General features: G+C 44.0%; 1 protein-coding gene across 1 annotated transcript; it reads right to left on the reverse strand.

Annotated features, from left to right (window-relative positions):
* Window positions 1-24,311: 24,311 nt before the first annotated feature.
* Window positions 24,312-87,518, reverse strand: CCDC39 (coiled-coil domain containing 39). The gene is made up of 20 exons (XM_040428274.1): window positions 87,376-87,518; window positions 82,935-83,054; window positions 80,470-80,616; window positions 77,165-77,323; window positions 76,932-77,024; window positions 74,863-74,991; window positions 72,393-72,584; window positions 68,160-68,263; window positions 63,870-64,002; window positions 59,453-59,647; window positions 51,456-51,620; window positions 43,078-43,215; window positions 41,370-41,578; window positions 40,530-40,653; window positions 39,651-39,810; window positions 38,873-38,979; window positions 36,113-36,253; window positions 34,519-34,698; window positions 28,270-28,352; window positions 24,312-24,599 (listed from the first exon to the last, which is right to left on the reverse strand). The coding sequence occupies exons 1-20, from the start codon at window positions 87,463-87,465 to the stop codon at window positions 24,446-24,448; spliced, it is 2,823 nt and encodes a 940-aa protein (XP_040284208.1). The 5' UTR covers window positions 87,466-87,518; the 3' UTR covers window positions 24,312-24,445.
* Window positions 87,519-144,179: the final 56,661 nt, after the last annotated feature.

A 144,179-nucleotide genomic window follows, 5' to 3' on the forward strand; every position in this document is an offset into this window, starting at 1 on the left:
GAAAAATCTTGGATAGACAAAAGCGACGAATGGTGAGAACAGTCAGTCAACCCACAGACCAGCACCAAAGACCTACAACATCATCTTGCTGCAGATGGAGTCACTGTGCATCGTTCAACCATTCGGTGCACTTTACACAAGGAGATGCTGTATGCGAGAGTGATGCAGAGGAAGCCTTTTCTCCGCCCACAGCACAAAAAGTGCCGCTTGAGGTGGGCTAAAGCACATTTGGACAAGCCAGCTTCATTTTGGAATAATGTGCTGTGGACTGATTAAACTAAAATTGAGTTATTTGGCCATAACAAGGGGTGTTATGCATGGAGGAAAAATAACACAGCATTCCAAGAAAAACACCTGCTACCTACAGTAAAATATGGTGGTGGTTCCATCATGCTGTGGGGCTGTGTGGCCAGTGCAGGGACTGGGAATCTTGTCAAAGTTGAGGGACGCATGGATTCCACTCAGTATCAGCAGATTCTGGAGACCAATGTCCAGGAATCAGTGACAAAGCTGAAGCTGTGCCGTGGCTGGATCTTTGAACAAGACAACGACCCTAAACACTGCTCAAAATCCACTAAGGCATTTATGCAGAGGAACAAGTACAACGTTCTGGAATGGCCATCTTGGTCCCCAGACCTGAATATAATTGAAAATCTGTGGTGTGACTTAAAGAGAGCTGTCCATGCTCGGAAGCCATCAAACCTGAATTAACTAAAGATGTTTTGTAAAGAGGAATGGTCCAAAATACCTTCAACCAGACTCTCATTGGAACCTACAGTAAGCGTTTAGAGGCTGTAATTTCTGTAAAAGGAGGATCTACTAAATATTGATTTCATTTCTTTTTTGTGGTGCCCAAATTTATGCACCTGCCTAATTTTGTTTAAACAATTATAGCACACTTTCTGTAAATCCAATAAACTTCATTTCACTTCTCAAATATCACTGTGTGTCTCCTATATGATATATTTAACATTTTTTTATCGTAACAAACAACGATTTATACAGGAAAATCATGACGATTACCAAGGTTGCCCAAACTTTCGCATCCCACTGTATATGCAAACATTTATATTTTATTGTGCAAGCCTTCTACAAGATCATTATTAATAAATATATTGAAGAGAATAGGGCCCAATACTGACTTTTGTGGTACCCCACTAGTAACAGTGACCCAATCTGAGTGTGTACCGTTAATAACCACGCTCTGTTTTCAATCACTGAGCCAGTTAGTTACCCACATACAGATATTTTCTCTGTCCAAGCATTCTCATTTTATATACTAACCTTTTTATGTGGCACAGTATCACTACATTTGGAGAAGTCAAGATGTATGACACCCATTGACTCACCCCGGTCAAGTGTAGAAGTCACCTTCTCATAGAAACTGATTGAAATAGTTTGACATGACTGATCTCTCATGAAGCCATGCTGGTACGGCGTTATACACTTATTTTTATTGAGGTACTCCAAGATAGCATCTCTTAGAAAACCTTCAAACAGTTTACACATAACATATGATACAGTGTAACTGTCATGTTTTAATAAAAAACAAAAACAATTTTAGCATATAATAGAGATGCGGATATCATTCTTAACCACTTCCCGCAACTGTAACGCCGAAAGGCGTCATTGCGGCGGCTCCCCCAGGCTACGCTAACGCCAATAGGCGTCATCTCGCGTGAGCCGAGATTTCCTGTGAACGCGCGCACACAGGCGCGCGCGCTCACAGGAACGGAAGGTAAGAGAGTTGATCTCCAGCCTGCCAGCGGCGATCGTTCGCTGGCAGGCTGGAGATGTGTTTTTTTTAACCCCTAACAGGTATATTAGACGCTGTTTTGATAACAGCGTCTAATATACCTGCTACCTGGTCCTCTGGTGGTCCCCTTTGTTTGGATCGACCACCAGAGGACACAGGTAGCTCAGTAAAGTAGCACCAAGCACCACTACACTACACTACACCCCCCCCCCCCCCCCCGTCACTTATTAACCCCTTATTAGCCCCTGATCATCCCTGATCACCCCATATAGACTCCCTGATCACCCCCCTGTCATTGATCACCCCCCTGTAAAGCTCCATTCAGACGTCCGCATGATTTTTACGGATCCACTGATAGATGGATCGGATCCGCAAAACGCATCCGGACGTCTGAATGAAGCCTTACAGGGGCATGATCAATGATTGTGGTGATCACCCCATATAGACTCCCTGATCACCCCCCTGTCATTGATTACACCCCTGTCATTGATCACCCCCCTGTAAAGCTCCATTCAGATGTCCGCATGATTTTTACGGATGCACTGATAGATGGATCGGATCCGCAAAACGCATACGGACGTCTGAATGAAGCCTTACAGGGGCATGATCAATGACTGTGGTGATCACCCCCCTGTCATTGATTACCCCCCTGTAAAGCTCCATTCAGATGTCCGCATGATTTTTACGGATGCACTGATAGATGGATCGGATCCGCAAAACGCATCCGGACGTCTGAATGAAGCCTTACAGGGGCATGATCAATGACTGTGGTGATTACCCCCCTGTAAAGCTCCATTCAGATGTCCGCATGATTTTTACGGATGCACTGATAGATGGATCGGATCCGCAAAACGCATCCGGACGTCTGAATGAAGCCTTACAGGGGCGTGATCAATGACTGTGGTGATCACCCCATATAGACTCCCTGATCACCCCCCTGTCATTGATTACCCTCCTGTCATTGATTACCCCCCTGTAAAGCTCCATTCAGACGTCCGCATGATTTTTACGGATCCACTGATAGATGGATCGGATCCGCAAAACGCATCCGGACGTCTGAATGAAGCCTTACAGGGGCATGATCAATGACTGTGGTGATCACCCCATATAGACTCCCTGATCACCCCCCTGTCATTGATTACCCCCCTGTAAAGCTCCATTCAGATGTCCGCATGATTTTTACGGATGCACTGATAGATGGATCGGATCCGCAAAAACGCATACGGACGTCTGAATGAAGCCTTACACGGGCGTGATCAATGACTGTGGTTATCACCCCATATAGACTCCCTGATCACCCCCCTGTCATTGATTACCCTCCTGTCATTGATTACCCCCCTGTAAAGCTCCATTCAGACGTCCGCATGATTTTTACGGATCCACTGATAGATGGATCGGATCCGCAAAACGCATCCGGACGTCTGAATGAAGCCTTACAGGGGCATGATCAATGACTGTGGTGATCACCCCATATAGACTCCCTGATCACCCCCCTGTCATTGATTACCCCCCTGTAAAGCTCCATTCAGATGTCCGCATGATTTTTACAGATGCACTGATAGATGGATCGGATCCGCAAAACGCATACGGACGTCTGAATGAAGCCTTACAGGGGCGTGATCAATGACTGTGGTTATCACCCCATATAGACTCCCTGATCACCCCCCTGTCATTGATCACCCCCCCTGTCATTGATCACCCCCCCTGTCATTGATCACCCCTCTGTAAGGCTCCATTCAGACATTTTTTTGGCCCAAGTTAGCGGAATTATTATTTTTTTTTCTTACAAAGTCTCATATTCCACTAACTTGTGTCAAAAAATAAAATCTCACATGAACTCACCATACCCCTCACGGAAACCAAATGCGTAAAAATTTTTAGACATTTATATTCCAGACTTCTTCTCACGCTTTAGGGCCCCTAGAATGCCAGGGCAGTATAAATTCCCCACATGTGACCCCATTTCGGAAAGAAGACACCCCCAGGTATTCCGTGAGGGGCATATTGAGTCCATGAAAGATTGAAATTTTTGTCCCAAGTTAGCGGAACGGGAGACTTTGTGAGAAAAAAATTAAAAATATCAATTTCCGCTAACTTGTGCCAAAAAAAAAAAATTTCTATGAACTCGCCATGCCCCTCATTGAATACCTTGGGGTGTCTTCTTTCCAAAATGGGGTCACATGTGGGGTATTTATACTGCCCTGGCATTCTAGGGGCCCTAAAGCGTGAGAAGAAGTCTGGTATCCAAATGTCTAAAAATGCCCTCCTAAAAGGAATTTGGGCACCTTTGCGCATCTAGGCTGCAATAAAGTGTCACACATCTGGTATCGCCGTACTCAGGAGAAGTTGGGGAATGTGTTTTGGGGTGTCATTTTACATATACCCATGCTGGGTGAGAGAAATATCTTGGTCAAATGCCAACTTTGTATAAAAAAATGGGAAAAGTTGTCTTTTGCCAAGATATTTCTCTCACCCAGCAAGGGTATATGTAAAATGACACCCCAAAACACATTCCCCAACTTCTCCTGAATACGGCGATACCAGATGTGTGACACTTTTTTGCAGCCTAGGTGGGCAAAGGGGCCCATATTCCAAAGAGCACCTTTAGGATTTCACAGGTCATTTACCTACTTACCACACATTAGGGCCCCTGGAAAATGCCAGGGCAGTATAACTACCCCACAAGTGACCCCATTTTGGAAAGAAGACACCCCAAGGTATTCCGTGAGGGGCATGGCAAGTTTCTAGAGTCTTTTATTTTTTGTCACAAGTTAGTGGAAAATGCAGATTTTTTTTTTTTTTTTTTTCATACAAAGTCTCATATTCCACTAACTTGTGACAAAAAATAAAAACTTCCATGAACTCACTATGCCCATCAGCGAATACCTTGGGGTCTCTTCTTTCCAAAATGGGGTCACTTGTGGGGTAGTTATACTGCCCTGGCATTCTAGGGGCCCAAATGTGTGGTAAGGAGTTTGAAATCAAATTCTGTAAAAAAAACGACGAGTGAAATCCGAAAGGTGCTCTTTGGAATATGGGCCCCTTTGCCCACCTAGGCTGCAAAAAAGTGTCACACATCTGGTATCCCCGTACTCAGGAGAAGGTGGGGAATGTGTTTTGGGGTGTCATTTTACATATACCCATGCTGGGTGAGAGAAATATCTTGGCAAAAGACAACTTTTCCCATTTTTTTTATACAAAGTTGGCATTTGACCAAGATATTTATCTCACCCAGCATGGGTATATGTAAAAAGACACCCCAAAACACATTCCTCAACTTCTCCTGAATACAGAGATACCAGATGTGTGACACTTTTTTGCAGCCTAGGTGGGCAAAGGGGCCCATATTCCAAAGAGCACCTTTCGGATTTCACAGGTCATTTTTTTACAGAATTTGATTTCAAACTCCTTACCACACATTTGGGCCCCTAGAATGCCAGGGCAGTATAACTACCCCACAAGTGACCCCATTTTGGAAAGAAGAGACCCCAAGGTATTTCGTGATGGGCATAGTGAGTTCATAGAAGTTTTTATTTTTTGTCACAAGTTAGTGGAATATGAGACTTTGTAGGAAAAAAAAATAAATAAAAAAAAATCATCATTTTCCGCTAACTTGTGACAAAAAATAAAAAGTTCTATGAACTCACTATGCCCATCAGCGAATACCTTAGGGTGTGTACTTTCCGAAATGGGGTCATTTGTGGGGTGTTTGTACTGTCTGGGCATTGTAGAACCTCAGGAAACATGACAGGTGCTCAGAAAGTCAGAGCTGCTTCAAAAAGCGGAAATTCACATTTTTGTACCATAGTTTGTAAACGCTATAACTTTTACCCAAACCATTTTTTTTTTACCCAAACATTTTTTTTTTTATCAAAGACATGTAGAACTATAAATTTAGAGCAAAATTTCTATATGGATCTCGTTTTTTTTTGCAAAATTTTACAACTGAAAGTGAAAAATGTCATTTTTTTGCAAAAAAATCGTTAAATTTCGATTAATAACAAAAAAAGTAAAAATGTCAGCAGCAATGAAATACCACCAAATGAAAGCTCTATTAGTGAGAAGAAAAGGAGGTAAAATTCATTTGGGTGGTAAGTTGCATGACCGAGCAATAAACGGTGAAAGTAGTGTAGTGCCGATTTGTAAAAAAGGGCCTGGTCTTTAGGGGGGTATAAACCTGTGGTCCTTAAGTGGTTAAGAAGTCAAGATGGGCCCCCATTTCCTCCAGATTTCGGACAATGCCTTATTTACTCAAGTTGGAAATGAAGCACAAAGGGTTTGCCTATCTGAAATGATCCTTCTCCCTGATGTGTCATATATGACGTATGCTGTACTGATTTTAATGTGAAGCCATTACAATATGGCGCTGGTACTTAGATGTTTAGCCCACATACCAAAAGGTTGTAAAATAGTGCACAATGCACAGAAGCTAAGTGTTATTTCTTTCTTTGCTTATGTATTCTAGCCAATAGAACAATGCCACGAGCCTCAGAGGGGATGCCCCCTCTGATGTACATATATACTGCTTAACTTCCTGTAATAAGAAAGAACTACTTTGACCCTGCCTGGTGTCAGTGGTATTTTATTCCATGCATATAAAATCCTAGTATTAAGCTACTAATTTTGGGCAACAGAGCAAACCTCTTTGGCTCTGAGAGCAGCTTTAACAGTTTGGCGCCCAATGAATGTATCATTGGTAGCCGAAGGTCTGGGTTCCCGGAGCATGGTGGATGACACTTGAGGACTGCTACTGCAGCTCCAGAGACAAGGTAAGAAAACCGGTTATCTTGCCTGCCTCTTGTTGTACCCCGCCGTGTTGTGGTAATCTTTCTGCTGGACGATGGTTACACTGTGAAATCTCAAGTCCCTAGACCCTTAGACTGAGAAGAAAAAGGTTTGCTCTGCTGTAGGTTCCTTTTTGTGTTGGGCGCCTTCCCAGGCAACAGACAGAGCAAGAAGACCCCTGGCAGGGGGAGGAAAAGGGACGGGACTACAATAAATTTTTGCCTGAACTGGGAAATTCCCAGAGGTGGTGGCAGATGGATTAGTCCATCCCGGGGACTACAATAAATTTCTGCCTGAACTGGGGAATCTCTAGAGACCTTCCAGAGGCGGTGGCAGATGGATTAGTCTGGGCTGGCAAAACTGAATGTGGGAGCCATGGAAAAAATCTTTCCAGTAGAGTTGAGCTCTGCTTGCTGGGAGGAGGGGGAGGTGCTGGTTGTCTTTGTCTTGTTAGTGGTTAAGCTCATGGGACAATCTCCGTCCATGCCTGAGGGCGAGTATACTGCCCCTCAGTTGGTAGCACGAGAAGAAGGAAGAAAGCATGTGAAGCATTATAGGAAGTTGATAAAAATAGCTGGATGTAATGAGAATGGAGAGCTTAGCTCTGAAGTGTGGAAGAAAGTAATGAGACCGTGTTGTGGAAAGTTGAGTGATGAAGGTTTGCTCGGTGCAGCGCAAGCCTGGCAACGGACAGCAAATTGTCTGGGGGGGGGATCAGAGAGATGGGATGAAAATTTGAAAGTTTATGTTTATACAACAGGAAATCCAGAGCCACCACCCTATAATGGCACTGGAGAAATAGCACTGGACGCAGCACACCCAGTGAGAGGGTCTGTGGGATGGACATGTGTACATTGTGGGCAGCAAAAATCAGACTCCCGTGATACTTGTCTTGCTTGTGGTGCTGGGAGGGCCCCCATGGTGTCAGTCTCAGTCTGTGGGTGCCCATCCCCCAGTACGAACAACCCTCTGCCCTGCTCAGCCTCTGCCACTAGATGGCAAACAGATCACCCCTTGTTGCTCAGATCCTCCTCTGATAACTTTTGAAGACTTCTGAGGATTCAACGACGGGAAGGGCAGGGAAAGTTCTAAAAAACCAATCACCCTCTTATATCCGGTGTTAGTCAGATGGTACCTATTACTTGCTAGGAAGACCAACCATGCAAGCTACATTACACCCCAGCATACCTATTATGATGGTTGGTGGTGGCCCTGAAACCAGAGGACAGAAGAAGTCCAAGGAAGCAGGTGGGGACCTGGAGGCCCCCCAAAACTCTGCGGGAAACTCCCCTCCCATTTAGTAGCTGCAAGGCGCAGAGAAAGCCACAGGGAGATGTTCAGAGCAGCAGAGAGAGGCTGGTTGCCAGACTGGCCGGAAAGGTAGATCTTTTGGCCAGACAGGCCCAGACTCCCCCCCCCCCCGAGATAAATCAGGAAGGGAGATATGTGACTTTTTAGTCCTATACAAGCCACTAATTTGGTAAACTCCCTCCCTGACCCCGAACAGCACCCCATGGGGCATTAGAACAGATCAGGAAAACACACTCTGCCACATGGAGGGACTTAGCAGGACTTACCCAGATTAAGGCAGGAGATTCTTTCTGGCCAACAATGGAAAAAGACCTACCACCTCCAAACCATGAGGAGGAGAGGTTTCTGAAAACCTACCAATCTGGGGGAACGGTTCTGTGACCTGTTAGAACAATGGGCTAGGACCAGGCTGGCAGATCAGGCAATTCAAATTCAAGACATGAAACAAGAGAAGGGAGAGTCGGTGGAGAAATTTGCTAATCGAATGGAACAAATGTTCAAAGATCTGGGTTTTACCAAACCAGACCCACTACAGACTAGGATGCTGTCTAGTGCTTTTGCTGATGGACTAAAGCCTCACATTCAAAGGCTGTTGAAGACTGCTCGACTACAGTCGTGGCCAAAAGTTTTGAGAATGACACAAATATTAGTTTTCACAAAGTTTGCTGCTAAACTGCTTTTAGATCTTTGTTTCAGTTGTTTCTGTGATGTAGTGAAATATAATTACACGCACTTCATACGTTTCAAAGGCTTTTATAGACAATTACATGACATTTATGCAAAGAGTCAGTATTTGCAGTGTTGGCCCTTCTTTTTCAGGACCTCTGCAATTCGACTGGGCATGCTCTCAAATCAACTTCTGGGCCAATTCCTGACTGATAGCAACCCATTCTTTCATAATCACTTCTTGGAGTTTGTCAGAATTAGTGGGTTTTTGTTTGTCCACCCGCCTCTTGAGGATTGACCACAAGTTCTCAATGGGATTAAGTTCTGGGGAGTTTCCAGGCCATGGACCCAAAATGTCAACGTTTTGGTTCCCGAGCCACTTAGTTATCACTTTTGCCTTATGGCACGGTGCTCCATCGTGCTGGAAAATGCATTGTTCTTCACCAAACAGTTGTTGGATTGTTGGAAGAAGTTGCTGTTGGAGGGTGTTTTGGTACCATTCTTTATTCATGGCTGTGTTTTTGGGCAAAATTGTGAGTGAGCCCACTCCCTTGGATGAGAAGCAACCCCACACATGAATGGTCTCAGGATGCTTTACTGTTGGCATGACACAGGACTGATGGTAGCGCAACCTTTTCTTCTCCGGACAAGCCTTTTTCCAGATGCCCCAAACAATCGGAAAGAGGCTTCATCGGAGAATATGACTTTGCCCCAGTCCTCAGCAGTCCATTCACCATACTTTCTGCAGAAGATCAATCTGTCCCTGATGTTTTTTTTGGAGAGAAGTGGCTTCTTTGCTGCCCTTCTTGACACCAGGCCATCTTCCAAAAGTCTTCGCCTCACTGTGCGTGCAGATGCCCTCACACCTGCCTGCTGCCATTCCTGAGCAAGCTCTGCACTGGTGGCACTCCGATCCCGCAGCTGAATCCTCTTTAGGAGACGATCCTGGCGCTTGCTGGACTTTCTTGGACGCCCTGAAGCCTTCTTAACAAGAATTGAACCTCTTTCCTTGAAGTTCTTGATGATCCTATAAATTGTTGATTGAGGTGCAATCTTGGTAGCCACAATATCCTTGCCTGTGAAGCCATTTTGTGCAACGCAATGATGGCTGCACGCGTTTCTTTGCAGGTCACCATGGTTAACAATGGAAGAACAATGATTTCAAGCATCACCCTCCTTTTAACATGTCAAGTCTGCCATTTTAACCCAATCAGCCTGACCTAATGATCTCCAGCCTTGTACTCGTCAACATTCTCACCTGAGTTAACAAGACGATTACTGAAATGATCTCAGTAGGTCCTTTAATGACAGCAATGAAATGCAGTGGAAAGGTTTTTTTGTGGATTAAGTTAATTTTCATGGCAAAGAAGGACTATGCAATTCATCTGATCACTCTTCATAGCATTCTGGAGTATATGCAAATTGCTATTCTAAAAACTTAAGCAGCAACTTTTCCAATTTCCAATATTTATGTAATTCTCAAAACTTTTGGCCACGACTGTAGAGTATTGTTCTGTTCCTATTGAGACATTGACTCTGGTAGCAAAAGGTATAGAAGCGGCCACCAGAACTAGCATAATGCTCCTAACAGGGGAGAATGCCCCCCTCCCCCGAGGAGATAACAGACCCACCTGTCTCTGCTATGGGTGCGGCAAGCTCGGACATTTCAAGAGAGAATATCCATTCCGCCCCCCGCCCTAGAGCAGACAGGAAGGAGAAGACTGTCCCGTCAGTTTCCATGGGCTCCTCCCCAGCAGCAGAGGGAGGAATATCACCACGCCCCATAGGACAGGGACAAGCCAGATCCACACGTCGGAGTAGCCAACCCCACTATGGCCCTCCTCCCTCCCCACTGTGCGCCTGCACCTTCTGTGCAGATGGGGAGGATACGCACATATTTCTCGTGGATACTAGTGCAGCCAGAAGTGGAATCTGATGTGATGAGATCCCTGACCCTGCTTTTTTGGACAAAATAACTGAGCAGTGTGTTGGCATAGACGGTCGTGCTAGGCCCTCTTGCTTAACAAAACCACTCTGTTTTATTTTGACCACAGCCTTCCAACGAAGTGCTTTCACAATTTGTAGTTTCCTCCACATGTCCACTTAACCTTCTGGGGGCAGATTTGCTACAAAAGATGCAAAAGCTACTATACAGTTTCAACCTGATGGTACTGTCACCGTTTCCACTCCTCTTCAGCCAGAGTAAACCGTAATGCTGACTGCCCTTCGGTCATTGGAAGACTGTCCACCCACTACTGAGCCACTTCCAGCTGCAGTGCTATCTGCCATACCTGATACATTGTGGTCAAAAGGGCCACAGGATGTGGGCAGGTTGCGGGTACAACCTATAATGGTGCACCTCAAGCCAGGAGCAGTGCTCCCTAGGAAGCCACAGTATCCCTTATCCATAGCCCAGATGGATGCTGTCACCCAACAGGTGCGGGCGTTCTTGAAAGTTAGTGCTATAATACCTACCACATCCCCATGTAAGGAAGAAGGGGGAAAAAGGGACAACCTGATACCTATAGGATGGTACATGATCTTCGGGCGGTCAACAAAGCCACCATCCTAGAAACCCCCATTGTACCAAATCCCCACACCGTGCTTTCCAACATACCCTCTGATGCAGCAGTCTTTACAGTCATTGATTTAGCCAATGCTTTTTTTCTCTGTGCCCTTGCATCCCGACTGCCAATGCCTTTTTGCCTTCACTTATGCAGGATCTTAGTATACTTGAACAGTTATGCTTCAAGGGGCTCAAAATAGACCATCTCAATTCAGTAAGGCCATGCCATCTATATTGGACGAATGGAGACAAATTCATGATGTTGTACTGCTCCAATATGTGGATGATCTCTTAGTGTGTGCACGAGACATACATATATGCCAAGATGTCTCGCTCTCTTTACTCCTTTTCTTGTCCGATCAGGGGTGCAAGTTTCCAAGGACAAAATCCAGTGGTGTCGATCAAAGGTGGTGTTCTTTGGACATTGCCTCAGTCCTGGTGCTAAACACCTCACAGAAGAGAAGAAAAAAGCTCTCTTGCAAATTAAAGAGCCTACTACCCCTAAACAACTACAAGCCTTCCTGAGACTCATATCTTACTTTCGCCCTTGGATCCTGGATGCCTCCATTCTTTTGTAGCCTCTGTATGACTGCATATCGCATGCCCCTTTTTACTTGACAGAAGAGGCTAAACACTGTTTTAAACAGTTGTAAGAAGCGACCTCGTCCTCTCTGGCTCTGGGATTGCCTAACTATGATCTACCCTTCAGGCTGTATGTCATGGAACATCAGGGACATGCCACTGGGGTCCTCACTCAGTCGTGGAGGCAGGAACAGGCCCCTGGGCTACCACTCAGCCCGCTTGGACCGCTTGTGGGACACCCTCCTGTATTCGAGCCATTCACGCCTGTCATCTGCTCCTGGACAAAACTTCTGACATTGTCCTGGGTCACCGTCTGCAGATTTTTGCCCCCCATGACATTTCTGCAAACTCAGCCAAAACATCTCTCAGCTGCTAGACACCTTCTTATGCGGTCTTCCCTTCTACTTCTGGATACTGTCACTATATCTAGATGTCGTGTGTTCAACCCCGCTTCCCTATTTCCTTTTCCTCAAGGGGGGATTGCTGAAGAGGGTGATGTTTATGCTGATGATGATTTTTTACTTTGGAGAGTGCCATGATTGCCTAGAATTGATTAAACAGGAGACTGAGCCTCTCCCAAATGTAACTGAAACAATTTTGAACAATCCTGACCTCACCTTGTTTGTGGATGGATCCCGATATGCAGATGAACAAGGCAGGTATCACACTGGATATGCTGTGCTACAAGCCCCACTTCTTTCTCCTGACAAATCTGCCCTAGAGGCTGAACTGATAACTCCCACTGAAACCAGCAAAATGGGAGGGAAAAACTGCCACTATATACACAGATTCCAGGTATGCTTTTGGAGTAGCCCATGATTTTGGTCCCATCTGGAATAGCTGCAATTTCATCATGGCAAATGGAACTCCTGTAAAAAATGCTGAAGCTGTGCAATCGTTAATGGAGGCCCTGACACTCCCTAAGCAGGTAGCTATACTCAAAGTTAAGGAGCATTCAAAAGTCGATACGCCAGAAACCCAAGGAAATGCGAGAGCTGATAGAGCAGCAAAGGAGGCTGCAATGAGGAAAAAGGAGGAGGTGAAGATGATGATATCCCAGACATGATCTAAGGTCGCAAGGGACAAGGCAGGTATACCTCGTGGACTCCTTTTTACAAAGGAAACATTGGGAGATATACAGGAAGCAGCATCAGAAGAGGAAAAAGTGTGGTTTGAAATAGGAGGAGACCTTGATGAAGACAGGATTTGGAGGAAAGGACATCTCTGTTTGCCTCAAAGTCTCTACCCTGCGGTAGTCTCCTGGGTTCATGGGCTACACACTTAGCAAAATCTGCAATGAATAACCTTATCTCTTCTATATTCTTTTCTATATGGCTTGCCCTGGCCATCTCTATGTTCACCACCCGACACGTTAATAGCTGCATGGTCTGTGCCAAATTTTATCCTGGGAAGATGGAAAAAGTCCCTGTCAAATGTCTACCAAAACCTCTTTACCCATTTCAAAGGATCCAGATTGACCACATACAAATGCCCCCTTCACAGGGATTTCAATACGCCTAGGTGGTTATAGACAGGTTCTCTGGATGGCCTGAAGCCAAGACAAGAAGTTGTTAAAAGGAATTGCAGGTAGATTTGGGGTACCTGAAGTGATAGTGATCAAGGTCCGGCCTTCATAGCAGACATGGCTCCGGAAATATGGGCTGCATTAGGGACCCATCTTGCTTTCCATACCCCATACAGACCACAAAGCAGCGGAAAAGTGGAAAGAATGAATGGCACATTGAAACTAAAAATGTTGACAATGGCACAAGAGACGAAGGCCATGGTCAGAGGCTTTTCCTATTGTCCTATTCAGTGTCAGACATACCCCTAGGGGGAAGAAAAAGCTGTACAGTTTTGAGATTTTGTTTGGTAGTGCCCCGAAGTTAGGACAGTATTTTCCCCAAGAACTTATTTTGCAATATGATTGTTTGTCTGCCTATGTATCTGCTCTATGTAAACATCTGACTGACCTACATTTTCGAGTATTTTCTTCACTTCCAGATTCCTGGAAGCCATTCCCTTCAACCAGGAGATTGGGTCCTAGTAAAGAAGCACGTCAGAAAGACTCTTGAACCCAGATTTGACAGTCCCTTCCAGGTTCTGTTGACCACTCCCACCTCAGTGAAACTCGAGGGCAAGAAAACGTGGATTCATGCATCTCACTGCAAAAAGGTTACAGGCTTGCAGCCAGATAGCTGTCAAAGATTCTATCCTTTCTCTTGCTGATATTGGGGTGGGGGGAATTGAATGAGGGGACGCAATCATTGTATACCTTGTGGATAAATACTAGTGCTCCAATACAGGTGTTTGAGTTTGACTATTGTGAAGTGTCAGATTGTACATTAATGCATCAAGGAAATGTGTATACGCGAAAGGGAGTTCAGTATTACATTTGGGTAACCAGAGAGGGAAATGAATGGTGTTCCTCATGGGGAGATGTGATAGCAAATACAGGAACAGACTGGGCATACCGACCAGCGGAGGGGGTGTCCCAAAAAGATGACAAGGGACACCTTTGGTGGATAGACTGCACTTTTCTGACAAAGAAAGATCATGGAAAGAAAGGTGTGATCTGACAAAGATAAAGCCAGGAGAGTGTCACCCTCTAATTCTGGCCCTAGAGAACCCACAGAAAGTAGACCTGGGAAAATATGTGTTGGGAAGGTATCAAACATCAAGCAGTCTCCCTAACGACCGCCCCCCCCCCCCCCCCCCCCCTCACTACCGCTAAAAATGATATTCCAACTTCCAGCTTGCCTCTCTGCGCACACGTGTTCATTAGTTCTGCTAAGCCACTGAGGAAGGAGCAGACTATTCGAAACGCATCTAGCGATACATATGTCACTATATGTTTGATGTTTACATCTATTCAAGGATATCTATACCAAGCAAACAGCCGGTGAAACCCTTAACGTCCAAGCAAGCGCTTACTGGTTAACAAAGAGTTTGTGTGGCAAGCAGCAGAACTAATGAACATGTGTGCGCAGAGAGGCACACTGGGAGTTGGAACAATATTTTCAGCGGTAGTGAGGAGCTGTTAGAGCGGTCATGATATGCTGACAAGGCGGGGGTGAGTGCACAGCCCCAAAACCTATTCCGGCTCCAACTAACAAGCCTTATAACCATCTGCGCTCCAGACATTCACGAGCAAAAAGGTAAGCTCTTCGTTATACAGACAGTCACTACAAGCGCTACGCAGTAATTACCTACCATTACAAGTGCCACATGTAAACCACTTATTGTTAGATCTTCACAAGTTGCGCTTATATCAGTAAAACGCTACTGGCAACTTATTGTTACAAGCGCTACTTGTGAAGATCTATTAGTAAAAATACTACTGGCAAACATTTACCAACATAAGCACCACTTGTAAAGACTAATCAACACTTTTGGGGAAATAACCTTCATAGAAGAGGGTCACAAATGATTGACATTATATAGATATCAGGAATATATGGATCGGACAATTTTTTTAAGCAATTTATCAATAATTTTTTGATTTGCCTCAATCATGGATTTTAATGGATATCAGATTATGTATTTTAATAATGAATTTTAATTGATATCAGTATATACATGAATTGTGGATAAGATAATCAGGATTATTGATAGTGCCACACTTTTTTTTTTGTGTGTGTGAAGCTTTCTAGGAATGTTAATACATTAGGATGCATTCATAATGTGTTGTGGATTAATTAGTCTATTCAGCTACAGTATACTTTATTTTTTATTTTGAGATATATATATATATATTTTTTTTTATGTATGCAAATACATTTGGGAAGTTGTTTTACATTTAAGGTGCGCAGACATATTTTTGCAGAAGGTGGTGTTGCCTATCTACATTTATTCTACTTCCTTTTTATATCTGGCGGTTTGGGTTCCCAACCTGATAGTGCACCCATCAAATAACTTTTTGTGTGCAGTGTGAGCCCTGCCCCTTTGTATACGATTTATATATGTGAATCAGACTGTCAATGAGACTGAATGTGAAGCTTGGGAAGGGAAATTCCCAATTTTAAGGAAAGCACCTGCACATGGAGGGATAACTATATATAAAGGGAATTATACCTGTTTTGAAATAGAAGAGACAGAGGGGAAGAATATGGGTAAGTTTCCAGAAGGATATTGTGGAACCGTGGTGAATACCACTAGGAAGACCTACCAAAGTAATTTGATGAATCAGACTCAAGCACTAGGAGATGTCATATGGTTATGTGCAGATATGAAGTTGAGGACAAAGTTAGACATTGTCTGGCATGGACAATGTGCTTTAGCCTTAGTGTTGATACCTTTTCATGTATTTAACCCCCTTGACTGGGAAAAAACTATAGAAAAACTAATAAATCCTGAATTAGAATATGATTACACCTCCCCGTCATCTAAAAAGGGGGCAGTAGTAAGGAGAAAGTGGGAAACCAGCCCAGGAGGCAGCCTCAATTCCCATGTATACATAGATGCCATAGGGGTGCCAAGGGGGGGTCCCTGATGAATTCAAAGCTAGAGACCAAGTAGCAGCAGTGTTAGAATCCCTCATCCCTATAATTTCCATAAACAAAAACATGGACTGGATCAATTATAATCAGCAGAGGTTTGTGAACTATACCAGAGATGCATTGAAAGGAGTTGTGGAACAATTGGAACCCACTAGTGTTATGGAATTTCAGAATAGAATGGCACTGGATATGCTACTTGCTGAAAAAGGAGGTGTATGTAAAATGATTGGGGTATTCCTGACAATTTAGGACCAAATGGTCAGGTCATGAATGCCCTTAAGGGGCTTACCTTCCTTTCAAAAGCGCTAAAAAGAAATTCAGGGATAGACAATCCGTGGGGGGGGGGGGGGGGGGGGGAGGAGAGAGAGTGGTTTGACAACTGGTTTAGAAACTGGAAACAGACCCTACTACAAATTGGTACAATAATAATTGTTTTGCGTTAATTGTCTGTTGTCACCCCTGCATTAGGAAGCTTCTGACTAAAGCTGTGGCTGATGCTGCCCCGGAGATGATTATGGGAGAGTTTTATGATGAAACTGAAGATGAAAAGCAAAGTCCGTTTCATTCTGTTGGTTCCCCCATCTACAATACCATCTGGAGAGATCATCAAAGATAGGGATAGACATCTGACTTCCCTATGTCATGGGAGACTATTCATTAGGAATAGGTTGTCATGGAAGCTGGAGAAGAGGAGGAGAATCGAGACATAGAGGACAGATGTGTTGGGTATTATTAGGGAAAGAATGAGATCCAAGGAGAGACTGATAGAGATGTGGATATCATTCTTCAGAAGACAAAATGGCCCCCATTTCCTCCAGTTTTCCGACAACACCTTATTTACTCAAGTTGGAAATAAAGCACAAAGAGTTTGCCTATTTAAAAGGACCCTCCTCCCTGATTTGTCATATATGACGTATGCTGTACTGATGTTAATGTGAAGCCATTACAATATGGTGCTGGTACCTAGATGTTTACATAGCCTTTTTGCTTATGTATTCTAGCCAATGGAACAATGCCACAAGCATTGCACCCTCTGATGTACATATATACTGCTTAACTTCCTGTAATAAACAAGAACTACTATGATCCTGCCTGGTGTCAGTGTTTTCTTCTTGTTTCTTCCATGCATGTAAAATCCTAGGATTAAGCTACTAATTTAGAGCAGCAGAGCAAACATCTCAATCTCTGATTGAGAGCAGCTTTAACACATATGTTACTGCTGCTACAGCATTATGCATAAAGCAATCTCTAGTTTCTTCACATACCACTGTTTTCCTTGAGTTTTTCCCTTAGTTACCGCAGTTTTGAAGCCTGCATTATGATGATCGTCCCAAGATGGCTCCTCTGCCAGTTCTCTGAGTCCAAAACTGCCTTCCCTCACTTCAGATACACACTTGCTTTATCCAGCAACTTCCTGCCAGCCAATCAGATTGAATTACTAAGACGCCTCCTCACTTTAAAGTCTAATGCAGGCATGCAGTGTGGAGGACCTCCCCTCTGTCTTCTGCTTACAATGAGCTGGAGACAGACAAGCCCTAGTAACTGCGCAGGACACCACTCTTGAAGTCAGACCAGTGCGAGCAGGTGGTCAGTTGGATTGCAGCAGATAATGCTTCCAGTCGGTTAAGCACCACCCTGTCTTCCACCAAGTCCAGTCCCGCGTTATGCAGTCCCCAGCCGCCACTATTTTTCATGGTGTGCTGTGCCCGCCTTACACCAACATGTGTCCCGTAACATCACACGTGCCCTGACCAACGCAGTTACTGGGAAGGTCCACTTAACCACGGACACATGGACAAGTGCATTCAGCCAGGGACGCTACATTTCCCTGACGGCACACTGGGTGAACGTTGTGGAGGCCGGGAGCGAGTCGTACCCTGGGATGGCACAGGTGCTACTGACTGCAAGGATTGCGGGCCCTACGTCGTGAGTGACTCCAACCCCCACTTCTCCACCTCCGAATTATCCGCGTGCAGCAGCAGTCAGTTGGTAGCTGGAAGCAGTGTAGCACTGCAGTGGGGAAGTGGCAACAGGCCGTGCTGAAGCTGATATGCTTAGGGGACAAACAGCACACCGCCACAGAGCTGTGGCAGGGGATAAGAGACCAGACTGAGCTGTGGCTCTCGCCACTCAACCTAGAACCAGGCATGGTTGTGTCTGATAATGGCCGTTACTTGGTGGCAGCTTTGGAGCTCAGCAAGCTCACACATATCCCATGCCAAGCCCATGTGTTCAAACTTTGTGGTTCAGCGGTTTCTCAAAACCTACCACAATTTCCCCGAGCTACTGGTAAAGGTGCACAGTGTGTGTGCACATTTCTGCAAGTCACCGACCGCATCAGCCGGTCTGTCAACGCTGCAGCAGCACTTGAAATTGTCAGCTCACTGTCTGTTGTGCGACGTGAGCACGTGCTGGAACACAACGTTCCACATGTTGGCCAGGCTTTGTGAACAGCAGAGGGCAGTAGTGGAATACCAGCTGCAACATGGTCATCGCCTTTCCAGTCAACTTCCGCCATTCACAAGTGAGGAGTGGGCATGGATGTCTGACCTCTGTGAGGTTTTAACAAACTTTGAGGAATCTACACAGATGGTGAGTGGCGATAACGCTATTATCAGCATAACCATCCCACTTCTGTGTCTACTCAAACGCTCGCTGCTCACAATTAAGGACGACGCTTTGCATGTGGAAATGGGGGAAGACATTACACAGGGTGATAGCCAGACCACCCTCGATTCGTCTTCTCTGCGTGAATTGGACGATGAAGAGGAGGAACAGGAGACGGTTGCCTCCGCTACAGAGGATAGTACCCATGGAAGTTTAATTCCATCTGTTCAGCGTGGGTGGTCAGAAGAGGATGAGGAGATTGAGAGTGATCCTCCTGATGACAACAGCGAAGTCTTACCTGTTGGTACTCTGGCACACATGGCTGACTTTGTTAGGCTGCCTTTCCCGCGACCCGCGCGTTATACGCATTTTAGACAACACTGATTACAAGTTGTTCATCCTTCTCAACCCCCGCTACAAAGAGAACTTCTCATCTCTCATTCATCTGGTGGAGAGGACAAGCAAAACCAAAGCAAAAAAAAGACAAAGTGCAATACCAGAAGATCCTTGTTGAAAATTTTCTCCCAAAAATTTCCATCTGACAATGCTGGCAGCAGCGTCTGTAGTTCCTTGGCCAACCGAGGAGGGGAGACAAGGGGAACACACAGCAGTTCCAACAGAGGCAGGGCAACCCTCTCCAAAGCCTGGGACAGTTTCATGACACCCCGCCAGCACCCTCACCCTGATGCGCAGCCTAGTGTCACAAGGAGAGAAATATTTTGGAAGATGGTGAAGGAGTACATAGCAGACCGTGTCAGCGTCCTCAATGATCCCTCAGTGTCCTACAACTACTGGGTGTACAAGCTGGACACAAGGCACGAACTGGCGCACTACGTCTTGGAGGTGCTGGCCTGCCCTGCTGCCAGCGTTTTGTCTGTGCGGGTATTTAGTGCTGCTGGTGGCATTATAACAGATAAGCATATCCGCCTGTCAACTGAAAATGCTGACAAGTTGACTCTTAGGGCTCATGCACACAAACGTTTTTTGCGTTCAGTATACTGGCCGTTTTTTTTAGTTCATTTCAATGGGTCAGCAAAAAAAACTGAAGTGTCTCCGTGTGCATTCCGTTTCCTTATTTTCGTTCCGTTCAAAGATAGAACATGTCCTAACATTGCCCGCAAATCACGTTCCGTGGCTCACCTGAAGGCCCTCACATTTAATTTTTTAGAGGGTCAGTTCACCTGCACGCCCGCACCTCAAATATTTTACAGGGCCAGCTCACCTGAAGGCCCCCATGTTTGTTTAATTTTGTTGAGGGTCAGCTCACCTGCATGCCCTCGCATATAACATTTTAGAGGGTCAGGTCACCAGCAGGCCCGCACCTAAAACCTTTTATAGGGTCAGCTCACCAGCAGGCCCACACCTAAAATCTTTTACAGGGTCAGCTCACCAACAGGCCCTCTCATATAATTTTTTACAGGGTCAGCGCACCAGCAGGCATTCACCTACAATCTTTTACAGGGTCAGCTCACCAGCAGGCCAGCACCTAATTATACCTAATGGGTAATTTGCGCACATGCTGCCTTGCTTGGATGTGGTAGCTGTTTCTCAGGCTCCCTCTCCGGAATCGAACCATGATTCCCTGTTACCCATGGTCTAAATGGTTTGGGCTGAAAATAACATTGAAAGTTGATAGGGCAGACATCCGAATGGATCGTCCCCAGGTTATCTAGAGTCACCAAAGCGGAAGAAGGCCCTCACCCAAAATGTTTTAGATGGTCAGCTCAGCAGGCCCTTGCTCCAAATGTTTTTGAGGGTCACCAGCAGGCCATCATCCATAATTTTTCAAGGCTGTGTATGATGCCCTACTTTATGTGTAACAAAGGGTGTATTGGAGTTCCTTGTCATTTTTGGCAGCCCTTTCACTTAGTGCATAGGATTTATGAGTGTAGGAGTCCCACTACATGAACAATTGTACCACAATATGAATGAGGCCCTCCTTTATATGATACACAGGTTGTATCGGAGTGTCTCTTCCTTGTAATTTTTTGGCAGCACTTGCACTTTATATACAAGTAAATATACAGGAAAGAATGTTTCCTATCAATTTTTTCTTCGGTTTTGTGCGTATTATTGTCAGTCTGTAAAAGTGGCGTACTATTCGTTCCCAGCACTAAATCGTTGCTAGCAGCGACCTGCGAGTACAGGATGCATCCAGACATCCTCCCCATGCTGTTCCAGAACCATTTTGGTGGTGTTTCCATCAATTTCTGACATTTTTCCTATGAACTAGGCACCCTCCCCTCTTCAGAGCAGGGGGTACCTGGTTTAATGCTCGGGTTCTCCCATTGACTTCCATTATACTCTGGTGTCAAGTACCCGAACATCCTGATGTGTTCGGCCCCAGCCCCGAGCAATACGGTGCTCGATTAACACTAATTGGTACAAATGTGTACCATGACAGCCAGATCTTCCCCAGCCCCACCCAGCAATCTGTCTATCCGATTCACTATATGCCAAACCCGAGCACTCGGAAGACAACATGCTGTTCGCCATTCATGGACTCGGCGACAGATGACCTTGTCCCCAGCTAGTGCTCGCACAGTGAGGTCTAGGCCTCTCTCTAGGTTTGCAATGCTCCTCCGTGTTGCAAGCTGCCTATTTAGATCCAAGATCTGGGCTTCCAAATATGCAACAAGCTTGCATCTAGTGCAAATGTATTTAACCTCATATTTAAATGTAGATGAACAGTAAAGAGAGAAAACAGTAGATATGAATTTAGATTTAAGGAAAATTTATCAAACCTTAGTTTCTTGCTGCTTGTCTTAAACTCCACTTATTCACAAGCCCACTTTGTGAATGTTCCTCACCCCTTTATTCACATAAGGTATGCACTTCTCACAATTAGAGTTTCGGGTGCCTTTAAAAAATATCTCATTTTGTGGATACATTTTTATTTTTGAAGATATTGTCCCAGTTAGTGAGGCTAATGGCCTCTCTCAGCTGGTCAAATTTTCCTTTTTGGAAGTTCAGTATTTTTGTGCCTCCCTGAAGAAACACTCTCTTGAATGACAATTGGAGGGTTATTATTTTATGGTCACTATTTCACAGGTGTCTCCCAACCTGCATGTCTGTTGTTCTGTCATGTCTATTGGTTAATACTAAGTCCCTCTAGTCGGGTCCTGAACCAGTTGGGGAAGATAATTGTCCTTGGTTATTGCCAAGAACCTGTTTCCCTTACGAGATCTACAGCTTTCAGTTTCCCAATCTGGCTAGTTAAAGTACCCCATAAAAACAACCTTATTATGATTTGCTGACTCATGTATTTCCCTTCATAGTAGATTTTCTGTGAACGCTGTTATATTAGGTGGCTTATAACAAACTCCTATCAGTATTTTATTATTGGTTTTGCCTCTATTTATTTCTTCCACAGTGACTCCACATGTTTTTTCCCCTCACGTATATCTGCTGGAAGGGTGGGCTTTAGATAAAGGCAGACCCCTCCAACTCCTGTTTTCATGAGAATTTCTAAACAGACTGTAACCCTGCATGTTAACCGCCAAATTATAGCCATCATCCAGCAATGTTATTCCCACTATGACATTGTCCTCTTCAGACATTACTGATTCCAGTTTACCAGTTTTATTAGTCAGGCTTCTGGCATTAGTATACATACTGTACAATTAAGAGGTTTTTGTATTTACCCTACACCTTTCCTTATAAACTGTTCTTGTCCCTCCCCCAGTTTCATTACCTCACCCCTGGCCTCTGTCTGCACTTCTATCTTTCCCTCCTATAATGTAATTACCCTTACCCCAGTACCTAGTTTAAACACTCCTCCAACCTTCTAGCCATCTTCTCCCCCCAAAACAGCTGCATCTTCCCCATTGAGATGCAGCCCATCCCAACGATAGAACCTGTAGCCGACAGAGAAGTCGGCTCAGTTCTCCGGGAATCCAAACCCCTCCTTCCTACACCAATTCTTGAGCCATCTGTTTACCTCCCTAATATCCTGCTGCCTTTCTGGTATTGCTAGTGGTACAGTTAGCATTTCAGAAAATACTATCTTTAAGGTCCTTGCCCTGAGCTTGCAATCATTTTAATGCACCCCCCCCCCAACTAACTTTGTCATTGGTTTAAATGTAGACCATCACTGCTGGGTCTTTGTCAGCTACTCCCAGTAATCAACCAAATCCGGGATATGTCGAACTCGAGCGCCAGGAAAAAAAACCACCGTTCGACGATCACATGTCTATGTGATAGGTGCTGGTAGTGGGAGATTATCATTAGGGGTACAGATAAGGCAAACTGTCTGGTCTGCCCTGCTCTCCTGGTCCCGTGCTCACTGGAGCGGATATTCCCCTGGCTGGTAGTAGTGTCTTACTGCAGTAATGCTGTCCCTGAACTGACATCCCCCTCATCTGCCAACCTTGCAAACTTGTTGGGGTGTGTCAGATCAGGGCTAGCCTCCCTGGCACTCCTCCCTCTACTGCATTGTCTGAATGTAATCCAGCAACCTACTTCACGTTCCTGAGCCTCCATTCTACCACAGAACTGTTAAGACGAACACCTGTCAGAATGCCTATGAGTAGATATCAGGTGGAAGGGGAAATTATAACACTAAGGAGAAAACAATACCCGGGTAGGGGTGCCTTCTAAACACGCTTATGTAGCAAAACTTAGAAAATAGTTAGAGGTTATCCAAGATCTATAATGCCCCACCATATGCCCGGGCCCCTCACAGAGGTTGTACTTACCTAGCTCTCCGGCACCTGGTCACTTCTTATACCAGCATGGCCGCCGCTGCATCGTGGGTGACGCTAGGGAGGCTCGTCCCCGTCATGGCCCGCTATTGACTGCGCACATTTGGGGCACACCATATTTGTGCTATAAGTTACAACTTTTACAGCTTCTCACCACTTTTTGGAAGAAAAGGGGTGGGGCTTTAAGAGGCATTTACCTCTTAATAAAAATTAGGTGCAGTGCAGGGAGATCAAGACGCGAATGGGAACTCCAGAGTGTTGCTCCTTAGCCCATGTATGTGCAGTGGATTTTTCTAAAACTCTGTACCATTGTTTTTAAGCACATTTTACAACGAGGGCTAGGCACAATTACATTTGTGAATGTGGGCCTTTGCTCCTCTAACCCCTGTTCAAGTATGTCAGCTTTTATACAGTAAAGAGCAATGGTATTCTGCTGCACACTGGAAGAGGCTCCTATACTACCATAAAATATCTTATTCATTGTATACACCATAAATAATTAATTCCATGGTGCTATACATCAAGAGGGGGTTACAAATACATAATATAAAAATACAATAAACAAGAAACTATTAACAGACTGGTCCAGAGGGAGAGGGAACCCTGTCCACAAAAGCTTACAATCTACAAGGGAAGAACACAGTAGGTTAGGGTAAAAGCTGCTCATATAAACATGGGGCCAACACAGCCGCCAAGTGCACATACAACAGGTCAGCCAGTTTCATAGGTACAAATCTGCTGACAGATGCCCTTTAAATCCGCTATTTACAGCCCTTCTGCACTTTTGGTATGAAAAAGATTCATTGGATAACTACTTTAAAGCCATAAGATGCATATAGTTTTTTTTTTTTTAATCGAGAATGTTTTAAAATATAACTTGTCTCCCTTCATTAATTGGTCGTCAATATCACAGTACACGCTGAAATCAATAAGAGTAAACAATCTGGAAACAATTATTTTTCATAGCATTCTACTTTGAACTTCTTTGGGTGCTCCCTCTACTTGATGCCTTAGAGCTGCGAGCTGATGATGCAGTTGATGGAGGAGAGGCCATAGGAAGACCAAGTTCGACTACGTTTACTCTTGATGGAAGGGAGCTTGTCGAAAGTTTAGAAGAAGTTGATCTAAAATAATGAGAATAAAAAACTTCAATGCATGCATATATTACCGCAGCTCACTCTGAATAGCTAACATAAAAAAGGGAGTCTGCTGGCTACGTTCTGCCTATTGTTAATGCCAGTACAGGATAGTTGTGCAAGTATAACGGTCTCTGAATAGAGGCTCAATCACTGGTAATGGAACATCATTTTCTCTTTGGTTCATAGGGAAATACAGGAGAGACCACTGGGATAGCTCCTGCCACTAGGGGGTGTACACAAGTATAAAAAGTGTTCACTCCTCCTACCAGCTATACTTTTCCCACAGGGACTAAGCTAAATCAGTGTGTGCAAATGCAGTAGTAGGAGTAAGTGAAACAGAGACAATACAAAAATTCAAGAACCCAGAGGAGAAGACAACTGTCTCTAACAGGAAGAACAAGGGCCAACCAGAACACGGTAGAATGGTGGGAGCTGTCTCCTCCAATGAACAGAAGAGAAAAGGATTTTACAGTAAGTAACAATTTTTTTTTTTTCATTGGTGCAATTGGGGGACACAGGAAAGACCATGGGATGTTCCAAAGTAGTCTCCAGGCGGAAAGAATTAAAACGTTTACATAGTACTCTGTGGATGGCCCAACACTGCTAGTGCATAGGGGGTCATGAGACTGGGCACCGAACACTTTTAATTTTAGTTGCAACGAGAGACCATGAGGTCCACGTCCAGTTGCTGAAGGTTGATGAAGCTCCCACCCTCTGAACTCTATTCGCTCCCTGTTGGCGATCCCGTTGTCCACGCATGGGATGTGAATGGCTGACAGGGCTGAGACATTGTCGAGTTATATTTGCAGTAAAAAGGGTCTGTGCTCTGCATGTGTCAGGGATGTATATAGATCCAATAAAGACCACTTGCTACCCACAACATCTATGTACATCCCTGACCCTTTTTCTGCAAATTTGGCTCCTACATGATTTGGCCTGATCCAGGAACTAACGGCTACGCAGCACGTGGCAAATTACCAATACTCTGCCTACACCAGTGTTGTGCCTGGTCGCAGAACCAAGCAAAGTAATTATACTGCGACTCAAACCTCTATCTTGCCTCCTATAGTCCTTCACAGAGCGCATCGTTCCTTTTGTTTTACCTCTTTAGAGTTGTCAGTCTGGACTATTTTCAGCACTCCCATACATTTGAATGGAGGGCTGCCGTGCATGCACGGTATGCTCTTGTTCATTTCGGAGCTCTATTCTAGAGATAGGTGTGGGTCCCTTAGGTGGGATCTGCAGCTGGCATATCCTAGTGATATGCCACCAATGTTTGAGGTGAGACAATCCCTTTAATGCAAAAATCCATCACCAATTAGGCTCAGCAACTCAGTACATAAAGTAATAAGAGATCTTATTGACATGTAGACCTTACAGAAAATGGTAATGAGATTGAACAACAGCCTAAAGCCTGTTGAGCCCACATGTCACAGAATAGTATATAGATTTTGCCAACATATATCAGTCCCCATCCCTCATGGTTCCTACAATCTAATTACACTCTACAAGGTACATGCATGTGATAGCAAAAGGAAACTGTTAAATGATCACTTTTTTTTGCAGCAAGGATGAAAAATGGTTTAGCCTTAGGCTACTTTCACACTAGCATTGCTTAAATCCGGCGTTCAATTCAGACACTGGAACTGCCCGCCGGATCCGGAAAAACGTGTGAAAACGGATTACATTTGAATCCTGATCAGGATTTTGATCACAATGAAAAAATGCATTGGAAAAAACGGACCTGCCATTTATAGACTAACTTTTTTTTCACATTTTTCGGGTTTAACATGCAAAAGCCGGATCCGGTTTGACTGAACACACGGCGTTAATGCAAATCAATGGGAAAAAGAACGGATCCGGAGTTCAGTCAAAGTGTTCAGGATTTTTGGCCGGAGGTAAAAATACAACATGCTACGGTTTTCTGAAAAGCCTGATCAGTCAAAAAGACTGAACTGAAGACATCCTGATGCATCCTGAACGGATTGCTCTCCATTCAGAATGCATTAGGATAAAACTGATCAGTTCTTTTCCGGATTTGAGCCCCTAGGACGGAACTCCGCGCCGGAAAAGAAAAACGCTAGTGTGAAAGTACCCTTAGGAAACACAAACTTAATGCAGTACCCTTGGTCAAATTCAGAAATCTAAGGCTACTTTCACACTTGCGTTGTTCTTTTCCGGCATAGAGTTCCGTCACAGGGGCTCTATACTGGAAAAGAACTGATTAGGTATGTGCCCATGCATTCTGAATGGAGAGTAATCCGTTCAGTTTGCATCAGGATGTCTTCAGTTCAGTCGTTTTGACTGATCAGGCAAAAGAGAAAACCGTAGCATGCTACGGTTTTATCTCCGGCTAAAAAAACTGAGGACTTGCCTAAATGCCGGATCAGGCATTTTTTCCCATAGGAATGTATTAGTGCCGGATCCGGCATTCAGAATACCGGAATGCCGGATCCGTCCTTCCGGTATGCGCATGCGCAGACTGAAAAAAAGGTGAAAAAATAAATGCCGGATCCGTTTTTGCCGGATGACACCGGAAAGACGGATCCGGCATTTCAATGCATTTTTTCGACTGATCAGGCATTTTTAAGACTGATCAGGATCCTGATCAGTCTTACTAATGCCATCAGTTAGCATACATTTTGCCTGATCCGGTAGGCAGTTCCGGCGACGGAACTGCTTGCCGGATCTCTCTGCCGCAAGTGTGAAAGTAGCCTAAAGCTGCAAAGTAACACTGCTAACCACTGAGCCACCATGGTGCTTATGCAGATATGATCAGAATCTAAGACTAGAGAGGGCACATGTTCTCATACTGAATAGTTGAACCTAGGGAAAAGTTTGGCTAGTCTATATAAAAAAAAAAAAAAAAAAAAACCACAATCTGCTATTTCATGTAGTTCAGGCATGCTCAACCTGCGGCCCTCCAGCTGTTGTAAAACTACAACTCCCACCATGCCCTTATGTATGATAGCTGTAGGCTGTCCGGGAATGATGGGAGTTGTAGTTTTGCAACAGCTGGAGGGCCGCAGGTTGAGCATGCCTGATGTAGATGATGGATTCAGGATTTGATATAAACCATGTGGATTCATCCGGTCTTGTGCCCACAGTTCAGCTAAGTTGTGGTGTAAGGGTCCATTCACACGTCCGAAAAATGGGTCCGCATCTGTTCCGCAATTTTGCGGAACAGGTGTAGACCCATTCATTTTCAATAGGGCCGGAATGTGCTGTCTGCATTTGCGGATCCGCACTTTCGTTCCGTAAAAAAATAGAACATGTCCTATTCTTGTCCGCAATTGCGGACAAGAAAAGGTATTTTCTATGAGAGTGCCGGTGATGTGCGGTCTGCAAAATGCGGAACGCACACTGCCAGTGTCTGTGTTTTGCGGATCCGCAAAACACATACGGACGTGTGAATGGACCCTAATAGTGTGGTGAATGTTTTCCTGACATGCATTACCCTGGGTATGTGTTTATATGCCACAGGCTAACTGAATATTTCTTGATGACCATATGCCATATTGTAAGGACCGCTTTACAGCAAGGACTGATTCTTAAAACCTGACTTTTATTCACATTCAAGGAAAATAAATACATTTACCAATCCAAGCCATAGCAAGGAGAGGGTCCAAAAAGAAGGAATTCACCATTAACTTACCTAACAGATAATACTGAACTTCGCGAGGAACTCGATCTTGAGCTTCCTGGTGTTGAAGTCCCGGTTGGTATTTGTAAACCAAACTGAAATAAAGAGTTGTAGGGATAACTTTTAATTTTTTTTTTATCTAAGTAGCTGAATGATGCCTTTTTTTGCATGAGTTGTAATTTTTAATGGTACCATTTGGAGCTACAGGACATACAGTGGGATGTGAAAGTTTGGGCAACCTTGTTAATAATCATGATTTTCCTGTATAAATCGTTGGTTGTTACGATAAAAAATGTCAGTTAAATATATCATATAGGAGACACACACAGTGATATTTGAGAAGTGAAATGAAGTTCATTGGATTTACAGAAAGTGTGCTATAATTGTTTAAACAAAATTAGGCAGGTGCATAAATTTGGGCACCACAAAAAAGAAATGAAATCAATATTTAGTAGATCCTCCTTTTGCAGAAATTACAGCCTCTAAACGCTTCCTGTAGGTTCCAATGAGAGTCTGGATTCTGGTTGAAGGTATTTTGGACCATTCCTCTTTACAAAACATCTTTAGTTCATTCAGGTTTGATGGCTTCCGAGCATGGACAGCTCTCTTTAAGTCACACCACAGATTTTCAGTTATATTCAGGTCTGGGGACTGAGATGGCCATTCCAGAACGTTGTACTTGTTCCTCTGCATAAATGCCTTAGTGGATTTTGAGCAGTGTTTAGGGTCGTTGTCTTGTTGAAAGATCCAGCCCCGGTGCAGCTTCAGCTTTGTCACTGATTCCTGGACATTGGTCTCCAGAATCTGCTGATACTGAGTGGAATCCATGCGTCCCTCAACTTTGACAAGATTCCCAGTCCCTGCACTGGCCACACAGCCCCACAGCATGATGGAACCACCACCATATTTTACTGTAGGTAGCAGGTGTTTTTCTTGGAATGCTGTGTTCTTTTTCCTCCATGCATAACGCCCCTTGTTATGGCCAAATAACTCAATTTTAGTTTAATCAGTCCACAGCACCTTATTACAAAAAGAAGCTGGCTTGTCCAAATGTGCTTTAGCCCACCTTAAGCGGCACTTTTTGTGCTGTGGGCGGAGAAAAGGCTTCCTCTGCATCACTCTCGCATACAGCATCTCCTTGTGTAAAGTGCGCCGAATGGTTGAACGATGACAGTGACTCCATCTGCAGCAAGATGATGTTGTAGGTCTTTGGTGCTGGTCTGTGGGTTGACTGACTGTTCTCACCATTCGTCGCTTCTGTCTATCCGAGATTTTTCTTGGTCTGCCACTTCGAGCCTTAACTTGAACTGAGCCTGTGGTCTTCCATTTCCACAATATGTTCCTAACTGTGGAAACAGACAGCTGAAATCTCTGAGACAGCTTTCTGTATCCTTCCCCTAACCCCTTAGGGCAGGCATGTCCAAAGTGCGGCCCTCCAGCTGTTGCAAAACTACAACTCCCAGCATGCCTGGATAGCTTACAGCTATTAGGGCATGCTGGGAGTTGTAGTTTTGCAACAGCTGGAGGGCCGCACTTTGGACATGCCTGCCTTAGGGACTTAGGACGTACCGGTACGCCATGTTTGCCGAGTCCTTAAGGACTCAGGGCCTACCGGTACGTCCTAACTTTAAATCGCAATTCAGACCTGCGGTTTTCAGCTTTTACCTTATCCGGCGGGCGGCGGTGCCATTGGGTCCCCACGCGCTGCCTTCCCGTGACGAGCCAGTGAGATCCAGCCCCCTGGATCTCACAGGCCGCAAGCTGTATGAGTAATACACACAGTATTACTCATACAGCCAATGCATTCCAATACAGAAGTATTGGAATGCATTGTAAAAGGGATTAGACCCCCAAAAGTTGAAGTCCCAAAGTGGGACAAAAAATAAAGTAAAGTTTTCCCCCCAAAAAATTAAAAGTTTCAAGTAAAAATAAACAAAAATGTCATTTTCCCCAAATAAAGTTAAACATTTTTTGCAAAAAATAGGTATACATAGGTATAGGTATACATAAGTATACATATTAGGTATCGCCGCGTCCGTATCGACCGGCTCTATAAAAATATCACATGACCTAACCCCTCAGATGAACACCGTAAAAAATAAAAAATAAAAACGGTGCTAAATAAACCATTTTTTTGTCACCTTACATCACAAAAAGTGTAATAGCAAGCAATCAAAAAGTCATATGCACCCCATAATAGTGCCAATAAAACAGTCATCTCATCCCACAAAAATCATACCCTACCCAAAGTAATCGCCCAAAAACTGAAAAAATTATGGCTCTCAGACTATGGAAACACTAAAACATGATTTTTTCTGCTTCAAAAATGAAATCATTGTGTAAAACTTACATAAATAAATAAAAAAGTATACATATTAGGTATCGCAGCGTCCGTAATAACTTGCTCTATAAAAATATCACATGACCTAAGCCCTCAGGTGAATACCGTAAAAAAATAAAAACGGTGTAAAAAAAGCCATTTTTTGTCACCTTACATCACAAAAAGTGTAATAGCAAGCGATCAAAAAGTCACACGCACCCCAAAATAGTGCCAATAAAACCGTCATCTCATCCCGCAAAAATCATACCCTACCCAAGGAAATTGCCAAAAAACTGAAAAAATTATGGCTCTCAGACTATGGAAACACTAAAACATGATTTCTTTTTGTTTCAAAAATGAAATCATTGTGTAAAACTTACATAAATAAAAAAAAAAGTATACATATTAGGTATCGCCGCATCCGCGACAACCTGGTCTATAAAAATATCACATGATCTAACCTGTCAGATGAATGTTGTAAATAACAAAAAATAAAAACGGTGCCCAAAAAGTTATTTCTTGTTACCTTGCCTCACAAAAAGTGTAATATAGAGCAACCAAAAATCATATGTACCCTAAACTTGTACCAACAAAACTGCCACCCTATCCCGTAGTAGTAACTTTTTGGGAGTTTCTACTCTAGGGGTGCATCAGGGGGGGCTTCAAATGGGACATGGTGTCAAAAAAAACAGTCCAGCAAAACCTGCCTTCCAAAAACCGTATGGCATTCCTTCCCTTCTGCGCCCTGCCGTGTGCCCGTACAGCGGTTTACGACCACATATGGGGTGTTACTGTAAACTACAGAATCAGGGCCATAAATATTGTGTTTGGTTTGGCTGTTAACCCTTGCTTTGTAACTGGAAAAAAAATATTAAAATCGAAAATCTGCCAAAAAAGTGAAATTTTTAAATTGTATCTCTATTTTCCATTAATTCTTGTGGCACACCTAAAGGGTTAACAACGTTTGTAAAATCAGTTTTGAATACCTTGAGGGGTGTAGTTTATAGAATGGGGTCATTTTGGGGTGGTTTCTATTATGTAAGCCTCGCAAAGTGACTTCAGACCTGAACTGGTTTGTATATATAGATTCCTGGAGGTGTATAAACTCCAATTTAAATGTGCCTGTTTTCCATCTACAGGCCACATTTAGGTGCACCTGTGAGGCCTGTGACATATCAGCCAGTCTTGAGTGGGACTCGCAGACTCCTCCCTCCTCCCATTGCAAGCATGGCTACATGCTGGAGGTAACTGGTGAGCTGTTTGTGAGTCGGCCTTATGCTCCTGTAATTTGCCCACTGGCTCCTGGTATTGCCCATACGGCTCAGGTAGGAGAGTGTTAGGTCCCGGGCTACTTGAGAAACCTTGGCGTGGTGCCCGGGCTTAGACATGTTCTACACCGTAGGACATGTTGACTAATCTCTCAATTTTAAAATCAGTTTGAGGGTTTAGTAAGACTGCAGAGTGCACCTGTTTTTGTTATTGTTTTGTTATATTGTTATATTAATTATAACATCCGCACTTGTTACCTTGTGTAGGATGTCTATTGTGGTACTTGTGGTTCGCCGCGGGCATCCTCCACCGTATGCATTTTGCTGGGGATTGCCATTAGCAACGGGCCACAAGTGCAGGATTTGCTCCCCTATATATATGCACAACTGCATGTGGGTTTGAGCACCTCCTGCTAATGCCAACCTGTCTTCTTAGTTTGTATATATAGACCTGAACTGGTCCCTAAAAATTGGGGTTTTTGAAAATTTCAGAAAAATTTCAAGATTTGCTTCTAAACTTCTAAGCCTGTAACATCCCCAAAAAATAAAATATCATTCCCAAAATGATCCAAACATGAAGTAGACATATGGGGAATGTAAAGTAATAACTATTTTTGGAGGTATTACTATGTATTATAGAAATAGAGAAATTGAAACTTGGAAATTTGCAATTTTTTTTATTTTTTTTTGTAAATTTGGTATTTTTTTATAAATAAAAATGATTTTTTTTACTTCATTTTACCAGTGTCATAAAGTACAATATGTGAGTTACCAGTGTCATAAAGTACAATATGGGAGTTACCAACAGAGCAGCCTTAGGGCTTATTTTTTGCCAGATGAGTTGACATGTCATTAATTGAGAGAATGTCATTATCACACATTACCTTTATGTGCACAACAAAAGCTTAACAATATTTGTTTTTATGTTGCCATATTCTGAGCTGTAACTTTTGTATTTTTTTTTTCCGAACAGATCTGCCTTAGGGCTTATTTTTTGCCAGATGAGTTGACATTTTCACAGGTATCATTTTTAATCACATTTGGCTGTCTGATTTTTAGGAGCCGGGATGTAAAAACAGCAATTTTACCATTTTTGGTTTTTAATTTTTACAGTGTTCACCATAAGGACTCTAAAATGCTACTAAATGTGTGTATGTTTTCATTTTTTTTTTCACATAATAAAGCAAATTGGTTTTCTGTATTTTATTTATTTATTTATTTTTTTATATTTCAGTCCCACTTGGACTTGAAGCTTGATAGCTTGCATAATGCACTGCAATACATTTGTGTTGTAGTGTATTTTATCTGTCACTAGAAGGATCTTATAGGCATATGTACACAGCAGATCCAGGGGCCATACTTCCTCCCTCTGTTTAACCACTTTAGATGACATTCTAGGATTCTTCTTCACCTCATTGAGCAGTCTGTGCTGTGCTCTTGCAGTCATCTTTACAGGACGGCCACTCCTAGGGAGAGTAGCAGCACTGCTGAACTTTCTCCATTTATAGACAGTTTGTCTTACCGTGGACTGATAACAGCAAGGCTTTTGGAGATACTTTTATAACCCTTTCCAGCTTTATGCAAATCAACAATTCTTAATCGTAGGTCTTCTGAGAGCTCTTTTGTGCGAGGCATCATTCACACCAGGCAATGCTTCTTGTGAAAAGCAAACCCAGAACTGGTGTGTTTTTTTATAGGGCAGGGCAGCTGTAACCAACACCTCCAATCTCATCTCATTGAGTGGACTCCAGTTGGCTGACACCTCACTCCAATTAGCTCTTGGAGATGTCATTAGTCTAGGGGTTCACATATTTTTTCCACCTGCACTGTGAATGTTTACATGGTGTGTTCAATAAAAACATGGTAACATTTAATTCTTTGTGTGTTATTAGTTTAAGCAGACTGTGATTGTCTATTGTTGTGACTTAGTTGAAGATCAGATCACATTTTATGACCAATTTGTGCAGAAATCCATATCATTCCAAAGGGTTCACATACTTTTTTCTTGCAACTGTAAATGCTGCACTCACTACTGACTGCATCCTGGCCGTTGCAGCAGGAGCCCCGCTGTGTATTACAGCCATGTCCTCCTGCTGATTGTGTGAGTGCACTGATCAGAAAGGGTAATACACTGCTCAAAGAAATTAATGGAATGCAGGCATGACAGTATAACCACAAGTCAGTTAAAAGGGTTTTCCCGTGTTTAATATTGATGACTTCTCCTCAGAAAAGATCATCAATTTCAGATCAGTGTTTACTTAAATGGAACTGAGCTGCATCTAGGCCATGTGATCAATGAACATGACATCACAGGCTTAGAAAGAGACTGGAGTGCTATCTTCCAGCCATGATCTAGGTCTTGGAAGTGATCCCCTGGAAGTCATCTTCAAGGATAATCTTTTGTTCATCAAGATCCAATGTGTGATTTACAAGTTCCATTATTTTTTTTCAGCAATGCAGTATGACGCTGGACCTCTCAGGACTCCTGCCAGCGCCATACTAGTATGCAATTTGGTAACATAGCCCCCTAAATCAGAGGACTTCCAGAAACAAGTATGGACGTTTTTGTTTATCTTCCTAGTAGAGAAATGTTTCTCATTTATTCATCTTGTATGATGAAATATCTATTTGATAAATATTACAAGCACAGTTGTTTCACAAAGACCTACAGACCTGCTGAAAGTACATCTGTAAGGGTAAGTTGAGCTCTGGGTGTTCATCCACTGCTTGGGCCAACATCTTGTTAATAGATTTGTTGAAGTCTCGCAGCTCACGAACTTTAATATCACGTTCATCTTGGCTTTCATCTTTGCTTTTCTTTGCCGAGCGAATTTCTCTTACCAGCTTGGAACACTGTAAAATTAAATATGTCAGCAAAAATGATTTGACTCCCATTGAGATCTGTGTTTAGCATTTTGTGCCAGGGAGCCGATTTTTAGCCCCCTGTCATCTCTGTAAAGGCTATGTACACCTTTGGGGCCAATTTTTTTTATTATTGCCTTGTACTTATTTTGGGCTAAAAATTTTTTTTTCACTTGGTCTTTTTTCACTACATAGCGGAGATGCTGTAGTAGCAACCTGTGGATTTTCTGTCTTTTCCGTCATCTGAGGAGCAGACAGAGTTCTTATCTCTGCTCTCTAACATTATAAACACTCATCAAAGCTCAATCCTTACCTTACTGATAAGAATGTGGCTTAAATAAGTGTTTATGAACTCTTAGTTTTTAGAGAAGAAGGTTATTAGATAATCGCCAAAAAGTGAAAGTACACAGTTAGAAAAACAGTTAACCCTTTGTGACAGAATGGCTCAATATTTTTTATAAAAGCCAATAGAAAATATGATTTTTAGCCAAAAATGAGTGAAATGCAAATCAAACAAAAATTTCCTTCAAAAGGTGTACATAGCCTTAATGGCTTATCGTTATACAGCACAGTCTGCCAATACATTTAGTAGTGTGAAGAACGTATACTGTATTTAAAGCTTGGCAGCGAGAAGAGTAAAAGAAGCACTTCAGGCACACTGAAGCAGATTTACTAATCCCATAGATGGAGTATACTCAGGCAGACTACACATGCGGCAAATTTATCTCAGGTTGGATGATATATTTGGTGCATGCCTAGACACTTTTGTCTAACTTTAATTTGCAACAGAAATTTATGCCAGATTTGTGGAGCAAAATGTTGAATATTAGGACACATCCATTCCTGATAAACCACACCTTTTCTGAGCTAGGCGCACATCATTTCTCTAAACCTAGATGTGCCACATTTAGTGCACTCACATTAGTAAATGTGGGTCGTGCAATTCTAGAGAGAAACAGTGAATTGACGAAATACAGTGTAATAATTTTGCTTTTAATGTTCTCATTAATACATATTACAGATATGCTACATTTTAAATCTGTAGCATATACAGTCTAGGTGAGTCAAAGGTGGAGCTTCCCTGTAATAGTTGTACTATAAGAGGTACATTCAATACCTTCAGTTATTTGCTGCAATTACACGCTTTTGAAAATAGCTCGTCAATGCAGCATCAAGTAATCCTTTTATATCGCCGCATCACATGAAGAACCATTTGTATGTTTTAGTTGGGAAGATTAAGGCATTTTCTAAAGATTGCTGTAAAATTACTAAGGGAAAAGATTACAGGTTTGAGCCTTTGTGAACATAAAATCACTTGAAACAAAACTGATCCTTACAAGAAATCACATTTCTGTTCTGTACAGAGCATAACACATGTATCTCCTGCACAATTGCAGATATTAACCTGTTTTATGACTCTCTCCAACTTGGTCTTTTGATCCTCTGTCTCTTTGTTAAGCTGTGTAATGCAGGGAAGCATTTCATTCACCTTCTCCTGGTACGACGCTTCCTCTTTCATCATGCTATCAAAGGTGTTTTTCATAATCTGGAATAAAGTAACAGTTTCTTTAAAGATCATATAGAGCCTGTTGTCATAGCCTTCAAAGTCTAGTTTGTCTTTCAACATTAAGAAGACATTTTATCGGTAAGTGTGTCTGTACAGCAGGATACAACGCTAATGGGTAATGCCGACAGGTATCATTTATAAAACTTCAATATTAATATTTTGCCTTGTCTTGTATGTGAACAGTTGACAAATAAGGCTGCCAAACATTTGCTGGGAGGTTTAAGACTATAACCAAACAGTTCTCACAATTAATGTGCTTGCCTATTTTTTTTATATTCTGTTCTATACAACTGTTTTATTGATAAATTAGCAGAACCACACTAATAAAACTTCTGTTTATGTCGCTACCCATCTTGGCATTATACGCCATTGTGGTACCCTTCCTAATTCTTCATAGTGCCTCCTTTCACTTTCATCTCTCATTTAATTAAAGTAAGTATGTCACAAAGACAGTGTAATCATAGTGCTGTCACATGTTTGCATGAAATCACAGTTTATTAGTGTAGTGTGAGCTGAGCTCTGTATGAGTCCGGAGTCCTCTCAATGATGTTTGAAGGCTCTCAAGTACTCATGAGCTGTAGGCTTCCCCGACCATCACTTACCACTGAATGACAGCTTTTATCCTGTGAACAGGGAGAAAGCTTTCAGTCAGTGGTGCAGTAGGTGAGGGTGCGTGGTCAGGGAAGCTCCAGAAGGCAGGAAAGCTGTTGCTCATGAATATGAGAACAAGTGACACACCACTATAGTTGATGTCCATCACTACTTTATGCTGCCCTGGGAGTTGCTTTTACACTTAGATACTGTAATTATTTTTTATTTATTTTACTAACATATAGAGTAAGTGGGGCTCACAATCTAGATCTCCTATCGGTACGTCTTTTCAGTGTGGGAGGAAACCCACACAAACACAGGGAGAACATACAAACTCCATGCAGATGTTGTCTTTGGTCAGATTTGAACCTAGGACCCCTGAGCCACTGTGTTGCCCACATTTACTGGTAAAGCATTATAACATATCGAGCTGCATTCACAGTTCTGCATGCTTGAGAGCTGAAATACTTCCTGGCTCTTTGACCATCCGGGTGTAGCTAGACATTTTATATGTGACAATGATACTAGTAAATATATAGTCATACTGTATATAGTCTTTACAGTAGGTACTGTGAAGTAATCTTATGTAGGTTAAAGTTAATTTGCACAATGCATTATAGGAGCTCAGCTAATGCTAGATAGGAGTATAATGTAACTCTACGGACCGTAATAATACAGGCTGTAATGCTTCTTTCACACTAGCGTTAAAATCATTCAGCAGGCTGTGCCAGCATAGCTGGATACTATCTTTACCTGCCGGAGCCCATTGACTATAACCCCTTAGTGACCAATTTTTACTGACGTAAACAAAGAGGGTTTTAGCTAAACAACTGTCTTTAATCAATCATTACATGTACCCAAAATGATGCATTAAAAACTATAACTTGTTCTGCAAAAAATAAGACCTCATACAAGTACATTGATGGAAAAAAAAGTTACAGCTCTTGGAATGCGATTTTTGAAAAATGTGTGTGGTCACTAAGGGGATAATGGGATCCAGCATGAGCACTGGGATTCAGACGGACAAAAACCTGTGCAAGCACCAGTATTTGTCTGTCTGAATCAAGGCGCTCATGCTGGAAACAGGCAGAATCCCCACCAGGTCCCATTATAGTCAATGGGGCCTGGAGGTGCTCCAGCCTATTCCAGCTATGCTGGATACAATGAACTCCAGCAGGCTGTTCATCTGCTGAAACAACCTGCTTGATGGTTTTAGCGCTACGTTAAAACTAGCCTAACTAGTGATCAGAATGGTTTAAAGGGGTTTTCCTGAGGTCGTAAAAGGTTTGACCAAGAGGAAGACATGGTATAAAATTGCAATAAACCCTATACTCACCTGTTAAAGTGCTCTGGTGGTCCTCGCCAGTCATTTTCTACTTTGCTGCAGCGATGATCTACCCATTTACCCATGTACCCACTGCAGCCAGTCAATCACCGGCCTAAGAGGTCCATTAGCTGTATAACGCTGAGGCCAGTGATTGGTTGCACAGGTCAATGTAATGTTAGAAACAAAGACCAGCAGACGCCACCAAAGCAGCAGAGCTAGAGCAGAAGGGGATTTAACAAGTGAATTGTTGTTGTTGTTGTCTTTTGTCATTTCATTCATGTTGTCAAATTGTTTAAGATGTCATAAAACCCCTTTAGGGAACCCGTACTCGAGTGTGGATTTCCAAACACAGGTTCTGCATGGATTTTTGTGCGGATTTCTCTGCATTTCAAAACACCAAACTGCACATGTTTAATAGCCAATTTTGCAGTTTTACCCCAATATCACCTTTTGAATCACAAAGGGTGAAATCTGCATGGAAAATCAAACAATTGACATGCTGCAGGTTTCAAAATTGACATGGCAGGTCAATTTACACTTGGAAAATATACGAAAAATGTTTGAGTCAAATCTCATTCACTTTGCTGAAACTGTATTACACTGCAGATTTTCTGCATGAAAACCTGTGCATAATCCGCAATGTGGCAGGTAGCCTTAAAGTATCGCCAAAAAACTCTTACCTGCATGTCTTCCTGGATCTCTTTTATCTGTCTCCTCTTGTACCTATACTTGTCCTCAGCTGCTTTCTTTTTCTCTTCTAATTGACTCTTTTCTTCATACTCTTCACCTACGGTTAAGTTTATCATGTATGTAGTAAATATTTAAAGGGAATGTGTCATCAGAAAATTATGTGGTGTTTAAATCATGTTTTTATGTTAAACATATTTTAAAGAATTTTTTAGGTTATGTCAATATCTATATTAAAAAAAAAACATAAAATCCTGAAGATTTTGCACTGGCCACTAAGAATAATAATAGGCACCACTTCTTGGTCTGTACAGATCACTTGACCGCAGTTAGAGGCAGGGTTAGAATGATTGATAGCATTTTATGTGTATCTATCTATCAATCACTGATGACACCTCGCCTGTGACCAATGGAGTCAGAAATAGAAAATATTTAAATGTATAAATTACAGGTTTTACTGACTACTTTCCCACAAAACTACATATCAATCTGCTCAGCTCCTCCTGCTATATATAACATGGTGCTTTCGGATTGCGTTGCATTTTGCAGTGACAGGTTCTATTTAAGAACAACTCAGGCAAGATGGCTACCACCATAATCATGTTCAGAAAATAGAATATAAAAAGAAAAGAAAAGCAGATTAAAAAAAAGGAGATGTGTTACTGGCAGAAAAAAAAAATTGGCACATTCCCTTTTAAGTACAAACTTTCATACAGTCACTGATAATAATGTATTAGCAACATGTTTCACATAGTGTAGTAGAAAACGTACTTGTTTCAGTCACTTTGTTAAATGATTTCCTATAGGAGTTGTTACAGCCATTAATGACTTGAAGGGTGTTCTCTAAAGCACCGATTTCCTTTTCAGCCTTACGAATTTTAGCATCCAGCTCATCGCCAACCCGCTGAAGTTCTTCCTTTTCTTGTGCAGCCTTAAAGGGACATTACAGCAAGTAAATTATGATTTTCACAAGAATAACTCATTGAAATTTGATCACTAGGGGGCCTTGGTATATTAGTTGTTCATTAAAGGTCCATAGCTGCAGCCCTACATCTGGGGGCTGCACATTATATTCATGTGTCCTGCTTGCCCCAGTATGCAGCACAGAGGTGACAACACATACATAGCCACTATCTGTTATAGTCTACAGGGAGTCTGATTACTTTTTCCATATCTCCCGTTAACATCTCTCCTGAAAATATCGGAAACATAACCCTTGTTCTCACAAAAAAATTCTGAGCTTGATGATTAAAACAAAAAAAAATGCAGTCCAAGCAGACAGAACACCAGAGGGCCACATGTATTTACTTCTGTTGTGTGTAGTATAGATGTGTCCACCCTTACCTCAGCTCCAAAGATAACCCACTCTAATTTCTCATGAAACAAATTCAATACAATATCGCAACATGCTAGCAAAAACCCTTACAGGCCGCAGCGCACAACATAACCACTGGGGGGCCCCAACAAACACGTAGGATAGACATCTCATGAGAGAATATCACTTAATAAGTAAAATGCTGGTAATCTCACACCACACATCTCACAATATCTGTATTATTCTCCTTTCATATGTAGAATATGTATTTTTTAGTGTGCTGCAAGGTAGTACTGTGCTGAATTTTTAGGTCTGGTTGTATGGGAGTTTATTACCTTTATGATATAGTATGCCTGTGACTTTTCCTCTTCACCCTCTGGAGGCATCATTGCAACAGTAATTATTTCAAATCTTTTTCTCATTTTATCAACTTTTGCAAGTCTCTCATGAACTTCTTGACTGTATAGAAAAGCAAGATTTTTCCATTAAAAATGTTTCTCAAAAATTCAAACTATACATCATGAGCACATAAAATACTTTGCAGAACAATCCTTTCATAGTTATGTTGGACTGGACACTTGGATTTTGTACTAACGGGATTATGTTCTGCATATAACTTTATCATCCTCCCAGATTTAATCGGTGTTTTTAATCATCAGCAAAGAATATAACCAACTGTTGCAGCGAATACACATTGAGATCTCGAATAACTGTGGGCCACAATTACCATCAAAATACACCATTTTGTGGCGTGAAAAAGGCGCAAATTGCATATGTGCAACTTTTTCAACTGCACTGGTGCAAAAATATCATACGCAAGCATCGTTTCTCCGCTGACCTCGCAACTTTCCGGAAAAGGGGAGTGGAGGAGGAGGAGCCTGTGGCCAGTTTTCTGGCGTAAAAGAAAACTGAAATCTACACTAGCCAGGCGCAGCATCTGGCAGCATGCCCGGTTATCATAGCCCGGCATACGCTGTTCCTGTGTTTTTCTTTTAGGAAACACAAATTGGCTGCTTTCTCTTCATGTTGATTGACCACATCGTCATTTGAAGTCTCAGAGGCTTAAGCCGTTAGCTCAACTCTACAGTCACTTTTGTAAAACTGTAATAAAATGTAGTTTGCACATGATATAGTGGACTATATCTCAAAACATCTCAATTACAAAATACAGGGACCTTATAGTCTGTCTCTCCTGGTCTGCAAGCCGTATCTGCGATTTCAGCATCTCTTTGTGTATAGCAATCTCTTGTGTCCTCTCTTTCATAGCCGCCTGCAATAGCAACTTGCGTTTTTCCAAAGAGAACACATTGTCCGCTTTATTGTGTAGCATGTCTCTCAGTCGCTTGATTTCCAGTTTCAGGATATTGTCTTCAACCATAAAATCCTGCAAAATATATAAAACATATAAAACAAATAACACATACAACACATACAAATAAAAGAAAAAAAAAAATCTCAAAGTTTACACTTGGTGTGTTCAGTGCGATAAAGTAGTCTATATCTAACCATTTTTAGTGGAAGCTCTATCCCATATCAACAACCCGGGGCTCATTCTACCCCAACAATTGTATTTATTCAGAAATGTGCAAGCTTTAGGGCCGTTTTATATTAAAAGATTTTGCAGGCGACTGTCAGGAACAGTTCCTTCCCAGCACTTGCCTGCTTGCCTACCGAATGCACACGGCTGACAGCAGGAGCGCACGACGTCATTGGTTGCTATGACGCCGTGCGCTTCATGCCGCCACTGCACTACAGTAATACACTCGTATGGCCTAAGATCATAAACTGTTGAAATTTTAAAAAGAGCACATTATTCTTATTTAGACCTCTTTCACACAGGCAATACACGGGTGCCGTTCCGTGGGCATTCCACATCACGGATGCGTACCCGATCACTTCAATGGGTCCGCAAATCCGGAGATGCGGAATGGTGCGGAACGGAACCCTACGGAAGCACTACGGAGTGCTTCCGTGGGGTTTCGTCCCGTACTTCCGTTCCACAAAAAGATAGAACGTGTCCTATCTTTTTGCGGAACGGCTGGATCGCGGACCCATTCAAGTGAATGGGTCCGCAATCCGCTGCGGCTGCCCCACAGACTGTGCTCGTGCATTGCTGTCTGCATTTTGCGGGCCGCAGCACGACCACGGGGCGCACACGCCCGTGTGAAAGAGACCTTAAGGTGTTTTCCAGGATTTTTATATTGATGGCCTATTCTTGGGACAGGCCATTAATATCAGACTGGTAAGGTCAAGAACCTACACCCTGCCAATCAGCTGTTCGCTAGTAGCTTCAGCACTGGTAATCGGTGTCGGTTACAAAACTCCATTCACTGTGTACTGGACTGAGCTGGTTCCTGCAGTGCTGCCCTCATCCACTTCATTGGGAGCAGCACTGCAATATCTAGCTCCGTACACTACACAATGGATTGAGCTGTGTAGTTTCAGCACCAGAGTAAAGGAGAGTTGACATCACCGTTATTTTTCTGTTCTTGTAATTCATCAGAAGAACAAAAAAAAAAAAAAGATATTTTAAAAAACTAAGGCCCCTTTCACACGGGCGAGTTTTCCGCGCGGGTGCAATGCGTGAGTTGAACGCATTGCACCCGCACTGAATCAGGACCCATTCATTTCTATGGGGCTGTGCACATGAGCGGTGATTTTAACGCATCACTTGTGCGTTGCATGAAAATCGCAGCAAGCTCTATTTTGTGCGTTTTTCACGCAACGCAGGCTCCATAGAACTGAATGGGCCCGGTGTGAAAATCGCAAGTCATTAGGAGTAGAAAACTTGTTGATGGCACTTGGAAATAATACGGAATTGAATGTGTAAAGTGCCAAAAGACCTACTGTGTAAGAACATGCACTGGTTTTAAGACCCATTACCTGTTTGGATGTCCTAAGCTTTTTCAATTCTTTATCGGACATATTATTGAAGAGTTTGAGTTCTTCCATTTTGCTGATAAGGTTCTCCTTCTCTTGGCCAGTTTTTTCAAGCTCCCGTTTAATGTTACGAACATCTCCCTGTTTATAAGCAAATGTAAATCAAAAGATACAAGTGACAAATTCAACAGATTATAAAGCCTATTAAAAAATGAAACTAGTTTTTATATATATCATCTGTCCGCTTAAAGCGAACCTTTCACCTCATTTTCACTTAATAAACTAGCAACAGTACCTTATAGATTATCTTCAGTGTGTTATTATACATGTTAGTGCCGCCTGCGCTGTTTATTCTTGAAAAAAATCGTCTTATAAAGTTCACATTTCCTGCCATCTGCGGCAAGTCTACAGTGATCACGTGGGGCACTTGGAGCCTGAAGATAGGGGAGCGCGCGCACGGGAGAGCAGACAGGAGAGCAGACAGGCAGGCATCGCGTACGGCGCATGCGCGATTCTGTTACAGGATCGCGCTTGTGTCCGCAAGAAAGACGGGATCGCGCGGCGAATGAGGAGGACGGCGCATGCGCAGAATTCACAAGCGCGGTCCCGGCGACTGAGCCGGCTGTCAATTACAGAGCATAGAGGCGGGGTTAGGGCAGGGGAGGTACAGCCAGAGGTGAGGGAAGGGATACCCCCTTGACTTGTTGCGTGACTGTTGGAGCAGGAAATGTGAACTTTATAAGACGATTTTTTCAAGAATATACAGCGCAGGAAAGCGGCACTAACATGTATAAGAACACACTGAAGATAATCTATAAGGTACTGTTGCTAGTTTATAAAGTGAAAATGAGGTGAAAGGTTCCCTTTAAAGCGAACCTGTCACCGGGATTTTGGGTATAGAGCTGAGGACATGGGTTGCTACATGGCCGCTAGCACATCCGCAATACCCAGTCCCCATAGCTCTGTGTGCTTTTATTGTGTAAAAAAAACTATTTGATACATATGCAAATTAACCTGAGATGTGTCAGAGCTAGGGATGAGCGAACCCGAACTGTATAGTTCAATATCATTTTCGTAAAAGTCCGTGTTCGGGTTCGGTGTTCGGCGCTTTCTTGGCGCTTTTTGAAAGGCTGCAAAGCAGCCAATCAACAAGCGTCATACTACTTGGCCCAAGAGGCCATCACAGCCATGCCTACTATTGGCATGGCTGTGATTGGCCAGTGCACCATGTGACCCAGCCTCTATTTAAGCTGGAGTCACGTAGCGCCGCACGTCACTCTGCTATGATCAGTATAGGGAGAGGTTGCAGCTGCGACGTTAGGGCGAGATTAGGCAGATTAACTCCTCCAAAAGACTTCATTCTGTGATCGATCTGCAGCTGTGGATCATTGAAGTGCTATTATTGACTTGCTCACTTTTTTGAGGCTGCCCAGAGCGTTTTTAGATCACTTTTTTTCTGGGGTGATCGGCGGCCATTTTGTGACTTGTGGTGCGCCAGCACGAGCTATCACCAAGTGTATTTAACCATCGATAGTGTGGTTATTTTGTGCTATATCCTACATCAGCTGCAGGCTGAGCCTGTGTCACCCAAGTGCATTTAACCATCAACAGTCTGATTATTTTTTGGCCATATACTACATCAGCTGCAGGCTGAGCCTGTGTCACCCAAGTGCATTTAACCATCAACAGTGTGGTTATTTTTTGGCCATATATTACATCAGGGGCAAGTTGAGCCTGTCACCCAGCGCCTAAAAAATAGACCTGACATTTCTATTCAACCAAATCTGCACAGTTTTAGCTGGTCAAGTTATTTGTAGTGACCGTAAAAGCAGACTTTTTGTTCTGGGTTGAAAAAGCATTCCCAAATTTGCCATTCTGAAAATAACTAGTTTGTGGTATTTGAGGCCTACTTGAAATCTATCCCAAAAAGAAAAATCTTAAATTGAAGGTATTGATAGTGTGATTCAGAAAAACCTAAGACACACGCTAGCGTGCTGATAGAAGTGTCATTCTGTGATTAAACCTATAACTGTCACACAGCGCAAAAAAAAACAGGTCTCACATCTCTATTCAACCAAATCTGCACAGTTTTAGCTGGTCAAGTTATTTGTAGTGACCGTAAAAGCAGACTTTTTGTTCTGGGTTGAAAAAGCATTCCCAAATTTGCCATTCTGAAAATAACTAGTTTGTGGTATTTGAGGCCTACTTGAAATCTATCCCAAAAAGAAAAATCTTAAATTGAAGGTATTGATAGTGTGATTCAGAAAAACCTAAGACACACGCTAGCGTGCTGATAGAAGTGTCATTCTGTGATTAAACCTATAACTGTCACACAGCGCAAAAAAAAACAGGTCTCACATCTCTATTCAACCAAATCTGCACAGTTTTAGCTGGTCAAGTTATTTGTAGTGACCGTAAAAGCAGACTTTTTGTTCTGGGTTGAAAAAGCATTCCCAAATTTGCCATTCTCAAAATTGTTGTGAACGGGAACAATGAGGAAAACATCTAATAAGGGACGCGGACGTGGACATGGTCGTGGTGGTGTTAGTGTACCCTCTGGTGCTGGGAGAGGACGTGGCCGTTCTGCCACAGCCACACGTCCTAGTGAACCAACTACCTCAGGTCCCAGTAGCCAGCAGAATTTACAGCGATATTTGGTGGGGCCCAATGCCGTTCTAAGGATGGTAAGGCCTGAGCAGGTGCAGGCATTAGTCAATTGGGTGGCCGACAGTGGATCCAGCATGTTCACATTATCTCCCACCCAGTCTTCTGCAGAAAGCGCACAGATGGCGCATGAAAACCAAGCCCATCGGTCTGTCACATCACCCCCATGCATATCAGGGAAACTGTCTGAGCCTCAAGTTATGCAGCAGTCTCTTATGCTGTTTGAAGACTCTGCTGCCAGGGTTTCCCAAGGGCATCCACCTAGCCCTTCCCCAGGGGTGGAAGAGATAGAATGCACTAACGCACAACCACTTATTTTTCCTGATGATGAGGACATGGGAATACCACCTCAGCACGTCTCTGATGATGACGAAACACAGGTGCCAACTGCTGCGTCTTTCTGCAGTGTGCAGACTGAACAGGAGGTCAGGGGTCAAGACTGGGTGGAAGACGATGCAGGGGACGATGAGGTCCTAGACCCCACATGGAATGAAGGTCGTGCCACTGACTTTCACAGTTCGGAGGAAGAGGCAGTGGTGAGACCGAGCCAACAGCGTAGCAAAAGAGGGAGCAGTGGGCAAAATCAGAACACCCGCCGCCAAGAGACTTCGCCTGCTACTGACCGCCGCCATCTGGGACCGAGCACCCCAAAGGCAGCTTCAAGGAGTTCCCTGGCATGGCACTTCTTCAAACAATGTGCTGACGACAAGACCCGAGTGGTTTGCACGCTGTGCCATCAGAGCCTGAAGCGAGGCATTAACGTTCTGAACCTTAGCACAACCTGCATGACCAGGCACCTGCATGCAAAGCATGAACTGCAGTGGAGTAAACACCTTAAAAACAAGGAAGTCACTCAGGCTCCCCCTGCTGCCTCTTCTGCTGCTGCCGCCTCGGCCTCTTCTGCTGCTGCCTCGGCCTCTTCTGCTGCTGCTGCCGCCGCCTCGGCCTCTTCCTCTGCCTCTGGAGGAACGTTGGCACCTGCCGCCCAGCAAACATGGGATGTACCACCAACACCACCACCTGCGTCACCAAGCATCTGAACCATGTCACACGGCAGCGTTCAGCTCTCCATCTCACAAACATTTGAGAGAAAGCGTAAATTCCCACCTAGCCACCCTCGATCCCTGGCCCTGAATGCCAGCATTTCTAAACTACTGGCCTATGAAATGCTGTCATTTAGGCTGGTGGACACACACAGCTTCAAACAGCTCATGTCACTTGCTGTCCCACAGTATGTTGTTCCCAGCCGCCACTACTTCTCCAAGAGAGCCGTGCCTTCCCTGCACAACCAAGTGTCCGATAAAATCAAGTGTGCACTGCGCAACGCCATCTGTGGCAAGGTCCACCTAACCACAGATACGTGGACCAGTAAGCACGGCCAGGGACGCTATATCTCCCTAACTGCACACTGGGTAAATGTAGTGGCGGCTGGGCCCCAGGCGGAGAGCTGTTTGGCGCACGTCCTTCCGCCGCCAAGGATCGCAGGGCAACATTCTTTGCCTCCTGTCTCCTCCTCCTCCTACTCAGCTTCCTCCTCCTCTTCTTCCACCTCCTCATCCAGTCAGCCACACACCTTCACCACCAACTTCAGCACAGCCCGGGGTAAACGTCAGCAGGCCATTCTGAAACTCATATGTTTGGGGGACAGGCCCCACACCGCACAGGAGTTGTGGCGGGGTATAGAACAACAGACCGATGAGTGGTTGCTGCCGGTGAGCCTCAAGCCCGGCCTGGTGGTGTGCGATAATGGGCAAAATCTCGTTGCAGCTCTGGGACTAGCCGGTTTGACGCACATCCCTTGCCTGGCGCATGTGCTGAATTTGGTGGTGCAGAAGTTCATTCGCAACTACCCCGACATGTCAGAGCTGCTGCATAAAGTGCGGGCCGTCTGTCCGCGCTTCCGGCGTTCACACCCTGCCGCTGCTCGCCTGTCTGCGCTACAGCGTAACTTCGGCCTTCCCGCTTACCGCCTCATATGCGACGTACCCACCAGGTGAAACTCCACCTTGCATATGCTGGACAGACTGTGCGAGCAGCAGCAGGCCATAGTGGAGTTTCAGCTGCAGCACGCACGGGTCAGTCGCACTGCGGATCAGACACACTTCACCACCAATGACTGGGCCTCCATGCGAGACCTGTGTGCCCTGTTGCGCTGTTTCGAGTACTCCACCAACATGGCCAGTGGCGATGACGCCGTTATCAGCGTTACAATACCACTTCTATGTCTCCTTGAGAAAACACTTAGGGCGATGATGGAAGAGGAGGTGGCCCAGGAGGAAGAGGAGGAAGAGGGGTCATTTTTAGCACTTTCAGGCCAGTCTCTTCAAAGTGACTCAGAGGGAGGTTTTTTGCAACACCAGAGGCCAGGTACAAATGTGGCCAGACAGGGCCCACTACTGGAGGACGAGGAGAACGAGGATGAGGTGGAGGAGGATGTGGATGAAGCATGTTCACAGCGGGGTGGCACCCAAAGCAGCTCGGGCCCATCACTGGTGCGTGGCTGGGGGGAAACACAGGATGATGACGATACGCCTCCCACAGAGGACAGCTTGTCCTTACCTCTGGGCAGCCTGGCACACATGAGCGACTACATGCTGCAGTGCCTGCGCAACGACAGCAGAGTTGCCCACATTTTAACGTGTGCGGACTACTGGGTTGCCACCTTGCTGGATCCCCGGTACAAAGACAATGTGCCCACCTTACTTCCTACACTGGAGCGTGATAGGAAGATGCGTGAGTACAAACGCACGTTGGTAGACGCGCTACTGAGAGCATTCCCAAATGTCACAGGGGAACAAGTGGAAGCCCAAGGCGAAGGCAGAGGAGGAGCAAGAGGTCGCCAACGCAGCTGTGTCACGGCCAGCTCCTCTGAGGGCAGGGTTAGCATGGCAGAGATGTGGAAAAGTTTTGTCACCATGCCACAGCTAACTGCACCACCACATGATACGGAATGTGTTAGCAGGAGGCAACATTTCACTAACATGGTGGAACAGTACCTGTGCACACCCCTCCACGTACTGACTGATGGTTCGGCCCCATTCAACTTCTGGGTCTCCAAATTGTCCACGTGGCCAGAGCTAGCCTTTTATGCCTTGGAGGTGCTGGCCTGCCCGGCGGCCAGCGTTTTGTCTGAACGTGTATTCAGCACGGCAGGGGGCGTCATTACAGACAAACGCAGCCGCCTGTCTACAGCCAATGTGGACAAGCTGACGTTCATAAAAATGAACCAGGCATGGATCCCACAGGACCTGTCCATCCCTTGTGCAGATTAGATATTAACTACCTCCCCTTAACAATATATTATTCTACTCCAGGGCACTTCCTCATTCAATACTATTTTTAATTTCATTTTACCATTATATTGCGGGGCAACCCAAAGTTGAATGAACCTCTCCTCTGTCTGGGTGCCGGGGCCTAAATGTGTGACAGTGGCCTGTTCCAGTGGTGGGTGACGTGAAGCCTGATTCTCTGCTATGACATGAAGACTTATTCTGTGCTGACATGAAGCCAGATTCTCTGTTACGCGACCTCTCTCCTCTGCCTGGGCCTAAATATGTGACAGTGGCCTGTTCCAGTGGTGGGTGACGTGAAGCCTGATTCTCTGCTATGACATGAAGACAGATTCTGTGCTGACATCAGGCCAGATTCTCTGTTACGGGACCTCTCTCCTCTGCCTGGGTCTAAATGTGTGACAGTGGCCTGTTCCAGTGGTGGGTGACGTGAAGCTTGATTCTCTGCTATGACATGAAGACAGATTCTGCGCTGACATAAGGCCAGATTCTCTGTTACGGGACCGCTCTCCTCTGTCTGGGTGCCGGGGCCTAAATGTGTGACAGTGGCCTGTTCCAGTGGTGGGTGACGTGAAGCCAGATTCTCTGCTATGACATGAAGACAGATTCTGTGCTGACATGAAGACAGATTCTGTGCTGACATGAAGCCAGATTCTCTGCTATGGCATGAAGAGACTGATTCTGTGCTGACATGAAGCCAGATTCTTTGCTATGGCATGAAGAGACTGATTCTCTGCTGACGTGAAACCAGATTCTCTGCTATGGGACCTCTGTCCAATTGATATTGGGTCATTTATTTTTTTTTTTTTTATTCATTTCCCTATCCACATTTGTTTGCAGGGGATTTACCTACATGTTGCTGCCTTTTGCAGCCCTCTAGCTCTTTCCTGGGCTGTTTTACAGCCTTTTTAGTGCCGAAAAGTTCGGGTCCCCATTGACTTCAATGGGGTTCGGGACGAAGTTCGGATCGGGTTCGGATCCCGAACCCGAACATTTCCGGGAAGTTCGGCCGAACTTCTCGAACCCGAACATCCAGGTGTTCGCTCAACTCTAGTCAGAGCTTGAAAATAGGACTCTTCTCTGGTCACACAAGTAAGATATGACTCTTTTATGTTAATTTGCATATGTATCAAATCGTTATTTTTTTTACACAATAAAAGCACACAGAGCTATGGGGACTGGGTATTGCGGATGTGCTAGCGGCCATCTAGCAACCCATGTCCTCAGCTCTATACCCAAAATCCAGGTGACAGGTTAGAATTAACGGACACTTGCGCTTTATCACGAATTGACAGCCCGCACTTAAACTTGCCATTGTTCCAATTTTCAAGGCAGGGTGCAGCCTGGTAATTAGCAGTAAAATGTCCAGTAGCAACCATATCGTGAGTTAAGGCCTCATTCACACGACCGTAGCAGGGCCCTGCCTGTATTGTGGCCCGCAAACACTTAAATGGGTTTGTAATCAGGGAGATAATGAGGCACGAATCTGAAGCACTACGGAGTACTTCTGTGTTTTTTTCTGTCCATGTCTCCGCACTGCAAAAAAGTACTGCATGCACTACCCTTTTGTGGTGTGGACCGTCGGATGTGGATCGCAGACCCCATTCAAGTGAATCGGCCCGCGTCCAGAGAAGGGGGTCACACAATCGGTGCCCATGCATTGCGGACCACAACTTGCGGTCTGCAGCACAGGCATTGCCTTAAGGCCTCATGCACACGACCGTTGTTTTATTCCGTGTCCGTTGTTCCGTTTTTCGTGATTTTCTGCGGACCCATTGACTTTCAATCGGTCCGTTGAAAACTCGGCTAATGCACCGTTTGTCATCCGCGTCCATGATCCGTGGTTCCAGGCCGTCAAAAAAATATAACCTTTCCTATTTTTTTCACGGAAAACGGTTCGCGGACCCATTCAAGTCAATGGGACCGTGAAAAAACGCAGAGGCACACAAGATTGTCATCCGCGTCCGTTTTTTTCCTATCATTTGCATGGCAAACTTGACTTAGACTTTTTTTTTAGTCTCTGGCGTTTTTTTTATTTTATTTTAATATCATCGGTACAGGGAGGAGGAGACGGCCCTGTTTCTCAATGGGCGTCTCCTTCTCTCCGGCTGTAGCACGGTCCAATCGCAGCGGAGAGCGTCACAGCTAGGGAGAAGGTTAGCTTTTTTTTCTCCCTGGCTGTGACGCTCTCCTCTGCGATAGGGCAGCTCACAACCAGGGAAAAGGAGACGCCCATTGAGAAACAAGCCTGTCTCATCCTCCCTGTACCAATGATATTAATTTACATACCAGGCGGGAAAAGTAAAACGGGGGCACAGCGGGAAAATGGAGCGCCGCACAGATAAACTAGTAAGCGATCTTACATCCCTTCAATAATGTCTGGACCCATGAAAGTTCCTATTTAACTGCCATTATCTAATGACTTACCTGCAGTTTCTTGTGCTGGGAATTTAGGACATTAAGGGCAGCTGTGCGGTCATCAAATGTTTTACTGAACTCAGATACTTTAATTTCCAGTTCATGTTTTTCATCTGTGTTGACTTCTCCTTTCAACCTTGCTAGTCTGCGCTCCAGTTGTTGTATCTGGAAATCCTGTACATGCAAACCTACAGTCAGTACGCCACGCAGAAACATGCAGAATCAAATACAGGTAACAATGGCATTGTGCAATGGTAGTATAATATAAAGCACTTCAGTCACTTGTAGCAATTACAAGTCCACACCAGGATCTCTGCTTAAAGCAGTTGTCTGGGTTCAGAGCTGAACCCGGACATACCCTTATTTTCACCCAGGTAGCCCCCCTGATGTTGGCATCGGAGCATCTCATGCTCCGATGCGCTCCTTTGCCCTGCACTACATAGTGCAGGGTTTGGGCTCTTTTGTTTACAATAACACACTGCCGGGTGTAAGCTTTTGCCCGGCAGTGTGTTCGGTGACGTCACCGGCTCTAATGAGTGGGCTTTAGTGCTGCCCTAGCCGTTTTACTGGCTAGGGCAGCGCTAAAGCCCGCCCATCAGTGCTGGTGACGTCACCGGGCTTCCTCGCAGCCCCATGGAGTGCCCGGTACGTCACCAGAACTCTTGAAAATGAACTGCTCCGATGCTCAAGTCAGGGGGGCTGCCTGGGTGAAAATGGAGGTATTTTCAGCTCTGAACCCGGACAACCCCTTTAAGGCCTCATGCACATGAACGTATTGTCCGTTCTGTTTTTTTTTTTTTTCCGGACCGTATACGGAACCTTTCATTTCAATGGGTCCACAAAAAAAACCCCAGAAGTTACTTTGTGTGCATTCCTTTTCCGTATGTCCGTATTTCTGTTCCGCAAAAAAATAGAACATGTCCTATTATTGTCCGCATTACGGACAAGGATAGTACTGTTCTATTAGGGGCCAGCTGTTCCGTTACGCAAAATACGGAATGCACACGGACGTCATCCGTATTTTTTGCGGACCGCAAAATACATACGGTCGTGTGCATGAGGCCTAACCCAGCACTGACAGTCTTTCAAACTTGCAGACTTGTGTGTTCTTTTTACCTCATTATGCCACTATTGTATGTGAGTGTGCAATAGAAATCATTAGGGTTGAGCGAACTTCATATTTTGAAGTTCAGGTTGGGGTATATGCTGAATTGCGTTATGAATTCCGTTACCACAGACCATAACACAATTCCATGACGGAATGCATATACATACATATACTATAAATACCCCACCTCCCCCTCCTCCTCTACCTGCACGCGTGAGTAAGGGGGAGTGTTCTCCCAAAACGTCGCGTGGAGGGGAGGAGGTGTGAACGATGTCTGTCTTAGCGTCCTGTGGCAAACCTAGCAACTTACAGAATGTCTTTGTATATATCTTGCTCTTACTTTAATGTTATTGCCTGTATGGTCTGTGTAGCAGAATGGATACTCTGGCTACATTGTTATTTCCCTTTTGTTAGGCTGTCTGTACGGCTCAGTGTGTTTACTGTTCACTATGTTGAATGCATTGCTTTTCTGTACCTCTTCTCCTCCCCCTTTTTCCTGTCCCATTGTTTCCCCAGCAGGGTGTTGTCTCAGGGACATTGGGAGACCAGTTTAAACCAGCTGCTCTGTCCCTCCTCAATCTCCCATCAGCCCTTGTTATTGTCTGGCCCCACCCTTCCTTGTACTATAGTAATCTATGTACCCTATTGTATGTAAATGAGGCTGTTGGGCGATTTAAAGTAGGTGTTCTATGCCTAAATAAAGTTAGTTGACTCCCAAGCTATGTGTCGTCTAGTTCTTGGGAATAAGGGATTATTGTAAGGTTACCTGGATTATTGTATGCTGTTCCTGTCTACCAGCGGAGTTATTGTGGATTATACGGCCTCTCCGCTACAATTGGTGGCAGCAGTGGGATTTAAACCGCACAGCAAAGCAGCAGTTCGTTGAAACAGCCATTCGGATATACCGGAGTTCGAGAATATGTGCAGTTATACGAACGAATGGTGAACGGAGACTAATTATGCAACATTGAAACGAACTACGTTAAAGGAATTATTGGAAGCAAGGGGAAGAAAAGCCAGCAACAAAACTAAAGCTACTCTTGTGTCCGAACTCATGGAGGGGGACAGAGCAACCACTATGGCAACTCCACAGGAGACAGAGCCAACGGAATTTACAAGAGAGCTCAATAGCAGGTTAGCTTTTTACCCAAACACCCCCTCTGTGGAGACACAAGAAAGACTGATAGCAGATGTACAGGAGTACATTGTGGCTAAGCAAAACGCTATTCAGCGAGTCGGGGAAGGAGCCCCAGCGCCCACGACACTACCCAGGGAAAAGCTAAGATTCCCTACCATGCTTTTAAAAATTACACAGAAGGAGAAAGTGATATCGACGAAGACCTACAGGATTTCGAAAGGTTGTGCCAGCTACACGACATCAGCCCAGCCAACCAAGTACCCCTCCTGGCAGGTAGATTATCAGGCCGCGCCGCATAGGCATACCGAACTGTCCAAGACGAAGACATCAGGAATTATCCCAAAGTCAAACAAACCATCCTAGCACGGTATGCCATTACCTCTGCCATTACAAACAAAAGACTCACACACTGAATGGGCACACCGACTACAGCAAGCCGCCAAGGGGTGGATGGAAGAGATGTTCCAGTTAATAGTAATGGAGCAGTTTTTCAATGGACTAACCACATAACTGCTAAATTGGGTACGAGATCGCAAACCCTGTACCCTACCAGAGGCAGCCAAGCTAGCTGACGAGTGCCAAGACACCAGGCGAGACCAACGCACACCACACCGGACCACGTATGGATCTACCACCCCTCTGCCAGCAGTGACTACCTTGGCTCATCCACGACCAGCCGCGAGCCACAACCAGTACCCTCCTAGGTACAATACCCGACCACCGATCCGCTGCCACACCTGCAACCAACAGGGGCACATCCAGAGAGACTGCCAACGTAACCGACCTCGCCAGAACTGGAAACACCAGGGTCCTCCTCCCCCCAATCGGGCTGCAGTACACTGCTGCCAAAGAGAACCTGTGCTCCCAACATCCACAGTTACCTCAATAGAAGAGCCTCTGGGGACCCTACACAAGGTAAACCCCATACAAGCCGCCTCCGATAACCACCAGGGGCACCGCCAGGTCGTACACATGGAGGGGAAGAGTATACAAGGATTACGTGACTCTGGGGCCACGTTAACCCTGGTCCGAAATCATTTGGTGCCTAAGCACACCCTCACTGGAGACTGTAGCTGTACGGGTGGCAGGGGGAGCAATTTACAAAGTTCCCACTGCCAAGGTGTATTTGAATTGGGGGGCAGGGCATGGAAATGTGGAGGTGGGAATTATGCAGGATTTGCCCGCTGATGTTATTTTGGGCAACGACTTGGGGGAGCTCACCTCTGCTTTTGTCCCTCAACCAACTATCCAAGAGGCCTACCCGGTTGTTACTCGGCAGCAAGCACGCACCACGGCTCCTTCCAATCACTCTGAGGCTCAGACGCTTCTATGTTTGGGTTGGGGGCAGTACTGAGCCAAGTCGGAGCAGATGGTGGCGAGCATCTAGTAGCTTATCTAAGCAGAAAACTTTTACCCCAGGAAGTAAGCTACGCTGCCATAGAAAAAGAATGCCTGGCCGTGGTGTGGGCCCTTAAAAAGCTGCAGCCCTATTTGTATGAACAACCCTTTTCCTTACTCACAGATCACAACCCGTGTCAGGGTGTCAGGAGACAATGCCAGGCTGCTGCGCTGGAGTTTGGCGCTGCAGCCTTTTGACTTTAACATCCACTACTGCCCTGGGAAGCAAAATGGCAACGCCGACGGGTTATCCAGACAAACTGAACTTGAAAAGTGATCTGTGAGTACTCCGGACATCCCTAAGCCGATCTGTTTGGATCAGACTGTGTATGCCGGCTTGGTTCTGGGGGAGCATTGTGGCAAACCTAGCCACTTACAGAATGTCTTTGTATATATCTTGCTCTTACTGTAATGTTATTGCCTGTATGGTCTGTGTAGCAGAATGGATACTCTGGCTACATTGTTATTTCCCTTTTGTTAGGCTGTCTGTACGGCTCAGTGTGTTTACTGTTCACTATGTTATATGCATTGCTTTTCTGTACCTCTTCTCCTCCCCCTTTTTCCTGTCCCATTGTTTCCCCAGCAGGATGTTGTCTCAGGGACACTGGGAGACCAGTTTAAACTAGCTGCTCTGTCCCTCCTCAATCTCCCATCAGCCCTTGCTATTGTCTGGCCCCACCCTTCCTTGTACCATAGTCATCTATGTACCCTATTGTATGTAAATTAGGCTGTTGGGGGGTTTAAAGTAGGTGTGCTATGCCTAAATAAAGTTAGTTGACTCCCAAGCTATGTGTCGTCTAGTTCTTGGGAATAAGGGATTATTGTAAGGCTACCTGGATTATTGTATGCTGTTCCTGTCTACCAGCGGAGTTATTGTGGATTATACGGCCTCTCCGCTACACGTCCCTCATGATGTCCCATTTTATATTGGAATGAAGTAAAGAAATAAAAAAAACAAAAAGGTTTTGTACCAACGACTTGTAAGTATGATTTCTAGGGATGAGCGAACTTCATATTTTGAAGTTCGGGTTGGGGTATATGCTGAATTGCGTTATGGATTCCGTTACCACGGACCATAACGCAATTCCATAACGGAATGCCTTTAGAGGCATTGATTCCGTGATAATAGAAGTCTATGGCCAGCATAACGGTTCCGTCCGGTTTCCGTTATGCAGGAGAGTTATGCTGGCCATAGACTTCTATTATGACGGAATGAATAACGGAATGCCTCTAAAGGCATTCCGTTATGCATTCCGTCATGGAATTGCGTTATGGTCCGTGGTAACGGAATCCATAACGCAATTCAGCATATACCCCAACCCGAACTTCAAAACATGAAGTTCGCTCATCCCTAGAAATCATACTTACAAGTCGTTGGTACAAAACCTTTTTGTTTTTTTTATTTCTTTACTTCATTCCAATATAAAATGGTACATCATGAGGGACGCTAAGACAGACATCGTTCACACCTCCTCCCCTCCACGTGATGTTTCGGGAGAACACGCCCCCTTACTCATGCGTGCAGGTAGAGGGGAAGGTGGGGTATTTATAGCACCAACAGCTGATATATATATATACAAACCATATCCATTATATAAAATAAATAGCCATAAATAACCCTAAAACATACCCATGGTTTTGGCCCACAATCACTGAGGGAAATCACTGACGAATTCACTGAAGTGTGAACTAGGCCTTATGCTAAAATAAAAAATGTAATGTTTTTCCTCATCATTCTGCACTCGATATGCCATAATGACAAAATGAAAACAGAATGTTCAAAATATTTGCTAATTTATTGAAAAGGAAAAACTAAAATCTTGCATTGACAAAAGTATTTACCGTAGACCTTTTACTCAGGACTTAGGTGAAGCACATTTGGCAGTGATCACAGCCTCCAGTCTTCTTGGGTATGATGCTACAAGGTTTGCACACCAGGATTTGGGGATTTTCTGCTATCCTCTGCAGATCCTCCCAAGCTCTGTCAGGGTCGAGTGGGACCGTCAGCGGAAAACCATTTTCAGGTCTCTCCAAGAAATTCAACTGGGTAAAACTCAGGCCTCTGGCTGGTCCACTCAAGAACATTCAGTGTTGCCCCAAAGCCACTCCTGTGTCGTCTTGTGTTTAGGGTCATTGTCTAATTGAAAGGTGAAACTTCAGCCCAATCTAAGGTCTAGAGCTCTCTGGATCATGTTGTAATAAATATATCTCTGTACATTGCTCCACTCAGCTTTTTCTCAACCCTGGCCAGTTGCCCTGTGCCAGCCTCTAAAAAACACTGCTACAGGTTTCATAACACCAGATAATCTTGTTTCTCACAGTCTGAGAGTCCTTTAAGTGCCTTTTTTATTTTATTTTAGCAAACTCTAGGTGGGCTTCCATGTGTCTTTTACTTAGGAGAGGCTTCTTTTTGACGCTCTGCCACAAAGACCAGATTGGTGGAATGTTGTAGTGATGGTTGACCTACTGGATATTTCTCCCATCTGCTCCATCTTCTGGGTTCTTGGTCACCTCTCTTACCAAGGCCCTTTTCCCTTGATTACTTACTTTGACAGCCAGCTCTAGAAAGAGTCATGGTTTTTCCAATTTTTTATCTATTTAAGAATTATGGAGGCCACTGTGCTTTAGGAAACTTTTAGTGCAACGGAAATGTTTTTGTACCATTCTCCAGATCTGTGCCTCTGCACAAACCTGTCTCAGGGTTCTACATGCAGTTCTTTCCTCTTCATAGCTTGGATTTTTGCTCTGATATACATTGTCAGCTTCAGAGATTGCAATAACGCCTGTACAAGCATCATAGACACCTGTTCAAGCCATTTTACTCCCTAAAAAAGTATGACGCGTATCAATATATGTTAGACTTTTCCCTGCCATTTAGGAGCACAAGGCGCACTGCGTTGCTGCTGGTGCCTGAAATATCCAATAACCAACAGCAAGGAGCTTTGTTATTAGTCAGTTTGGGCGGCTTTCCGGACCATTCAGAACACCATTTTGAAGCTGTGAAAGGAGGTTTGTGCAGCGGCACATGATCTTCACAAGGTGGCGTCTGGTGGAGTAAGCAGCCTCTTGGTGGGTAGTGGGCTTTAGTTTTTGAAACTTTTGACATGTCATAAATAAAAAAAAATGTACAGGGAAGATACACTATATTGGCTATAATAGCTTGCTGAGCATTCACTCCAGACCCTTCCCAGGGGCCTATTAACCTTATCTTGGAGGGAGGGGAACAATGTTATTTACATTGAACTGTATGTTGGAGGGGCTAGAGGGAGGGGGTGGTGTTATTTACATGGGACTGTATGTTGGAGAAGCTGGCGGTTGTGGAGATATGTTATTTAGACTAGTAATAGTTCCCCTGCATAAATACCAACTTCTTAGCGCACATTCACATCACTGCCACTTATTGCTGTTGTTCTGCTGTTAGATGAGCAGAACAACAAATATATGGAAGTTCCGGATCAGGCACATACCTGACATGAACAGAGCTGAACAGTCTCCACTGACTATGATGGAGTCTGTTCAGTTTCCATTCGGGATCCTGTCATTTTACCAGACAAAAAAAGTCTATACAAGGCTTTTTTGTCCAGTCTTTTTGACAGAATCTGCAACAGAGGCTCTGAATGGAGCCTCCAATGCAGATGTGAACGAGCCCTTAACATTATGTAGGCTTACATATTATCTATTTGACTTACTGCAACTTTTGTACTCCTCCTCAGCTGAAAATGCTCCTCAAAAATGGTAAGAGGAGTATTTTTACTCTTCTGGAAAAAATGTAGTGCGACCTCTGGTCAGCTGTAAGACCTTATGTAGACCGGGCTTTGTCTTTCCAAATCATGTCTAGTCAACTGGATTTACCACAGGTGGACTCCAATCAAGGAGGCCCCCCAAGAGCTAAATTTCAAGTGTCATTGCAAAGGGTCTGAATTCATTTATCCATGCAAAATGTGTTTTTCTCTTTTAATTTGCAAAAATTTCTAAAATTCTGTTTTCACTTTGTCATTATGGTGATTAAGTGCAGATTGATGGGGGAAAACTTTTTATTTTTATTGTAGAACAAGGCCGCAACAATACAAAACGTGAAAAAAGTGAAAGGGTCTGAAGGCTTTCCGAAGCATTGTATATATCACTACAAACACACAGTAATTGCCCTAATTCATCTAAAACACTATTCTTAATTGTGACGACACCAGCGCTTTCTTATGCTTAGATGTTTGGTTATTTTCTTGCAAAGCTTTCTTCTAGCCGTCTTTCTACATTTGAAAATATTTAAATGACAAGAAAATGTCCTCCATGTGGTTAGCTTTCCTTAATCACAGCAATGGTATTTAAGGGATTTAATGGTTGAAGCCCAGCATGCATTTGTACCTGATTGTAAATGATCCCCTGTTGCTTTAAAGCATGCAGGTCAAGTTTTTGCAGTTGACTATTAAGGTTTCTCAGCGAGACTTGGCTTCCATTAATTTCTGATATCATGTGCTTTTCTTTTGTCTTGTGCTCATGCAGTTCCTGTGATTTCTTGAAATGTTGCTCTCTTATCTGTTTGAGCTGGGCTTCCAGATCCTGTGGAGATAAATGACAATATTGTGATGTAGTTCTACACAATATGTGAAAAGAAAATGTCTGCCTTATTCATTCCAGCTCTCCTTTTAGGCAAGAGTTTCATTTTATATTTATAATTTAATGTATAAATGTCTACCTCATTTTTCTGTCATGTCAGGACCCTAACCAAAAGATCGATATCTGTAACTGTGAAGCGCCATATTACTGCATAGTATGTAGTATGTTTAGAATGTCTATGTGAACAGCATGCACCTCCCTGATGGGACACTTATCGCTTCCTTTTTCTAAAATGCTCTGGGAAACGTTCCAGCATTGACTGACAGTCCTGGTGCGAGCATTTGGGATAATTCAGTTTAATGGGGGCAACATTTTAGGATATGGGGCTCTTTTGTATGTTCTGAGTAAAATCTGATTGTCACAACAATCCATCAACTTTTGTAGATTTACATTTTCTGTAATGTAAGATTTAACATTTTACATTGAACAATACAGAAAATGTAAATCTACAGAAATAGTTGATGGATTGGACTCGGAACATATGAAGAGGGTTGACCTTCAGACATTACCAGAAATGGATAACAGCGGAGACCCTGTAAGCATCAGAATGTCTTTGGCTGGATTATGAGTTATGGTTCTTTTTTTTAACCCATTCTGCTCCATATGTAAAATGTATTCTCATTGGACAAACCTGTTGAAGACTAAAGTCTCCTCTGTCAACCTCTGTCTATGAGCGAATTGCATAACTACTGTAGCAATTTCCTAACGTACTCCATTTACCTGCCTTGACTAGGGAAATCAAATTCCTGCTCTCTTCAGCGTTGAAAGTGCTTGTACTGTCATGGCTCATTTTCTTATATCTTACTTCTTATAAATAACAAGTTGATGGCACCACACAGAATCTGATGTCCCCGGCCCTGCTCGTTGCCATTACACATAAAGGAGTTAAATAGATAATTTATTAAAATACAAGGGAAATGATGCGACTTAGCACAATCTCTTCTTCCCTCTCTGCTCAGTAACAGAGATTCTATGGGAGGAGTGGTAAATGATGTACAGAATATTGTTCAATGCTTTTTTTTTTTTTAAACTGACAGTATCTGCCATTACTACCTCTTGGGGTAGAACATTCCATAGTTTGACTACTCTAACTGTAAAGAACCCTCTCCTATATTGATATGTACAATGCCTTTCCTCCACACATAATGAAGTCCCCTGGTTCTCTGTACAACTCTTGGAAATAAATGTGTCAGTTCTTTGTATTAACCACACATATATAATACATGTTAAAAGGGTTTTCTGAGACTTAAAGAGGACCTTTCACCTGTATAAACTATGTGAACTGAGTATGCTGCCATATAGAGCGGCGCCCGGGGATCTCACTGCACTTACTATTATCCCCGGGCGCCGCTCCGTTCTCCCGTTATAGGCTCCGGTACCTTTGCTTTTTAAGTTATAGTAGGCGGGTTTTCCCTTGTCCTGTGGGAGTCTCCTTCTCCTAGGCTGCAGCGCTGGCCAATCGCAGCGCACAGCTCACAGCCTGGGAGAAAAAAACCTCTCAGGCTGTGAGCTGTGCGCTGCGATTGGCCAGCGCTGCAGCCTAGGAGAAGGAGACGCCCACAGGACAAGGGAAGACCCGGCTACTATAACTTAAAAAGCAAAGGTACCGGAGCCTATAACGGGAGAACGAAGCGGCGCCCGGGGATAATAGTAAGTGCAGTGAGATCCCCGGGCGCCGCTCTATATGGCAGCATACTCGGTTCACATAGTTTATACAGGTGAAAGGTCCTCTTTAAATACTGATGAACTATCCTCTGGATAGGTCATCAGTATATGATCGGTGGGTGTCTCTCTGCTCACCAAGCACAGTGCCGTACATTGTATAGCGGCTGTGCTTGGATTGCTCCTCAGCTCCATTCCCTTTAATGGGGCCGAGCTGTGCATAGGCCATGTGACAGATGAACGTGTCATCACTTGGCCTAGGAAAAGCTGAGAAAAGGCCTTCTAAAACAGCTGATCGGTGGGGGCCCGGGTGTCAGACCCCCACCAATCAAATACTGATGACCTATCCTTTGGTCATCAGTATCTAAGTCTCGGAAAAACCCATTAATGAGATCACCTCTAAGGGGCCTTTTTAAAAAAAAGTTGAACAAGAATGATTTTTTTAAGCTTTTCATTATAACAGAGACATTCGATCTCATTTAATAATCTAGTCGCCTGCCTTTGAATTCCTTTCTGCTCTTATTAAACCTTTTTACAATGATCAGCCTGTAACTGATCCCATATTCAATATGTGGTCTTAGGCTGGGTTCACACGGGTGTTGCGGGAAAAGGTGCGGGTGCGTTGAGGGAACATGCGCGATTTTTCCGCACGAGTGCAAAACATTGTAATGCGTTTTGCACGCGCGTTAGAAAAATCGGCATGTTTGGTACCCAAACCCGAACTTCTTCACAGAAGTTCGGGTTTGGGATCAGGGTTGTGTAGATTGTATTATTTTCTCTTATAACATGGTTATAAGGGAAAATAATAGCATTCTTAATACAGAATGCATAGTACAATAGCGCTGGAGGGGTTAAAAAAATATTTTTTTAACTCCCCTTAATCCACTCGCTCGCGCAGCCGGCATCTCTTCTGTCTTCTTTGCTGTGTACAGGAAAAGGACCTGTGGTGACGTCACTCCAGTCATCACATGGTCCATCACCATGGTAAAAGATCATGTGATGGACCATGTGATGACTGGAGTGACGTCATCACAGGTCCTTTTCCTGTACACAGCAAAGAAGAAGACAGAAGAGATACCGGCTGCGCGATCAAGTGGATTAAGGTGAGTTAAATATTTATTTTTTAACCCCTCCAGCGCTATTGTACTATGCATTCTGTATTAAGAATGCTATTATTTTCCCTTATAACCATGTTATAAGGGAAAATAATAATGTTGGGGTCTCCATCCCGATCGTCTCCTAGCAACCGTGCGTGAAAAATCGCACCGCATCCGCACTTGCTTGCGATTTTCACTCAGCCCCATTCACTTCTATGGGGCCTGCGTTGCGTGATAAACACACAATATAGAGCATGCTGCGATTTTTACGCAACGCATAAGTGATGCGTGAAAATCACAGTTCATGTGCAGAGCCCCATAGAAATGAATGGGTCGGTATTCAGTGCGGGTGCAATGTGTTCACCTCCCGCATTGCACCCGTGCGGAAATCTCGCCCGTGTGAGCCTTATGAGGGAGTTTTTATTTCTATTTTATACACCATAAAATCTTATTTGCTTTGGCAGCTGCTTGACTATAAGTACTGCTGCTTATCTGACTTGTTAGGGCTCATTCACACAACCATAGGCCATACGTGCCTGTATTGCGGACCGCAAAGGACGGGTCCGCAATATACGGGAACACTGACTTGAATGACTACACAATTCCCAAAATATGGTGAGGTGCGGAGCGGAGGCATGGATCGGAAGCACTACAAAGCGCTTCTGTGGGCTTTTGGATTCATGCCTCCGCACCGCAAAAGATAGGACATGTCCTATCTTTTGCTGTATATTGCAGATCGCAGACCCATTTAGGACAATGGGTCTGCGCCACAATACGGGATTCACACAGCCGATGCCAGTGCATTGCAATTTGTGCTCCGCAGCAGGGACAGCCTATGGTTGTGTGAATGAGCCCTTAACCTGAATACCCCAAGTCTTTCTTTTCTTCTGTTGCCCACATTTTATTCCATTTGAAGGGGGTTTTCTGTTTTCATAATGATTTTTTTTATTTGCTTAGAGTACCTAACCACTGCCCCTTATACCTGTTTTTAATGTCTGCACTTTACATCCCCTTATTTATGCATTTTATGCAAGCAGCATTTTTATGTCCTGCAAAAAATACATTGTTGAACGGAAAGGATGCAAGTGGAGGCATCCCGACATACATTTTGTCCTATTATTTTGAGTAGGCAAAATACTGGAAAACGTTTTTTTTTCCATTTTTCTGTCCCTGAGACGGAACAGAAAAACGGAAATTCAAACGCAGATGTGAACTCCCCCTTAATTGTGTACACTGAGTGTCTTAGTAATTTTTCTTTCGCCTTCCGTACTTTTTAAATGTTCTATTTTTTCCTGTGGGGAAATTATTAAAAATATGGTTATACAGTTAAAACGTGTTATATAAGGCCATAAATTCCAAGTTTGTGTTAAGTATTACGTTTGTAGGTAGAATTAAAGTAAACTTACCTTTACTGTTTTCTCCTGCTCCTTCAGCATTTCCTCTATACGTTGGGCCCTTTCTTCCATGCTCAGAGCTGAGTTTGTCACAAGCTTCAATTTTTCACCCAAACCTTCATTATATTCTTTAGCCCAACCTAGTCTAAATATATGATATGAATATTATGCAATTGCTTCTCATCCACTGTGCCCTACTCGCTACTAATGAAGATTGAAAATGTACTATCTTTCTAGACAAATCTTTGATTACTTTTTTCATACAGGTCATGACAGGTGTCATTATTGGCCTGTTTCTCACTGCAGAACTTCTTTTCCATTAGAAAGATATTTGCTCTCACCATGTAACTGTAAAATTATGGTTGTCTCTTCTGAATCACTGTCACAATGACTGACAGGTGTGGGTCCCACCTCTGGGACCTGCACCTATCTCCAGAACGGGATCTCTGAAGTGAGCAGAGAGCAGCCGTGCATGCATGGCCACCCTCCATTTATTTCTACGGGACTACTGAAAATAGCTGAGCATTGGCTCGGTTATCTCCGGCAGTCCCATAGAAGTGAATAGAGGGGTGGCCAAACTTGAGCGGTGCACTCTCCATTCATTTCTTTGGGACTTCCGAAAATAGCTAAGTTCACTAGCTCGGCTATTTTCGGAACTCCCATACAAATGAAGGAGAGCATGCTGGGAAATCACTGTGCTCTCTCCTTCACTTTTGAGGGCCTGTTCTGGAGACAGGTGTGGGTCCAGAGGTGGGATCCACACCTACCTGACATTGGTGGCAAATCTTAGAAATATGCCACCAATTTCTCAGATGAGACAATCCCTTTACGTGTTTTGCAGGACAAACTGGTTGAAACGGTGTCATAGAGCAGATGCTCTATATGAGACATTTACAGTATATCCTGAGGATTTTCAATAAATGTTTTAAATAGGAAAGCCATAGCAATCTGTGTTACTCCTAGTGCAGGGCCTAAGGGATCGGTGCATGACAATGGGAGTCAAGGCAGGGAATACAAGCCATAGTCTGAACTAGACATAACACAGGAAACGTTTGGTCCCTTTACCTACTTAAGCTCCAAAACACCCCCCAAACTAGTAGAATAAGTGTGGTATAGTGTAAGTGACGCAGGGTCCAGTTATGTAATTTTTATCTTCATACTCGCTTGCATTCCGACGCTGCAGTAAAATACAATGAGAGGACTCTTCTTGGAGTCCTCTCAATTAGGCCTCATGCACACGACCGTTGTGTGCATCCGTGTCCGTTGTTCCGTTTTCCGTGATTTTCTGTGGACCCATTGACTTTCAATGGGTCCGTTGAAAACTCGGAAAATGCACCGTTTCTCATCCGAGTCCGTGATCCGTGTTTCCTGTCCGTCAAAAAAATATGACCTGTCCTATTTTTTGGACGGACAACGGTTCACGGACCCATTCAAGTCAATGGGTCCATGAAAAAACACGGATGCACACAAGATTGTCATCCGCGTCCGTCATCCGTGTCAGTAGGCTACTTTCACACAGACGGATCTGCTGATCCGTCTGCATAAAAGCTTTTTAGATCTGAGTTTTCACTTCGTGAAAACTCAGATCCGACAGTATATTCTAAGACAGAGGCGTTCCCATAGTGATGGGGACGCTTCAAGTTAGAATATACTAAGAACTGTGTACATGACTGCCCCCTGCTGCCTGGCAGCACCCGATCTCTTACAGGGGGCTGTGATCCGCACAATTAACCCCTCAGATGCTCTATGACACCGTTTCAACCAGTTTGTCCTGCAAAACACGTAAAGGGATTGTCTCATCTGAGAAATTGGTGGCATATTTCTTTAACTCATTGGTGGCCAGTGCGGCCCCCAGTGCGGCCCCCCCTCCCTCCCTCCCTCCCTCCCCTGTATTTAACTCATTGGTCAGTGCGGCCTCCCCTCTCCCCCCCTTCTAATTAAAATCCCCCCCCCCATCATTGGTGGCAGCGGAGAGTTCCAATCGGAGTCCCAGTTTAATCGCTGGGACCCCGATCGGTAACCATGGCAACCAGGACGCTACTGCAGTCCTGGCTGCCATGGTTACAATGCGCCACACAGACCTTTCACTTACCAGTAGGAGGAGCGCCCGGCCGGTCACAGACATCGCAGGTAAGTATAATGCTTCTAAAATTGCTAAGTAACCATGGCAGCCAGGACTGCAGTAGCGTCCTGGTTGCCATGGTTACCGATCGGAGTCCCAGCGATTAAACTGGGACTCCGATCGGAAGTCTCATTACGCAGTGGTTTACCTTCAGTCATGGAAGAATGGACCGTTCCTTGAAGAATTGACCCTGGTTTACCTTCAGTCATGTGAGAATGGACAGTTCCTTGAAGAACAGTGACCCTGTGTGTCAGGGGTAGTCACAGACTGGTCGTGGACACAAAGCAGTAATAGCGGTGCCTGAACCCTGTGTCCTCTGCCGCCTCCTATTCATTTGTGAAGCCTGATGTCAGCCAGCAGGTCACACTGGGTGACGGGCTCGCAGGCGGCAGATCCTGGGTGTAGGTCCCTATTAAATATTCAGGGTGGCTTTTATACAGCCTTTCAAGCAGAAAATTGTGAACCGCCTGAACCCTGGCTGTTTCTCATTGTCCTATTCAGTTCTGAGAATTCGGCTGCTCCAAACCCCCTCGTTGTATGTCTACCCCCCCCCCCCCCAGCAGCTGTGTGCGGGGGCATAAGTGCAGAATGGCTGCCACCAATGATGGGGGGGGGGGGGATTTTAATTAGGAGGGGGGGAGAGGGGAGGCCGCACTGGCCACCAATGAATTAAATACAGGGGAGGGAGGGGGGTCTGCCCCCTCCTGCCTGGCAACACCTGATCTCTTACAGGGGGCTATGATACGTACAATTAACCCCTCTGGGGGTTAATTGTGCGGATCACAGCCCCCTGTAAAGATCGGGTGCTGCCAGGCAGCAGGGGGCAGTCATGTACACAGTTCTTAGTATATTATAACTTGAAGCATCCCCATCACTATGGGAACGCCTCTGTCTTAGAATATACTGTCGGATCTGAGTTTTCACGATATAACTCAAATCCGATCGTATATTTTAACATAGAGGCGTTCCCATGGTGATGGGGACGCTTCAAGTTAAAATATACCATCGGATTGGAGAAAACTCTGATCCGATGGTATAATTGGGACTCCTGACTTTACATTGAAAGTCAATGGGGGACGGATCCGTTTGCAATTGCACCATATTGTGTCAATGTCAAACGGATCCGTCCCCATTGACTTGCATTGTAAGTCAGGACAGATCCGTTTGGCTCCGCACGGCCAGACGGACACCAAAACGACTTTTTTTTTTACTTTCCTTCATGTCCGTGGATCCTCCAAAAATCAAGGAAGACCCACGGAAGAAAAAACGGACATGGAACTACGGAACCCGTTTTTGCGGACCGAAAAAAAAAAACGGTCGTGTGCATGAGTTTAGGAGTCCTCTCAATGCATTTTACTGCTGTTTGTCGGAGCACAGCGTCAGAATGCAAGCGAGTATGAAAATAAAATTTACATAATCGAACTCTGCGTCACTTACACCATACACCACTTACTCTAGTTAGGGCGGGGGGGGGGCTTGTTTTGGAGCTGACAGGTTCCCTTTAAATTGGAACTTGTACATCCCCACATTTCCCCTTAGGCTACGTCTACACGACGACATTAGGGCACAACTACACTGCAACATTTGTCGCGCGACATTTTTTTGCACCAATGTTACGCGACAATTTTTATAATGGCAGTCTATGGTGTCGCACTGCAACATGCGACATGCTGCGACTGCGACAGTCGCAGAAAAATCCATCTTGAATGTATTTTCTGCGACTGTCGCAGTCGCAGCATGTCGCATGTTGCAGTGCGACACCATAGACTGCCATTATAAAAATTGTCGCGCGACATTGGTGCAACAAAATGTCGCGCGACGAATGTCGTCGAGTAGACGTAGCCTTATACTAGTATTAGCCACACACAGTACGGCTGTGGGGGCCTGCTATAGGTTATGTACAAATGTCTGATAGGTGGGGGGTGTCCGACCTCTGAAACTCCAATCTATGAGAAGAACAGGGGGGTGGGGGGTTTCTAACCTGATTTTATCAATATGCACCACCATGACATCTAAACATGGATGACACATCCAGACTCTGTGTCATGACAACCTTTACTACATAATTTTCTGGATGTATTTAGTCTGTTAATGCAAAGACTAGAGCTAACTAATTCTTCATTAGAAAGTATGAAGGCGTTATATTATATATATATTTGCTTATCTGATGTATACAGTACCTTTCATCCTTTTTCCGGACCTCTTTTTTAAGGTTGTTTACTTGAACCCGCATGACTTCTAATTCAGTAGCAGTCCTATCAACAGTCCCTTTAAGTGTATCCAGCTACGTATGAAGATAAATAACAACATCTTATATAAAAAAAAATAACTGCAGTTATAAAGTAAACTCCTGACGGAGCCTTCAATGCAGATATGAATCTGACCAAGGTAGTAATTGATATCTGAAACAACTTGCGTGCTTTTGGTAATGAATAGAGTTGAGCGAACCCGAACTGTAGGTTTTTCGCCACTCGGACCCGAACATTTACGTAAAACTTCGGGTTCGGTGCTTTCTTGGCGCTTTTTGAAAGGGTGCACAGCAGCCAATCAACAAGCGTCATACTACTTTCCCCAAAAGGCCATCACAGCCATGCCTACTGCCATTGCCTACTATTGGCATGGCTGTGATTGGCCAACTGCAGCATGTGACCCAGCCTCTATTTAAGCTGGAGTCACGTAGTGCCGCCCGTCACTCTGCTCGGATTAGTGTAGGGAGAGGCTGCAGCTGCTGTGAGGGAGAGATCAGGGAGGAATCTTATCAAGAACTGCTTTTTTTTACTCAGCGATCTACAGCAAATGTGTTTTGTGGGTGCAGTGCACAATTTTTTTAAGCCTGCCCTGAGCCAACTACTGCTGAAAACGAACTTTTTTTTACTTCAGATTGTCAATATTAATACATAATCGGCAGCCATTTTATGCAACGATAGTGCACCAGCACAGGCTATCTGCAAGTCCAGAAATACATCTTTTTGCTTACTGGGGTGAAAAAACCCTCTAATATACTGCACATCTGGGATTAGACGTGCATAAGTTACTGTGAAATTTAGGCCACAAATACTGCTGTCATATAAAGTTTCAAATTTTTTTTTTAGTGCAATACCCTACATCAGGGTTTTTATTGGCGGTTAATTATTTTTAACAGACTTAACCACTTTTTACTTTGCTTTGTGAACGCTAACTATGAGGCAAACATCTAATAAGGGACGCTGTCATGGTCGTGGTGTTGGTGGAGCCTCTGGTGCAGGGAGAGGACGTGGCCGTTCTGCCACAGCCACACGTCCTACTGAACCTACTACCTCAGGTCCCAGTAGCCGCCAGAATCTACAGCGATATTTGGTCGGGCATAATGCCGAACTGTTTTGGCGACGGTGCAAAAGCAGAGCAGCCGTCGCCAAAACAGTTCGCCTGCTACTGGCCACCGTCAACAGGGACCGAGCACACCAAAGGCAGCTTCAAGGAGTTCCCTGGCATGGCACTTCTTCACACAATGTGCTGACGATAAGACCCGAGTGGTTTGCACGCTGTGCCATCAGAGCCTGAAGCGAGGCATTAACGTTCTGAACCTTAGCACAACCTGCATGACCAGGCATCTACATGCGAGACACGGGCTGCAGTGGAGTAAGCACCTTCAAAACCAAGAAAGGGCTCAGGCCCCTCCTGCTCCCTCTTCTGCTGCTGCCTCGGCCTCTTCCTCCGCCTCTGGAGGAACGTTGGCAACTGCCGCCCAGCAAACAGAGGATGTGCCACCAACAATACCACCTCCGTCACCAAGCATCTCCACCATGTCACACGGAAGCGTTCAGCTCTCCATCTCACAAACCTTTAAGAGAAAGCGTAAATTCCCACCTAGCCACCCTCGATCCCTGGCCCTGAATGCCAGCATTTCTAAACTACTGGCCTTTGAAATGCTGTCATTCAGGCTGGTGGAGACGGACAGCTTCATGTCGCTTGTTGTCCCACAGTACGTCGTTCCCAGCTGCCGCTACTTCTCCAGGAGAGCCGTGCCCTCCCTGCACAACCAAGTATCGGATAAAATCAAGTGTGCACTGCGCAACGCCATCTGTGGCAAGGTCCACCTAACCACAGATACGTGGACCAGTAAGCACGGCCAGGGACGCTATATCTCCCTAACTGCACACTGGGTAAATGTAGTGGCGGCTGGGCCCCAGGTGGAGAGCTGTTTGGTGCACGTCCTTCCACCGCCAAGAATCGCAGGGCATCATTCTTTGCCTCCTGTTGCCTCCTCTTCCTACCCGTCTTCCTCCTCCTCTTCTACCACCTCCTCATCCGGTCAGCGAGAGACCTTCACCACCAACTTCAGCACAGCCAGGGGTAAACGTAAGCAGGCCGTTCTGAAACTGATGTGTTTGGGGGACAGGCCCCACACCGCGCAGGAGTTGTGGCGGGGTATAGAACAACAGACGGACGAGTGGTTGCTGCCAGTGAGCCTCGAGCCTCAGGCCTGGTCTGGGCAAAATCTCGTTGCAGCTCTGGGACTAGCCGGTTTGACGCACATCCCTTGCCTGGCGCATGTGCTGAATTTGGTGGTGCAGAAATTCATTCACAACTACCCCGACATGTCAGAGCTGCTGCATAAAGTGCGGGCCGTCTGTGCGCGCTTCCGGCGTTCTCATCCTGCCGCCGCTCGGCTGTCTGCTCTACAGCGTAACTTCGGCCTTCCCGCTCACCGCCTCATATGCAACGTGCCCACCAGGTGGAACTCCACCTTGCACATGCTGGAGAGACTGTGCGAGCAGCAGCAGGCCATAGTGGAGTTTCAGCTGCAGCACGCACGGGTGAGTCGCACTGCGGAACAGCACCACTTCACCACCAATGACTGGGCTTCCATGCGAGACCTGTGTGCCCTGTTGCGCTGTTTCGAGTACTCCACCAACATGGCCAGTGGCAATGACGCCGTTACCAGCGTTACTATCCCACTTCTATGTCTCCTTGAGAAAACACTTAGGGCGATGATGTAAGAGGATGTGGCCCAGGACGAGGAGGAGGAAGAGGGGTCATCTCTAACACTTTCAGGCCAGTCTTTTAGAAGTGGCTCAGAAAGAGGATTTTTGGAACAGCAGAGGTCAGGTACAAATTTGGCCAGCCAGGGCCCACTACTGGAGGAGGATGGGGATGAAGCATGTTCACAGCGGGGTGGCATCCAACGCAGCTCGGGCCCATCACTGGTGCGTGGCTGGGGGGATACGGAGGACGCAGACGATACGCCTCCCACAGAGGACAGCTTGTCCTTACCTCTGGGCAGCCTGGCACACATGAGCGACTACATGCTGCAGTGCCTGCGCAACGACAACAGAGTTGCCCACATTTTAACGTGTGCCGACTACTGGGTGGCCACCCTGCTGGATCCCCGTTACAAAGACAATGTGCCGTCCTTAATTCCCTCACTGGAGCGTGATCGGAAGATGCGCGACTACAGGCGCACGCTGGTAGATGCGCTCCTGACAGCATTCCCGACTGACGCCGGGGGACAAGTGGAAGCACAAGGCGAAGGCAGGGTTAGCATGGCCGACATGTGAAAAAGCTTTGTCACCTCGCCGCAACGCCGCTAACACACTCGCCTGGAGCGTGTTAGCAGGAGGCAGCATTTGAACAACATGGTGGAACAGTACCTGTGCACACGCCTACACGTACTGACTGATGGTTCTGCCCCATTCCAATTCTCGGTCTCCAAATTGTCCACATCGCCAGAGCTTGCCCTGTATACCTTGGAGGTGCTGACCTGCCCTGCAGCCAGTGTATAGTGTGAACGTGTGTTTAGCACGGCAGAGAGCATTATCACAGGCCGCAGCCAATGTGGACAAGCTTACGTTTATTAAAATGAACCAGGCATGGATCCCACAGGACTTGTCCGTACCTTGTGCAGAATAGACATTTATACCAGCCTCAACCATCCATTCTTGTACTCAAGTGCACTTATTCTTTGTTTTATTTTGTTCTATGTCCCAATATTTTGGGGGATACCCCAATTTAAAAATAAAAAATAACACAAATCAATATTGGCTACCTATTCCTCCTTCACCGCCGCTTCCACCTACACCGCCACATCCACCGCCTCCTCAACCTCCTACTCCTAGATCCAGATTGTTATTTTTAATTTTTCAGTATTTTATGTTATTTTAAGTCATTTCCCTATCCACATTTGTTTGCAGAACAGTTGTCATGCTCTTAAGCACATTTTGATGCCTTTTGCAGCCCTCTAGCCCTTTCCAGGACTATTTTAGAGCCATTTTAGTGCCCAAAAGTTCGGGTCCCCATTGACTTCAATGGGGTACGGGGTCAAGTTCGGGTCCCGAACCCGAACTTTTTTTTCAAGTTCGGCCGAACTCGTCGAACCCGAACATCCAGGTGTCCGCTCAACTCTAGTAATGAAGAACATTTACTTTCCACCATACCTCATCTTGTAGTTGACTTCGAATGCTCTCTTGCTCCTGAAGGTCCTGCCTCAGTTTGGCAGCCTTTCTTTCTACCATGGAAATCTTCTTCTCATATTCCTTGTTATTCTCTATTTCGCTGTTCAGAAATTGGATTTTCTCTTTTATAATATTTTCTCTTTCTCGTAATTCTTGTTTCACCTTGGCCAATTGCTAAATTAAATGAAAGAATGTCTCATCACTCTTGTTGTATAGTTTATGATCCACAGAAAAGAGAAGGAAGTTAAAAGGGGTATTTTCATCTTGGACATTATGGCAGATTAAAAAATATCCAATGAATGTCTGGGAACCTCTGGGACCGACAACTACCTCCAGAGCAGGGGTACCCTAACACATGGCCCCCATAGTGAGGCAGCTGCTGCGCGTGTGTGCGGCTCTCTCCACTCTAATATATTTGAGTAAGGGTACTTTCACACTTGCGGCAGAGTGATCCGGCAACCTGCTTGCAAACAGACAGCATTTGTAGACGGATCTGGATGCGGATCTGTCTTACAAATGCATTGCAAGAACGGATCCGTCTCTCCGTATGTCATCCGGAAGGACGGATCCGGCACTAATACATTTCAATGTCATTCTGGTAACTGATCCGGAATTTTTCTCCGTCCAAAACGCTGTTCAGTGACTGAAGACATCCTGATGCATCCTGAACGGATTTCTCTCCATTCAGAATGCATGGGGATAAAACTGATGAGTTCTTTTCCGGTATTGAGCCCCTATGACGGAACTCAATGCCGGAAAAGAAAAAACGCTAGTGTGAAAGTACCCTAAGGGAAAAAAAAAATCTGAGAATGTTTGCCCACCTAATTTGCGTAGAATTTATTGGAGAACTCCGCTCTGCGTTCATCCATTTTTACCATGTCACTCTGACTCATATGTCATTATGCATGCACTGGAAGTCAGTCTCTTTTTGCATTCCTATGAAATTAGTCTTAAGCCTCATTCACACATCAGTGTCTGTGAAAATCTGTGAAAAGGTGGTCAGTGATGCATCCGTGAAGCTGTCTGTGAAGGATCCGTGTTGGGTCCATGTGTCCGTTTTTTGCTGTCCGTGTGTCATCCGTGTTTCACTGACACTGCACAGCTGAAAAAAAAAATTCAAAGCATCTCTTCCTAATGAACTGTGAAACATGGATTGCATCCGTGGTTTTCATGGACCCATAGACTATAATGGGTGCGATGGATCCGTGAATATGGACAAGTGCTAAAAACACTGACCCGCAGACCGTGCTAAAACACGGATGTCTGAATACACACATTAAAATGAAAGGAGACTTGTGCTGTCCGTGGAACACTGACGTGTGAATGAGACTTTATAGGAAGGCGTATAGAGAGTCACTTCCAATCCAGACAAGGAAACCTGTAAAAAGCAAAGCGTCAAAGTCACATGGTACAACAAAGGAATAGATTTATTCTGATAAAATCACAAATTAAGCGCTCAGTAAGAAAATTTAATCGCTGCTATTTACCTCATGTGGATTACAAATGGATGAATCAATAAAAAAATGTTTCCCCAAGTGCTTCTTTTATGGAGAATGCTAGACTGCTGCAGACATGTGTGGTTCCCTCTCCATTTGTTAAGGGACCCCCATTCTGGTCATAGATAGATGTGGATTTTGAACCCACATCTATCAGACATTTATGGTGTAATATCTTTTAAAACCTAAAACTAACCATTTAAGAGGCGGTCTAACCTACAATTTGTCATTTTTCATATCCATTTTATTGAGAATCTTCTACCTCATTTTTATTTATTTTTTCTTCAAATTTCAGACCCAAAGCACATCAAGGCAAGTTGCCTCCAAATATGAAGGCATTTACATTGTGCGGATATATCCTTCACACAGTGAGAAATAGAAGCCCAGAACTGGAATTTATAGAGGATGTCCACGAGGATAAGAAATGAAAGTAGCTCTAGTATATATAAAATAACAAAAGCAACAGAAGAAATCCATAAAATGCAATTTTGATGCAATGAAGGTCAGCAATTCAAGTATTGAAGTGTCCCTTTATCTATAAGGCCTCATGCACACGGCCGTTGCTTTGGTCCGCATCCGAGCCGCAGTTTTGGCGGCTCGGATGCGGACCCATTCACTTCAATGGGGCCGCAAAAGATGCGGACAGCACTCCGTGTGCTGTCCGCATCCGTTGCTCCGTTCTGTGGTCCGCAAAAAAAAAATATAACCTGTCCTATTCTTGTCCGCGCTTTGCGGACAAGAATAGGCAGTTATATTAAAGGCTGTCCGTGCCGTTCCGCAAATTGCGGATCGCACACGGACGCCATCCATGTTTTGTGGATCCGCGATTTGCGGACCGCAAAACACACAACGGTCGTGTGCATGTAGCCTAAAGCCAACTGCCTCTTTGCATATCCCATATGTAGATCCTAAAATGACTGGTGCATAATATTGTGAAAGGTTTCATCTGTACTTACCAGTGCACACTGATCAATCTCTCTATCCCTTTTCTGCATCTGATCAATGGTGTTTTCCCACTGTTGGATCAGCTGTTGTCTCTCTGAGTGCGCTTTTCGAAAATCTTCAGCTGCTTTGTCCAGTTCAATCTGCAAGACAAATCCATCTATGATGTAGCTCCTGCCAGATGTATTCAGAGAGAGGTCTCATTTATAGATAAAGAAGTATTTCTAATACCAGATGTTACATGGTAGTAAATGAAAAAAGTATAGTCCATTTATAAACGAGGTACTACTAGGTACTATGAAACTAACCTTAGGGTACGCCCACACATGGGGTAACTCTGCAGCATTTTACAGTAGCAGCAAAGTGGAGGAGATTTAAACAGGCTGCAAAGAAAATCTGCAGATTTCCTATTTATACATACTGTAGAGCGGGTTCCTCAGGAAATCCATAGCAAAGTTGCAGCAAATGTATGTCCTGTTAGGCTTTCAAACCTAGAGAAGCTCAGCATATCTAAGTAATGATGTCCACTGGTAGCATCTTGAAAGGTCTGAGAATAGGAGACTAGGAGCTGTGAAAGCCCCATGATCAAAGTACTCCCTTTTTGTGGCTATCGGGATTGAAAGCAAGGCTTTAAGTCACAAGACTCAGACCTCGTTCCATTGGAAACCTGAATGAGGCGCGCTTAAACTGAGCCACTGAATCAGAATACATTCAGCATTATTTGCTTATCAATGTCTTCAAATATTTTTATGCCAATTAAAGTTTTGTTTTCTGATATAGAGCTCCAAATCCCCTACATACACATCGTTTGGAAACATGGTGTTCTTTGTACCTGCAGCCACCACTAGAGGGAGCTTTCACACTTTTACAGCAGGATGTTATACACTGAACCCATACCACTGGGGTCTGCTCGAGTTCTGCACGGTTTTATCTCCGGCCAAAAAAACTGAAGACTTGCCTGAATGCCGGATCCGGCATTTGTTTTCCATATGAATGCATTAGTGCCGGATCCGGCATTCAAAATACCAGAATGCCGGATCCGTCCATGCGCAGACCGAAAAAAAGGTGAAAAAGATAAATGCCAGATCCGTTTTGCCGGATAACACCAGAAAGATCAGTCTTACAAATGCCATCAGTTGGCATACGTTTTGCCGGATCCGGCAGGCAGTTCCGGTGACGGAACTGCCTGCTGGATCCCTCTGCCGCAAGTGTGAAAGTAGCCTAAGTCCAAGAAATTTCTAAGTGTCAATTTTATGAGGATTATTCCCTTGTGGGTTATGGTACAATAAGTCTATATACACTACCGGAAAATGAAGAAAGAACACCCGGAAATGTGAATGAGCTGAGCTTGGAATGACATACCACAAGAGGATATCCAGCATCTGTATGACCATTACCATGCCAGAGTGGCAGCCTGTATCTCAGCAAGGGGAGACGCAACCCAATATTAATGTGACCCTGTGTCCGTGCTGCAGAACCCAAAATAAAGGCTGCCCCACCCTGGCTGTGTGATCATTGACCAGACACCACTGGCAGTTTAGACTTTGTCAGTCTCTGCTCAAAATGTGTTCTCTCCATTACAAGTATGCTAGTATACTCTATGTTATCTTCTACCTTTAGTGGTATCTGCATTCTGTGTACGATTTTACTTCCTTTTATGTATGTTTTACTAGGCATTTTTTCAATACAGAATGGTATGTTTTAAATCATAGGGGGCAGATTTTCAAATCCAGATTTCTAGACATAATAAAACTGCGCCAAATTTATCCCATTGGCTGATGCTGGCGGATCTTTAGACTGTGTAGCTTGAGTTGACTCTACTACAATTCTGGCACAATATTGGTGTGCAGTGTAGCATCTTAGGTCATGCCCCCTTCCACACAAAGCCTCCCTTTTTCCCGTGGAGCCTTGTGTCTAAGAATGTGGCACATGGATGTGCTCTAGGATGAAAGCAGCTACCTACATGAATAAAAAAACTACATTAAAGAACTAAATGGGTTTACTAAAGGTAAGCCGACTCTCACTGGGTACACTGCATGTCTATTAGCACTGAAATCATAGAAATTCTTGTAAAAATAAATACCTGTGTAGTGATAGTCTCTGTCAACTCATTATCCAAAAGTTTACGTTTGTGGTTGGACTCCACAGTCAACCGTTCAATCTGCAGGGACATAACCTATAGGAAGAAATACAAATTGCATTATAGATACATTTAGAACATCTGAATGGGTTTAGATGGGCCAGGTCCCAACCAGTCAGAAAGTGATGGCACATCCTAGTGAACAAAACCCTTTAAAATCATATAAATGTACTTACTTTAATTTTTCCTTCATCCTTCTGTGAGTATTTCTGAATGGCGACAGTGTCTTCATCTTTACGAGCAGATTCTTCAAGCCAGGCCTCTAGAGCTTGCTGGTCCCAATTCAGTTGACATTTCAAGTTCTCCAGTTTTTGTGTAGCCTTGAATATGTTATTCTAAATAAAATAAAAGACTCAGAGAATAAATGTGTGGAATTTAACGATCTTGAGCCCTGATTCTTTATTGCACAGGTTAATCCAGATCTATCCAATTAACTCTTTACTACAACAATTGAAATTTAGTTCTGGGGGCCTCCGATTTCTCTTCATCATCTTTGTGATGTTTCTACACGTTGCCTGGAGTCCTCCTGTGGTAAATTGAGTCACTGGACAGGATTTGGACCCTGTCTATATAAGGTCTCACAGTTGACAATACATATCAGAGCAAAAACTTAACCATGAGGAGGAAAGAACTTCCCATAGAGCTCAGAGACTGGATTGTGTGGAGGTGCATATCTGGTGAAGGCTACAAAAGTTTTCTGCTGCACTGAAAGTTCTCAAGAGCACAGAGGCCTCCGTAATTGTTAAATGGAAGACTTTTGGGACAAAAAGGACTCTTCCTAGGGCTGGCTGTCTCACCAAACTAAGTAATTTGGGGGAGACGGCGCCTTGGTAAGAGAGGTGACCAAGAACCCAATGGTCAACCGGGCTGAATAGTTATGTAAATGCAATATTTTAGTTTTTCCTTTTTAATAAATTTGCAAAGATATCGAACATTCTGTTTTTACTTTGTCATTATGGGTTCAGTGCAGAATTATGGGGGAAAATTCAATATTTTTTTTACTTTAGCAAAAGGCCACAACATAACAAAATTGGAAAAAGTGAAAGGGTCTGAAGACTTTCTAATTCCATGTTTTAGTAGGATGATAAAAAGTCTAAGGGTGCATTTACACCAACAGATTATATGACCAATTTCTGCCCGATCAGACCAATAGTTGGAGTGTGTAACAAAAGATCTGTGTGTAATCAGAAAATCTGTCAGATAATCTGTTGGTGTAAATGCACCCTAAGTTTAGCCCCAGCCTTAAAGTGGAAATCAGCCCTGAAAACTGTTGTCATAATCAGAGCTGTCCTTGGTCTAGTTAGAACCAGTCGTTCTGTCACATGACAGCTGTTCCAGTGAAGACGTCTGCTGAGACCAATGAAGACTAGTAGTACCTCTTCCTTTATTGTATACACAATTGAGCGCTGTGTATATACAAACAGTCTACCGGGTGCTCTTACCGGATGCTTGGCTGTCAAAGACAGCAGACACTTGACCGACAGCTGCACAATTATCTATGAATCTGCTATTCTAGAAAATAACAGGGCCTAATGGATGCTGGGTTATGAGTAGGGATGAGCGAACGTGTTTTCAAGTTCGGCGTACAGGTTCGAGTTATCAAAGAATCTCGTTATGTATTCCGCTACTATGGACAATAACGGAATTCTATGATGGCATGCACCACGGAAGCCTATAAGAGGCATTCTGTATTGCATTCCATCATCATAGAAGTCTATGCTGGCCATAACGGGATCTTTGATAACCCGAACCTGTACGCCAAACTTATAAACTGATAAAAATGTATATAAAATGTATTTGTAATGGTACAGAGGCTCAAGGAAGACAGGACTACCCATAATGAAATAGTAACCAAAAATCTGCCATTGTTTTTTACTTTTTTCAGCTTAGTCTTCTGATTTTAGCCCAGATTTAAAAGACAAAACTTCAAGATTACTCAATTTTGGATAAAAGTAAAGTCGTTGTACTTGTAGTACAGGAATTCATACAGACAGTTTACATATAAGAAGCGAGTTGTCATGGCGTTGCTGTGTGCCCACTGCTGTCTCACTAACCTATCTTGGCGGTCAGTCCCCACAAGCTCTCCTCTGCCTTCCAGTAAGTGTCCCACTCTGGAGACCACAGCCAGCACCGGGCTGCAAGGCCTCTTTCTGTTCCCCATAGGGTGTGCACACATCTCCCAGCTCTCAAAGGGCGCGTAGTCAATTACCTCGATCTCTTGCAGTCAATGGCTGGTCACCTTGGGGTATTTGAGGGCATTCTAGCTCTAAACAGTGGATCCACAACCATTGTCCGTTAGACACATCTATTATTGTGGACTCTGAATACTTTCCACTTTACATGAGATGATTCAATTATACAAAAAAAAGTTATAAACATTTGAAGGCATTAAATTCCAATACCCATTGTGTTCCATTTCTATAATGAATTCTGTAATGTATTGTACAGACTAAGGCTACTTTCACACTAGCGTTCGGAGCGGATCCGTCTGATGTTTCATCAGACGGATCCGCTCCGATAATGCAGACGTTTGCATCCGTTCAGAACGGATCCGTCTGCATTATTACTTAGAAAATTTTCTAAGTCTGAAAGTAGCCTGAGCGGATCCGTTCAGACTTTACATTGAAAGTCAATGGGGAACGGATCCGCTTGAAGATTGAGCCATATTGTGTCATCTTCAAGCGGATCCGCCCCCATTGACTTACATTGTAAGTCTGGACGGATCCGCTCGCCTCCGCACGGCCAGGCGGACACCCGAACGCTGCAAGCAGCGTTCAGGTGTCCGCTCACTGAGCGGAGCGGAGGCTGAGCGCTGGCAGGCGGATGCATTCTCAGTGGATCCGCCTCCACTGAGAATGCATTGGGGCCAGACGGATGCGTTCGGGGCCGCTCGTGAGCCCCTTCAAATGGTGCTCACGAGCGGACACCCGAACGCTAGTGTGAAAGTAGCCTTAATACAATGTCTCACATTAAGCACAGAGCAGCTCTCACCTTCCCCTTCACCAGTCAAGCACGGATGCGTAATAGTAGATTCGAAAATTATAGGAAAATCCAGCTCAAGAATGGTGGACAAAATTCGTAGCTTTATTGCGGCATAAAATCTTCGACAGAAACAGGAATTGTTCGGTTGCGCGTTTCAGACCACAAACAAATATCGGTCCTTCCTCATGACATATCGAACTAGTAATGGGACCGCTGTGTGAGCTGCTCATATGGTGCGGTCCCATTACTAGTTCGATATGTCATGAGGAAGGACCGATATTTGTTTGTGGTCTGAAACGCGCAACCGAACAATTCCTGTTTCTGTCGAAGATTTTATGCCGCAATAAAGCTACGAATTTTTTCCACCATTCTTGAGCTGGATTTTCCTATTATTTTCGGAAATACAATGTCTGTATCTAAAGAAAACACCTTTACAGCAGCATTACCTTGAATACATAATCATGTGAAAAGAAAAATTTAATCTGCAAATAATTCTTACTTCTTGACTATTTTTCTTTTCTCTCAAGGACACCAGCTCATTTTCAAGACGATGGATTTCTTGCTTAAGACGCCCAATTTCCCTTTCAGTGAGAGTCTTAAAGTGTTCTTCACTTTCAATTTCTTTTTCTCTAGCCCTACAAAGAGACTGTAAGAAGAGTTACATTAAAGGCACCTGTCTGTGTTATTGGGCATATACAAAACATTCTGCAATAAGAAACACAATAAAAAGAAAAGGTGCGTTTAGCTTCAATGTTTCCTCAATGTTCACTGCTACCTACAACTCACAAAGCAGGTCTGCTGTTACTGCTCACATAAGGCTTCAACATTTCTAAAATCTAAGTGAAAAGGGATGATTTCAATTGCATACATAAGGATTTAAAGGAAATGTGTCACCAAAAATTTCCTCTGCCAGTTGAAACCAGATAGTAACACACATCCTTTTTTCGAATCAGTTTTTATTTTCTGATTACAGATTTTTTTAAATTTATTTCTTGAACACCATTATTGGGGGCAGCCATCTTGCCTGAGCTGTTCTTAACAGCATTTACAAAGTATGAAGAAATAGGGTTGTCACGATCCCAAAATTTGAATTCAATTTCGATACCATAAATGCGTGCATTCCACATTTTATGGAACTTCCGGCCCATAATCGAACAGTCCTATCCTATATTTTGGGTGGACAAGGTGACTAAAAAATGCAGAATCGCGCATTTATTTTTTTCCCATTATGGTGTTTACTGCATAGGAGATGTTTTTTAGATTTTAATAGTTTGGAGTTTTTAGACGTGACGATATGTAATATTTTATTTATTTATTTATTTTTTATATATTTTATATGTAAAATTGGGAAAGGGGGGATTTATACTTAATATTTTGGTGTTTTTTTTACATTTCCCCCCCTTAGGGGCACGAACCTAGGATCTTTTGATCCCTTGCCCTATTCACCCTGATAGAGCACTATCAGGGTGAATAGGACCTCACACTCTCCCTGCTGCCCTGGGCTTTGTGCACACTGCAGCAGGGAGCCGACTATGGCAGCCAGGGCTTCAGTTTAGTGTACTGGCTGCCATGGTAACCGATCAGAGCCCCAGGATTACACTGCTGGGGCTCCCATCGGAACTGCCACTGCCACCAATGAGGAGGAGGGGAGAGGACCCTGTGGCCACTGCCCCTCCCCTTCTCTTCCCCTTTCACTTGTCAATGGCGGCAGCAGCGGCCCGGGGGGGGGGGAGGAAGAGACTGCTTTAGTCTCCCCTGTGTTGCTGAGGAGAAAATGGCGCGTGCTGAGAGTAGCGAGCTCCATGTTCTCTGATACTAGGCACTGCAGTAGCGCAGCCTAATATTGGTAAAAGGCAAATCCCGGTATCGAATCGATACTGGTACAAAAGTATCGATTGGGTATCGATAATTCGATACCCATTGCAACCCTATTAAGAAAATTGCTTTACAGCAGCCCCATGGGCCACAGACATAATGGTCAGGAGAGGACCTCATTGACACCTATGGAGAGTTTTCTAGGCATGTTCTGTGAGCTGTGCAGAGGTCATTGTACAAGGAAAGACTAGAGAAGCTGTGACAATCGCCTATTGTGAATGGTGGATCCTGTCTTATCTATACACAGAGGTGATATCATTACAGGCAGGTTTAGAATAATATATAACTTCAGTAAATTGATCTGTATAGACCAAGAAGTGGTGCCAATTATTAGGCATAGTGTTAAAGGATTTTAAGGTTTGGGCATGGAAAATTAAAAATAACATCATCAAACATTCTTTAAAAATATGTTAAACATAAAAACGTGATTTAGACAAAGGGTCATTTTCTGATGATACATTCCCTTTAAAGGGACCCTGCAAAACTGCTGACAGCTCTACATAGGAGATAGGGAAATCTGCAGGAAGCTCTCCACAACCTTTCCCTACTGCTCTTGAGGAACAGCTGTAGTGAGATTCTGGATGGAAACTAGCGCGGTCACTGGAGAGAAGGGGGTGGATGTTGTGCGCGTACTGAAAAAAGTGGAGGGCGCTTCCGATAGCGGCATGTGCCAGATTAAAATGTCTCCACGGTGATGCGGATACTAAAAACATACACAAAGGTCTAATAGGCTTCCATGTCTCCTATCTCTAGGTCACAACTGTTGACTCTCTTTAAAGTAGAGCAGCAAAATCTGTCTACGAGATGACTGGTTTTGGTGAGTTGGCCAGAATGCAAGGGGGATGGTCATCGTCGCGGCCTGCATCAGCGGCAGTGCAGGGATCCGGAGTGATGATGGGTAAGTAGGATCTATAGGCGGGGCCCAGGCATTGTGGGGGGCATTTTTAGAATTGGATAACCCCTTTAACTATGATGTGACAAGGGGCTTGATCCAGATTTCAGAAAGTTAGGGTAGATCATGGCAATATTCGATAACATTAGAAGGTGGGAATGTCCCTTTGTGTTCCAGATAATAACATTGCCCATTACCTGTGTATAGTTCAGCTCTTGTCTGACATTTTTAAGATGGTCAGCCATTGCTTGAATACGATCTTCCATTTCTTTTATCAGGTTTGACAAATTTGTCTTCTCCTTCTGTTTCCTTTGTAACTAAAAAAAAAAAAGAGATATGAGAGTATTGTGACTGCACTGCAGTACATTTGTTCTTCTGCTTCAATAGTAAGATAGGTAGCGGTATATAGAATTCCTTTATGTCCCTCACCCCATTTCAAGCTGAAAAAAAGATGCATCAGTTGGGCTATGTAAGCCGGTCCTACGGTTTCATAAGGCCGATACGGATTGCGTGCATTTTTTACGTGCACGAAGAAAAACTGAAGAATAACAATTTACATCTCCTAGTAACCATCAGTATTGCATTCAGATGCCGTCCTTTTTTCACGTAAGCCCCATTTACCTCAATGGAGCCAGAGCTACGTGAAAAATGCACAATATAGAACATAAAGCAAATTTTCCAGAACACAAACTGCCCCAGCCTCTCCGCTTTTACAGGACCAGGCATTAGGATATTGCAGAAAGATTTGACCCTCTAGGTGCAACGGCTAAGCCCCCGTTGCTTCTAGAGGCTCATTTGCGTATATTAAAACGTCATTTTTCTCAGCAATGTCTGGACACATATGTACATGGGACCAACACAGATGCCTTCAGCCGCCAAGTGCACATATAACAGGTCAGCCAATGTCATAGGTACAAAACTGCTGACAGATGCTATTTAACTGTGAAATGTGCAGTAAAGGAGAGTTTTCTTTTAAGTCTGCATGTCTTGGTACACTGGCCTTCAACCACACACAACTGATGCTTCATTGGGCATTGTTGAAGGGGTTGTGCCACGAACAATATTGAACATTTATCAAACCAGTACCTGGGTCTGAATACTTTTGTAATTTGCATGAAATTTAGTATAGCTACCGAGCTATTCAATGAGATGTAGCTGTAGAGCAACACCTTCTGTTTGCTTTTATCTATATTTCTCCATCTACCTGGTCGCACACGCTCAGTTTATACCTTCAACCATATGTTCTGCTTGAAGTTGTGGCAGTTAGATGGAGAGAGCTGCTTCTGACAAGACACGCCCCCTGAGCTGTGATATGGAGAGAACTGCATCTGACAAGACACGCCCCCTGAGCTGTGATATGGAGAGAGCTGCATCTGACAAGACAAGCCCCCTGAGCTGTGATATGGAGAGAGCTGCACCTGACAAGACACACCCCCTGAGCTGTGATATGGAGAGAGCTGCATCTGACAAGACACGCCCCCTGAGCTGTGATATGGAGAGAGCTGCTTCTGACAAGACACGCCCCCTGAGCTGTGATATGGAGAGAGCTTCAGCAGACAGGGCACGCCCCCTGAGCTGTGATATGGAGAGAGCTGCAGCAGACAGGACACGCCTCCTGAGAAATGGCACGCCCCCTGAACTGCCAGCCTGAAATAAATCTAGCAGAACAAGTGGAGCAATGAATTGTGTGATCTCTGGTTTTATGTGAGGTACCGGGCTGCTTCTGGCTATGTTATGTACTATAAGATATCTGATTTTCATTTTTTACATCTATAATGGCATAACCCTTTTAAAAGGGTTTTCCGGGAGTTTTATACTGAGGACCTATCCTCAGGATAGTAGGTATATATAGAAAATCCGCAGCACTCTTCCAGTAGTGAAAAAAATCTGGTCTTTAATTTAAACCAGCAGCATAATACACGCTGGGACCCATGGCCAGGATCCCTATCTGCAAGCACCATCTCCCTTCTTAATGGTATTTTTTATTCCCATGCGGGGATGTGTAGTGCTGCTTATCATTCAATTTCCTATCCTCAGGATGGGTCATCAGTATCTGATCAGCGGGGGTCCAACAACTGGGACCCCGCCGATCAGCTGTTTGAGAAGGCGGCTGCGCTTACAGCAGTGCCACTGCCTTCTCCCAGCAAACAAAGCACAGCGCCATACATTGTATAGTGGCTGTACTTGGTATTGCAGCTCAGCCCCATTTACTTCTATGGAGCTGAGCTGCGCTTAGGCCACGTGACCGATAAACGTGAAGTCACATGGCCTAGGGAAATCTGGAGATGGCCGCAGTGATACAGAGAGCGCTGCTGCCTTCTCAAACAGCTGATCGGCGGGGGGCCCGGGTGTCGGACCCCACTGATCAGATACAGATGACCTATCCAGAAAACATGTCATCAGTGTAAAATTCACGGAAAACCCCTTTAATAATTTGTTTGCATATACCATAGAAATCAATGGTACGGTCTCCACCAAAATCTGCTATGCAGCCTGTCTGATGGGGGTTAGAGTCCTGTGGATTATAATCAAGAGACTTCATGGAGTGAGATTTAGGGCTCATGCACACTAATGTATTTTTTGTCCTCATACGATCCGCATTTTTTGCAGGTTGGATGCGGACCCATTTACTTCAATGTCCACATCCGTATGTCCAATCCGCGGCCCCGCAAAAAAATAGAACATGTCCTATTCTTGTCCGTTTTACAAGGACAAGGATAGGACAGTTCTATAGAGAGCAGGACGTTCCGTTCCGCAAAACACACACGGCCGGTATCCGTGTCTTGCGGATTCGCAATTTGCGAACCGCAAAATGGCAACAGCTGAGTGCATGAACCCTAAGGCTCATTCACCAGACCGCATGGTCACCGTAGCCGTGAACCGCAAATAGCGATCCGCAATGCATGGGCACCAGCCGTGTGAACTCAGTGCTGAGGTGCGGACCTATTGACTTGAATGGGTCCGCGATCCGCACTGACCCGAATGCTTACGGAAGAGCTTCCAAGTGTTTCAGGGGGATTCCGAACTGTGCCTCTGCAAAACATAGGACTTGTCCCGCTGTTTGAGGTCCGTAACACGGGCACAACGGCCATACGGTCATGTGAATGGGCCCTTCTTTTTGCCACTTACACAACAGATTTTACGGTGGAATCAAGTGATACCGTAGACGTGGTGCATTGGGAGCAAGAAACGTCGGCAAAGGAGAACTTTCCACAATAATTGGGCGACCCCCACTTTCCCCCTCATGTTCCTAGGTCATTCGCTCCAGATCTCCAGCCAGATAATGCAGGTTATGGATCTAAGAACCAATATGGTCACTGCTCAGTACCATAGTGATTAATGGACAACTCTTCTGATAAGAAACACTGTGGACCACTGGGTCATGATCACTGGGGCCAGAATGTGGCCCCTGGTCAGTTACAAGGGAGTGGGGGTCTGCTTTGTGATTATAGCCTCCTCGGCAGAGAATCATCATCAGGCGCCCATTTAAATTGGTGGGCACCTATGCCAATAGATGGTAGCTTGTTTTTGGCACATAGGGTACCCTCTACACTAATGTGTCAATGACAAGGTTGCCAGAATACCCCTGCAATCCAGTGACAAATGCATCTTCTGCTCTAGTGAACTAGAACTCCCAGCATGGTCTGCAGGTGAATACATCTAGACTACAACTCCCAGCATGGTCTGCAGGTAAATAATACCTCCAGACTACAACTCCCAGCATGGTCTGCAGGTAAATGATACCTCCAGACTACAACTCCCAGCATGGTCTGCAGGTAAATGATACCTCCAGACTACAACTCCCAGCATGGTCTGCAGGTAAATAATACCTCCAGACTACAACTCCCAGCATGGTCTGCAGGTAAATGATACCTCCAGACTACAACTCCCAGCATGGTCTGCAGGTAAATGATACCTCCAGACTACAACTCCCAGCATGGTCTGCAGGTAAATGATACCTCCAGACTACAACTCCCAGCATGGTCCGCAGGTGAACGATACCTCCAGACTACATCTCCCAGCATGGTCTGCCGGTGAACGATACCTCCAGACTACAACTCCCAGCATGGTCTGCAGGTGAATGATACCTCCAGACTACAACTCCCAGCATGGTCTGCAGGTGAATACATCTAGACTACAACTCCCAGCATGGTCTGCAGGTGAATACATCTAGACTACAACTCCCAGCATGGTCTGCAGGTGAATGATACCTCCAGACTACAACTCCCAGCATGGTCTGCAGGTGAACGATACCTCCAGACTACAACTCCCAGCATGGTCTGCAGGTGAATGATACCTCCAGACTACAACTCCCAGCATGGTCTGCAGGTGAATACATCTAGACTACAACTCCCAGCATGGTCTGCAGGTGAACGATACCTCCAGACTACAACTCCCAGCATGGTCTGCCGGTGAATGATACCTCCAGACTACAACTCCCAGCATGGTCTGCAGGTGAACGATACCTCCAGACTACAACTCCCAGCATGGTCTGCAGGTGAATGATACCTCCAGACTACAACTCCCAGCATGGTCTGCCGGTGAATGATACCTCTAGCTCACGCTGGGAGCTGCGGAGGAGGCTCTCGCCTATGTAGTGCAGCAGGCAGCGCACAATGGCAGACTGGCCGTCCTCACCTCATCCTCCAGGGCTTTATTCTCGGCGTTGACCACAGGGATAGCGAAGCCCTCGGCCCAGCGCAGCTCGGCCAGCACTTCCCGGCTCATGTTCCCGAGCAGCAGACACTACAGTGCGGCGCAGGCCTCTCCTCCGGGCTCAGTGTGTTGTGCTCGGCGGCCCTAGCAACCGGTCTCCAGGAAGCGGGAGGTCGTCACTGGCCGCCGGCAGGCAGTAGGTGGACAGAGGGAGAGGCCGCTCAGTAGCAATAATATTACTCTTCCTTCTGTTAGTATAAAAATAAGGGGGAGATTTATTAAAACTGGTTTAGTTGCCCATAGCAACCAATCAGATTCCTCCTTTCATTTCCCAACATAACGCTGAAAAAAGAAAGGTGGAATCTGATTGGTTGGTGTGGACAGCTAAGCCAGTTTTCCCTTACACCAGCTTTGATAAACCTCCCCTATTATCTTTAAAGGATTGTCCCATATTGGACATTTATGGCATATAGTTAGGATATGCCTTGAATGTCAGATAGGTACATTCCTGGGACCCATTCCTGTCTCCAAAACAGGGCCTCTGAAGTAAACGGAGAGTATACCGTGTATCCGGCGTCCTCTCCATATACGCTATGGGACTTACTGAAATAGCGGAGTGAGTGCGCTCTGCCATCACAGAAGCCCTATAAGGCCACCTGCACACCATACAGCTGATCACTCATAAGATCCGCACAAATTTCCGTGTAGATTTATGTGCATTTTTGCCTTCTTTCACACTAGCGTTTTTTGCTGGATCCGGCAGGTTTCCGAAAAAACGCTTCCGTTACTGATATTACAACCTTCTGCATCCGTTATGACAAGACGGATCCGTCATGAACTCCATTGAAAGTTAATGGGGGACGGATCTGTTTTCTATTGCGTCTTCCTCCGCATCCCAGGACAGAAAGCAAACCGCAGCATGCTATGGTTTGTTCTCCGGTATGAGAACGTAATGCATTTTGGAGCATTCCATTCTGTTCAGTTACGTTTTGTCCCCATTGACAATGAATGGAGACATAACGGAATCGTTTTTTCCGGTATTGAGACCCTATGACTAGGGTTGAGCGAACACGAACTGTAAAGTTCGTGTTCGTACCGAACTTTAGGATTTTTGGACCCTGGACCCAAACCCAAACATTTCAGTAAAAGTTCGGGTTCGGTGTTCAGCTATTTTATGGCGCTTTTTGAAAGTCTGCAGAGCAGCCAATCAACAAGCGTTTACCGTCTGACCTTAGAAGCCATCACAGCCATTCCTACTAATGGCATGGCTGTGATTGGCCAGTGCAGCATGTGACCCAGCCTCTATATAAGCTGGAGTCACGTAGCGCTGCACGTCACTCTGCTCTTACTAGTGTTCGTACCGAACTTTCGGATTTTTGGACCCCGGACCCGAACTCGAACATTTCAGTAAAAGTTTGGGTTCGGGTTCGGTGTTCGGCGCTTTCTTGGCGCTTTTTGAAAGGCTGCATAGCAGCCAATCAACAAGCGTTTACCTGTCTGACCTTAGAAGCCATCACAGCCATTCCTACTAATGGCATGGCTGTGATTGGCCAGTGCAGCATGTGACCCAGCCTCTATATAAGCTGGAGTCACGTAGCGCTGCACGTCACTCTGCTCTTACTAGTGTAGGGAGAGGATAGGACAGAATCTGTGATCAGAACTCCAATTGAACTCTACATAGATTTAGTTGTGGGGGTGCAGTGCACAATCTTTTTACCCTGCCCTGAGCCCAGTGACAGAGAAAAAGAACTTTTATCTGTCTGTTAGTTAGGTGGGACTCCTGGACCCCCACTGTCTTGGAGGGGGAGAAGAGGGTACCTGAGCAAGTGAATAATGCATTGGGGTGGAAATCACCCCTATATATATATATATTTATATACTATTGTAACCAAACTAGAATACCCCCAATAATCCCCCAAATAATGCACAATCGCCCCCTATATTATATAGCTCTAGGGCCATTTAAGTAATGTTAATAAGCGATAGTGCTCATGCGTATTTTATTATGGAGGGTGATAAATCATTAAAAAAAAAGATACATCCTATGGGATATTCTAAAAGAATCCCAAGTATTTGTTCTGATTAGGCATAATTGCCTTTGACGACATATATATAGACGGGTGATTGTACTCTAAAAATATTTATGTAATCACCCACATGTAGTTAAGCCCTGGTAGGATGAAGGGGAAAAAAAGGAGAAAATGCACATTTTGATTCATTACATAAGTATTACAACATATCAAGAAGGGGAAAAATGAGGGGCATTCATTGAGGTAGTTGCACCAGCGTTTTGGTGAAGTGAGATGAGAGAACATCTGAGTAAAAATACATGCGCCTTGGTAGTGTATGGCAAGAGAAATCTCTAAGTCCAGACGCTTGCGCAGTTCCATCTGTATACTCACCGACCTGATAAATGCCAAAGTCCACGCGCATGCGCAGTTCCATCCCAGTGCGTACCGATGGAGAAGAACAACTTTGAAGTTGACGCCCATGCGCGAACATACACAGGATATCGCGAGACATAGAGGTCATCGGTAGAACACCCCCCCAGCGCAGGATAGCCTATTGGAGCGATAGAGGTATAGCAAGAAGGGAGGGATGTAAGACGGAACACCATCCCATTGGCAGTGATGATCGCGTCACTGGAGTACGAGTCTCTGCCCCCCCTGCACGATCCCCTGAAGACGCTGGGTGACCAGTGAAACATGTTGGGATGCAAGGTGTATGAGTGTGTGTGTTTTTCGGTTCAGTGGCAGAGCGGGAGCTCCACAACAGGAGTCAATTATAGTTATTTGAGGTACAAAGACTAAACAGCAGCTAGCCGCAAGACAGGCTGCAGTTGGTATCGACACTATATAAATGCTGTTAGGCAACAGCAATAAGGCCTCATGCACACGACCGTTGTTTTATTCCGTGTCCGTTGTTTCGTTTTTTTGTGATATTATGCGGACCCATTGACTTTCAATGGGTCCGTTGAAAACTCGGCTAATGCAACGTTTGTCATCCGCATCCGTGATCCGTGGTTCCAGTCCGTCAAAAAAATATAACCTGTCCTATTTTTTTCACGAAAAACGGTTCGCGGACCCATTCAAGTCAATGGGACCGTGAAAAAACGCGGAGGCACACAAGATTGTCGTCCGCGTCCGTTTTTTTTCCTATCATTTGCATGGCAAACTTGACAGACTTTTTTTTACTTTCCTTCATGTCTGGTGATCCTCCAAAAATAAAGGAAGACACACGGATCACGGAACAACGGAACCCCATTTTGCGGAACAGAACACAAAACAACGGTCGTGTGCATGAGGCCTAATACTGAGACATAGAAAAAAGAGGTAGCGACCTATGCCACAGAGTTTGAATTTGTCTTGTTGTGTAGCACTGACATATAAGTGTTCCTAAAAAGAATAAATAAAGGCAATGTTTTAAAGTAACAGCACATGACAAAAGACGTCCATGGGTCCGGTTGGACCACCAGTTAGTTCACTAAGATGGGTAAAGAGAGCGCTCTCCCTCCCTCTGTAAACCCCATAGGCAGTCAGCATCTAAGAGGTTAATCCACCGCCATCTGCACTTTCATCAATGATACATACAGTTAATAACAGCCGGGCCCCTGCCACTAATCGAGCAAACGCAGATTCTATGCCTGCTCGATCTTCACGCAATACTATTACGGCACATGTCGGGAACTCACATACAGCACGTGTCGGGAAGGGGTTAAATTCATCATAGTTCCTTTTTGCTTTGATGACAGTTTTGCACACTTTGGCATTCTCTCAATCAGCTTCAGGAGGTTGTCATCTGGAATAGTGTTCCTGCGGTCTAGAAGGAGTGCACAGAGGTGCTAAGCACTTTTTGAAGGCTGAAACACTACATATGATGATATAATTATCCAACCAGTGAATCGTTTTTACAATCTATATTCTGCTGACTTTGAACGGATATGAGAGTAAATTCTGCCAAATTTTATAGTGTTGACTAGTTTGGAGATCTGCAGGACATAGAATTTAGCTGAAAATGTACATTGATATATTCTGCAGATTAAGGATAGTGATGGACGAACATCGGCCGAGACGATTCGCGAACGCGCGTTCGCGTTCAAATGTTCGTGAATCGCGCGTTCGCATCGCGCCCATTGACTTTAATAGCCGGCGAACCTGAAAAACCTTCAGGTCATATTTGCAGCCACCAAATACAAACTATGAGTGCACAAATAGTCCCACAACATGGACAGTGACATACCAGAGGGGGATCATTGGCAAAAATTCCCACAAAAAATATGTATTTTAATCAGGGGCCATTTTTATGTGTCTTAAAGGGAAACTCTCAAAAATGTGCCCTGCTGGAGCCTAGAAAATGTTATTTCCTATCGGTTTGATGTATACAAATGTGCAGCACTCCACGTTTTTGTATCCTGAAGAGTCCATTAAAAAAATGCACACGTTAACGTAATTTTTTTTTTTTCTACCATGGAACTGTATGGTGAACGGAAGCCACTGTACGGCATCAGTCTGAGGCATATGTTAAAGCATACATTTTTGGTATGCATTAAATGGATGGCAAAAATAGGATGTGAACCCAGCCCTAGTGTCAGAATAAGCACCAGTACACATCGGAGCAGCGTGGAGGAGAGGGGAGGCTGCTATGTACTGATAGAGCGCTACCTGGTCCTGGTGGTCAGGGATGAGGACTGTGTTTCCCAATGATCATTTATCTACTGGGAAATACAGGGCACAGTATAATACACTAGAATCTATATACTATAAAGATATTAGCCCTACACCCGAATGATAATACAATTAGGGGGTCATTTATTATATAGAAATACGTCTATATTAGGCGTATTTCTAAGAGAGATTGTGGCGCAAAGGTCCTTAGCACTGCAATCTGCATCTTTTTCCCGCTCATGCCAGGTCTAAAAAAGGTAGCGTTGGCAGGGAAGAGGATACAGTTATGGCCATCCAGTTATTGGATTCCACCGCCATACATTAACTGGATAACACTGCCATACCGTGACCGGATAAAAGGGTATAAGAGGGCACAGTGGAGGGAATGACTAGTGGCACTGCACAGGGTGTGGTAGGAGGGCACAATGCAGGGTATAAAGGGGCACAGTACGGGGTGGGGGGCACAGTCACATGACCCTGTGACATTAAAAGGTCCTTATGGTGAATGCGGTTCATATGCCACCATAATGAGAGGCAGAGGAGTGAGACAGGGGTGTGATTATGTGGCTAGAGATAAAAAATATAACTTTCGGCCCCAAAGTACAGGCCCCAAAATTTAGGCAATAGTCATTCACCTTCATTTATGCAGCTATTATAGCTGAGTGGTTAAGTGTCTTGCTTCTAATACAGAAGGTCATGAGTTTGAATCCTGGCAATGACTTTTAATACCTCATACATGGATTTTAATAGGCATTCACCTGACAGCAAAGAACTTTGGATTCTGTGGCTGGAGGTACATTAGGCGGTCACAGGATAAATATATAACTGTCGGCCAGTGCAGGCCCCAAAAATTAGGCAATAGGCATTCACCTGACAGCAAAGAACTTTGGATTCTGTGGCTGGAGGGACATTAGGCAGTCACAGGATAAATATGTAACTATCGGCCAGTACAGGCCCCAAAAATTTGGCATTCACCTGACATAAAAGGTCTTTTATGCCGCTGCATATACATAAGGCAAGGACCATTCTTTGTTCTGGGTCGTGGCGGATATGTGTGGGCTGGCATGAGGAAATTCAATTACACGTGGTCATCACAGGTGTTAAATTCCCCTGAGATCCATGCCTCATTCATTTAAAAAAATGTGAGGTAGTCCACACTGTCGTGAGCTAGGCGAGTGCACTTATCGGTCACGATCCCCCCTGCCGCGCTGAATGTCCTTTCGGACAGGACACTCGACGAGGGGCAAGTCAAGAGTTCCATGGCAAATTGTGCCAGCTCTGGCCACAGGTCAAGCCTGCACACCCAGTAGTCAAGGTGTTCCTCGCTTCTCAGAGCGTCCACATTGGCTGTTAACCCGATGTAGTCGGACACCTGTCGGTCTAGGTGTTCCCTGAGGCTGGATCCGGAGGGCAGCTGTTGATGGGTTGGCTGCAAGAATGATCTCATATCCGAAGTGACCAACACATCTTCAAACCGCCCTCTTTATGCAGGCGCGGTAGGATTAGTACCCGCACCTGTTTCGCTGTGGGTGGAAGTTCCTCTGCCAGTGCCCGCAACAGTAGAATGCAGCATTTCTTGGAGCAAGGCCTGGAAATGCTGCATTCTGACAGCCCTCTGTGATGCTGGTAACATGTCCGCCATTTTGTGTTTGTACCGGGGGTATAAGTACGTTGCCACCCGTACAGGTCCTTGACCTTAATGCTTTTTATATGGGGGTCCCTCTTCAAACACTGGAGCATGAAGACCCCTATTTGCACTAAATTGGAAGCGATGGAGCACCCTGGCTCCTGCTGATTGCCCAGGAGAATGTCGTCCTCGGTCTCCTCCCCCAGCCACAGACAACCCCAGGGATCCCCGAAAAGTTTAAATCCTGCCCTTCTTGCTCCCCCCAGCCACTATCCTCCTCTGACTCCTCTTCAGACTCCTGCTGACTTGTCTCAAATGGAGTAGCCCCCCTGGGAATTCATTCAGCATTGCGACTTCCTCATCTTCCAGCTCCTGCTCCTCGAAGGCTTGATCAATACCATGACGCAATGCACGCTCCAGAAAGAAGGCGTAAGGAACAATGTCACTGATGGCGCCCTGGCTGCGTATGACCAGTTTAGTGATCTCATCAATTTGCCGCAGAAGTCTGCATGCGTCGCGCATGAGCAGCCACTGGCGCAGTGAAAAAAAACAAGCTCCCAGAACCTGTCCTGCCGCAGAGTTCGTACAGGTAGTCGTTAATGGCACGTTTCTGCTGGAGCAGCCTATCAAGCATATACAAGGTGGAGTTCCAGCACGTCGGGCAGTCACAAATCAGATGTCTGATGGGCAAGTGGTGTCACTGCTGAACGTCAGCAAGGCGAACCATGGCTGTGTAAGGCCTGCCGCAAGACGTCCTGGACCCCGGGGTATTTTCCAACGAATCGCTGCACGACTAAGTTCATGACGTGTGCCATGCACTGCACATGTGTCATATTGCCTTGTTTCAGTGCTCGCTCAGCAGATTGGCACCGTTGTCGCACACCACTTTACCAACTGTCAAATTGAGAGGGGTTAGCCACTGATCGGCCTGTGACCGCAGAGCTGAAAGGAGTGCAGGACCGGTGTGGCTCTTGGCTTTTAGGCACAACAGCCGCAGCACAGCATGGCAACGTCTGACCTGGCACGTCGAATAGGTTCTGGGGAGCTTGGGGGTGAAGCGGAAGAGGCGGTAGCAGTGGAAAAGAATGGAGGAGGAGAAGAAGAGGCAGGCCTTCATGCAATCACGGCGGTAACACCAAATCCACACGGGTGCCACGGGTTACATGCTTGACAGCCGTCAGAAGGTTCACCCAGTGGGCAGTAAAAGTTATGTACCTTCTCTGCCCGTGTTTGCTAGACCACGTGTCTGTGGTCAGATGTATCTTGGCACCAACACTGTGTGCCAGAGATATATTAACTTGCCGCTGAACGTGGCCATATAGTTCAGGGATGCCCTTCTGGGAGAAATATTTCCTTCCGGGGACCTTCCATTGCGGTGTGCCAATGGCCACAAATTTTCTAAAGGCCAATTTATATGGCAGTAGTTGGCGGGCTAGCAGTTCCGACAAGCCAGCGGTCAGCAGTTGGACAAGAGGATTATCCGGCGTCATCATTTTTTTACACTCCAACATTTGGGCCACGGAACCTGCAATGTGCTAGATGAACGCGACAACGGCATGGTGGAGTGGAGGACAAATGGGAGGAGAGAGGAGAAGGAGAAGAGGCAGGACGTGGAGAGCCAGGAGTATGGCTTTGTGGGTTCTGAGGGTGTTGCTCCCACTGGGCTTGGTGATGGGAGGCCAGGTGCCTTCTTAATGAGGTCGTCCCTAGGTGAGTGTTGGGCTTGCTGCGACTTATGCGTTGACAGCACAGGCTGCAGATGGCAACACTATTATCGGCAGCTGACACGTTAAAAAAAGCCAACACTGCTTCCTGTGCACTGCGAGTTCTGCCTGCTTCTCCTCCTTCTCCTCCCTATCTGCCGCTCCGTCTCTCCCTTTGAATTCCCCTCCTCTTCCTCTTCTAGAGAAGAGCAATATTTGTGGAAGAAGGTATATCGCAGCCCTCAATGAGTATTTGGTGGAAAAAGGTACAGTTGCAAGAAAAAGTATGTGAACCCTTTGGAATGATATGGATTTCTGCACAAATTGGTCATAAACTGTGATCTGATCTTCATCTAAGTCACAACAATAGACAATTACAGAATAAAATTAACTGGGCACTCTCAGGATATCTGCACCAATTGAAATTTATTAGCATATATAACAATAGCACTGAACAACAGTATGTATTGGCGGTAATAATCAACACTATATAACAATATACAAATAAACACAAAACATGCAGTAATATGTAAAACAACTGGAAAATAGAGATCTAAAATGTGATAAAATCGAGGAATAAAATTGGAATTCTCAATAGTAAAATGATCGTATAAATACTCAGCCGAATATTTATATGGAAAAGTCACCTCGGATACTGGTCGCAATAAACGGTGTCCTCTAATATTGTCCTATTCGATTGAATAACAGGGGTATCCAAAACTACAGTCCCAATACGTGGTCCACTGAACCAGCTTTAAGCGGCGTCCCGCTTATCACATCCACCAGCAGCGTCTCACTGGACTAAGAGTCATATGAAAAAGTGCTGGATAAAATCGCTGGATAAAATCAAACGGTCTTACCATCTCCCTTGATAGTTCAACAAAGGTAATAGTGTGGTCCTCTGAGTCTGTAGACTGATAGTTCGTCAATAGATTTGCACACTGGCAATTGTTTGGCACATGTGTTCAGGCCTTCCACATGGACTCAGGCCTTACAGGTTGTATTCCAAATGAGCCATTCGTGTGACAGACGATTCCTTTCTAACAGATATCCAGTAGGTTCTCCAGATTCCCAAGTGGTCCAAGTTTCTGGGGTCCTGTCTAGGCTAGACGCATTTCGGGGTATCACATTACCCCTTCCTCAGTAGCTAGAAATAAATGTTACCATGTTTTTATTGAACACACCATGTAAACATTCACAGTGCAGGTGGAAAAAGTATGTGAACCCTTGTATTTAATAACTGGTTGAACCTCCTTTGGCAGCAATAACTTCAACCAAACGTTTCCTGTAGTTGCAGATCAGACGTGCACAACGGTCAGGAGTAATTCTTGACCATTCCTCTTTACAGAACTGTTTCAGTTCAGCAATATTCTTGGGATGTCTGGTGTGAATCGCTTTCTTGAGGTCATGCCACAGCAGCTCAATCGGGTTGAGGTCAGGACTTTGACTGGGCCACTCCAGAAGGCGTATTTTCTTCTGTTTAAGCCATTCTGTTGTTAATTTACTTCTATGCTTTGGGTTGTTGTCCTGTTGCAACATCCATCTTCTGTTGAGCTTCAGCTGGTGGACAGATGGCCTTAAGTTCTCCTGCAAAATGTCTTGATAAACTTGGGAATTCATTTTTCCTTCGATGATAGCAATCCGTCCAGGCCCTGACGCAGCAAAGCAGCCCCAAATCATGATGCCCCCACCACCATACTTCACAGTTGGGATGAGGTTTTGATGTTGGTGTGCTGTGCCTCTTTTTCTCCACACATAGTGTTGTGTGTTTCTTCCAAACAACTCAACTTTGGTTTCATCTGTCCACAGAATATTTTGCCAGTACTGCTGTGGAACATCCAGGTGCTCTTGTGCAAACTGTAAACGTGCAGCAATGTTTTATTTGGACAGCAGTGGCTTCCTCTGTGGTATCCTCCCATGAAATCCATTCTTGTTTAGTATTTTACGTATCGTAGATTCGCTAACAGGGATGTTAGCATATGCCAGAGACTTTTGTAAGTCTTTAGCTGACACTCTAGGATTCTTCTTCACCTCACTGAGCAGTCTGCTCTGTGCTCTTGCAGTCATCTTTACAGGACGGCCACTCCTAGGGAGAGTAGCAGCAGTGCTGAACTTTCTCCATTTATAGACAATTTGTCTTACCGTGGACTGATGAACAGCAAGGCTATTAGAGATACTTTTATAACCCTTTCCAGCTTTATGCAAGTCAACAATTCTTAATTGTAGGTCTTCTGCGAGTTCTTTTGTGCGAGGCATCATTCACATCAGGCAATGCTTCTTGTGAAAAGCAAACCCAGAACTGGTGTGTGTTTTTTATAGGGCAGGGCAGCTGTAACCAACACCTCCAATCTCATCTCATTGATTGGACTCCAGTTGGCTGACACCTCACTCCAATTAGCTCTTGGAGATGTCGTTAGTCTAGGGGTTCACATACTTTTTCCACCTGCACTGTGAATGTTTACATGGTGTGTTCAATAAAAACATGGTAACATTTAACTCTTTGTGTGTTATTAGTTTAAGCAGACTGTAATTGTCTATTGTTGTGACTTAGATGAAGATCAGATCACATTTTATGACCAATTTGTGCAGAAATCCATATAATTCCAAAGGGTTCACATACTTTTTCTTGCAACTGTATATAGCAATAGCACCCCTCAATCAGTATTTTGTGGAAGAAGGTATGTAGCACCCCTCAATCAGTATTTGGCTGAAACAGGTATATAGCACCCCTCAATCAATATTTGGCGGAAACAGGTATATAGCACCCCTCAATCAGTATTTGGCAGAAACAGGTATATGGCACCCCTCAATCAGTATTTTGTGGAAGCAGGTGTATAGCAGCCCTCAATCAGTATTTGGTGGAAGAAGAAATATAGCAATAGCACCACTCAATCAGTATTTTGTGGAAACAGGTAATAATAATGCCCCCTTTAGTGCCCATAAGAATAATACTGTCTCATTAGTGCCCCCAGTAAAAATAATGCCCCCATTAGTCCCCCCCTGTTAGAATACTGCCTCCAGTTGTGCCAGTAAAAATAATGCCCCCATTAGTGCCCCCCCAGTTAGAATAATGCCTCCAGTTGTGCCAGGTAAAATAATGCCGCCTTTAGTGCCCCTGAGAATAATACTGTCTCATTAGTGCCCCCAGGAAAAATAATGCCATTATTGCCCCCAAGAATAATAATACCCCCTTTAGTGCCCATAAGAATAATACTGTCTCATTAGTGCCCCCAGTAAAAATAATGCCCCCATTAGTGCCCCCCTGTTAGAATAATTCCTCCAGTTGTGCCAGTAAAAGTAATGCCCCCATTAGTGCCCCCCCCCCAGTTAGAATAATGCCTCCAGTTGTGCCAGTAAAAATAATGCCCCCATTAGTGCCCCCCAGTTAGAATAATGCCTCCAGTTGTGCCAGGTAAAATAATGCCCCCATTAGTGCCCCCCCCCCCTGTTAGAATAATGCCTGCAGTTGTGCCAGGTAAAATAATGCCCCCTTTAGTGTCCCCCCAGTTAGAATAATGCCTCCAGTTGTGCCAGGTAAAATAATGCCCCCTTTAGTGCCCCTGAGAATAATACTGTCTCATTAGTGCCCCCAGGAAAAATAATGCCATTATTGCCCCCAAAAATAATAATGCCCCCTTTAGTGCCCATAAGAATAATACTGTCTCATTAGTGCCCCCAGTAAAAATAATGCCCTCATTAGTCCCCCCCCTGTTAGAATACTGCCTCCAGTTGTGCCAGTAAAAATAATGCCCCCATTAGTGCCCCCCCAGTTAGAATAATGCCTCCAGTTGTGCCAGGTAAAATAATGCCGCCTTTAGTGCCCCTTAAGATAATACTGTCTCATTAGTGCCCCCAGGAAAAATAATGCCATTATTGCCCCCAAGAATAATAATACCCCCTTTAGTGCCCATAAGAATAATACTGTCTCATTAGTGCCCCCAGTAAAAATAATGCCCCAATTAGTGCCCCCCCTGTTAGAATAATGCCTGCAGTTGTGCCAGTAAAAATAATGCCCCCATTAGTGCCCCCCCAGTTAGAATAATGCCTCCAGTTGTGCCAGGTAAAATAATGCCCCCTTTAGTGCCCCTGAGAATAATACTGTCTCATTAGTGCCCCCAGGAAAAATAATGCCATTATTGCCCCCAAGAATAATAATGCCCCCTTTAGTGCCCATAAGAATAATACTGTCTCACTAGTGTCCCCAGTAAAAATAATGCCCCAATTAGTGCCCCCCCTGTTAGAATAATGCCTGCAGTTGTGCCAGTAAAAATAATGCCCCCATTAGTGCCCCCCCCCCAGTTAGAATAATGCCTCCAGTTGTGCCAGGTAAAATAATGCCCCCTTTAGTGCCCCCCCCCCCAGTTAGAATAATGCCTCCAGTTGTGCCAGGTAAAATAATGCCCCCTTTAGTGCCCCTGAGAATAATACTGTCTCATTAGTGCCCCCAGGAAAAATAATGCCATTATTGCCCCCAAGAATAATAATGCCCCCTTTAGTGCCCATAATAATAAAACTGTCTCATTAGTGCCCCCAGTAAAAATAATGCCCCCATTACTGCCCCCCCAGTTAGAATAATGCCTCCAGTTGTGGCAGGTAAAATAATGCCCCCTTTAGTGCCCCCCCCCCCCCCTTTCCCAGTTAGAATAATGCTTCCAGTTGTGCCAGGTAAAATAATGCTCCATTTAGTGCCCCTGAGAATAATACTGTCTCATTAGTGCCCCCAGGAAAAATGATGCCATTATTACCCCCAAGAATAATAATGCCCCCTTTAGTGCCCATAAGAATAATACTGTCTCATTAGTGCCCCCAGTAAAAATAATGCCCCCATTAGTCCCCCCCTGTTAGAATAATGCCTGCAGTTGTGCCAGTAAAAATAATGCCCCCATTAGTGCCCCCCCAGTTAGAATAATGCCTCTAGTTGTGCCAGTAAAAATAATGCCCCCATTAGTGCCCCCCCAGTTAGAATAATGCCTCCAGTTGTGCCAGGTAAAATAATGCCCCCTTTAGTGCCCCTGAGAATAATACTGTCTCATTAGTGCCCCCAGGAAAAATAATGCCATTATTGCCCCCAAAAATAATAATGCCCCCTTTAGTGCCCATAAGAATAATACTGTCTCATTAGTGCCCCCAGTAAAAATAATGCCCCCATTAGTCCCCCCCTGTTAGAATACTGCCTCCAGTTGTGCCAGTAAAAATAATGCCCCCATTAGTGCCCCCCAGTTAGAATAATGCCTCCAGTTGTGCCAGGTAAAATAATGCCGCCTTTAGTGCCCCTGAGAATAATACTGTCTCATTAGTGCCCCCAGGAAAAATAATGCCATTATTGCCCCCAAGAATAATAATACCCCCTTTAGTGCCCATAAGAATAATACTGTCTCATTAGTGCCCCCAGTAAAAATAATGCCCCAATTAGTGCCCCCCCCCCTGTTAGAATAATGCCTGCAGTTGTGCCAGTAAAAATAATGCCCCCATTAGTGCCCCCCCAGTTAGAATAATGCCTCCAGTTGTGCCAGGTAAAATAATGCCCCCTTTAGTGCCCCTGAGAATAATACTGTCTCATTAGTGCCCCCAGGAAAAATAATGCCATTATTGCCCCCAAGAATAATAATGCCCCCTTTAGTGCCCATAAGAATAATACTGTCTCACTAGTGTCCCCAGTAAAAATAATGCCCCAATTAGTGCCCCCCCTGTTAGAATAATGCCTGCAGTTGTGCCAGTAAAAATAATGCCCCCATTAGTGCCCCCCCCAGTTAGAATAATGCCTCCAGTTGTGCCAGGTAAAATAATGCCCCCTTTAGTGCCCCCCCCCCCCCCAGTTAGAATAATGCCTCCAGTTGTGCCAGGTAAAATAATGCCCCCTTTAGTGCCCCTGAGAATAATACTGTCTCATTAGTGCCCCCAGGAAAAATAATGCCATTATTGCCCCCAAGAATAATAATGCCCCCTTTAGTGCCCATAATAATAATACTGTCTCATTAGTGCCCCCAGTAAAAATAATGCCCCCATTAGTCCCCCCCTGTTAGAATAATGCCTGCAGTTGTGCCAGTAAAAATAATGCCCCCATTAGTGCCCCCCCAGTTAGAATAATGCCTCTAGTTGTGCCAGTAAAAATAATGCCCCCATTAGTGCCCCCCCAGTTAGAATAATGCCTCCAGTTGTGCCAGGTAAAATAATGCCCCCTTTAGTGCCCCTGAGAATAATACTGTCTCATTAGTGCCCCCAGGAAAAATAATGCCATTATTGCCCCCAAGAATAATAATGCCTCCTTTAGTGCCCATAAGAATAATACTGTCTCATTAGTGCCCCCATAAAAATAATGCCCCAATTAGTGCCCCCCCTGTTAGAATAATGCTTCCAGTTGTGCCAGTAAAAATAATGCCCCATTAGTTCCCCCCCAGTTAGAATAATGCCTCCAGTTGTGCGAGGTAAAATAATGCCCCCTTTAGTGCCCCCCCAATTAGAATAATGCCTCCAGTTGTGCCAGGTAAAATAATGCCCCCTTTAGTAACCCTGAGAATAATACTGTCTCATTAGTGCCCCCAGGAAAAATAATGCCATTATTGCCCCCAAGAATAATAATGCCCCCTTTAGTGCCCATAAGAATAATACTGTCTCATTAGTGCCCCCAATAAAAAATAATGCCCCCATTAGTGCCCCCCTGTTAGAATAATGCCTACATTTGTGCCAGTAAAAATAATGCCCCCATTAGTGCCCCCCCAGTTAGAATAATGCCTCCAGTTGTGCCAGTAAAAATAATGCCCCCATTAGTGCCCCCCTAGTTAGAATAATGCCTCCAGTTGTGCCAGGTAAAATAATGCTCCATTTAGTGCCCCTGAGAATAATACTGTCTCATTAGAGCCCCCAGGAAAAATAATGCCATTATTTCCCCCAATTATAATAATGCCCCCTTTAGTGCCCATAAGCATAATACTGTCTCATTAGTGCCCCCTGTAAAAATAATGCCCTCATTAGTGTCCCCCCTGTTAGAATAATGCCTCCAGTTGTGCCAGTAAAAATAATTCCCCCATTAGTGCCCCCCCAGTTAGAATAATGCCTCCAGTTGTGCCAGTAAAAATAATGCCCCCATTAGTGCCCCCCCAGTTAGAATAATGCCTCCAGTTGTGCCAGGTAAAATAATGCCCCCATTAGTGCCCCCCCTGTTAGAATAATGCCTGCAGTTGTGCCAGGTAAAATAATGCCCCCTTTAGTGCTTCCCTAGTTAGAATAATGCCTCCAGTTGTGCCAGGTAAAATAATGCCCCCTTTAGTGCCCCTGAGAATAATACTGTCTCATTATTGCCCCCAGGAAAAATAATGCCATTATTGCCCCCAAGAATAATAATGTCCCCTTTAGTGCCCACAAGAATAATAATATCTCATTAGTGCCCCCAGTAAAAATAATGCCCCCATTAGTGCCCCCCCAGTTAGAATAATGCCTCCAGTTGTGCCTGTAAAATAATGCCCCCTTTAGTGCCCCCCCCGGAAGAATGATGCCTCCTGTTATGCCCCCATGAAAAATAATGCCCCCTTTAGTGGCCCCCCAGTTAGAATAATGCCTCTTGTTATGCCCCCATGTAAAATAATGCCCCCTTTAGTGCCCCCCCAGTTAGAATGATGCCTGCTGTTATGCCCCCATGTAAAATAATGCCCCCATTAGTGCCCCCCCAGGAAGAATGATGCCTCCTGCTATGCCCCCATGTAAAATAATGCCCCCTTTAGTGCCCCCCCCAGTTAGAATGATGCCTCCTGTTATGCCCCCATGTAAAATAGTGCCCCCCAGGAAGAATGATGCCTCTTGTTATGCCCCCATGTAAAATAATGCCCCCTTTAGTGCCTCCCCAGTTAGAATAATGCCTCCTGTTATGCCCCCATGTAAAATAATGCCCCCTTTAGTGCCCCCCCAGTTAGAATGATGCCTCCTGTTATGCCCTCATGTAAAATAATGCCCCCTGTTATGCCCTGTTATGCCCCCATGTAAAATAATGCCCCCATTAGTGACCCCCACCCAGTTAGAATGATGCCCCCCCATTGATGATGCTCTTATTATTAAATCGTTGGTGGAATTGGTGGGGCATTTACAAATAATACTTACCCATGTCCTGCGCTGGCTGTTCTAAAGACGTCCGACTCCTTTCTTCATCCACCGAAGTGTTCGGGCACCTGCACATGCGCAGAAGTGTCTTCCTTTGTTTGGAGCCGCGGCACGAAGTATACTTGATCTGCGCATGCGTGGCCGCCCCAACGTGCGCGTTCACATCTTCTAATGCAGGCCGGCCACTAGATCACCAGGGTAAGCGGTGCGCAGGCGCGGCCCATGGATGCGGCCGGCGACAGGTGGCCGTATCCATGGGCAGCGAGTGTAAACAACCATATCTGATTTTTCATTTTTATTAAAAAAATATATGTTTTAGAAAAAGGAGTATATTTAGGAAAAGCCTCAGGGGGGGCTGGGGGGGGGGTGAAAGATGATTATGAAGATGATAATACCCCTTTAAGCTCATTAATTTGCCCGAGCATTCTGATAATATATCATTCTATTTTTAGACAAAATCATCATCAAAAACATTGGATGGGAATTTGCGTATTCATAATCACCTTGGTATCATTAGTTTTTCTCCATATGATTTTAAGGTTGTGCATTCCTACCACATGGTTAACCTTTGTGTTAGTAATTTCTCCAATTCTTTTACTTATATTTGCATACTTATGGCCTCATCCAAACTGCTTTTGCTCATGTTAGAGAATATTTTCGCTACTCGATTTAATCTCTCTGGTATATCCATTTGTCGCAAAAATCAGAAGGTAAAGCATAGAGGTCAGATCAATATATATCTGCGCTCTGGATCATCTGGGGTATATGCAAAATTCTGAAAGAATAATCCTAAAACATAACATTTATTAGTTAATGCTGATAAAATCCTAATTAGTGTGTGCAAGAAAACTGTATACAGGGATAAGCATGGAGGTGAACCGCTAGATAGAGTGGTCCATAGTCATCCCAGTAACAGAAACAAAATAATTAAAGTGCACGGCGGCACTATGGTGGTAACCAGTGTGTCCTACCGGTACCCAGGGAAAGTCGTCAGGTGCTCCACCACACGATATTGTAGCAGTTGTTCATCCTGTATGGATGGTCGGATGAATAACAGGGTAAGAGAAAATACAGATCAGACAGTGCATGTAGGGTCCCTAGGGTGATCCCTATAGCTGTCTAAACATCAACCCTGATGCTATAGATATGGTATCAGCCTGACCACAGGGCACTCGTCCTTGAAAGGACGACCCCGTCCGGAACCTGTCCCTGTTCTAGAATACTATATGGGACGCCATATGCAGTTACTCACATCTGTATACTGCATCTTTCCTTAACCTCCTACCGATGAGGTAGCCCACGCAGGGGCCGAACATCTTCGTGCACCTCAGGACCATATGACTGATCGTGTCATTTTGGTCTGCAGGCTTGATCACTTTATCCAGGTTTGACTTGCCTGACTCCTTATCATCTCCCCTGATGAACTGCCCCATGTCCTGGCAGCGAAATGTGCATGTAGGGATTTGCCTATGCATATTTAGGGACATATAGTATTCTAGAACAGGGACAGGTTCCGGACGGGGTCGTCCTTTCAAGGACGAGTGCCCTGTGGTCAGGCTGCTACCATATCTATAGCATCAGGGTTGGTGTTTAGACAGCTATAGGGATCACCCTAGGGACCCTACATGCACTGTCTGATCTGTATTTTCTCTTACCCTGTTATTCATCCGACCATCCATACAGGATGAACAACTGCTACAATATCGTGTGGTGGAGCACCTGACGACTTTCCCTGGGTACCGGTAGGACACACTGGTTACCACCATAGTGCCGCCGTGCACTTTAATTATTTTGTTTCTGTTACTGGGATGACTATGGACCACTCTATCTAGCGGTTCACCTCCATGCTTATCCCTGTATACCGTTTTCTTGCACACACTAATAAGGATTTTATCAGCATTAACTAATAAATGTTATGTTTTAGGATTATTCTTTCAGAATTTTGTATATCCATTTGTCCAGACATAATTGTGTCTATGTCGGACACCCGTATATAAGTTAACAAACCTCCAAGAATATGGTCAATGACCAGGTGGAATCAAAGTTTAAGTAGTATACACAGAAAGGGCGCAATCCATATACTGTAGGTATACAAACAATATGCAGGCTCAACTATTCGTTCTCCCCGAAAAAGATTCTCAAGCTAGATGCTCGTTCCCCTAAGGGCTTTAAATTACACTCAGATATTACATATTTTTACTAAATGTTTTTCAGATATCAAAACATGCGATACGGTTTCAGAATCAGGAGGGGTTAATGATGACCCGGGGGGATTAGCAATTTAGGCAGAGAGAGGGATTTTTTTTGGAAGTTGTGTCTCCAAAACGTGTTGATTAAACTACCCTGTATTGCCTTTTAATCGAATAAATAAAGATTGGATTTTTTAGGGACGATGTGCTGACCTGGAAATCTTTGGTTGTTATTTTCGAGATGAAGATGACATCTGCTCATATGGCATAACAGGACATATAGACATTAAAAAGTGGATTCCCACAAAGAGACAGCCACTGAGTACTATTTATCTGACTGCACATCTCTTTGGCAAAATCAGCTATTTGCTGGGGTTGTCGAAGATTTGGTGATTAGCTGATTGCCTATGGTTGCTCCAAATTGAAAAGGGCTGTCTCTGGTGAGACAGCTCTTTAAAGTGTGGACGTGCCTAGAGCTCGATAAGAGAGGCGCACAATAGGGTACTACGTTCAAAGAAGTGTATGTAATAAGAACAGTGTGGAGGCTCACCTTTTTGGGTTGTGCAAGTATAGGCACAGTTGTGCTAGCATAGGCACACCCCATTGTAGACTTATTAGACAAGAACTAGTCTTTGGGTGTGCTGCCGCAGGTCGGGTTCCTTTGCAGAAGGATGTTTTTACAGAGAATTCAGAATCCTGCTTCGGCGCTTCAAAACCCATTCAAGACAGACTTGAGTTATAAAATCTTCTTTATTTCATTTAAAATGTATGCAGGCTAAAAACAACGCGTTTCGGGGAATTATTATCCCCTTCATCAGGTTAGCATTTATAAACAAACATGTGATGCATGTGGAGGCATATAAACTGTAAAAAAAAAAACGCCAAAAACGCATCTGTGGGTGGTTTCAAGTGTTGCCATATTAGCACAAACATCTGTAATAAGTATTCCTAAACATCAAAGTGCTTCCATTTGTACATATATTGTCAATAAATCATTTATTAAAATTGCTGGTGTGTATCTTTTGTTATTTTTGGAGTGATTTCTGATAATTCAATGCACTCATTATGCATAATTATGAATATATAATGTAGGGCAATGTAAATCGGGCCTGGGTCACGTGATCACGGTATTCCAATCACGTGACAATTTCTATAGTGGCTTGTAAAGGTGCTGAGGTGATGGAGGCGGGCCTGGATCATTTGATCGCTAGATTACCAATCACATGGCCATTTCCGTGGTGACCCAGGATGTTTGTATGACCGAGCGCCATGAATAGAGGTAGAATAGGCCTGGGTCACGTGATTGCAATAGTTCTGATCACATGACTGTTGTCATAGCTATCCAGGACGCTGCAGGGAGAGACGGCCAGCCGCACTGCAGGTGCGTGACTATAGCGAGTCACGTGCTGCCTCGCAGATGCTTTCTGAACTAAGGAGATAGTGGACAGATAGTGGGCTGGATAAAACCAAGGGGAAATGAATAAATTAATATATTAATCCTGGGGGACATGAAGTACAACCATGGTAAAAATGATTATAAGGGCTCATGCACACGGCCGTTGTTTGGGTCCGCATCCGAGCCACCGTTTTGTCGGCTCGGATGCGGACCCATTCACTTCAATGGGGCGGACAGCACTCTGTGTGCTGTCCGCATCCGTGGCTCCGTTCCGCGGCCCCGTTAGAAAAATATAACATGTCCTATTCTTGTCCGCGCTTTGCAGAAAGAATAGGCATTTACGTTGCCGGCGCCCATTCTGAAAATTGCAGAAGGCAACATGGGCGGCTTCCGCAAAAAACGGCACGGTCGTGTGCATGAGGCCTGAGCTAAAGTATAGGACTAAAACGAAAAAACTGATTATAAAAACATAATCATAAAACATGATTGCAAAAGCATGCTTTAAATGATTATAAATGGACTGATGTATAGATGCAAATATATAAAAGGATATACTGTATGTATCATTATGAAAAATGGTAATGAGATGAAATACACATGAATAAGAAATAAATAATGATAAAAGTTAATCACGTTACAAAATATGTAATCGTAGAATAACTCTTCATTTCATATTTATGTTATAAAAATGAAAATAAATAAATTAACAAATGCTAGTTGTTAGCCAGGTGTGTTATGTGTTATTTGGTTAGGGGGCATGTACAGTGCTGCCCATAATTATTCATACCCCTGGCAAATTTTGACTTAAAGTTACTTTTATTTAACCAGCAAGTAATTTTTTGACGGGAAATGACATAGGTGTCTCCCAAAAGATAATAAGACGATGTACAAGAGGCATTATTGTGAAAAAAAAACATTTCTCAGCTTTTATTTACATTTGAGCAAAAAGTGTCCAGTCCAAAACTATTCATACCCTTCTCAATAATCAATAGAAAAGCCTTTATTGGCTATTACAGCAATCAAACGCTTCCTATAATTGCAGACCAGCTTTTTGCATGTCTCCACAGGTATTTTTGCCCATTCATTTTTAGCAATGAGCTCCAAATCTTTCAGGTTGGAGGGTCTTCTTGCCATCATCCTGATCTTTAGCTCCCTCCACAGATTCTCAATTGGATTCAAGTCTGGACTCTGGCTGGGCCACTCCAAAACGTTAATGTTGTTGTCTGCTAACCATTTCTTCACCACTTTTGCTGTGTGTTTTGGACCATTTTCATGCTGAAATGTCCACTGGTGCCCAAGGCCAAGTTTCTCTGCAGACTGCCTGATGTTGTCGTTGAGAATCCTCATGTATTGCTCTTTTTTCATGGTGCCGTTTACTGTGATTAGGTTCCCTGGTCCATTGGCTGAAAAACACACCCAAAGCATTAGGTTCCCACCACCATGTTTGACAGTGGGGATGGTGTTCTTTGGGTTGAAGGCTTCTCCTTTTTTACGCCAACTCGACACTTTTTGCTCAAATGTAAGTAAAAGCTGAGAAATGTTTTTTTCCCCCCACAATAATGCCTCTTGTACATCGTCTTATTATCTTTTGGGAGACACATATGTCATTTCCAGTCAAAAAATTACTTGCTGGTTGAATAAAAGTAACTTTAAGTAAAAATTTGCCAGGGGTATGAATAATTATGGGCAGCACTGTATGTATGCTTCGGTTCCACGTTGAACGGTGGACCAAGTGGCTTACAAGTTGACAAGGATGGGATCCTTCTTTAGGATATGCCAGTGTTTAGTTAAAATACTGTAGATCTGACCTTATTGTGTCTCTGATTATAGGTGGTAATGAAGTTGCAGCGGTAGGTCTCAATTTTGCTGGCTTGTTTTTGTTTAGGCTCGAGGCATTCCAGCTGTGTTAAACTAGCCACCTTCTCCTGTGTTGCACAAACGATACTTGTAGGGTAACCCTTTTCATAGAATCTGGTTGATTGTACTCTGTTTGTAATCATCTTCCAATGTACAGTTTCGTCTAATTCTTTTGAATTGACTAAAAGGTATGTTTTGTTTCCATTTCTTACAGTGTGTACTGGCGTAGTTAAGATAGCTGTTGCTATCAACTTTTTTGAAGAATGTTTTTGTTAGTATTTCTTTCCCTGTAGAGAAAATCTCAAGGTCTAAAAATTCTATTTTTTGGGGATTGTATGTCCCTGTGAAAGATATCCCCCAGTCATTTCAGTTTAGGTAGGAGATGAATCTTTCAATGTTTGTTTGGTCTACTTTCCAGATTAGGATTAAATCATCGATGTAGAGTTTGTAATAGACTATATTGCCTTACAAATATGGTCCCTTATAGCGGTCCCCCGTATTTGTTTATAGATCTGATCTTGGAACTGGAACACATTATGGGTGAGGATGAATTGAATCCCTCTTATGAGGAAGTCTTTTTGTTCTCCAGGTATTGTGGGGTCCTCATTGAGAAATTTGGATGTGCATTCAATTCCAAGTTCATGTGAGATATTGGAGTATAAGGATGAGACATCCAAAGTGAGCCATTGGTATCCCTCGTTCCATGTGATATCTTTTAATTGCTTTATGAGGGCAGTGGAGTCCTTTAGATAGGATGTAATATTGATTACATATTTTTGTAGAAATATATCTATATAATGGGATAAGATCCGGGTGAGGGAGGAGACTCCAGAGATTATGGGTCGGCCCGGGGGATTTTTTAGGTCTTTGTGAATTTTTGGGAGGTGGTAAAACGTGGAAAGGGTTGATTCCTTTACTAGAATGTATTCCTTTTCTTTTTTATCCAGTACATGGGTTGCTGTTTTTATCAGTGTTAGAAATTCTTCTTTGTCCTGTATAGAGGGGTCGTTATGGAGAGGGATATAGTACTCCTTGTCAGATAAGATTCTTGTCGCCTCTCTGATGTAGTCCTCTCTGTCCTGGATAACTATTCCTCCCCCTTTGTCCGCGTTACGGATAATGATGTTTTTATTGGATTGTAGTTTTTTCAAAGCATTTTTCTCAAAGGGTTTGAGGTTCTGTTTACTAGTGGGTCCGTGATTGATTTGGCGAAATTCCTCAGATACAACTGAGTAAAATGTGTCAATAAAATTACCTTTGTGGTGAATGGGATAAAAGTTGGATGGCGGTTCAAGTCCTGATGATATGAATTCTGAGTTATCTACATCTGGAATAGCCTGAGGAATGGGTTTTTTAGTTGTGGTTCCTCTTTGTATATTTTCAACTATTTCGAAGTGCCTTTTTATGGTGAGTTTTCTGATGAAATGGTTTAGATCCAGGAATATATCAAATTCATGTATCTTTGAAGATGGGCAGAAAGAGAGACCTTTTGCTAGTAGAGAAATTTTGCTCTTGGTTAGTGTATGGCTAGATAGGTTGAAAATGCCCGGTGTCACGGCTGTATGTGAGCAACTAGAGCATACACAGTAAATAGAGCCACTGACCGGACCCAAACTAGGGAGGATAAAGGGTGACCCCTGTCAGACCCTCAAAGCTCTTCCTATGCTGCTAAGCACATACCCGGATCCAAATGGTGGAACGAGGCATGCCCACGTGCCTAAGACTGATGACCACTGTAACCCCTACAATAGTGGAAGGGGCACGGCCACCGGTGCCCTGCTCAGTATATGGAGGGAACCGTGGTCGCCTCGGATCCGGTCAGAAAACAAACAGATACACTACAATGTCTGCACACTTAGCTGAAGGAGCTGCAGCAGCAGAGAAGACGGATCCAAAGACAGGTGGCAATATCCGGAGTACTTGCTGCAGCAGAACACAGGTCCAGTGAAATGATAGCATACAAGTGAAGATACTCAAGCAAGAGCTACAACTCAAATGAGAAATATAATCCACACTCTACAAAGGAGGAGGGGTGATTTAAAGGCAGAGAAATCAAAACATAGGAGGAACGGCTGGGAGGAAGGAAACAGAAAGTAATGACCTCATCCCAGGGGCGGAGAAACAGAGCAGTGAGAACTCCTCCAAGCTCTGGTAGTGACATCATCACAGGGGTGGAGAAACAGAGCTGTGAGAACGTCTCAAAGCTCTGGTAGTGACACCCGGAGCCTGGTTGGGTCTTATTGTGTCGTTGTTTCTTGTTTTCTTTTTGCTGATCTCTTGGCAGGGTATGGCTTTGACTGGTGGTGAGTAAATCTGCTTCCAGATCGGAAGCTATGGAAAATACTGGAGACGTGAGTGTGGATTCAGAGGAGGAGTGGTAAACGGTGAACTGCGTCGGTGGTAGATTGAGAGGTGCACATTCAGCCATGATCTCTATACCAAAAATGGAGGCTGGGATTTTGTGTGTGGCCTGGTTGGTGGAAGGTTTGGTTGTGTTTTCCAGAATGGGTAACGGAGTATGGAATTCTAGACCAGATGTATTAGTGGAGTAGTTTGTATTATTGAGTGGATTACATACTTGACGTGACTTCGGATTAATAGGTGTATTCTCCTTAGTCTCATGCAGAGTTCTCATATTGGATAGTATCTTTGCTTGTTTGTTTTGTCCGTGTTTGATGTGTTGTTGTTTAGGTATAGATTGTCGTGATCTATGGTTCATATGCGGACCCTGATTGTTATTGTATCTATTGCTGTTGATATATAGTGCTGCCCATAATTATTCATACCCCTGGCAAATTTTTACTTAACCCCTTTAGGACACAGCCTTATTTCACCTTAAGGACCAGGCCATTTTTTGCAAATCTGACCAGTGTTACTTTAAGTGGTGATAACTTTAAAGGGATTCTGTCACCAGGTTTGGGGCTATAGAGATACGGACATGCACGGCTAGATCGCCGCTAGCATGTCTGCAATATATGTGTCCTATAGGGCTGTGTGGTTTTAATTTCTTTCAAAAAGCATTTTATAGATATGTAAATGAGTGTTGAATGTGTCCAAGGGGCTGTACTAACCTTCCTTGTGCCCAGCCGTGCCCAGCCACGCCCGCCTGTGAAGGAGCCCAGCACCGCCTATGTCTCCTCCTTTCATCAACGATAGATAGCCGTAATCTCGCGATACGCGGTGCCGGTATAGTGTTCCTTCCCTGTGCTGGCATCAGCCTCAGGGAAAGAACTGCGCATGCGCGAGCTCGCGCATCGCGAGATTACGGCTATCTATCGTTGATGAAAGGAGGAGACATAGGCGGTGCTGGGCTCCTTCACAGGCGGGCGTGGCTGGGCACGGCTGGGCACAAGGAAGGTTAGTACAGCCCCTTGGACACATTCAACACTCATTTACATATCTATAAAATCCTTTTTTAAATAAATTAAAACCACACAGCCCTATAGGACACATATATTGCGGACATGCTACCGGCGATCTAGCCGTGCATGTCCGTATCTCTATAGCCCCAAACCTGGTGACAGAATCCCTTTAAAACGCTTTGACTTATCCAGGCCATTCTGAGATTGTTTTTTCGTCACATATTGTACTTCATGACACTGGTAAAAATGTGTAAAAAATAGCAAATTTCCATGTTTCAATTTCTCTACTTCTATAATACATAGTAATACCTACAAAAATAGTTAGTACTTTACATTCCCCATATGTCTACTTCATGTTTGGATCATTTTGGGAATGATATTTTATTTTTTGGGGATGTTACAAGGCTTAGAAGTTTAGAAGCAAATCTTGAAATTTTTCAGAAATTTTCAAAAACCCATATTTTAGGGACCAGTTCAGGTCTGAAGTCACTTTGCGAGGCTTACATAATAGAAACCACCCAAAAATTACCCATTCTAGAAACTACACCCCTCAAAGTATTTAAAACTGATTTTACAAATGTTGTTAACCCTTTAGGTGTTCCACAAGAATTAATGGAAAATAGAGATACAATTTCTAAATTTCACTTTTTTGGCAGATTTTCCATTTTAATATCTTTTTTTACAGTTACAAAGCAAGGGTTAACAGCCAAACAAAACTCAATATTTATGGCCCTGATTCTGTAGTTTACAGAAACACCCCATATGTGGTCGTAAACTGCTGTACGGGCACACAGCAGGGCGCAGAAGGAAAGGAATGCCATACGGTTTTTGGAAGGCAGGTTTTGCTGGACTGTTTTATTTGACACCATGTCCCATTTGAAGCCCCCCTGATGCACCCCTAGAGGAGAAACTCCATAAAAATGACTCCATCTAAGAAACTACACCCCTCAAGGTATTCAAAACTGATTTTACAAACTTTGTTAACCCTTTAGGTGTTCCACAAGAATTAATGGAAAATAGAGATACAATTTCAGAATTTCAATTTTTTGGCAAATTTTTCATTTTAATCCATTTTTTCCAGTAACAAAGCAAGGGTTAACAGACAAAACTCAACATTTATGGCACTTATTCTGTAGTTTACAGAAACACCCCATATGTGGTCGTAAACTGCTGTACGGGCACACGGCAGGGCTCAGAAGGAAAGGAATGCCATACGGTTTTTGGAAGGCAGATTTTGCTGGACTGTTTTTGTTTACACCATGTCCCATTTGAAGCCCCCTTGATGCACACCTAGAGTAGAAACTACAACATTCATCTAACAGGTTAGATAATGTGGTATTTTTATAGACCAGGTTGTCACGGACGCGGCGATACCTAATATGTATACTTTTTTTTATTTATGTAAGTTTTACACAATGATTTCAATTTTTAAACCAAAATAATCATGTTTTAGTGTTTCCATAGTCTGAGAGCCATAATTTTTTCAGTTTTTTGGCGATTACCTTGGGTAGGGTATGATTTTTGCGGGATGAGATAACAGTTTGATTGGCACTATGTTGGGGTGCGTGTGACTTTTTGATCGCTTGCTATTACACTTTTTGTGATGTAAGGTGACAAAAAATGGTTTATTTAGCACAGTTTTTATTTTTTATTCTTTACGGTGTTCATCTGAGGGGTTAGTTCATGTGATATTTTTATATAGCCGGTCGAATCGGACGCGACGATACCTAATATATATACTTTTTTTTTATTTATGTAAGTTTTATACAGTAACAGCATTTTTAAAACAATAAAAAATTATGTTTTAGTGTCTCCACATTCTGAGCCATAGTTTTTTGTGCGATTGTCTCAGGTAGGGGCCCATTTTTTGCGGGATTAGGTGACGGTTAGATTGGTACTGGTTTGGTGGGCAAACGCCTTTTTGATCGCTTGCTGTTGTACTTTTTGTGATGTAAGGTGACAAAAAAATGGTTTATTTAGCACAGTTTTTATTTTTTATTTTTTATGGTGTTCATCTGAGGGCTTAGGTCATGTGATATGTTTATAGAGCCAGTCGATATGGACACGGCGATACCTAATATGTATACTTTTTTCCCCCTATTTTCTAGCAATGCGGCAGTGATTGGAACTATACATGACGTACCGGTACGTCATGTGTCCTTAAGTACCAGGACAACATGCCATACCGGTACGTCATGTGTCCTGAAGAGGTTAAAGTTACTTTTATTCAACCAGCAAATAATTTTTTGATGGGAAATGACATAGGTGTCTCCCAAAAGATAATAAGACGATGTACAAGAGGCATTATTGTGGGAAAAAATAACATTTCTCAGCTTTTATTTACATTTGAGCAAAAAGTGTCCAGTTGGCGTAAAAAAGGAGAAGCCTTCAACCTGAAGAACACCATCCCCACTGTCAAACATGGTTGTGGGAACCTAATGCTTTGGGTGTGTTTTTCAGCCAATGGACCAGGGAACCTAATCACAGTAAACAGCACCATGAAAAAAGAGCAATACATGAGGATTCTCAACGACAACATCAGGCAGTCTGCAGAGATTTCAGCATGAAAATGACCCAAAACACACAACAAAAGTGGTGAAGAATTGGTTAGCAGACAACAACATTAACGTTTTGGAGTGGCCCAGCCAGAGTCCAGACTTGAATCCAATTGAGAATCTGTGGAGGGAGCTAAAGATCAGGGTGATGGCAAGAAGACCTTCCAGATTTGCAGCTCATTGCTAAAGATGAATGGGCAAAAATACCTGTGGAGACATGCAAAAAGCTGATCTGCAATTATAGGAAGCGTTTGATTGCTGTAATAGCCAATAAATGCTTTTCTACTGATTATTGAGAAGGGTATGAATAATTTTGGACTGGACACTTTTTGCTCAAATGTAAATAAAAGCTGAGAAATGTTTTTTTTCCACAATAATGCCTCTTGTACATCGTCTTATTATCTTTTGGGAGACACCTATGTCATTACCCGTCAAAAAAATACTTGCTGGTTGAATAAAAGTAACTTTAAGTGAAAATTTGCCAGGGGTATGAATAATTATGGGCAGCACTGTAGGTGGTGTTGAATTTCATCTAGCATAAGTTTCTCCAAATTGTTAAACAAACTTAGTAAGGTCTTATCGTGTATACTTGCATTTTCCTCAGTGTTTCCGTTTGGTTCTGGGTCATGTTGAGTTGGAATTTTCGTACACTGTAGGATCAGGCATTCCCGCTGTTCAAGTCAATTCGGTATATATTCCATGGTGGTTAGGTCTTCTGAGGTGTGTCTTGGGGTATTTTGTATTGTTGCTGATGTCCTTTAACGCCTATGTGCTACCGTCTTTTTTCTGGGAAACCCAGATGGTCAATTCTTTAGAGTGTGGACGTGCCTAGAGCTCGATAAGAGAGGCGCACAATAGGGTAGTACGTTCAAAGACGTGTATGCAATAAGAACAATATATTGCTTTTCAATCATGTTTTATGATCATGTTTTTATAATCAGTTTTTTCTTTTATCCTATACTTTACCTCATAATCATTTTTACCATGGTTGTACTTCATGTCCCCCAGGATTAATATATTCATTTATTCAATTCCCTTGGTTTTATCCAGCCCACTATCTGTCCACTATCTCCTTAGTTCAGATAGCGAAAGCATCAGCCCAAGTATCTGCGAGGCAGCACGTAACTCACTATAGTCACGCACCTGCAGTGCGGCTGGCCGTCTCTCCCTGCAGCGTCCTGGATAGCTATGGCAACGGTCACGTGATCTGAACTATTGCAATCACGTGACCCAGGCCTATTCTACCTCTATCCATGGCGCTCGGTCATACAAACATCCTGGGTCACCACGGAAATGGCCATGTGATCAGTAATCTAGTGATCATGTGACCCAGGCCCGCCTCCATCACCTCGGCACCTTTATAAGCCCCTATAGAAATGGTCAGGTGATCGGAAGACCGCGATCATGTGACTCAGGCCCGATTAACATTGCCCTACATTATATATTCATAATTATGCATAATGAGTGCATTGAATAAACAGAAATCACTCCAAAAATAACAAAAGATACACACCAGCAATTTTAATAAATTATTTATTGACAATATATGTACAAATGGAAGCACTTTGATGTTTAGGAATACTTATTACAGATGTTTGTACTAATATGGCAACACCTGTGGGTGGTCCCACAACTCTGAAACCACCCACAGATGTGTTTTTTGTCTTTTTTTTTTTTTTTACAGTTTATGTACCTCAACATGCATCACATGTTTGTTTATAAATGCTAACCTGATGAAGGGGATCATAATTCCCCGAAACGTGTTGTTTTTATTCTGCATGCATTTTAAATGAAATAAAGAAGATTTTATAACTCAAGAATGTCTTGACTGGGTTTTGAAGCGCCGAAGCAGGATTCTGAATTCTCTGGTGAGACAGCGGCTTCCAATATCTTAGAGCATGTTGATCTTTCAGGGATTTTTTCCCTTTCTCAGTCCTGCAGATATAATGGGACATGTTTACCAATGTCGTAAGCTTAGAAAGGCTGTCTAGACATGCAACAGATTGATCACAGTGACTCAGGCTGGATGATAAATTTTGTGCCCAATTAAGCCCAAAAATGTTCAAAAAATCTGCAGGGGTGCTTCAAAGTTTGCAAACCCTTTAAAATCTACCTTTCTGCATAAATTTGACCTAAAACTACATCAGATTTTCACACAAGTCCTAAAAGTAGATAAAGATAACCAAATCAAACAAGTAGGTCAAAAATATTAGACTTGGTCATTTATTTAAGGAAAGTGATCCAATATCACATGTCTGTGAATGAAAATACCAGACTGCTAATCCTAAAGGTTCACATACTTTTTCCAATCAGTGGGATGACAATTGGGTGTTAGTGTGCAACCAGTTTTAATTAAATAGCAGGAATCTACCAAAGTTTGATCTTCACAACACAAGTTTGTGGAAGTGTATCATGGCAAGAACAAAGGAGATTTCTAAGGAACTTTGAAGAAGAGTTGTTGATACTGATTAGGCAGGAAAAGGTTAAAAACTCATAAAACAAATTTGGACTCCACCAATCCACAATCAGAAATATTGTGTACAGAGGAAATTCAAGGCCATTATTCCCCTCCCCAGAAGTGCTTGACCAACAAAGATCATGCCAAAAGCAAGGCGTGTAATATTCTGTTATGTCACAAAGGAACCCAAGGTAACCTCTAAGCAACTAAATGCCTTTCTCACATTAGCTAATGTTAATGTTCATGAATCCACCATCAGGAGGACAATGAACAACAATGGTGTGCATGGCAGGTTTGCAAGGAGAAAAACTCTGCTCTCAAAAAGGAACATTGATGCCCATCTATAGTTTGCTAAAGAGCACCTGGACAAGCCAGAAGGCTATTGGAACAATGTTTTGTGGATGGATATGATCAAAAAGGCAGTGACCTAAAATAACTGCACCCAGCAAATAGTGTCCCTGACACCAATAATGTAAACATAGTGTCCCCCAAAAATAATTGCGCTAAGCTGATACTATGCCAGGGAGCCCCCACAGTAATAGTGCTCCCAAAAGTCCCACCAACAGTAATAATTCTCTGCCAGAGAACACTTAGCAGTAATACTGCCCCTACAGTGCCCCCAACATGCATGTCCCCACTTTGCCCCAGAATTAATAATGCTCCCATAGTGCCGATACTAGTAATTATGTTCCCCACAGTCCCCCAGTAGTAATAATGCCTACCAAAATGATCCCCCCATAGTAATAATTCTCCTTATAATGTGACAGTAGAAAAATGCCCCCTTAAAATGAGCACCAGTACAAAAAATGCCCCCTTATAATTTGTGCCAGTGCAAAAAATACCCCCTTTAATGCCCCCAGTTGAGCTAATGTTCCCATAGTGCCCCATAATGTGTGCCAGTATAAAATACCCCTATATAATACCCCCAAGTTAATGCCCCCATAGTGCTCCTCTCCCCCTTCCCCATAGAGCCACCATAATGTGCCAGTATAAAATACCCCTATATAGTGCCCCAGGTAAATGTCCCTATAATGCTACTCTCCCCCCTTCCTCATAGTGCCTCCCATAATGTACCAGTATAAAATGATTCTATATAGTGCCCCAGTAGATGACTTCATACTGCTCCTCTTTCCCCATAGTACCCCCATAATGTATCCCAATATAAAATGCCCCTATACAGAGCCCCCCATATAAAATACCCCTTCTTTGTGCCCTCAGTAGATGCCCCATAGTGTTACTCTTCCCCCTTCCCCATAGTGCCCCCTATATAAAATACCCCTTCTTTGGGTCCTCAGTTGATGCCCCCCAATAATGTGCCAATAAGAAGTGCCCCTAGATGCCTGTCATGCCCCACTCTGACGATGTGCGGAGGTCGGCCAGGATAGCAGCACGAGTTTAGTATTTGTTTTGGTGCCGTGCTGGATCCGCCTCTCATCAGGTGCACTGGGTGGAGTCATTAGTTTAAATGGTCTCCAGCTAAGTGCTCTGGGCGGATTATAATGTCTCGGCGGACGTGCACAGTATAAAAGATAACACACCAACCAGGCTCTGGACGAGAGACAGGGGAAGGGTCACCTCCTAGTTTATCCCTGACCTCTTTCCCTGCACTGCTCAGCCCACAGGCAGACCTTGAAGGTAGGTGTGCTGTGTCCTCCAGCCTGGACTGACAAAACCCTGAACTCCCTGAGATGGTGAAGTGGGGAGATAGGAGCAGCCTGCTCGCACAGAACCTGGATGGGATAGATGACACCAACAACTAAACTAGAAATGACACTTATCTTCTGAGAGCAGGAACTGACAGCCAACCTTCCCTCCAAACTTCCCAGACCAAAATGATCAGTATAATCCGCTCAGAGCACTTAGCTGGAGACCATTTAAACTAATGACTCCACCCAGTGCACCTGATGAGAGGCGGATCCAGCACGGCACCAAAACAAATACTAAACTCGTGCTGCTATCCTGGCCGACCTCCGCACATCGTCAGAGTGGGGCATGACAATGCCCCCATAGTGTTCCTCTCCCCCCTTCACCATAGTGGCCACCATAAAAAAATACCACTTTTGTGCCCCCAAATAATGTGCCAGTAAGAAGTGCCCCTAGATGCCCCCATAGTGCTCTTCTCCTGCATTGTGTGCCATATAAAAAAAAAACAACACTTATACTTACCTCCATGAAGCTGGCAGCGATGCGATGGCCTGCAGCCTATCAGAGAAATGGGGAAGAGAGATGCCTCTCCCTTGCCCCGCAGCACATCCATCTGTATCACTGTCCTGAGGACGGCTATACAGATGAATATAGACAATGGAAGAGCTCATCTCCACTCCTGCTACCATTCCGCTGCTGCCCCCCACTTTTCACCAGGGCCGCGCTGTCTGAGGCGATCGACTCACCTCGCCTATTTGGCGGTGTGGCCCTGAGCGGGAAGCACAGCTTCGTTCAAAGTGTAGTGATTGTGCTCTGCTGTCCTTCACTGAAGTGAATGGAAGCTACAATGCAGTAACCCAGCACAACTTTGAACAAAATAGTTCTTCCTGTTCCATTTAAAGTGCTAGTTCCAGCACTGAAGGTTTGTCAGACTCTCACCGATCAGGTATTATTAACCTATCCTGAGGATAAGTAATCAATATCCGATACCTGTTGTGAAAAGACCTGAAGCGAGCAGTTTATGGATGGAAAGCTACTAACATAACACAGTTCAACCTGTTTTGTACAGAGGAATGGGCTAAAACTCTACCAAGCCAGTTTGCAGGACTAATCAACAATTACTAGAAACGTTTAGTTGCAGTTATTGCTGCACAAGGAGGTCAAATCAGATATTGAAAGCAAATGTTCTCATGCAGACATGTGATATTGGATCATTTTCCTCAATAAATAAATGACTAATATTTTGACTCATTTGGTTATCTATCTACTTTTAGGACTTGTGTGAAAATCTGATTTACTTTAGGTTGAATTTATGCAGAAATATAGAAAATCCTGAAGGGGTCACAAACTTTCAAGCACCACTGTAATTTATAGTGTAAAGATGTGATGATCAAGCCAAGAATAATGGTGTGTATAGGAAAAAGTCATATAATCCTGGCACTGTATTTGACATCGATGCAATAGCAAACACCAACTAAAAATGTAGTAATATAGTGGGACAGATTTATTATCCAAAATGTAAACTGCAGAAGACAGTCTAAAGATGTACCAAAGTTATCACAGAGACACATGCTGTGTAATGAACTTACCTGTCCGGGTTGCAGCAGTGCAATCCTCAGCTCCGAAACCCGCGCACCGGGAGAGTCGCGCCCCCCCCCCCCCCCAGTCACACAGCCGCGTCCCTAGTTACCTTCCTGAGATGCAGCCGCATCCCTAATTAGAGAGTGCAATGCTCTACTTTCTAATGGCAGCGCTCGTGCTGAATGACAGCCCATCTGCTCAGTCACCTTCATGCCTCCTGGTCTGACCTATGGAAGAGCCAGGTCACTGGACAAATCAGGCATTTTAGTATATTCCACCATTGCCAGTGATAGTCTTTATTTGGCTCTAGCTGGTTCCTGTTTCTGATATTGTTATTTGTTCCTAGTGTTTCTGACCCCGGCTTGTCTTCTGACCACTCACTGTCTCAAGTTTTGGTACTGCATAGCCCGACTGGTTCTGACCCATTTCATACGACTCTGCTTTGTGTTATCCATAATGTGTGGCTTGATTGTCCTGCACCTATAATAGTGTAGGGACTGTCGTCCAGTTACGGTTCTGCCATTTAGAGCTTACACTGCAAGTAGGTGGGGAAAGCGGGCTTGGTTCTAGTTCAGGGACTCACTGTCCTCGTCTGTCCCTTCGTACAGTTGTGACATGCTGCATAATCAATTTGGTGCATGGACAGTCATTTTTCTAATGTAACTTTGTGCTAGAATTAGTGCCAAAATTCTGGTGCCTTACAACAAGGTCATGGAGCAATCATGTTAGTTAACGTTGGCCAGTATGCTTAACAGATAGGTACATGATGGCTATAACATGGATGATGTGTCTTGCTTAAAGGGCTTCTGTCACCCCACTAAACATTTTTTATTTTTTTTTGGTTACTTATAATCCCTATACTGCGATTTATGCATACATACTGTAATTAATCATTTTCGTTCAGCAGATTCTGTTAAAAACGTACTTTTAAAATATGCAAATTAACTTGCTACCAGCAAGTAGGGCGGCTACTTGCTGGTACCAGCCGCATCCTCCTATCCTAAAGACACCCCCTCCGCATGCTGATTGACAGGGCCAGCGGACGGGATCTTTCTCTGCTGGCCCTGTTTGCATTCAAAATCTGGCGCCTGCGCCGTACCTGTCTTCAGTCGGCGCAGGCGCACTGAGAGGCGGACGCTCGCTCGGTCGCTCCATCCTCAATGCGCCTGCGCCGATGACGTCACATCTACACCCGGCGCAGGCGCATTGAGGAAGGAGCGACCGAGCGAGCGTCCTCCTCTCAGTGCGCCTGCGCCGACTGAAGACAGGTACGGCGCAGGCGCCAGATTTTGAATGCAGACAGGGCCAGCCAGAGGACGATCCCGTCCGCTGGCCCTGTCAATCAGCGTGCGGAGGGGGCGTCTTTAGGATAGGAGGATGCGGCTGCTACTAGCAAGTAGCCGCCCTACTTGCTGGTAGCAAGGTAATTTGCATATTTTAAAAATACGTTTTTAACAGAATCTGCTGAACGAAAATGATTAATTACAGTATGTATGCATAAATCGCATTATAGGCATTATAAGTAACCAAAAAAAAAAAAAAACTGTTTAGTGGGGTGACAGAAGCCCTTTAAAGTAGCTGTGGAAGGAAATACCAGATTCTTTATGAGAATAATCATACATAAGGAAATGTATATGTATATCCAGCAGATGGAGCCAGAACACTTAAAATATGAAGGAATACTAAAGCTCCATAAAATATGTCTTGCCTAGTTATGTGTTTCTTTAAGAAAATGTAAAATATCTGAAGGTAAAATAGTAAGTGACCAATCTAGCTGGCGATTATGTATATTATGCCTATTGACTGGGCATGCATGTACATTTCTTTTACATGAAACCTATGGGCAAGTATGTCCTACTCATAATGTTTTTAATCCTTGAATATTATCTTTTTAGATGTCTTTCTTAAGTGGCATTGAAAAGGAAATAAAAAAATGTGTAATACAAAATCATTCTAAATCTGGTTTTGATGTGTTTAATTTGCATAACATAACTTGAATCTGGAGGCATGGATCTGAGTCTATAGATCCCAGAATCTTGTCGTTCAAGGACAAATTAGAAAAATGTACTAATATCCAGGTTTAATGTCATTGCCTACTTGTATGTACTGTAGAAATGTTTTTCTGGAAATCTTTCACAGGTATCTTTTGTATAAGATTATATCTGCATGTAAATTTTTTTAATGTAAAGATTTCCAGGATACCTCCTTATTATGGCTCATTTGCTGCAATATACCGTATGTGTGTTACATTTTCTCACTGACAGTTTAGTGTCTTGTATTTGTAATAAATCATTCTATAGTCGCATACAATGATCATCATTTCTGAGGTTCCTGTGGTGGGTTTCAATAGTCAATATAAGGAAGTAGAGATGCAGTTTAAAGCACGGGGAGGAGCACATCAGCAGTGTAAAGCATTGAGGAGAGACACAGCACCGAAATAAGCCTATGAGGTGACTGAAGGCAGCTTTCAGATGTTTAGGCTCTGTTACTACTAGTGTCTATTCAGTCTGCTTTTCATTACCCCCCACAGAAGAAAAATCTAAGGGGTTCTCTCACTTCAGTAAAAGGCATTTATCATGTAGACAAAGTTAATACAAGACACTTACTAATGTATTGTGATTGTCCACATTGCCTCCTTTGCTGGCTAGATTCATTTTTCCATTACATTATACGCTGCTCAATTCCATAGGTTATGGCCACTACTGCAGTGCAGATGCGAAGTAGCCTGGACAGGAGCTGCTGCGCGTGCGTGCCTATGTGAGCTCCAACAGTCCCGTTCAGAGAAGCCAGTGCTTTTTCCTATAGTGTGCAAGCACGGCCACCACTGCTGGATTGCAGGGTGGTTGTAACTGTTGAAAACAAGCAGTGTTTAATATGATGGAAAACTAGGAGACAATATGGACAATCACAATACATTAGTTAGGCCCCTTTCACACGAGCGAGTATTCCGCGCGGATGCGATGCGGGAGGTGAACGCATTGCACCCGCACTGAATACCGACCCATTCATTTCTATGGGGCTGTGCACACAAGCGGTGATTTTCACGCATCACTTATGCGTTGCGTGAAAATCGCAGCATGCTCCTCTTTGTGCGTTTTTCACGTAACGCAGGCCCCATAGAAATGAATGGGGTTGCGTGAAAATCGCAAGCATTCGCAAGCAAGTGCGGATGCGGTGCGATTTTCACGCACGGTTGCTAGGAGACGATCGGGATGGGGACCCGATCATTATTATTTTCCCTTATAACATGGTTATAAGGGAAAATAATAGCATTCTGAATACAGAATGCATAGTAAAATAGCGCTGGAGGGGTTAAAAAAAATAAATAAAAAATTGAACTCACCTTAATCCACTTGTTCGTGTAGCCCGGCATCTCCTTCTGCCTTCATCTGATCTCTGTGCAGCAACAGGACCTTTGGTGACGTCATTCTGGTCATCACATGATCCATCACCATGGTAAAAGATTATGTGATGGATCATGTGATGACCGGAGTGACGTCATCAAAGGTCCTGTTGCTGCACAGAGATCAGATGAAGACAGAAGGAGATGCCGTCATCGCGAACAAGTGGATAAAGGTGAGTTAAATTTTTTTTAATTTTTTTTTAACCCCTCCAGCGATGTTTTACTATGCATTCTGTATTCAGAATGCTATTATTTTCCCTTATAACCATGTTAGAAGGGAAAATAATACAATCTACAGAACACCGATCCCAAGCCCGAACTTCTGTGAAGAAGTTCGGGTTTGGGTACCAAACACGCGCGATTTTTCTCACGCGAGTGCAAAACGCATTACAATGTTTTGCACTCGTGCGGAAAAATCGCGGGTGTTCCCGCAACGCACCCGCACATTTTCCCGCAACGCCCGTGTAAAAGAGGCCTAAGTGCCTTGTATTAACTTTCTCTACATGATAAATGCAATTTGCTGAAGTGAGACGACCCCTTTAATGTACTCTGCTGTGCCATTCTAAAATAAATGGAAACCTAAGGGCTGACATTATAAGGATTCATTACATGCCAGATTTGTCATGGATTTTTAAAAAATTGAACCTTGCAGCAAATATGAACAATGTTTCCAGTGATCAACCCTGAAAAGCATAACGAGCAGATAACACGGGGAATTTGGCCTGTAATACACCAATTTCTGTCCAATCAGACCAATGGCTGGTGTGTATAACAAAAGATCTGTGTGTGTAATTGGCCATCTGACCAATGATTGGTCAGATAATCTGTTGGTGTAATACAGCCCTTACGTCTACAATATTTAACATCACAACTGGACATTTGCTTGCTGAATTTTGCAGTTCAAACGCTATTATTCAGGGAAATGTCTACAGTGTCCCTGTCACGAGTTGCTAGATGATTATGGAATATGTTAACATGGGATAACATCTATTTAAAAAAAAAAAAAAAAATCTGAATAATAGTTAACTGAACTAATATAAAGACAAATAAATCCAGGTTTTGGAAAAAAAAAAAGTGAAAAATGGTGTGTTCTGTTCCTAATTATATTTATGGCATATGCTTGACATTTAGGTTGGCAGTGTGCCTCTGGGTATACTATGTGCCCAAGGTATATGACACTTTATATCTGTTACTAACTCCCATTGTAGAAAAGAATATATGTTTTTGGGGAGATCTCCTTTTAATTGAGTCTAGTTGACTATGATTCCAATAATAACGTATATTAAGCATGCTCCCTGGGACACTATATGTTAGTCCAGTATAAATGCCATTGCCTAATATATGGTAAGCGATACAGCACATGAGGGTGCATGAGAAATAAGATCGCATTCTCTTTTCTGTAAGAGGTTGCGGTGACTATACACTGTGAACCAAACCGCATCCAGATGTACTGCGTGGGACCAGTTGCAACAAATCTGCCATGTGTGAACATGCCCTAATGGAGCTATAGATCGGGGTACATACTACAGCTTTTATGGAAGATGTTAAAGTCACAACTGAAGAAATGAAGAGGTGACTATAACCAAAAATTTGGAGACTTAACTTGTTTCCCATCTTGGTTTACCGTCTGTCAGAATTCACTGTATCCAGCATAGAAAGATACTGCCGTTCACCACCAGATCCCATTGACTGTAAAGGGATTCCGGCGGTTTCCGGTATAAGTGGGAGGTTGCGGCCAGACAATAACCAGTGCATGCACTGGTTTTTGTCCAGCTGAAACGGATTCGGTGAACTCCGGCAGGCTGTTCCTCTGCCGAAACAAGTAAACGGAGAAGTGAAACTAGCCTCATATGTGCACTGTACTGGAGCCATCACTGATATTCAAACTGTGAATTTGTACTTTCAAACAGAGCTTTTGGGATTTATTTCTACTGATGGTTCATTGCCTGTCTCCTCATAGAATGTAAGCTCTTGTGAGCAGGGCCTTCACTCTTATTATTTGAGTTGTTAACACTGTATTGTCTGATTTTGTTTGTTCCCTCTAATTGTAAAGAGCTGAGGAATATGTTAGCACTATACACATATAGATTATTATAATAGTTTTAAAAATGTTGCCATTTGTTCCCCCCTACCTTTATGTATGTGGAGAGGCGTAGCTTTCAGATCCTGGACCCTCATGCACGGGCTGTAACAGGGCTCTGTACTTACTAGGTGCCTTGGAAAATACTTGTGCATGCCTAAGACCTCGTTCACATTTCAGCACACCTACCCATTGAATATAATATGTTTGTTCTCACATCAGTATTTTTTACTGACTGTGGGTCAGTCAAAAAATGACGGAGATGTGCACTACTTTGGTCCATGATGTGGACCAAACACACCCATTGAAGTCTATGGCTCTGTGACAATCACTGACACAACACGTATGGCATCCGTGTTTGGGTGTTTTTTCCCTGACCACTGATAGAGGCTATTGAAATAAATGTTCAGCTATGCAGTGTCCGTGGAATATGGATGACACATGGAGGGCAAAAAAACGGACACACGGACCAGGCAGATCCTTCACGGGCATCTTCACGGATAAAACATGTACTGATTTTTTTCATGGGCATCAAATGGACATGGAAATGTGAACAAGGCCATATTGTGTGATAGGAGAAGTGGAGTTGTGCCTCCTCAGGAACTAGAGCCCTGGTGGGATTGCCTCAGTCTATATGAAGGTAATCTTCATACGCAGAGACAAACACCTTGACCTATCACTGGCCCAAAGAACATACAGCACCACAGGCTGTTCCCATGCAAAGGTCATTTAATTTGGTCTGTCTCTTGTGCAAAATGCTCTCAACTATTTCCAGTAATTGTACAAGTCTGGTATAATCCATCTTCCTGGCGTAGATTATAATAAATGTGATGGGCTACCCTAAAACCCATAAAAAGTCTAAATATTGGTGCCATTTGGCTAATAGGAGCAATGAAAAATACAGTGAACGGTCACCCCCAACTTGTTACCTCCCCTCTGTACCCTTACTGCAGACTGCCAGCAATTCATTCATAACTTCTAGTAGAAATAATAGAGGAACGGCACAACATAGAGCCATAAGAACAGATAATGAATTTTTATTACTTTGGAAATGCATGTAACTATTAAAACAGGCAAGTCAGGAGTGGTGAAAGGTCCTCTTTAACATATCAGTGTTTGGTCAGTGATTTCCATCAGTGATTTTGAGCCAAAACCAGGACTTTCCTACACAGAGATACGGTGTAATGGTAAATTTGCACTTGTTCAATGGAAATCACTGATCAAACACTGACTGTATGAAAGCAGTCTAAGGCTACATGCACACGGCCATTCCGTTTTTTGCATCCGTGTGCATTCCGCAATTTGCGCAACGGCACGGACAGCCTTTAATATAACTGCCTATTCTTGTCCGCAAAGCGCGGACAAGAATTGGACAGGTTATATTTTTTTGCCGACCACGGAACGGAGCAACGGATGCGGACAGCACACGGAGTGCTGTCCGCCTCTTTTACGGCCCCATTGAAGTGAATGGGTCCGCACCCGAAGCCGCCAAAACTGCGGCTCGGATGCGGACCAAAACAACGGCCGTGTGCATGAGGCCTAAGGGTATGATCACACAATCAGGTTTCTGCATGCAGTTTTGGAAGCCAAATTCAGGAGTGAATTCAAAAAGGAGAAGTCGTATCTGTCCATTATATTTCCTCTCATTTTATGATCCACTCCTGTGGTCCTACCCTAAGGCCTCCTGCACATGACTTTTTCTGTTTTGCAGTCCGCAAAATACAGATATGGTCCATGTTCATCCCCCAATTGCTGCAGTAACCACTGTAAAAAAAAAAAAAAAAGGCTATTCTTGTCCAGAAAAAGGACCGAAAATACGGTCGTGTGCAAGGTAGCCTTCCCACATAGCCATGGTGGAATGTATGTGCTGAAAAAATTGTTCCCTATGTAGTCCTATGGAGTTTAAATTTATCTACTCTAAAAATATGTGCATCTGTGTAATCATAAATCCGCAATAAAAGTTGCACAAAAAATGCACCAAATTCTGCATAAAACTAAAAGTATGCACATGCAGATTTCAGTGAGGATTTTCCCACCTTACACAGGGCAGCATATTGAGCTGATAGATACATTTTATCATGACTAAGGCCTCATGCACACGACCGTTGTTGTGTTCCGTTCCGCAAAATCTAAGACAGGTTTGCCATGCAAATGATAGGAATAAAACGGACGCGGATGACAATCTTGTGTGCCTCCGCATTTTTTCACGGTCCCACTGACTTGAATGGGTCCGCAAACCGTTTTCCGTGAAAAAAAATAGGACAGGTTATATTTTTTTGACGGACTGGAACCACAGATCATGGACGCATCATGACAAACGGTGCATTAGCCGAGTTTTCAACTGACCCATTGAAAGTCAATGGGTCTGCAGAAAATCACGAAAAACGGAACAATGGACACGGAATAAAACAACCGTCGTGTGCATGAGGCCTTAGAAGTATAGACCAACAGGATTAGGCCTCCTTCACACGACCGTATGGCTTTTTCAGTGTTTCGCGGTCCGTTTTTCACGGATCCGTTGTTTCCATTTTTTGTTTCTGTTCCGTTTTTCTGTTCCGTTTTTTCTGTATGGCATATACAGTATACAGTAATTACATAGATAAAATTGGGCTGGGGCATAACATTTTCAATAGACGGTTCCGCAAAAAATGGAACGGAAGACATACGGATGCATTTCCGTATGTGTTCCGTTTTTTTGCGGACCTATTGACCTGAACGTGATTTGCGGGCAATAATAGGACATGTTCTATCTTTAAACGGAATGGGAAAAAATGGAAATACGGAAACGGAATGCATACGGAGTACATTCCGTTTTGTTTGCGGAACCATTGAAATGAATGGTTCCGTATACGGACCGTATACGGAACACAAAAAAAAACGGCCCGTAAACGGTGAAAAAAAACGGTCGTGTGCAGGAGGCCTTACATGGGTATAACGACATGCATGCTGCGTGCATAACTATGCCAAATCACAGGTAAGCAAATAGTCCTCACATTTTACCGCCATAGTCCGTCAGTTGCAACAAACATATATGTAATCAACTGTATCCTGGCCTTCTGAAAAGCATCGCAAGGTGTAGTATACCTAGTATTCATGTCATTTGAATTGAGAAACATCCCGTGGCAAACCTGGCAAGTGTGACCTCTTCACTTAGGATGGCAATATCTGTGTGTCTCACTTGGGCAGGCTGTTCCCAGCTCTTCAGCTCAGTCGAGCATCACTGCCTCTCTAGATTTGATGCATTCAAAACACAATGAGGGGAGGAGATGAGCCGGAGAGTGGAGAAGCAAATGATGCAGACATAAAACAGGGATCAGTCCTTGAAAGACAGACACTGATCAAAAACTCCTTCACATCGCATTGTACAGTCGCAGAATGAACTCTTCATGTGGAAAGTAATGACCAATATCCTGTGTTATCCTGAGATTTAATGGCTTAAGACCTTATTCATGAGAAGACACTTGGCCTCCATCCACAGGCTATCCATAGAAGGTGAACCCAAAGTCCTCTCCTGTCAAATGATTTATGTTTTTCCTTTCCATATCTCTATATGTGGATGAAAACCTCAAAGTCCTTTAGATGCTCGGTGTGACGAGGACACAATAATCTATTAACAAACAGCGATCTCTCGCCCCCCAACGCAATCTATTCAATTATGTTTCATTACATGTAACATTATTTCATTTATTTATGCCAAGGTAAACATGAAGGTAATTTCTGAACAAGGGATGAACAGAAGAATATGGACCTGCGGAGAGAAAGCCGTGGCTTCTTAATCATAATAAGGCGAGGGAAAAAAAAATCCGCTTTCTTTGATTTTTGATCTCTCATTGTATCCTCCCATTTCCAGACATAACAAAAAGGGGCCGTTAATGTTTTTAAACACGGGTCTGAACTAGAAAACAGAGTAGCAGATTAGTATTATTTGCACAAAAGCAAATTACTTTAAATTTGCTGTTATTTTTTTTCTCTTTGTTCCAGATACATAAAAGCATGTTTTTTTCCCTTTGCTAACATACGCCTGTCTAGGCAGAGTGAAGTACATGACAATTGAGTAAAATCCATTATCAAATAGATATAACAGCCTTTTCAGCATGTCTTTACTTGGGGAAATGTTCTCTGTTTGAACAATGAAGTTAAAAGTCATGTGGGAGTCTATTAAACTAGTATGCAAGGTATGGAGCAGCGTAGTAACGTACATAGCCTTACAAATCCCTTAAAATATAGTATCTATAGATCCCTTGAAATGTGAGAAGCATTTTTATGACATAAATGTATAAATCAGACGATACGTTAAAAAAAAATGTGTCAAATATCGAAAACACAAATGTAGCTGTTAACAAATGCAATGCGAATGTGTTAATTAAAATGGTACATAAACTATATATACGGTATGTGTGCGCGCGTAAAGAAAATAATCACGTAAATGTCACATATTACTAAGCATTTGATGGGAAATGTATGAATGGACCCTTCATGCTTCACGGCACTTCTTAAAGCCTAAAAGCCATTTCATAGCTGAGCATACAAGAATTACAGATAGCATAATGTGTTGCAAAGCCGAAGAAAGTGTTCTGACAATCACAAGGAAATTCTTACTTCAAGTAAATAGGATGCATATAGGAAAAGGTGCTTTGGAGAAAATCTGCACCTAAAATAAAAAATATATATAAAAAAAAAACACTATTACCAAACTTGATCTTTTTTTTTTTCTATTGTGATGTGTTTCTTCCCTCATTGGCTAATAGATACTATGGCGGGCTTAACAGAGGTTGTCAGCCCACTTCCCCAGAGGAATTGATGGCAAATCTCCTTAGTGTTGAGGTGCTTCCACACATACTTTTTGTCATGGTGGGTTTTTTGGCACCAAAAATACCTGACAGTTCTGTAGCATTTTTAGGGCTCATGCACACAACCGCAAATTGCGGATCAGCAAAACACGGATACCAGCTGAGTGCACTCAGCATTTTGCAGAACAGGACAACCGGCCCCTAATAGAACAACCTTATCCTTGTCCGTAATGCGGACAATAATAGGACATGTTCTATTTTTTTGCAGAACGGACATGCAGACATGCAAAAACGGAATGCACGCAGAGTCATTTCTGTTTTTTTATGGCCCCATTGAAGTGAACGGTTCCGCATACAGGCCAAAAAAAAAGGGAACTGACAGGGATAAAAAATACATTCATGTGCGTGACCCCTTAAGGCTTTGTTCTGGTGGTTTGGGTCAAACAGTGTGTTTTTTAATGGCCTTTTATTTCTCGCCTTGCGTTTTCTATATATGAAAGCAGTAGTCGTCTGATGTCACTAACTCTTAGAGCAGAATGGGAAGAATTCATTGGGACAAATGGCATGCAAAAACAACATTAAAAATGCCACAAATACTACTATTGCATTTTTTTCAAGCAGGGCAAACAAGAATCAACTCATATCTCTGTGACAAAAACACTAGAAGTTGAGGGGAAAACTCCAGACCCAGAGCATGCTCCGATTAAAAAAAAAAAAAACGCTGATCCCCTAAAAAATGCACCTTACACACTTACTACAAAAATGGTTTGTTCGTGCTATGTTTAATGTTTGCTGTAGACTTCCAGGCAGGTGTTCCATGGACCTGGTGTTTTTTGCCTAAAAAAAATGATGCAAAAATTGCAGTAAAAAAAAAATGTCAAACACCTAAAAAAAAACAAAGAACAATGGAAGAGTTTGATCATCTTTCTGTGCCACTTTTCTGGTGTACAGTCGCAAATACTGTGTTTACAACTTTTTAAGCACAACCTTCTACAAATTCTAAACACTTTGTGAACACTTTCTAAACACATATTCTGAACACAATTCAACATTTTCTGAAAAGGAGTCTTGGCCTATTTTCATTTACAACAGTTTTCTGACGCAAATGAACTCTATGGCAGCTCCAAGCTGGTGGAGATTTTATTCTGGCAAATGGGCTTCATTTATAACGAGGTCTGTGCCTCATCATAAGGTAGGCACATACTCCAGTACCACAGGAGATTTCAAAGACTGGCGAAAAACGCAGATCTTTGATAAATCTCCCGTTATGTGTGAATCCGTATGCAGGAGTCTGAGAAAGGTAGGTGAATGAAAGTCATTTCCTGTTGTCACCTTGGTAAAATAAAATTAAATAGCTAAGAAATGGCCGGATAGAAATTGTAACGACGTGATGGATGAGAATATTTCAAATATTTATTTAGACAACATAAAGACAACATTTAGAAGAGTTTAGGAGAGGTAGCAGCATATAAAGCTGTGTATTCCAGGTTTAGGACTCATGCACACGACCGTATGTATTTTGCGTTCAGCAAAAAAGGATGACGTCCGTGTTGCATCCGTTTTTGTGCAGATCCAATGGCTGTCCTTGTCCGCAAAATAGACAAGAATAGAATATGTTCTATATTTTTTGCAGAACAGACATGCAGACATACGGATACAGAATGCATCGGTCACTGCCAGGCCGGCGCATGCGCACTGTTAACATCAGTGCCTCTGCCCATAGTGGCAGAGTAGTGCGCATGTGCAGGCAAGGCGGCGACCGGTGCTCGCTTGAGATCTAAACCAGAGGGGGAGGATGATAAGGAGAGGAGGGCGGGCCAAAGGAATCCAAGGGGGGCGGTTAACCATGGAAAAATAAATCCAGCCAGCAAAGGAGTCAATATGGACAATCACAATACATTAGTAAGTGGCTTGTATTACCTTTCTCTACATGATAAATGCCACTTACTGAAGTGAGAGAACCCCTTTAATGTCTGTGTACCATTACTTGAACATACCTCTACATGCATGTCCAAATTCTTCTTTTTAACTCAATGTCTAGTTATAAGTCCCATATATAGTCTCATTTGGAGCATTAGGTAATATTATATCTGAATCTTGATCTGTGAAATTGCTTCGGTCTTGTTCACACAACATCTTCTGTCATTGGACTGTTCTTGGCACGGTCACAGTTATAAGCCGCCTGCTTTCTGGCACTGAATTTGTTTCTGAAGTTAAACGCTGCCGTGTGAACAGGGCCTTAGGGTGTATTTCCACATAGACAACCTTTACTAAGCCCCTTACACCACTATTGTGGCGTAAAAAAGTCGCACTTTATGGCTTCTCACCAAAAACTGCCGTAAAGTTATAGCTGAAGTCTAAGCCAGGCTGGGGTAAGTTTCAGTTTCTGGTGCATGGCAAGGCACAGTTGTGCATAATTTATTAAAAGGCATCTACTTAAATTAGGCGCATCTCATGCCAGCATAGGTAGATCAAGACTAGTGTATGGGTATGCCATAAATCTCTCCCGTTCAGTTTTTTTAATGCCATTTTTTAATCCACTGACTGTCGGTCCGTGAAAATTAACAAAATTGAACATGTTCTATTTTTTGACATCCATTATTCACTGGCTCTAGAAAAAACGGAAGTATAAACAACCCCATAGACCAGCATTGTTCTTAAAACTTACGTGTGACGGCTGTTAAAAAAAACGTGTAAATGTACCCTAACTGGGAGTGAACAAAACACTTACCTGGTGCCTTCCATTTCATTATTTCAACTGCAGATTCACCAATTCCCAGACTCCTCTTCTGTCATCCAAGATGGCAGCAGTTCTTCTCAGACTGCCTGGTGCACACTGTGCATTTGATAGTCCAAGACACTTCAGTGTTGGCCAATCTGAAGACAGGTATGAACAAGCATGAACTGTCTTTGACTTTACTGCGTAAATCAGATAATCTGGGAAGTGGTGCGGCCATCTTGGATGACAAAACAGGAGCCCAGGAATCTTTAGTTGAAAAGATGAAAAGGAAAGCACCAGGTAAGTGCTTATGTTTACTCCCAAGTTAATAAATTTTTTCTTGAACCAGAGTGTTGCTTTAAAGGGAATGCGTAATCAGAAAATTTTCTATTGTTTAAATCACATTTTTATGTTAAACATATTTTTTAAGAATTTTTGGTGACACAGTTGTTAATGCCCCATATCACATTTTAAAAAAAAAATCCTGCGTTCACACTAGCCACTAGGCCAAATAATAGGTGTCACTTCTCACTTTGTACTTTGTACTTTCACTTTACAGCAGTTAAATGCTTATCATTACAGACAGGATTACAGTGACAGATATCACCTATATTAAGATAACACAGGATCCACCATTCACAAGAAGTGATATCACAGCTTATCTTCTCCCTCCCAACCTCAGCACAGGTCACAGAGCATGGCTAGAAAATTCTCCTACAGAAATCAATGGGGTCAGCTCCTGTCCATTGTGTCTTAGGCCCATGGTGGCTCCTGTAAAGCATATTTCTAAATGCTCTTAGGAACAGCTCAGGCAAGATGGTAGCCCCCATAATTATGTTCAGAAGATAGAATTAAAAAAGATGTGTCGCAATCTGGTTTTACCTGGCAGAAAAAAATTACAGGTGACATGTCCATTTTAGTAGGTGACACATGGAGCGGGTTTATTTCAGACATTTCTGCAACTGAAAGTCTGTTCCATACAGTGTATGGGGTTGTTTTTGCAGCATGTGCATGAACTTATGCAAACCCCATTCAGATTAATAAGAATTTTCTGTAAGGCCTAGTTCACACGAACGTGTGTGACCCGGGCCCGTGCTGCGGCCCGCAAATAGCCGCATGAGATCACGGACCCATTCACTTTAATGGGTCCGCGATCCGGCCGTTCAGCAAAAAGATAGGACATGTTCTATCTTTTTGTGGAACGGAAGGACGGGACGTAACCCCACGGAAGCACTCCGTAGTGCTTCCGAGGGGTCCCGTCCCGTGCGGCCGTTCCGCGATTCCGGATTTGCGGACCCATTGAAGTGAATGGGTCCGCATCCGTGATGCGGAATTCACACGGAACTGTGGCCGTGTATTGTGGCCCGCGATTTGCGGGCCGCAATACGGCCACGGGTCACACACGTTCGTGTGAACTAGGCCTAGGTCTGCAGTGTGTGACTTCACCCTAATAATGCTAATCTATAGACTACTTAGTTATGTATTATAGATGTTCTAAGTGATGAAAATTTGTTCATATTTTATGTTCCTCAAATAAAATAATCTAGTTTCATCTCGCACAGAACAGCTTGCGTCTTTTGCCGTGTCATGACTTCTGGTAACTTTGATGTTTTTGATGTATAGTTCTGTAAAAACAAATGTTTGCTTAGCATACTAAGGTTATTAGTGTACCTTTACTTGAAAAGTGATCCTGCTTAGGTGGAACAAAGTTGAGGGATACATAAGCACACACCTTGGGCGGTTTTCCTTGCCTTGAAATCTTTGAAAAATATTTATCTAACGTTACAGCTTGAATATACAAGGTTGGGCCAGTTGACGCTAAATGATCATTCTAGCCGAGGCCTCTGCAGCATTTTTATATCTGTCACATGACTGCCATGATTAGTTAGTCTGACTGTGTGACACAAATTCTTAGGGCTCATGCACATGACCGTTGGGCTCATGCACATGACCGTTGCCCGTCCATGCCCGTATTGCAGCCCGAAAACCCTTTGAACGGGTCCATAATAAGGGAGATATGTTGTGGTGCGGAAAGGAAACACGTTTTGGAAGCCCACAGAAGCACTACGGAGTGCATCTGTGGGATTTCTGTCCGTGCCTCCGCACCGCACAAAAGTAGTGCATGCACTACTTTTTTAAGGTGCGGACCATTGGATGTGGATTGTGGACCCCATTCAAGTGAATGGGTCCTGCCTCTACATACGGCGGCCCTACGGTCAGTGCCTGTGCATTGTGGACCACAATTTGCGGTCTGCTACCTGGGCCTGGCCGGCACACATTCGTGTGCATGAGCCCTTAGGCCTCTTTCACACGAGCGTGTCCGGATAAGGTCCGGATGCGTTGCGGCAAACTCGCGCGAGTAGGTACCCAATTGCAGTCAGTTTTGACTGCGATTGTGTTCCGTTGTTCAGTTTTTATCGCGCGAGTGCAATGTGTTTTGCACGTGCGTGATAAAAAACTGACTGTGGTACCCAGACCCGAACTTCTTCACAGAAGTTCAGGTTTGGGTTCAAGGTTGTGTAGATTGTATTATTTTCCCTTATAACATGGTTGATAGAACATGTGATGGACCATGTGATGAACGCAGTGACGTCATCAAAGGTCCTATTCCTCACAGATGAAGACAGAAGAGATGCCGGCTGCGCGAACAATTGGATTAAGGTGAGTTAAATTATTTATTTTTTATTTATTTTTTTAACCCCTCCAGCCCTATTTTACTTAGCATTCTGTATTCAGAATGCTATTATTTTCCCTTATAACCATGTGATAAGGGAAAATAATAATAATAATCGGGTCCCCATCCCAATTGTCTCCTAGCAACCGTGCGTGAAAATTGCACCGCATCCGCACTTGCTTGCGGATACTTGCGATTTTCGCGCAGCCCCATTCACTTCTATGGGGCCTGCGTTGCATGAAAAACACACAAAATAGAGCTTGCTGCGATTTTCACGCAACGCACAAGTGATGTGCACAGCCCCATAGAAATGAATGGGTCCTGATTCAGTGCGGTTGCAATGCGTTCAACTCACGCATTGCACCCGCGCGGAAAACTCGCCCGTGTGAAAGGGGCCTTAGAGTGATGCAAGAGTATTAGTTAAATGTGCAGACCAATATTTCAGGCTACATTTAAAGCATTTCAGATGACTATTGAGAATAATCCATCATGTCTGCGTACACGAGGAATAACACTATATCTGACCATTATATGGCATGTATTACCAGTTTTCCCCCTTTGCAGGCTTTACATCTAATTGGCAATCCTCCCTCAGCTCAGCTCCAGAAGGAGTGAAAATTAGCTGATATGATGTCTCACAATCACTGCACATAGAGAAGAGGAGATCCTGCTCCCCTATATCACTGTAGCACACCCTCAGACTTCATACAGCAGTAATAGCTGTGTGCATTTATGCCTCTATCATTTGCAGCTGTTCTTCCCACTTCATAGACTGGGCTTCAGCTGTAACCTGATCTCTCAGTGGGCTGCTAACCCATCTTCATTGAAGATAGATTTTCACAAGTACATATAGAGTGGATGATCAGTACAGGAGGCAAGGAGTAGGAGGAAGGTCTGAAAAGTGGAGAAAGAGGCATTTTTTTAAGTAAGATATATTACTATGTTTATTATCTTTGCTATTTCTATTGATTTGTGGGAAAATTATGTTTTAAGATGAGTAAAAATAAGTAAAGACCCACAATGTATTGTAAAATAATAAAATGCTACTCACTTCTACTCTTGTAATCCTTTTATACGTTAGATCACTAGCAAAAGGAACCTGTTAAATACCGTTTGACAGTCATACTACAGTTCAGGGATGCTTTTTCTTTTAAATTTTCCTGAAAAGTGCAAATGATGCTGAAAATTTTGTGTGCTGTCTCATCACTTTCCCATAGAACTTCACTGTAACAAGACAACCCCTGCATTGATAAAATTCAGTGCTTCTCAAACTGTGAAGTGGGCCTCATGAGCATGGCACCTCTCATGTTGTGTCAGAAGAACAAACCCACTTTCCAAGGACATGATTAATCTGTCCCATTAGAAGTGACCTTTTAAAGATTGTTTCACTGAGGAAGTCATTCTTCTGTGGAGACTTGCACAAAAAAAGAAGTTACAAGTTATCTTCCTTCTTGCAGCAGATGAGGCAGGAGCATAAAGAAGGTGACTAGAAACTTGTGGTTGGTACTGAAGGTACTCTACATGTCCCACTTTTATCATGACAACCACTGGTGGGGCCCAAGCACCAAGGTTGTTTGGGTTATGAGGCCTTGAAAGAAAACATTTGGGAAGACCTGGAACTTCATGATGATTGTCTAGGACTAGGTAATCAAACGATAAGCTAAAAAGACAGTATAGGCTTCAGGTACATGAGGATAACAGATAAACTCTTCTACCTAAATCTAGAAGTATATGCTTAAAGGGACCAAACATTTACAATGTGTTCCATATACAGGTGTACCCAGCATAGATATTACAGATACAATATGCTAGGACCGTGGATATGCCATGTGTATAATGCAGCCTCCTTGCTTCAAGTCAAGGTAACTGCGCCCCCTTCCCTGCCCCTTTGCCTGTGACTGACAGCCGACTATTCGGCAAAGCCAACCCAACTCTCGTGCGTAAGCGCTGTCGGTCTCAGGCAAAGGGGCAGGGAAGGGGTGTGGTTACCTTGATTTGAAGCAAGGAGGCTGCTGCCCCCTTAACTTCAAGCATGATTGGAAAATAGCGCGCGCAGGGGATAAAATAAAGTTTTTTCATGCTTTTACGGCATCTGACTGCAGGAAGAAAGTCATCATTAGAAACACACTGCAGGCTACTTGAAGGTACAGCTTGCGGTTTGGGGTGTTTTTTCCCGCTGACAGGTTCCCTTTAAGCGCCTCCGGACCGCCTAACGCAGGATCGCATTCCGGAGGCAGCTCACTCAGGCACAGTCACGCATCTACGCGTCATCTCGCGAGACGCAAGATTACGCTCACAGCCGGCCCGCGCATGCGCATCGCGGGCCGGCAAAAGTTAGAGGACGAGTTCGTCATCAGCCTGCCAGCCAATGATCGTCACTGGTAGGCTGATGATTTAAAAAAAAAACGAATCAGAAGCCATCTAACACATTATATTTATAAATTTAAGGTGTTAAATGGCTTGTCTGCTCCTCTGCTGGTCCTTTTCGTCGGTTGCTCCCAGCAGAGGAGCACACATCACTGTAAGTACACAAGACACAACACTTAGCCCCAGATCACCCCCATCACCCCAATTAACCCCTTGATCACCCCTTGATCGCCCCTGTCAATCACCTAGTGAAAGGGAAAAAGTGATCAGTGTAAACTGTAACTTATTTTTTTCACTAGTATTTGACGGTTAGGTTTAGGATAGTTTAGGCCCCTTTGTTAGGCAGTTAGCGTCGGTTAGCTCCCAGCCCACCGCACAGCAGTCACTGATTCGCTGATTAGTGTATCGCTAATCAGCATTTGTACTTTTATAGTATCTGTAAGTGATCAGAACTGATCACAGTCAGATCTATAATAGTATTAGTGTCACCTTAGTTCGCCCTCCACCCAAAACTCAGTGTTTGCTCGATCAGGCCTGATCGGTCGCCCACACGTGCGTTCACCCACGCCCGCCCCGCCGCAGTGACAAAAAATATATATTTTTTTGATCACTGCACAATCACTTTACAAGCGCTGCGGCAATAAAAAAAATCAGTTTTGATATTTTTTATCAACCGCAGTGGCTTCCGGTACTTTGCTAGCCTCCCATTTGTAAGACAGGCTTGCTTTTTTTCTTGGGTAGTCTCAGGGAATACCCCCTAAATTTAGTTGACCAAATGGCAAATAAGGGGTATTCTTCTGAAGAGGCATACAGGCTTCTGACCCAGTCGGATGAGGAATGGGAACCCTCATCTGACGAATCCAGCGGGTCAGAATATGAACCTGTAGAAAGCAGTGGCAGTCTGACCCAAAGTTCGGACAAGGAGGTTGAGGTCCCTGATACCACCAGGCGTACCCGGCCCCGTGTTGCTAGACCACAGGTTGCGCAGGATCCGCTTTAAGGGCAGCAGAGTGGGGCTGGCGCTGTCGGATTACGTGGTGAGGCATACACCAGCAGCGCAGCCCATCCTGGACCTAGTACCAGCACTGCCGTACAACATGGTGAAGTGGCGAGCACCAGAAAGGCAGTTGAAGCTGGTACGGTGGCACGTGCAGTAGTTCCCCCGTCGCAGCCACCGCACAGACGCGTCCGTAGAGCCCCTAGAGTCCCTGAGGTGCTGGCAAACCCTGATTAGCAGCCCCCAACTTCAGCCACACCAGTAGTTCCCCCTTTCACCGCCCAGTCTGGAGTTCGGGTTGAGACAGCTCAGATCGGTTCGGCACTGGGATTTTTTGAGCTGTTCTTGACTGCGGAGCTCTTGGACTTAGTCGTGGCAGAAACAAATCGGTATGCCACTCAATTTATAGCCGCCAACCCGGGAAGCTATTATGCCCAGTCTTTCCGGTGGAAACCCGTCCAAGTTTCCGAATGAAAAAAATTTCTGGGCCTTCTCCTCAACATGGGCCTAACCAAAAAGCATGAATTGCGGTCATATTGGTCCACGAACCCAATTCATCACATGCCAATATTCTCTGCTACCATGTCCAGGGCACGATTTGAGGCCATCCTGAGTTTCCTGCACTTTAGCAACAACAGCACCTCTCGTCCCAGAGGCCACACAAAATTCGGCCCCTCATAGACCACCTTAACACCAAATTTGCAGATTTGTATACCCCTGAGCAAAACATCTGCGTAGACGAGTCCCTTATACATTTTACCAGGCGCCTTGGCTTCAAACAATACATCCCAAGCAAGCGCGCCCGGTATGGGGTCAAATTGTATAAGCTCTGTGAAAGGGCCACAGGCTATATCCACAAATTTCGGATCTATGAGGGTAAAGATCAGACCCTGGAGCCGGTCGGTTGCCCTGACTACCTGGGGAGCAGTGGGAAGACAGTCTGGGACTTGGTGTCACCCTTATTTGGCAATGGGTACCATCTTTATGTGGACAATTTTTACACAAGTGTGCCCCTCTTCAGGCATTTGTTCCTAGAACAGATTGGCTGCTGTGGCACCGTGCGACCTAGTCGCCGGGGCTTCCCCCAACGGCTCGTTACCACCCGTCTTGCAAGGGGGGAGAGGGCTGCCTTGTGTAATGAAGAACTGCTCGCGGTGAAATGGAGAGACAAGCGTGACATTTACATGCTCTCCTCCATTCACGCAGACACGACAATACAAATAGAACGGGCAACCAGTGTCATTGAAAAGCCCCTCTCAGTCCATGACTATAATTTGCTCATGGGAGGGGTGGACTTCAATGACCAGATGTTGGCTCCTTATTTAGTTTCCCGACACACTAGACGCTGGTATAAGAAGGTGTCTGTATATTTGATTCAATTGGCTGCATATAATAGTTTTGTTCTCTACAGTAAGGCTGGGAGAACACGATCCTTCCTCAAATTTCAGGAAGAGATCATCGAGAACCTCCTGTATCCAGGAGGTTCCGTGGCCCCATCCACCAGTGTAGTGAGCCGTCTACACGACCGACATTTCCCCAGTGTCGTTTCTGGTACCTCAACCCAAGCGCCACCCGGAAAAAGATGTCGTGTCTGTAGCAGGAGTGGAATAAGGCGTGACACCCGCTATTTCTGTTCTGACTGCCCTGACCACCCTGCCCTATGCTTAGGGGAGTGTTTCTGGAAGTACCACACACAGGTACACTTAGCATAGGGATTACGTTACGCAGGACAGGCACACAGGGCTGTTAGGGCCCTTTCACACAGAGCTGCTGCAAACCTCTCCTTTCACCTGGGACAAAGTGCATAATGTACTTCGGCACATCTCTGGGCGATTTGCGCTTTGCACATTGTCCCATGGGGAAGGAGAGGTTTGTCCTATAAAAAAGGAAAAAATAAAATAAAAAAATCACCGGTAAGCAAAAAAGTTATTGTTCTGTTCAAAAAGTTTATAAAAGTTAATGTTCCGTTCAAATGTTATTATAAAGTTAATGTTAATAAATTTATTGCGTTGCGGCCTGGTTTTTTCTTTAGTTTTTTTTACCTTCTAGGTGGACCAACCGATGAACCAGCTGCAGCACTGATGTGTATTCTGACAGAAGCATTGCGCTGCTGTCCGATTACACAAAAGTCGGTGTATGCGGAGCTGCAAGACGAGATTTCTCCTCTGCAGTAAAAAAAGATACGTTTGCCGAGGCATATGAGCTGAGGGGCGGTGTTCATATGCTTTGGCAAACACTTTGTATATATAAAAAAATAATAATAATCCCGGCAATGATTTAGGCCTCTTTCACACGGGCGTTGCGGAAAAATGTGCGGGTGCGTTGCGGGAACACCCGCGATTTTTCCACGCGAGTGTAAAACATTGTAATGCGTTTTGCACTCGCGTGAGAAAAATCGTGCGTGTTTGGGACCCAAACCCGAACTTCTTCACAGAAGTTCGGGCTTGGGATCGGTGGTCTGTGGATTGTATTATTTTCCCTTATAACATGGTTATAAGGGAAAATAATAGCATTCTGAATACAGAATGCATAGTAAAACAGCGCTGGAGGGGTTAAAAAAATAATAAAAAAATATTTAACTCACCCTAATCCACTTGATCGCGTAGCCCGGCATCTCCGTCTGTCTCTTTTACTGAATAGGACCTGTGGTGAGCATTAATTATAGTTCAAGGACCTGTGATGACGTCACTTCGGTCATCACATGGTACGTCACATGATCTTTTACCATGGTGAATCACCATGGTAAAAGATCATGTGACGTACCATGTGATGACCGGAGTGACGTCATCAAAGGTCCTGTAACTGTATTTAATGCTCACCATAGGTCCTTCAACAAAGGAGACACAAGGAGATGCCGGGCCGCGAACAAGTGGACTAAGGTGAGTTAAATTATTATTATTATTTTTTTAACCCCTCCAGCGCTGTTTTACTATGTATTCTGTATTCAGAATGCTATTATTTTCCCTTATAACCATGTTATAAGGGAAAATCATAATGATCGGGTCTCCATCCCGATCGTCTCCTAGCAACCGTGAGTGAAAATCGCACCGCATCCGCACTTGCTTGCGGATGCTTGCGATTTTCACGCAACCCCATTCACTTCTATGCGGCCTGCGTTGCGTGAAAAACGCACAAAGAGGAGCATGCTGCGATTTTTACGCAACGCACAAGTGATGCGTGAAAATCACCGCTCGTGTGCACAGCCCCATAGAAATGAATGGGTCAGTGTTCAGTGCGGGTGCAATGCGTTCACCTCCCGCATCGCATGCGCGCGGAATACTCGCTCGTGTGAAAGGGGCCTTATTCATCCACATCGATTGATGTGAATGGAGAAATCGGGTTTGCCAGGGCATACGAGCTAAGTGGGTTTGGATGTTGGGCGGAGCTCCTATGTCCTGGCAGACGCCTTTCCCCTCCTTTTTTTTTTTTTGGCAGAGATTTTTTCATCCACATTGATCGATGCGAATGAGGCTGAACGGCCCAGAGGCTAAACGAAAAAAATAAATCTCATTACCCGCATGCTCAATATAAGGAGAATAGCAGAAACTCCTAATGCTGGCCATACATGTAATGATTGTGGAGACCCTCAAATGCCAGGGCAGTACAAACACCCCACAAATGACCCCATTTTGGAAAGAAGACACCCCAAGGTATTCACTGAGGGGCATATTGAGTCCATGAAAGATTGGAATTTTTGTCCCAAGTTAGCGGAAAGGGAGACTTTGTGAGTAAAAACAAAAAAAAATCAATTTCCGCTAACTTGTGCCAAAAAAAAAAACTTCGATGAACTCGCCATGCCCCTCATTAAATACCTTGGGGTGTCTTCTTTCCATAATGGGGTCACATGTGGGGTATTTATACTGCCCTGGCATTTTAGGGGCCCTAAAGCGTGAGAAGAAGTCTGGGATCCAAATGTCTAAAAATGCCCTCCTAAAAGGAATTTGGGCCCCTTTGCGCATCTAGGCTGCAAAAAAGTGTGGTATCGCCGTCCTCAGGAGAAGTTGGGCAATGTGTTTTTGGGTGTCTTTTTACATATACCCATGCTGGGTGAGAGAAATATCTCTCTAAAAGACAACTTTGTATAAAAAAAATTGGAAAAGTTGACTTGGTATATGTAAAAATACACCCCAAAACACATTGCCCTACTTCTTCCGAGTACGGCGATACCACATGTGTGACACTTTTTTGCAGCCTAGGTGGGCAAAGGGGCCCACATTCTAAAGAGCACCTTTAGGATTTCACAGGGCATTTTTAACACATTTTGATTTCAAACTACTTCTCACGCATTAGGGCCCCTAAAATGCCAGGGCAGTATAACTACCCCACAAGTGACCCCATTTTGGAAAGAAGACACCCCAAGGTATTTCGTGATGGGCATGGCGAGTTCCTAGAATATTTTTTTTTGTCACAAGTTAGTGGAATATGAGACTTTGTAAGAAAAAAATAAATAAATCATCATTTTCCGCTAACTTGTGAAAAAAAATAAAAAGTTCTATGAACTCACTATGCCCATCAGCGAATACCTTAGGGTGTCTACTTTACGAAATGGGGTCATTTGTGGGGTGTTTGTACTGTCTGGCCATTGTAGAACCTCAGGAAACATGACAGGTGCTCAGAAAGTCAGAGCTG

Source organism: Bufo bufo, chromosome 4 (genome assembly GCF_905171765.1).
Source record: "Bufo bufo chromosome 4, aBufBuf1.1, whole genome shotgun sequence".
Classification (NCBI taxonomy): Eukaryota; Metazoa; Chordata; class Amphibia; order Anura; family Bufonidae; genus Bufo; species Bufo bufo.

Bases quoted from the DNA above. Each gene is read 5' to 3' on its own strand.
- CCDC39 (XM_040428274.1), bottom strand. From the start codon at position 87,465: ATGAGCCGGGAAGTGCTGGCCGAGCTGCGCTGGGCCGAGGGCTTCGCT. The intron at 59,648-63,869 runs GTAAGTTTACTT...TTATCTCCACAG, and splicing joins AGCAGGAGAAAACAGTAAAG to GATCTGGAAGCCCAGCTCAA. The intron at 34,699-36,112 runs GTTAATATCTGC...TTAATTTTACAG, and splicing joins TGGAGAGAGTCATAAAACAG to TGTTCCAAGCTGGTAAGAGA.